The 124,863-nt window shown below is 44.2% G+C and overlaps 1 protein-coding gene and 1 long non-coding RNA gene across 4 annotated transcripts; both read right to left on the bottom strand.

The window, feature by feature from the left end:
• Nucleotides 1–8,388: 8,388 nt before the first annotated feature.
• Nucleotides 8,389–105,298, bottom strand: ENPP6 (ectonucleotide pyrophosphatase/phosphodiesterase 6). Of its 3 annotated transcripts, XR_014828685.1 has the most exons (11): nt 104,954–105,248; nt 66,676–66,855; nt 43,963–44,074; nt 39,444–39,585; nt 37,271–37,450; nt 34,210–34,347; nt 25,050–25,173; nt 21,426–21,922; nt 19,218–19,284; nt 18,835–19,032; nt 8,389–11,243 (listed from the first exon to the last, which is right to left on the bottom strand). XR_014828685.1 is itself a non-coding variant. In NM_001444828.1 (8 exon segments), coding segments are annotated over 8 exon segments (1,341 nt in total). In that variant the 5' UTR covers nt 105,213–105,298; the 3' UTR covers nt 21,575–21,716.
• LOC146395866 (uncharacterized) lies at nt 75,299–83,689 on the bottom strand. Its single transcript, XR_014830450.1, has 2 exons — nt 81,690–83,689; nt 75,299–81,074 (listed from the first exon to the last, which is right to left on the bottom strand). It is a non-coding gene; the product is annotated as an uncharacterized LOC146395866 (long non-coding RNA).
• Nucleotides 105,299–124,863: the final 19,565 nt, after the last annotated feature.

Here is a 124,863-nt window from a genome sequence, read left to right on the forward strand (position 1 = left end):
TTAACAGTACCACTGGTGTAGTGGTATCATGCAAGATGCCCATATGTCACGGGTACTGCCATTAAAAAAAAAAAAGAAAACAAACAAACAAAAAACCAAAAAGATCTTAAACTTCAGCTTCTTTTTTTAAAAAAAAAAAAAAAAAAAAAAAAAAAAAAACAGCTGTACCTGAAGCATATAGAATTTCCCAGGCTAGGGGCTGAATCAGAACCACAGCTGCCAGACACGCAACTTGGGATCTGGGCAGCATCTGCACCCTACACCACAGCTGATGGCAACACTGAATCCTTAACCCACTGAGCAAGGCCAGGGATAGAACCTGAATCCTCACAGAGAGAATTCAGTTCATTAACCTGCTGAGCCACAATGAAAACTCCCTACTCTTCAGTTTCTTGATCCGAACCTGAAAACTATGGCTTCGCCTTCCAATTCCAGTTCTGGCACTTAGACAGAGTGGCAGAAGAGGGAGCTCTGAGTTAGGTAATAGTGGCTGGTCAGTGGGGAAGCTTCCCCTTGCTTCGGCCGGCATGACTGCTTAGAAACTCAACGATGGAGATGAATGCAGGAGGGAGCACCTAACCAAAGATAGTCCTGTGGGTGGAGGAGGCGACCACCGACATGGGAAAGAGACCTGCAAGCGCCCTCTGCCCACGTTCCGGGCACCAGGCCTCCCTGAGCAGGTCACCCTGCCAGTCGTGGTGAATCCCCATCACGCGGCATCGCGCATCCAGGAAAGGGCGTTTTGGGCTGAGGGAGGGGAAAGAGTCTCTCCGGCACCCTCACCCCGCCCCACACCTCCTCGGCAGGGTTTCCTGGGTTGTGCCCTACATGGGGGAGATGGGGGCGGGTGTCCTTGCTCGGCCCCAGCAGCAGGGCACAGGCCCTGATCTGCCAGCTGCTGGAGATGCTGCTGGAAAAGGAACAGGAGTCCCCAACCCGGGCACAAGATTCAACCTGCTCCCTGCTCGCCCTTCTGAAAACTGCGTATCCCAGGGCCCTGATGCACTGCCCAAGGGCATCAGGAAACCCGTGAGTCAGAAGCCCAGGTGAAACCTCCCATATCGCAGGGCCTGGCTCCCCTACTTGGTTTGCAGGAGGCCAGGAAAACCGGTCAGTTTAGAGAAGGCCCCCCTCCCCTCCCCCACCCCTACTGACACCCACACGCCAATTGTTTAACACTTTGCTTGAGACCCCTTGGATTTTTCTTCCTGGGAGGGTCTTCTAGCGCCCACCCTGGCTCTCTCCCCTCAATTTACAAACAGAGGTGGTGAGACCCACATTAGTCTCCAGACCACAGAGCTGGGATGGGAACTCCAGCCCCACCCCCTGGCCTCCACCTCCAAAGACCACACACCAGCAAGAATGTAGCCCCGAGGCCACATCCCCTTTTCCAAAGTGTACCTTCCCGATTGTCTTTTTCCAAATGAAAAGGACTTTTATCATTTACCTTTTTTTTTTTTTTTTTCTGTCTTTTTGCCTTTTCTAGGGCCGCTCCCGTGGCATATGGAGGTTCCCAGGCTAGGGGTGGAATCAGAGCTGCAGCCGCTGGCCTTCGCCTCAGCCACAGCAACCTGGGACCCACGTGTGCAACCTACACCACAGCTGACGACAACGCCAGATCCTCAACCCACTGAGCAAGGCCAGGGATCAAACCTGAAACCTCATTGTGACTAGTCGGATTCCTTAACCACTGAGCCAGGACGGGAACTCCTATAATTAATTATTTTTGATGGGTGTAAAATTTGCTTAACATGAAATTCACTGTTTTCAAGAGAGCAAGTCCATAGAGTTTGGTACATTCACAATATTGTGTAACCATCACTATGATCAAATTCGAAATCGTTTTCATCAGCCCCAAAGGAGCTGACAGTCATTCCCATTGCTTCTTCGCCTCCGCCCCTGGCAACCACTCATCTGCTTTCTCTCTCTCTCTACGCCTATTTTGGATGTTTCATACGAACAGAATTATACAGTATGTGACCTTTGTGTCTGACTTTTTCATTAACTCTTTTAAAGAAGTAGATAAAATGGAAGACCCCCAGACGTAGTAGGATTATTGTCTCCACTCCTTAGTAGACGTTCATGTTCAAGGCTGTGGTGGCATTTTTATTTCTTCTATTTTTTTGAACGTGCTACCCTTCACAGTCCCGGGACTGTAAGTGTGTACTTTTTGACCACTTTTGCCCATCCCCCACTCCCCGCCTCAAGCAACCACCAATCTTTTCTCTGAATCTACAAGTTTGTTTTTTTTAAGACTTCCCATATAAGTGAGATTGTCCAGTATTCGTCTTTGTCCAACTTATTTCCCTTAACATAATGGCCCATTGAGGTGCAATAAATATTTCACTTATTCTTGGTATATCCCCCTGCCCTGGCAAACTGCCTTGCATGTGCTTTCTTGCTATTATTGTTACACTTTATTTTTAGGACAGTTTTTGCTTTGTTTTGTTTTACTTTTTTTTTTCTTTTTTCTTTTTATGGCCGCACCTGTGGCATATTGGAAGCTCCCAGACTAGGGGTTGAATCAGACCTGCAGCTGCTGGCCTATACCACAGCATGGCAGTGCCAGATCCTTAACCCACCAAGCGAGGCCAGGGATCGAATCTGCATCCTCACAGAGACTATGTTGGAGAACAGTTTTATAGTCACAGGAAAATGAAGCAGATAGTAAATAGAGTATATAGGAATATGCTACCCCCTTCATGGGATTTCCTCTGTTAGTAACATCTCACTCACATCAGTATGGTACCGTTGTCACAATGAATGAACCCCAGTATCAATACATCGTTCTTAAAGTCCATGGTTTATTCAGAGTTCCTCACCTTTAACCTAATGTCCTTCTTCTGTTCTAGGACCCAATCCAAGATTCCGACTCACATAGAGATGTCATGTCTCCTTAGACTCCTCTGGGCTGGGACAGTCTCTCTGACTCTCCTTGTTTTTGTTAATTAATTAATTTGCTTTTTAGGGCTGCACCTGAAGCATAGGGAGGTTTCCAGGCTAGGGGTCAAATCAGAGCTGGAGCTGCCAGCCTATACCACGGCCATAGCAATGTGGCATCTGAGCTGTGTCTGCGAACTACACTGCAGCTCAAGGCAACGCCAGATCCCTGACCCACTGAGCAAGGCTAGGGATTGAACCCTCATCCTCATGGATATTAATCGGATTTGTTTCTGCTGCGCCACAAAGGAAACTCCTGACTCTCCTTGTTTTTGAAATCAGTTTTGAGAGCTACTGGTTGGGTAGATTATAGGACACCCCGTTAGTGGGATTTGCTTGATGTTTCTCTTATGATTAGACTGCTGCTATGAGTTTTTGAAAGGAAGGTCACGAATGTAAAGGACCAGTGTCATCACCTCATGTTAAGGGTACATATCAATGTAGTTATGACTGTTGATCTTGACCTTGGCCACCTCGCTAAAACTAAAGAAGTGTTTGTCAGCTTTCTCCACTGAAAAGTTCCTCTCTTTGTCCACCCCTTCCTGACTTTTAAATTTCAAAAAGTCTTATTCCCTTGACTAGATTGCACCGCTTATATAACCAAGTGGATGCTTTGTGTAGACACAGCCGGCCTTGAAAGTCTGAGTGGCCTTGCTGTCTGTTCAGCAGTGCCTCGATCCAAATGGAGGCAAACACATAGAGAGTCCGTGTGTGCCCCCAAATCACAGTTTGGTGATGCACACCACTCACAGTAATGGCAGTATCAAAGTGTCTGCTGGAACACCAGATGCTTCCCGTGAATAGCCAGCAGTTCTTCTCAGCTTGAATTCATATTTAAAACTCTTCCCACCTTTATCAGTCATGAAATCACAGCCCATAAGAGCAAGAGCATGAAAACAGGAGCAGATAGCAGAATCAAACTTCATGTAGTTATTCAACAAACACTCCTATAATAGGCCCAACATTCAACTAGGGCACTTTATCTGGATAATTAAACTCCCCTTGACAAACAGGGATTGTCCCTCTGCAGGGTCACACAACCCTTCACAAAACAAGGGACTCTGTTTAATACATGGCATAAAATGGAACCCCTGAAGGTATAGCTGCAAAACCTATGGAAATCATCATGCTGTTCCTTCCAAGAAAATTCAGATAAATGAATGACTAATTCTAGGCTCTTGACACTGAGATTTAAGAAGCTTTTGCCTGGATGTTTTCAATTAGAGAAAAAGGGTAACAAGCTAGATTACCCTAGCTTGGATGGTGGAGAGAGAATGACTAAGGCTCCCTTCACTCTACTTGGTGATACTTTTAGAGTGTTCAGTGAAGAACTCCTTGCATGTAGTTCTTGCCATTAATTAAAAAAACTTCTGGGGGATTCCCATCGTGGCGCAGTGGAAACAAATCTGAATAGGTACCATGAGGTTGCGGGTTTGATCCCTGGCCTCACTCAGTGGGTTAAGGATCCAGCATTGCTGTGAGCTGTGGTATAGGTCACAGGCATGGCTTGGATCTGGCGTTGCTATGGCTGTGGTGGAGACCAGCAGCTGTAGCTCCAATTAGACCCCTAGCCTGGGAACCTCCTATGCCACAGGTGTGGCCCTAAAAAGACAAAAGATAAAAAAAAATTCTGGGACTTCCTGTGTGGTTCAGCAGATTAATGATTTGGCACTGTCACTGTATTTCACTGCTGTGTGGGTTCAATCCCTAGTCTGGGAACTTCTGTATGCTGTGGGTGAGGCCAAAAAAAAAAAAAAAAAATTTAAAAGAACCCCCAAACTTCTGAAAAGACAGGACAATAGGCACCCTTCCTTATCAAGTAAGACAGATCGAATTGAATAAAGTTACCTGGGTAAATGGAGACTTTACACAATTATGTGGAAAATGCCTTTCTGGGACGGGAGCTTCCAATGCAAGACACATCATGGCTCCGTTGACCACCACACCCCCCACTTTGGCTGGGGTACCAGAGCAGGGGAGGAGAGGGAGGGGCTGGGAGACACAGCGTGTAGCGGAGAGGAGGACTGGCAGCTGGGCTAGGGGATTTGGGTCTTGGGGGAGGCCATTCAGGGCTCATTTGAAGGCACAGGTGACAGGTGACAAGCAGCAGACAAAAACCACTGGGTAGAAAATGCACTTAGAAAGGTGGGTATGAGGAAAACAAACAAACAAAAAATCATCTGATGGTCCATCATCACCCTGCTCGTCAGAGTATGACCAACCTGTACAGGTCTCCCAGGGCTGTCATATCTATTTTCTCAGCAGATCTTTAAGAAAGGAGATTTTAAAATGGTCAGTTCCTTCGACAGAGTGACATAACCGTTTTGCACTGAATCTCTGTGTCTCTCCTGAATTCGTACATTGAAGCCCTAACCCCCCAGTGTGGCTGGATTGGAGATGGAGCCTCTGAAGAAGGAATTAAGGTCACATGAGATCATAAGGGTAAGGCTCTGATCCAATAGGATTTGTGTCCTTGTAACCAGAGCCATCAGAGAGCTTGCTTTCCTCGCTCTCTTCTGGTACAGACACGCTGAGGAAAGTTCCAGAGGAGGACAGAATAAGAAGGTAGCCACCTGCAAGCCAGAAAGAGAGACCTCCTCAGGAACCAAACTGGCTAGAACCTTGGTCTTGGACTTCTGGGTTCTAGAACTGTGAGAACATAAATGTCTGTTGTTTAAGCCCCGGAGCCTGGTATTTGGTTATGGCAGCTCGGAGACTAAAGCATTTGGAGGCAGATGGAGCCCTTTGTCTGGAGCTTCATGACCATGTGCACTTGCCCCTGAAGGAGAGCAGATGGGCTCAGAGACTTAAATCCAAACCCTCTTAAATTTGAGGACTTCCTTGGGATGGAACACGATGGGGGATGATATGAAAAAAAGGATGTATGTATACATATGACTGGGTCACTTTGCTGTACAGCAGAAATTGGCACAACATTGTAAATCAACTATACTTTAATTTTTTTTTAAAAAAAGAAAAAGTTAAAAAAAAGTTCAAGTACCTTGCAGCCTCTGCCTAAGACATGTTCCAGTCTCGTAGGAAAGGGGGAAATGAACACTGGACTGGGTCCCGGTGAATGCCTCTGGTCCACCCAACAGAGAGACAGGCCTGCTTGGATTTGCAGGTTTCACCTCAGCAAGTCCATCTCAGTCACCCTGCCACCGAGTAATCTTGTCTGGATAGTTTCATTTAATAACCTGGTTTATGAATGATCTGGATTATTTTTAGTCTGAAATTACTGACTTTAGAGTGGGTCTCCCCTTGCTCTCATAGAGCCTTTTAGTGATGGAGGGGGCTGCAGGCACAGCTTCCCTGGGAACAATCTTTTTTTTAAAATATATTTTTTGGACTTGTCTGCAGCATGTGGAAGTTCCAGGGCCAGGGATTGAACCTGAGTCACAGCAATGACAATGCTGGATCCTTAGCCCACTGCACCACAGGGGAACTCCCCTTGGAAGCGATCTGAACATACCAAGGTCAGGTATTTGTCAGGACACCTGGAAGGTCACTGCTAACATCTAGGGATCCAGTTTCACCATTGCTTCGATCAGCAGGACGCATTAAACTCTGGAGAAGACAAAATGTCCCCAAAGCTGGGACCTGGGACCAGAGAAAAGATGGTAGAAAACTTGGAAAGCCCTTGGGATTGTGGCTGAGTTGGGAAATTCCTGAAGACACATTCCTGGGAGAAGCTGAAAGGCATCAGGGTCCTGAAGGCCTGGCTTTGATGCTCAGACACAAAAACACCTCTGGAGGTGGAAGGACGAAAGGGCAGGCTGATCCCATTTCTACTGGAGTCACCTTTGGGACTGTCAGCTGCTCCTGTGACCCCACCAGCTTTGATCTCCAGGACAGGCCAAATGGACCCCTTTGATTGCCTTGAAAATGAACTATTTATTTATGTCTATATCATATCTGCAGACGTGTATTATGTGGGTTTCCTCCACTGTGTTTCTTCAGCTGCACTTTCATAATTTATTCTGCCAGGCTCAGCCTGTCCTTGACATACCAAGCCATTAACTTGAAATCAGAAAAGGACCGTGAGGCCTCTACATTCTTTCTTCTGATTGTCAGGCCCTATGCTGGCTGGAAATAGAGTCGCTGGGCGGGAAGAGGAAAAAGAATTGGCCTAAGTGGTCATGGAAAAGTCTAAACACAAGATTTTCTTTCTCTCTCCACTTCCAGTGATTTATTTTCATGGTTTTATGAGACTTTAATGAGGAAACCTTATCTGTACGCCTGGTAATTATCAGCCAAATTCCCATTTCCTGTCGGAAAATCCACCAAAAGTAAAACAAAAATGGTGGAATTGGAAGACTCTTTGGCCCCCGTGACCTGTACGGCTGAGGAATAGCTCATGGCCAGATGGAGGATGTGACAACAAAGTATGTCTGTGACTCCCCTTCCACGCTGCTGCTTCGCCTGGATTTATAACTTCTTTTTTTTTTTTTTTTTTTTTTTAGGGCTGTACCCTCAGCATATAGAGGTTCCCAGGCTAGAGGTCCAATCGGAGATACAGCTGCCAGTCTACACCAGAGCGACAGCAACACAGGCTCCGAGCCGTGTTTGCGACCTACACCACAGCTCACAGCAACACCGGATCCTTAACCCACTGAGTGAGGCCAGGGATCGAACCCATGTCCTCATGGATGCTAGTCAGCTTCACTAACCACTGAGCCACAGTGGGAACTCCTGGATTTCTAACTCAATCAATTTAGTATAACTCAGTGCTGGTGACTGAGATGTCTTGGGTTCTCATGAATGCTGTCCTGCCAGGTAGCTGATTTGAGAGAAGGGAAGGACAATTTCCCTCTTTCTGACTTAATGTAGTTTCCAGTCTGGTCTAGTTCTTTCTGCTTGGGGAAAGAGGTCACACCTGAAGCTAAAGATGCTATGAATTTTGCAGTCTGAAAAGTTGGGTGTTGTGGACACAAATTGCAGCTCTTTCTTGTACATCAAGAAGCTACAATTGGGGGAGTTCCTGTGGTAGCTCAGCAGTAACAAACTCAACAAGTATCCATGAGGTTGCAAGTTCAATCCCTGGCCTCGCTCAGTGGGTTAAGGATCCAGCATTGCTGTGAGCTGTGGTGTAGGTCACAGATGCAGCTCAGATCCCGTGTTGCTGTGGCTGTGGCATACACCGGTGGCTGCAGCTCCAATTTCAACCCTCCAGCCTTAGGAACTTCCATATGCCACGGGTGTGGCCCTTAAAAGTCCCCCTCCTCCAAAAGTTACAATTGGGGTCACTCAGTGAAATCACCATAATTCAAGCCAGGATGGATGGCTCCCAGCATCTTGAGACTCAAGCAGAGATCTTGTCAAACTTCCCAAACCCCTAGGATGGAAGGCACACATCAGAGATGCCCCAAGTTGCTCGCCAGGAAAGATGGAGGCTCGTGAGAGTGTTAGAATCTTGTTAGAATTTTAGGACACCATCACACCCGGGGCTGCCAAGAAGTCAGAACACATCTGAATCTTTATTTTCAGTTCCAGTTTAGTTAACAAGGTGAGAATCTCTTTTTCTTACACTTTTCTCTAGGTGTAAAATCTGTCGTGCTCCCAAATAACCTACAAATTTCTCTCTGCTTGTTCTGTCATTGGAAAGAATTATGCTCGTGCTCTCATCTGATCTTTCTCAGCATCTGGGCCAGGGATAAAAGAACCTGAGTAAGAATGTAATGACTGACTTTAAAGAAACATTCTTCAAAGAGGTACTTTCAAGCCACTGCAGACAGGACTGGACAGGCGTGTCTCGGGTACAGCAAGGGGTACTCCAGGAGAAAGTGAGTGGGCCCACACTGACCCCTGTCCCCGCTCGCGCTGGGTACCAGTTCCTTCCTCCTATCTCTGCATCCCTCTCAGTCTTCCCTTCCCCAGAGGTGTAGCTGGGAGCAGGGCACCAGGAGTCAGAGCTACTTTATAGCGCACAGGTGGTCATGCGCTTTGGACACTGCTGCAAATTTTAACATCTTCTAAGTGATTCATTGATTTATTCATTTATACCCAGCCCCCCTCCCTTTTTTTGGCCACCCTGAGGCACATTGAGTTCCCAGGCCAAGGATCAGATCCAAGCTGCAGCTGTGACCTATGCTGCAGCTGTGGCAATACCTTAACCCACTGTGCTGGACCTGGGATTGAACCTGCGTCTCAGCACTCCAGTGATGCCACCATCCCATTGAACCACAGTGGAAACTCCTCATTTATACCCTTTGACTGCCTATATTGCAGGGGTATTTGTGTCTGGCAGGCTTCGAAACTAATGAATGAGCTGGGTCAGGCCTGTTTTCCTCCTCCTTTTTCTTTGAGGAGCTGTTACCTACTCCCTGCTAAGATAGCAATGAAAAACAGGTTCTTGACATATCAGTAATATCCGGAAGGAGCACATGCCAAGATGAGGACTTCTATAAATTAAGACCCAGGGAGGCAGTACACTGATCTAGAACAATACTATCCAGTAGAAATATAATGTGAGTCACATAAGAAATTAAAAATTTTCTAGTAACCTCATTTACAAAAGAAAACAAGTGAAACTAATTCTGGTCTATTTTAGTTCACACAGAATTTCCAAAGTAGTACTAGTTCAACATGTATGCATGTAAAGATGTTTATAAAATCATCTCTCTTTTTTGCATTAAATCTTTGAAACCTGATGTGTATTTTATACTTACGCCACATCTCAGTTTGGACTAGCCCCATTTTAAGTTCTCAGTAGTCACAGGTGGCTAGTGGCCACCCTATTAAACAGCATGAAGATGCAGTATTTATCCTCTCCAACTCACGACACAACCTCAGTCAGTCACCACTTGCTGCTCCAGGTGCAAAAATGACTCTACTTAGTAATGGTGTGGAGTTTGTCCCAGAAGATTCTGCCTGCCCGTCCCCATCACTATCCATTCTGAAGCAGAATTTAGAATGAGGGTTAGAATTCAGATAAGCCCTGCCCACCTCTATCTTCAGAAAAGGATGTGTTAGTTCAATTTCAGACTGTAAAATTTAGACCACTAATTCTCAAATTTTGGGGTGCGGAAGAATAGGCTAATTTAAATACAGATTCTGGAGTTCCCATTGTGGCTCAGCGGGTTAAGAACCTGACATAGTATCCATAAGGATGAAAGTTCTATCCCTGGCCTCGCTCAGTGGGTTAAGGATCTGGCTTTGCTGCAAGCTGAGGCATAGGTTGCAGATGCAGCTTGGATCCCACACTGCTGCGAAGCTATAGCTCTGATTCAACCCCTAGGCTGGGAACTTCCATATGCCACAGGTATGGCCATAAAAAGGGGAAAAAATACAGATTCCTGGGTAGAACTCCAAATGAACCAATGATGGTTTCTGGAGGTAAGGCCCAGAAATACATCTCTTATCAAAATCACAGGTGATTTGAATCCTCCCTTAAGTCTGAGAACCACAGACCCTCAAAATCCTACTACAGGGTTTCTCTGGGAACTGCTGGTTGTTATTCAGGCCTTGTTGGGCTTCACATTCGCACATATCCACAGACCACAGAGCCTTCTGGAAAGGCCGCTTGATCAATTTGTGCCCTGTATTTTATCATCGCCTTGCTCTCAGCAGTTGCACCCAGAGACCTACATAACACCCACAGCAACCAAACAAAGGCTCCAGAGGTTATTTTTAAGACTCCACTTCTCCTTTGGGATTTGTCCCCTCTATTTCTGTGTGTGCCAACCTAGTGCAGCACGTGCAGCACCTTATGCTTATCCACCAGCGTCCCCGGGGCCTTCAGGGTATTTATAAACATCTTCTCACTCATCGTCACTGCACCCCTGCCAAGTAAATAACACATGAGATGGTCTTGGTCTGGCAGGAGGGAAATCGAGGCATCCGGGAGTTGACATATGAAGAAAATTGGGGTCTAGGTAAACGGGTCCATCATTTCTCTTTCGGTGGCCACCATGCACCTTCCCTGCACTGACCGCTGGGCTCTGCTGTCCTCATGGAAACCCATGGGGAGACGCTTCCCATAGAAACACTTTACCGAAGATGCTGCATGTGCCAGCTTCCTGGCTTGGCTGGAGAGATAGGATCCTTCATGTCTGGGTTGGGGGACTTCAGGTGGGAGGTGTGTCCATCTGTTTGAATTTCTTTGGAAAGATAGACTCTGGATCCCAGCTCCCAGCAACCAAGGTGTAAACGTGTGAAATGGAAGATGACGTCCTGAACTGCTTACATTCCCTTTGCTCCTTGGGATAATTTCAGGGCAGGCCAGGCTTCCGGGGAGCCCCGAGTCCTCCACAGTCACCTCTGGGAGCACATTTCCCAACGTGGTCCCAAGGCCATTTCTCTTTCTGTCAAGACAGATGTGTGTGTATAACTACCTTTAAAAAAGATTTAAGGGAGTTCCCGTCGTGGCGCAGTGGTTAACGAATCTGACTAGGAACCATGAGGTTTCGGGTTCAATCCCTGGCCTTGCTCAGTGGGTTAAGGATCTGGTGTTGCCGTGAGCTGTGGTGTAGGTTGCAGACGCGGCTCGGATCTGGCGTTGCAGTGGCCCTGGTGTAGGCCGGTGGCTGCAGCTCCAATTGGACCCCTAGCCTGGGAACCTCCATATGCCACGGGAGTGGCCCAAGAAATGGCAAAAAGACAAAAAAAAAAAAAAAGAAAAAGAAAAAGATTTAAATTTTCCTCTTAGCTGTCTGATGATCCTCTTTGAAGGCATATACCTTAATACATTTATTTTTATACATGTATTTTCAGAACATAATTTTGTTCTCTGTCTTTTTGCTTTAAAACTCTATTTCTTTCAATTGCAAACTCATTATAGAAAATTTGCAATATGCAGAAAATATAAAGAAGAATATTAAAATCACTTACAATCTTGCCATTCCCAGACCTAAGAAATAACTGTTACTGTTTTGGTGTATATCTTTAGGTTTTTCATTGCATTTTTTTGCATACATATTTGAGAGGATATGAGATCAACTTCTTTTTCAAGAAGACTTGGTTTTATGTAGTGGAGGTGGTATTTTAAAAACCACAACAAGGATACTAGCAATGCTATTGGATATGTTTCTAAGTCTTTTTAGTGGATAAAGCTAGAAAAAATATATTTAAAGATAAAATCTCTAGGGTTTTTTTTTGGTATTTCTTTTTTTACTTTCCACTTAGCTTTTAAAAATTATTATTTTTATTAAAATATAATTGAGTACATAATTTATATGTTACAGGTGTACAATATAGTGAGTCAATTTTTAAAGATTATACTCCATTTATAGCTAAATAAAATATGGGCTATATTCCCTGTATTGTTCAATGATATTTCTAATTCAAACTCAGGACATAGGAGTTTTATTTACTCCTCTTCTAGTTTCTATCTGCATCTCCTTTCTTCCACCCTGAAATCCTGGTTCCTAATGACACAGGGATAATATAATCAGAATAGTCCAGGCTAAGATTCATGCTTTATTCTACGTAAGTATACTTGATGGCCTCAGAACAACAGCACAAATATTCCCGCCACGAGCAAGACTACTGAAAGCATTTCCTTTTTTTTTTTTCTCAAATTCTCTGCCCATTTACTCTCCCTCCAATTAAAAATTATACCTGGAGTTCCCATCATGGCTCAGTGGTTAATGAACCTGACTAGTATCCACGAGGACGCAGGTTCAATCCCTGGCCTCGCTCAGTAGGTTAAGGATCTAGTATTTCTGTGAGCTGTGGTGTAGGTCACAGACTCAGCTCGGATCCTGAGTTGTTGTGTCTGTGGTGTAGGCTGGTGGCTACATCTCCTGTTCAATCCCTAGCCCGGGAACCTCCATATGCCATGAGTGCAGCCTTCAAGAGACAAAAAAATAATAATAATAAAAAATTTTAAAATAATAAAAAGTTGCAACACATCTACAGCATCAAATCACATAGACACTGCCCCCTCTCCCTTGTTCTATAGTAACTATTTATTTCATGTTCATCACTAGACCTTATGTCCACGTGTTCCTGGTCAGTTTGTTGTCTGAAGCTTGCTCTCTAATAGATTGATTAGGAATATATCCTAAATTCTTTCCTATTGATAACAGCTTGAACCTTTCATACTTGAAAGTCAGTTTTGCAGAATATAAAAATCTTTGTCTCGCACTTTCTTTTAATTAGTATCTCAAATATGTTAGTCTGTTTTCTTCTGCCATAAAGTTTTGTGTTGGAAAAAGCATTTTCATTATAAATCACTTTTTTTTTATGGCCACGCCTGTAGAGTATGGAAATTTCCTGGGCCAGGGATCGAATCTGAGCCACAGCTGCATCACTACACCACAGCTGGGGCAACACCAGGTCACCAGATCCTTTAAGCCACTGCACTGGAATGGGGATCAAGTCCACACCTCCACAGTGACATAAGCCACTACAGTCAGATTCTTAACCCACTGCATCATGGTGGGAACTCCAAAGTCATTTTCCCTTTTTGCTTCGATGCCCAAAGGACTTTTTTCTTGGTCTTAAAATCCAGTAATTTGGGGGTTTGATATTAATGGTTCTAGTGATAGCCTCAGATATGTGAAGTATTCTTTCAGTATATTGAGTTAGATTTTCTTCTTTTTAATTTCATAAAAGTTTCCTTGCATTACAATTTCAATATTTGTTCTATTCCTTTGCTTTGATTTTTTTCTTCCTGGATTCCTGTCACTGCATGTTCAGTGTTCTTTGCCTGTCTGCATATTTGTCACTTTCTCTTGAATATTTTTTTTTATTTCTTAATTTGATTTAGATTTTTAACCCTCCCTTTTACTTTCTATTTCTCCTAAGGCATTATCTGTTGTGATTGTTAACTCTTTGTTCCATCTAGTTTAGATTTTATTTCTGAAATTCTTTGTATCTCTTTTTCTTCTTGAGTTTAACCATTTCCTGCTTTTTATAGTTGGATTTATATTGTTCTTTCATATTGTCTTCTTAATGTATTTGGCTCACCTTGTAATAGTAAGTTATGGTTTTGACCTGTTTTGTGATCAGGTCTTTCTGGCATGATTTCACTGATTGTTGGACAATTATTCTCTTTATTATCATTTAAAGATAGTATCTTAATATGGGACTTGACTTCAATCCTTTTTTACATTTTAATTTGAAATTAGTTTTTCTAAACTTTGGAAGGAGATATGGTTCAAGCTAGCGTTTCTGGTTTTAAACATTATCTTGTGTTGTATTCAAAAATATGCCATTCCTGGCTAGAAATTCCTGCCTCTCTCTCTTTTTTTTTTTTTTTTTTTTTTTTGCCATGTTTATCTGGACTGGCTCTTTCTTTTATCTCTGTGGTCCCCATCTTGCTTAACTTTTGGCCAGGTCTCCTCGGTTTGGGGCCCTGCCCCAGAGTTGAGCTGAGGCTGGTCAGTTTCAAGGGCTCCTAGTGGACAGACTGCCCCAGCCCCTCCAGACACCACTGCTGGAGTGGCAGGGTCCTTCTGAGCACACCTTGCTCTGGGATATGGCAGAAGCTCTCCTCCTGCTTGTTCTGCTGACACCACCTTGAGGCCAGACTTTCCTAAGCAGCAGAAGGGCAGGGGCAAGGGGCAAGGTGAGAACTTGACTATTCCAGGAAGGGCCTTGCCTCAATAACCCTCTCCTCCCTCTGAAAGTGCATCCCACTTCTTCCTACCATCCACTCCCCACTTTTCAGTAGCAAAGTCAAATCAGACTCAGAAAGCATGAGGAGGAGGGGGCTGGTGATCTGGGCTCTTCCTTTTCCTCCACAGGCCTAAGCATCCAAGCCTCTGAAGCCCTGTCTCTTCCACACCATAGGGAAATGACAGTACACACTTGTTGAAAAGTCGAATTAAGCATGGTGAAGACAGGGCTCATTTATCTTCTCTTCCTCTCTTCCCATCTGCTACACATCCTCGTGTTCATGCCTAAAGAGGGACCTGCTGAAATGTTGAAAAAGAAACCCCTGCCCCCTGAATTCCATGCCATGCATTAGTCATTTGTCAAATCCTGCTACTTGCTGCAAAGTGTTTCGTCTCTGGTTTTTCCAACCTGTAGCTACTAGGAGAAGGTGATCTTCTGACCAAAGAATCCTAAGCTTCCCACTTCATTCATTCATTCATTCATTCATTCAATAATTCATTCAGTTCACCAGGCAATTTATCAATACTTTGTGGCAGATTTTGTTGGTGTTGCAGACTTGGTTTGGAGACTCCAAAAATTTAAAGAATCTACAATCTCAGAATTCTGCTTAGCCTACAGCCTAGTTGGAGAACCCTTGGCAATAAATTATTCCAATGCAGTGTGACTTGTTTTGTAATCACTGAGAAAATAAAAGAAAGTGAAAGCACAAGGGCCTTACAGAGAATCGAGGCTATGAAGGACAAATGCAAGTTCACTAGACAGAGAGTGGGGAGGGACACCCTGGACGTGGGGCCAACGTAGGAGAGTTGACACATGGCACATTGAGGGGACTCAGCTGAGAAACTTGAAATGAAGCACTGAGAGATATAGGGGGCCGTCAAACCGTAGAAAAGGATTAGGGGCAGAGTTAGGAATTTAATTCCATAAGAATGAGAGACAAGGGTAGTTTTCTTTCTTTCTTTCTTTTTGTCTTTGTCTTTTCGGGGCCACACCCTCGGCATATGGAGGTTCCCAGGCTAGGGGTCTAATTGGAGCCACAGCTGCCATCCTACACCACAGCCACAGCAAGGCCAGATCCGAGCTGCGTCTGTGACCTACACCCAAGCTCACTGCAACGCTGGCTCCTTAACCCACTGAGTGAGGCCAGGGATCGAACTCGCAACCTCTTGGTTCCTAGTCGGATTCGTTTCTGCTGCACCATGACAGGAACTCCAGGGTAGTTTTTTTTAAATCAGGTGAGTAATGTGATCGTCGTTGCATTTCCTGAGAGAGAAGGAAACAGATGAGGCAAAGAGCAGACAGTAGTGGGGACAGCAAAAGGCCAAGAGTGAGATCCCAAAGGAGGCAGCGAATGGGCTCCCTGCCTCCAGCTCCTCTGCTCTAGAGCTGATGCCTTCTTTCACTGTTACTCTTGTTTTCTCCGAAATTCTCTTCAAGCATTGTCCATAGCAACCAGATCATTTTGTTCTACAGAAATGAGACTTCAACTCTGCTCAAAAATGGAAGAAATGGCACAGGGAACTATATTCAATATCTTGTCTTGTAATGAACCATAATGGAAAAGGATGTAAAAAGTGAATATACTGGATATAAATACTGAATCTATATATTCATTTATATATATAAATGAATCGATTGCTGTATACCAGAAACTAACACAATATTATAAATCAACTATACCTCAATAAAAATTTTTAATTTTTAAATGGAAGAAATGAAATGACTACATTGTAAGTTCTGTGAGGACAGTAATGGTAGTTTATCCTCTATGCCTCCCCAAAACATGGCCCAGTACCTGGTGTGAAGGAGGAGCTCAAGAAATCTCTGATGAGCTAGACTGACTAGCTAGCAATATGGAGAGTATCTTCATTTCTGTGGTTGCTGTAACAAATTATCAGAAACTGAGTGGCTTAAAACAACAGCAATGATCCTGTCATGGAGTGGCGGAAACGAATCTGACTAGGAACGATGAGGTTGTGGGTTCGATCCCTGACCTTGCTCAGTGGGTTAAGGAAAGGCATTGCCATGAGCTGTGGTGTAGGTTGCAGAGGCGGCTGGAATCTGGCGTTGCTGTGCTGTGGTTGTAGCTCCAATTAGACCCCTAACCTCGGAACTTCCATATGCCATGGGTGGAGCCCTTAAAAACAAAGAAACAAAAACAGCAATGTATTCTCTCAAGGTTTCTGGAAGCTGAAAGTCTGAAATCAAGGTATAATCAGAGCCACACTCCCTCTAAAGGCTCTGGGTGGGTGGGGGGATCCTTACCCACCTCTTCTAGCTACTAGTATTTTGACAGTTGAACTTGCATGCAGCTGGTATAGAGGTAGACTGTACAGCCTGGTCAAGAGGGGTAAGGAGGAATTGCCACTGTGACACAGTGGGTTAAGGATCTGGTGTTGCCGCAGTGTGGTGTAGGTCAAAGCTGCGGCTTGGATTCGATCCCTGGCCTGGGAAATTCCATATGCTTCAGGTGCGGCAAGAAAAAAAAAAAAAAAAAAAAAAAAAAAAAAAAAAAAAAAAAAAGAGGAGGGTGAGGAAACATTTAGCTTGAGTTCTAAGAGAAGGGGACACCAACTAGCTGAGGACGGGGCTACTGATCAAGGAGGAAGTGATGTGGTGGAAGTGGCCTTCGGCAGTAAGAGTTCACAGAGTAAGAGGGAGAATGACAGGAGATCAAGTAGAGAGAAGGGCAGACGTTGCACCAGCCCTGCTAAAGCATAGGCTACAGGTGGAGATTAAGACAGGGGACACCCATGACAGGGTCAGGGCAGGAGAGCGGCCTGGTCTGACTTGCATTTGAGAAAGTCTCTCAAATGGAAGAGGGGAGCTGGGGCCACCTTTAGGATCACAAGGAAACATGTCCGGAAGCTGATACACAAGATACGGTAGCGCTTCTGGCTGGGGTGCTGGTGAGAAGGGACATAGGACGGTTACTGGTTTCTGGGGTGAAGCATAAGGATGCTCTGGGAGAGACTGAGAGCACTGAGTGTACCCGTTGGCTAGAGGCTGGATTCAGGCCCTGACTCGGGGTCAGGGATCGTGGTTATTCCGTTTTCATGAAATATCCCAAATAGGCAAATCTGTACAGACAGAGTGTAGTTTAGGTGGTTGCCTGGGGTAGTGGGGGTGGGGGCGCAGTGGAAGGGAAGGTGACAGCTAATGTGCTCATGAATATGGAGTTTCTTTCTGGAGTGATAAAAATGTTCTAAAATTGACTGTGATAATGGTTGCCCAACTCCGTGACCACACTAATGTCATTAAACTGACACTTTTCTTCTTCTTCTTTTGCTTTTTTAGGGCCACACTTGCGGCACGTTGAAGTTCCCAGGCTAGGGGTCCAATCAGAGTTACAGCTGCCAGCCTACACCACAGCCACAGCAACACAGGATCCGAGTCACGTCTGCGACCTACACCACAGTTCACGGCAATGCCGGATCCTTAATCCACTGAGTGGGCCAGAGATTGAACCTGCATCCTCATGGATCCTAGTCGGGTTCGTTAACTGCTGAGCCACTAAGGGAACTCCTAAATTGACACTTTAAAAGGAAGAATTATGTCGGCTATGAATTGAATCTCAATAAAACTGCTATATTTTTAAAAAGTAAATATGTTAGTATATTTAAAATCTAATCTCCTTCCTTCCTTCCTTCCATCCACCCATCTGTCAAGTTTATAAGCTGGGGATGGAATATGCTTAGTCCATGAAATGAAGTATAATTATATTGTCAGTTGGATGACAAGAAAAGATAACAACCCCAGAAGGGAAAGTTTGTTTAATTTGAGGAACTACAGACAAAGAGAATGTCTGCTGGGTAAAAGCAAGTCTCCTCAATGACAGCTATTCTTTTATTCATTCAACACACATGTATGGGACACTGACGAAGCATTTGAGACTCTGCTGAAGATGTTATTTTATGATTTCAAAGCAACACAGATGTTTGTATCTTCCATAGCACAGACCTGAGACTAAGTTTTCCATGTTTTACAACCAGGCTGTTGAGGCTACCATTTCTCTTCCTTCCTGCACATAGTTTGCAAGAGCTGACTTTGGTCTCACACAAACAGCTTACAAAGATTAATCTTGGAGTTCCCGTCGTGGCGCAGCAGAAATGAATCTGACTGGTGCCCATGAGGACATGGGTTCGATCCCTGGCCTCACTCAGTGGGTTAAGGATCCGGTGTTGCTGTAGCTGTGGCTGTGGCCGGCAGCTGCAGCTCTGATTCAACCCCTAGCCTGGGAACTTCCATATGCCCTGGGCGCAGCTCTAAAAAAAAAAAATTACACTCACTTTCCGAAATCTATTGATATTTACAGAAACGTAAAACACTCACCAGAAAATACATGAAAGAGCTGTGGGTCTTGAATAATGAGTCTGTCTGATGGCATTGCTGAGAACCTTAGACTCACAGACTGGGGTGTGGAGATGACACTCTAGCCTCTCTCCATCACTGGAGCTTTCAGACCGGCTTTGGTTTCAGGGTGGGAAGCTTGACTCAGCTGGATGGGGGCTGATGCCCGTCTGATGGTCCCTGAAGAAACCAGCAGATTATGAATTTGCTCTTAGGAGACGTGGGTCTACCAAAGTCAAATCAAAACCCATCTCTCTTTAAAGAAAACCCACACCTTAGAGTGAGGTGACTTAAAAGTGGTGTCTGAGGCCCCACACCAGATACTCTGAACCCCCACCTCTGGAAGTGAGACAGATGATGCTTACAATCCCAGAAAGTTTGCAAACTATTGTCCACGTCCACATTCAGGTCTGCTGTGGATTTCCAATAGTCCTTTAAAAGTGAAGAGAGTTAGGACTTTATAATTCAGGGATCTCAGAGGCTAGAAAGAATCCCCTGGGCCTGCTCTAGCTTAAGCTTAAGTCTTCAGAACTTAATTGAATTGGGTTCTGGCGATTAGGCGTATAGGCAGGGAAGCTAGCCATTCATCTGGTCTTTACTTTAAGGATCATTCCTTTCATCTATCTTTGGTATTTGCTGGTCAGTTCAATTACCTTCCTCCCAGAATTATTGATAAAATAGTAAAATAATCAGGGAGAAAAGGTGTGTATACAGAATCCTAGCAGATTTTACCCAGATGGAACAAAACGCATTTAGAGAAAGTAGAATTTTCTTTGGAAAAATAATATGACTTTAAAATGAAAATCAGAAGAAAAAATTTCTAACCAAATAATTAAGCCACTAAGATATATGCATTGTTTTAGGCGAAAAGGTTTTTCTTCTCCATTCAGTGTTTGAATTTTCTTTATTCTGTACCAACACTCAACAATTCCAAAAGTATCTTATTCTCATTTATCTATTCAAACCTACTTATGGAGTAACTACACTTTGTCAGATAAATATCTGACATTTTATTATGTAACTTGAAGACTTTAAGGATGAGTGCAGGAAAAAACTGGTAGAGCAGAACGGGAAAGACAAATCAGGACTGTATGTATGTCTGAACCCTCATGACTTTGACTTTGAGGATCCACTTTTAATTGAATCACTTGGGTATCTTCTAGGTATCCTCCCTTCGCAAGGGAGGAAAATGGGCTCCACTGGATTTGTTAGAACAAAGTCCTTTAAGAAGAAAGGAAACTTTGAACAATAGATGCCTATTCCAACAACCGCTGCCAGTGTTCTGAAAGCACTAATTTGCTTTCAGCCAGATAACAAAGGCTGATTTGCCTTTCCAGTTGATTCGATGGTTTGCCGGTGCTTTAAAAATGTATTACATAAATCCTTAGGAATCTTTTGTGAAGATAAATTTGATATTTTTAAGCAGTGATCCTTTGCTCTCATGATTCAAGGCCCAGAGACAGCTCCCAGGCTTCTTGAATTGGGGGGAGCATAGATTTTCATTTTTCAAGGTAAACAACACATAAGGGCTTCATTGTCCTGATGAGACCTGATGTGTTGTCTTTTCCAGACAAAAAGGCTCCTCATTTGCAGATGTGCCTCATTTAGTGCAAACTCAGGTCTGATGTAATAATACATGTATATGACTCTGATCACTGCAACAGGATCTCCTATAGCAAACTCACAAGACGAAACTGAAAACATTTCAACTCAGGCTCAGCACCTCTTCTTCAATTTCCTTAAGACCCCGGGCCTCTGAGGTGGCACCCTGACCAAACTGTTTCCCAATTGAACGGCTGAGGGGTTAGTGCCTGGGATTTGGCGCCATCACATTGCCTCCATCCCCTGAGCCCCATTTTCCTGGGAACCCTGGGTCCCTCAAGGGTCCCCTTTGCGGTGGTTATTGAATAAGCATTGCTCTGGGGCATGAAAGCTGCAGCAGAGGAACACTTAGTGCATTACCATTTCAAGCAACGAACTGAGATTTCTGCAAGGATGTCAGACTCTCGTCAGCAAGACCTCCTTCTCCCCGCCTATGATGACGAGCCAGGCATTGCTACAGTCTACCCTTTGCATGGGGAGGGATCCAAAGAGTGGCAGTCCCTGATTAAGCCCTCTCACAGGTGCTGGGCAGGCAGGCAATCCACAGCACACAGGGCCTGCCATGTGTGTGTTCAGACCGTCATACACTGTGATAAGGCTCACAGAAGCGGTATGTTGTAAGCTTTTCTGCTCCTACAGCAGGAAGGCCATTTTGCGCACTCAGACTTTGGGAAAGAACCTATCTCTCTCACTTTGTTTATGAATTCTGCAACTCCTAGTGATTTTGATTGATGGGTGAGCCAAACTATGATGTACCCTTTCTGGGACTTTGTATAAGGTGAAAACTCGACCAACTGGAAATAGCAGCTACTGCTTCCAGATGGCCCTCCATTTCCCCAGATAGAAGGAGCAGCACCGGATGGTGGCCGTAGAGCCTGAGGATGGCCCCCAGGTGTAGACAGAGGGCAGAGAAGGGCCTACTTTGTGCAAAACAAGACAGAGATCGGCCAGACCTTAGGTGCAACACCCACCCGAGGTCTGGTTGCTACAGGGGCACACCCTGCTCAGCCAGTTCATCTGAGTACATGCAAAAAAGGAGAAAGTGACCTGTAGTTGAAAAAATGAAAAGCTAGGGCTTTCCTTACCTCCAGAAAAGAAAAAAGAAAAAAAAAACAATATATTTTTTTTAAGAAATAGGGACTTTTATGTATAGAGTCATCCAAGAATAATATATTTACAATTTTATGGCTTTGATTGAATTAATGAAGCTATTATTCAATAGAAACCCCAAACCCTCCCACCATGGGGGCACCCGTGAGCAGCTAGGCCAACAGCCAGAGCAGAATCAAGGCCAATACACAGGCGCTGGGCAGGGCGGCGGGGGCTGAGCTGACTGGGTCCTTCAGCATGCACACCACCCGGGACCAGGACCCGTTGTTGGGCAGGGGGGTGATGCCTGCCACACTGCACATGACGTTGTAGACATCCACGGATCTGATGGGAGCGGCTCTGAAGTTGGATTTGAAATCTGAAAGGGAAAGGCAAGCAGACAAGTTGTCACGGTCCCCACCCAGGGCAGAGAGGGGTAGAGTCACAGTGTGGAGGAATCACACCCCAGATCCAGGCGGCTTTGGGGCTGAAAAATCTGCTAGGTCTGGGGGTGTGGACAAGAGATTGTGAACCTGGAAGGAGATCTGGAAGGTTCCAGGTTAGAAAAGGAAGTTGCTTTCTGTGGCTCACGGGGATGAGTTTCTTTGAAAGACAAATCAGCCAACAACAGGGCTTGTTGTTGCTCCCCTTGTGATGACAGATCTTGAGGACGTAGAGGCTGCCCCAGAACGTCAACCCTTCTAATATCAAGGAAAACACAACAATTAGATGAGGGCGGTGGTTACACATCCCCGGAGAAGAATCAGCTGCTGAGAAATCAGTGGCAAGGCTGTCCCAATGCCACAGAAGCAGCTCCTCTCCCTTCTGACATGCTGTGGTCTTGGATGTGACGATCTTTCTGCATCCTCACCTAGTGGCCATGTCCTTGTCACATGAGGGGGTGGGAGGGTATGAGGGGTGGCAGACAATAGTAAATCCAAGAAATCCATCCCCACCCTTTCAAACATCTCCTTCTGCAACACTTGGCAAGAGAAATTGAGATCAAGCTCTAGTGATAAAAATGTTAGAAAAGATTATCGTTTTATGTTGAAAGTCCAAAATCAAATCCTGTACATGTAAGCAGTAAGAATTGGGGTTTCTGTCCCATTCCATCTGGATCATGGCCTCCAGGTCTGGAGCGCTGGGACTTTGGGCCCAAGGCAGAGATGATCCGGGCTGGGATGAGAGCATCTAGAAAATTCCTGAATAGCCGAGCTCTGCTGGCTCAAGATGATGTTTGAACCTGGAATGGGAATCCAAGTTATTCCCATGGGTTTACATTTTGTTGGATATTAAACCCATTTCTCCTAAAGAGAGAAGGTTCTGGAGGCTCACACTGAGCAGCCTGGGCTGCTTTCCAGGTGAGGCTAGCCAATTCGCAGGCACTCACTGAATCATGCTCCTGCCGTCTTATCTTGGACGTGGAGCTCTCCGGGGCAGGATTAAGACATTCAAATTAGAAACTAGGATTAACCAGAGAGAGGCCATCTTCCAGAATTATTTCCCCTTCTCTTAGCTGGACCAGACTTACTGACTTCCAAAGCTGTGTCTGGGCAGCTGCAACGGTGCTCAGCTTCCTCCCTGAGCGAGGAGTACCTACAATTAATCAAGAGGGATGGACCTTTATCTTAAAGAGCAGCTAGACAGCTATTAAGGGCCTCACGCTTAAATTTTCTTCTGAGTAAACAGTCAGTGTATAAAGCTGTTCAATCTTTCATGGAAATTGGGGCCAGAAACATGATGGTGTGCGGGAGGCTCTCAGGCTCTATCTGCCTGGAAACATTTTTGCAATTAGCCCAGTCCATTTTCATCAGGGGTCGTCTTTCTGTCTATAAAAGACTTGGGCTTTTAGTTTTAAAGGAGTGTGTGATGAAGGCCTTTGTTAATGGACAAACTCTCCGCACTGAATTTAAGCTATCATTGCTTTGGGGACTTTGTTTAAAATTTTTGGTTGGAGGCTAGATTTGCTTCTGCTTTAAAATAAGCCTGAGACTCTTATTCATAAACACTCCAACTGCAACTGTTTTGTGTTCATCATCTGATTCTTCTCTAGTGGGCCAAGGAGGAGGCCATGCCTTTGAATGAGAGCCCTGCTGTCTAATGTTCCCCTGTGTAAAGCCCATGGCCCTGGCATGTCTCCAACCTCATCTAGCACTGGACCTTGACAAGGTCCTCAAGGCTCCGTCCTGAACTCCCTCATTGTTTGAGCTCCACAGACACCCCGGGGCCTGGCTCTTGGGGGGCACCTGATAACTATTAGTGGCTGCTGGCATCATGCTGGAATCCCCTGAACTCTCTCGTAAGCTGATGTTGTGAACCCAGTTGGTGCTCTGTAAATGTCTGCTGCTACTGGTTCTGACTTTGACTTGATGACATGGAAATGTGGATGACACATGGCTATGATTTGGACCCATGTGTTCCCTAAGCTCAGACTCCCAGAGGTGCCCATGGAGGGTGCAGAAACGGATACCCCATAGTTTCCAGCAGCTGCGATGTGGCAGGTAGAATGACCCAAGGCAGAGGGAATGAAGGGGACAACGCCTACCTCTGCTCTGTCACATGGCCGAGCAGCGCGGGCTTGCAGGTGTGATCCCTACCCTATGATTTGAAAGGAAAGCATGGACTTTCATGGTTCGAGACATTCTGATCAACATCCAGGAGAAGGAATTTGGGAAAAGGATATGGGGGTAAGCTTATTGTATTTAATAAGGAGTGTGGACTGTGGAAAGAAAAAAGTGGTTCATGAGCCAGTGAACTGACAGTTGATGGCTGCTGACTGCTTGTTACTCTATTTTTTTTTTTTTTTTTAAAGAGGGTGTTCAGGTCATACTATGATTTCTAGAGTGTTTGATACACTTTTCCAAACTGTGAATTTACAGCGCTGTATTAATTAAACCAAATTACCAAATAGGCCCTCTCCCTCTCCCTCTCTCTTGCAGCCCTAGGAAAATTATCAGGTCAAGGAAAGCACCATAAATTTGCTTTCATCCAAGATACCCCGCGTCGTTCTGGCTCATTCTCCAAGTCAGTCTCAGAATCATCTCCGAGCCTGCCCTTGAGCACATCCTAGCTTCTGGTTGGGCCCTAAACTGAATGACCCCACAGGGAGGAACTGCGCCCAAGTCAGATCCTGTGAAGTGGTCATGTCAACCTCAAGACTCATGGCTGTCAGCAACCTGGTGCCTGACGAGCTTCCCTGGACATCAGAGAGCTGTGAAAGAACATTCTGATGAATTAAGGAAAAGAGGAATCGTAAACATGTGGAATGCATTTTCTTCACTGCGCTCGAGATTTAAAACTTACAAGGAGAAGTATGTGGCCACGCTTGCCAAACCCAAGAAGCATTTGAAAGCCAGCCAGCCAAAGACCTTTCATGGAGGCTGGCTGGGTTTGCTCAGCTTTGCTCATAAAGCAATCACTCCAGCCTTTACTAGCACCGTCAGCCCCTCCTGGCGGACACTTCCTTGGGAGTAGATGACTAAGGGAATTTGGTCTTTCTCGCCTACCAGGTCCGAAGGCCAGGAAGATGCCCCTCATGTCCCGGAGCTCGTTGTCATAGCCATGCCATCCACGCTGCCAGCCTTCCCTCTTGCCAGTGCTGTTCATCCAGAATGGAAGCAGCTCTCGATTCTGAAATCAAGCAACGCAGACATTGTGTTGAGTGAGCAGCCAGTCCAAACCACCACCCAGTGTGGGGATTTTCTGCTCAGCATCCTCGCCTGGGGTCATCCAACCTCAGCTGGATGGTTCCTCCTCCAGGTAGCGCAGACCTCTGGAGGCGGCCCATTAACTTGCCAAAGAGCCCTCCTTCTGTAGGTATCTTCTTACACTGGGCTGGACTGTACCTTGTAATCAGTTTTAGGGCCACTCCATACAGCATGTCAGAGACAGAAGGGATGTTAAAACCTACCCATGGTATAACAAAAAATAGAGCTGGCCTTTGTCCCAGGTTCCTGGCCCAGAGCGCCTAAATCCTTGGAATTTCCTGAGTGATAGGCATAATGAGCCTCTTTCTCCATAGCTGAGTTTAGGCTCCTGAGATGACTCATGGGGGTGGAGGTGAGGTGATGGATAGCTTCAGGATGGGGGCTGGTCACCAGAGGAACCAACCACATGATGAGAGGCTTAGAACCTTCAGCCCCATCCTCTGTCCTCTAAGACTGAGTTCAATTATATGGGCAAGGATTGAGTTACCCAGGCTGACACAGTGACACCCCATATAAAACCCCGGGAACAACATGGTCCAGGGAGCTTCTGGATTCATGTGCACAAGGTGGTGGGAGGGTGGTGCACCCAAAGAGAGCATGGGTTCTCCGCACCCCTCACCTCCATACTTTGTCCTACACATCTCTGCCACTTGGCTGCCCCTGAAAAGAATGCTTTATAATAAGATTGTAACTGTAAGTACAGCATCTTTCTGAGTTCACTAAATTCTGTGAAAATGAATTCACTCCAGTGAATTAGGGCACCTGAAATGGGGTCGCGAGAACCCTCCAATTTGTAGCCACGTCAGCCACAAGTGTGGGGAGTCTGGGAACCCAGGACTTGCGGCCAACATCAGGATGGGTGGGCAGTCTTGTGGGCTGGAGCCCCTTATAGCATGGCTCTGCTCTAACTCGGGGTGATGTCAGAAATGGAGTGGCAGGACACCCAACTGCTGCCAGAGACTTGTTGCTGGAAAACAGCGTTTAATCGAATCACATTGCTTTTCTAGAAAGGCTGTGGGAGCCCAGAGGCAGCCAACTCACCAGCATCCCAGTGCCTCTCCACCATACAAACCTCTCCATTCTCCTTTCTTCTAGCTCCACCCCAGGAAAAATTCAGAACACATCAGTCCCTCCCCATCACTCAGTCAACATTTGAAGCTGCTGCTCACATGCCTCTTCTCTAGGCCTGTGTACCTTCACTTCCTTTGACCATTCGTCATTTGGGATGGGTTCCAAAACCATTACTTCCCTGTCACCCTCCTTTCTTTCAGAACTAAATTTTCTTAGGTTGCAGCTTCTTACTTGTGAGACAAAAAGCTTAAACAATGTTTTATGGGAGTCCCTGGTGGCTCAGCAGGTTAAGGATCGGGCATTGTTACTGCTGTGACATGGGTTCAATCCCTGGCCCAGGAATTTCCACATGCCACAGGCACAGCCAAAAAAAAAGGAAGATTTTTCAAATCCTAAGGAGGCTACAGCCAGCTGGATACAACCCCAGCCCTTCGAGGCAGACTAAGCATTCATTCCTGATATTCCATCATCTTCTTGCTAAGCAGGATTAATATTACAAGTATTCCAAATGCAGAGGGTAGAACTGACTGGTCGTGATGAATGACTGGAAGCAGAACAGCTAAAGTACCAGGGATTGATGGGTTGGCTCACAAGACTCATAACAGTACATGTATTTTGTGCCCAGTACAGTTCACAAAGAGCCACCTCTGAATGCACTTAATTGTCACCACCTCCCAGTGTGGATGGTATTATGTTTCCCACTTTGGCACAGAGAGGTTAAGTGAGACTCTTAAAACCACACAGCTGTTGAGAGGCAGAGCTGGGATTGGAACCCAGCCTGGTCTTTCGCACCTTCCAGAACCCCACAGCCTGAGGTTGCTGCAGGGCTCCTGCTGGCACTGAACAGCAAAGTGTCCTTGTCCCTCGCTTCTTCACTGACTGACTGGTGACCAGCCACAGAATATGAAGACAATTTTTGGAAGAGAATTGGCCTGGGGGTTAGGTTTGCCACTTTCCAGCTCTGAGGTCCTGGGCAAGCTGCTTAACTTGGAGCTTCGGCTTCCCTGCTGGATGTAAAAACACCTGCCTCTCAGACTCTGCAGGATAACCTGATCGGGGGCTAAGCTGTACACACAATAGGTGCTCAATAAATGGTCCCCAGGTGCCACCGGCTGCGGGGTGAGGTGCTCGGGTCCTGTGCAGTGGGGCCCAGGCGGCTGCGAGGGTCAAGCCCTTCTTTGCTTATTTAGCTGTCATATCTCGTTGCACACCCATCCACTCTCACCCTATAAATCGCTCCCTGGCATGACTGCTCTCCAAATCTCACTGTTTCATTGACTCTCCATTTCCTCAATTTCCGTCATCCCTTTTCTCTCCTTTTCCAGCTGGAGTTTGCATTGTTCCATGGGAACGTTTTTATTAACTTACTGCACTTCTGACTTGCACTGGGTTTTGTTCTTTGTGGAGATGATCACAACACATCCCAACTTAGCTTCATTTGCTAATTGCACTCACTGCTCCCCACCCCCTACAGTCTGAACAGTAGGCAGGACAGGTTGTCACTAGTGACTTCACCACGAATGAACCCCATGGGACATGTGTCCCATGACAAAGGGACAGGTGGAAGGCAGGCAAAGACTGATGGCCTGATTTTAAAATTTCAGCCTAAATTCTACCAACACAAACACAGAGCAGTTAAAAATCTCAGCATAAATTTAACTGGGGATCTGTGGGGCCATAGGTCAATCCACTAGTTTTTATTAACATGACAAGTTGCTCCAATGAAACAACTATTCTTACTAATTTTAAAAAGTAATAAAGTGACTGGTTCTGAGAGAAGCTAAGTGATTAAATCGATTACATGATGTAATCTAATTACATTACATAATTAACCTCAAGAAGGTGCATTGGGAGTTCCTGCGGTGGCAAAGTGGAAACGAATCCGACTCGTATCCATGAAGATTCGAGTTTGATCCATGGCCTTGTTCAGGGGGTTGGTGATCCAGCATTGCTGTGAGCTGTGGTGTAGGTCGCAGATGTGGCTCGGATCTGGTGTTGCTGTGGGTATGGTGTAGGCCTGTAGCTTTAGCTCCAATTTAACCCTTAGCCTGGGAACTTCCATATGCAAGGATGCAGCCCTAAAAAGCAAAAAAAAAAAAAAAAAAAAAAAAAAAGAAGAAGAAGAAGGTGCGTTGATGATTTCCTTTTCCTCCCTGGTGGCTTCTTTTACTTTACTTGGTTCTGTGCTACTACATTATCACACCCGTGTAGGCCTGTACAGCTGTGTGATGCATACCAGACACATGTAGCCCTGATGGTGAAGCTTCCAGACCTCGCTGGAGCTGAGGGCAGGAGCCCCAGGCTGGAGATCCTCAAGCTCCAGGCGGAGGAGCCCGGGTACTGCCACAGAGCGCCACCTAGTGACATCCTGGGGAGGAGTCACTGAAGGGACTAGAGGGGTGTGTGTGTTGGAGAGAGATGCGGTGGGGAGCCACTATGAGGGAGCCTAACCAAGAGGACAGATGGCCGGGGTGGGGGGTGACTGTGAGTGGGGAAGGGCTGACACAGAGGACACCCTTTGAGGCCAGGGGACCTCTGCTGGGAAGAGTGAGAGAAAAAAGCAGAGGGAGACTGTCGGAAGGAGGGAGGGGGTGAGAGGAACCGGGAGCTTTCCGCTCTCAGTTCTTAACCCAAGGTTGTGCCAATCAGGGCGAATGACTGTCCTGGTTTACCTTGACTGAGGGGCATCTGGAGATGCAAAGCTTTCATTTTTAAAACCTGGATAGGCCTAGGCAAACCAGAACAAGTTGGTCACTCTATAATGAGCACTTTCTTGGGAATTCAACTAAAATCCTCATGGAGTGTCATCCATTCAGCACGTTCCAGTAGCTCTGGGACCGCTCCTCTGTACTTGGATGGACTGCAGTGCCGGGACTCCCCTTGATGTGCCCCTAAATTAGTTTATCATTTCTAGCAGGAAGGACCCAGAAATAGCTCCACACAGGAACTCTGTGAGAACTGGTTATTTTATGTTGACAGACTGTGCTCTTTTATTTGGTGCCTAGTTACATGTAATGCCTCACACCATTACCAGCTCACCATGAAAACATCTACCATGAGCTTGCTTTAACTGGGGAAGCCAGAGGGATATTTATGAGCTAAAAGCTGAATTTCTAGACTGGATCTTTGTCTCATTCCTCCCTGGCATTAAAAAAATTAGCATTCACTGTTCAGTAGCATTCACTGTTACCCCCAAATCAGCAAACCAGTTAATGGAGTTTGTTCAACACTTGCCTGGACCCATCTCTTTGACTCACCATTTTTGGATTCCATTCTGGTCCTGGGCTGGGATGTCTGGGCAGCGCTGGGAAGGAGGGTCAGGGAGCAATGAGGGAGGGGGAGGTGGGGAAGAAGCCGAGAGCAGCCTGAACAGTCTGCCGTCATCACTGCCTGAGCACACATGGCTGAGGCACTGCCCTTGGTAAGCTCTCGGGCATTTACTCGGTTTGTATTGTTGCATTTGGGGAATATATTAGCACGTGTATTTCTCACCAGCTCCTTCCTATTTCCCTTCGATAGAGATCAGAAAATGGTTGCTAAACCACAGAGAGAAATACTCCTGAAGAGGCAGGAGGGCCCCTGGCTCTGGGAAAACATCCGGGGAGATGGGATTCTATTCTCTTGGCCCCAGCCAGCATCAATTTGTCTTGACTCAGCTGTTTTCCTAATTGTGTCTAAGCCAGAAAAAAAGACTCCTCTGTTATCCAAGGCTGGACCCAGGGAAACTGCTTTCAGGGCTGAGAATTTCATTCTGCTGCAGAGGCAAAGTGCAATCCTGATCGGGAACATCATCACCCACGCCGGGCACTGGTATGCAGGTTACAAAGCAAACACAGCGTTCTCTTACCATGTGGGGAGAGATCGTGCCAATAAGAAGGTGGGAGATTAACAGCCCTGGCACAGAGCAGGAAGCGCAACAGAGAACGGCGTTTTCAATTCTCTGCAGTCAAATAAGTGTAATAAACAACAGAGAGATGTAAAGGCAGAAGGGAAAGAATGGGGGCTCGCCTTTAGGAGTTTTCAGAAGATAAAGAGAGAAAACCCACATTAAATCTAAGTAGGGTCAGAAATTATAATTTTTATCTATGAATCTTAAAAGTTAGACTCCATAATTTCAAAGATAGGAGTAAAAGGCTGAGGAGGTGCCATCGAATTGGTCACTGGGCTTTCTAAGTGGCCATCACCAGTCAGAAGGCTGGAGATGCTGCCGTTGGTCCTCTCTCTCATTTCCCCTCCTTTTCTCTGCTGATGCAAGTTCCAGGCACCTGTCTGCCTGATCCCCAGCCACTGTATCACTTTTGTCTTATCACTTTTTGTGCTGAACTGTGGGTCCCATGGCCCACAGTTCAGCACAGCACCCTATCTTAGGACCAAAGCAGAGTCAAGGCAGGGGTGTCCTACCACACTGGTAAGCTGAGTGATGAGACCTAAAGGCAACTTTGCTGGTAGGTTCTGGGCTGGGGTGGATTTCCAGTGCAGTTAGAGAAGTTTAAGCATCAGTTCATCTCATTCACATGGGTTTCTTCCAAGTCCTTGTATCTAATCTTATATTCATAATTTAGTATTCTTTTTTTAAAGAGAGACCTCCTTCCCCCCAATTTTATAATCATCAGTGTCCCAAAAAACCCATATCTGCCACTGATTCTGGGATATATATTTTGCTCTCTAATAAAAGTGTGAGGGGAATTCCCGTCGTGGCGCAGTGGTTAACGAATCCGACTAGGAACCATGAGGTTGCGGGTTCGGTCCCTGCCCTTGCTCAGTGGGTTAATGATCCGGCGTTGCCGTGAGCTGTGGTGTAGGTTGCAGACGCGGCTCGGATCCCGCGTTGCTGTGGCTCTGGTGTAGGCCGGTGGCTACTGCTCTGATTCAACCCCTAGCCTGGGAACCTCCATATGCCGTGGGAGCGGCCCAAGAAATAGCAACAACAACAACAACAAAAAAAAAAAGACAAAAAAAAGACACACACACAAAAAAAAGTGTGAGATACACAAGGACAAGCTATGTCCCTGCTTTCCTGCTTTGAGATGACCTGGAGGATGTGATACTTGGAGCTACAGCAGCAATCTTGTGCTCTGAAGGGGAAGTCAAAAGAATTGCGAAAGAACTGACTCAGGGCTTAATATCACTGAAATGCTGGATGAACCACCCTGGAACTGCTTACCTCTAGGCTTCTAGTTAAGTGAGATAATGAATCTTTATTTATTTATTTATTGTCTTTTTGCTATTTCTTGGGCCGCTCCCACGGCATATGGAGGTTCCCAGGCTAAGGGTCTAATCAGAGCTGTAGTCCCGGCCTATGCCAGAGCTACAGCAACGTGGGATCCGAGCCGCGTCTGCAACCTACACCACAGCTCACGGCAACGCCGGATCATTAACCCACTGAGCAAGGGCAGGGACCGAACCCGCAACCTCATGGTTCCTAGTCGGATTCGTTAACCACTGCACCACGACAGGAACTCCCTGAATCTTTATTATTGAAGGCATTTATTCAAGTGCTCTGTGACTTATAACCAAGAGCATCTTGACTGATACCCCAAGGTTCCCCATCACTGTGGGGTTTTTTTATTCATTTTTTTTTCTTTTTATGGCCACACTTGTGGCATATGGAAGTTCCCAGGGTAGAGGCTAAACCAGAGCTGCAGCTGCAGACTACACCACAGCCCCAGCAATGTCAGATCCAAGCTGCATCTTTGGCCTATGCTGCAGCTTGAGGCAAATGCTGGATCCTTAACCCACTGAGCAAGGCCAGGGATCCAACCTGCATCCTCACAGTGACAACATCATGTTCTTAACCTGCTGAGCCACAACAGGAACTCCCTATCACTGTGTTTTAGTCACTCTTTGGGAAAAACATGCATCTTCTCACGGGAGGTGCTACTTACCAGGTGGAGCCTCCTCTGACAGCACTTATGGCTGAAGCAGCTTCACCCATGCCTGTCCCACCCTCCTGGAAGAACTGAGATGGTTCCTAATAAGCTGTTCCCAATCTTCATGACACACTCTGGCTTTGCCACTCTCCCTATGTAAGCCAGTTTTTCCATAAGTTACCTCAAATTACCTCTGCATTCTTACAATTTCCCTCCCTGCCATGCCTCTCAGAGTGGTTGATTTCAGCTAAGTATAAGAAAGTAAAACAACAGAGACACAGAGTCCTACTGAGAAATGAGTGACAGCTAACGGTGGATTAACCCTCAGCATCTATTTGGTTTTGAAAACTTAAAGCAATTTCACCACAGTGTTCTAAATTGAAAATTTTGCAAAATCTAAGCCTTTTTGTATGGCTTGGGAAGTTGGCTTTATGGCATAAAGTTAGATAGGCACCCAGCCAGGTGACCTACTCGACTATATGTGCAATCGGTGGAAGGTCCTGAGAAAGCCACCATAGATGAAAATGCGGTGAGCCTAGAATAATCTCACTGCAGGTGACCTTCACTGTGAGAAAGTGACCAGAAGCACGTGTGCACTCAGAGGAGAGCGTTTATGGGCAGAGGGACCCTCTTGGAAACTTCCAAAATCACACAGCATAGGAAGCCGAAGTCTGCTACTTAGAAGGGCCCAGCTTGGCCTCAGGACCATGTAGGGGGCATGTCTGACCAGGTCTGCTTTGTTTCCTCAGCAACCAGGTACTTCCCTTGTCCACAAGACCAGAGGAAGGACTCAGTCCTCCTGAAGGACCCATGGTCACATCAAGGAATCCCTGTTTTCCACACCAGGGTCCCTAGATGTCCATTCATTTGCCTGATCAATATTTCTGCTGATCACACCTGCCCTCACTCTGGCAGATTAAACACCAGCCTAGGCCTCCCTTGGTATCCACAGGGGATTGCTTCCAGGACCCCCTTGGATACCAAACTCCATGGATGCTCAGGTCCCTCAGAAAAAAAAAGTGTAGTATTTGCATTAACACCACACATCCTCCTGTATATTTTAAATCATCTCTAGATTACTTACAATACCTAAAACAATGTAATGCTATGGAAATAGCTGTAAATGCAATGTAAATGTGATGTAAATTGTTGCTGACATCTAGCAAATTCAAGTTTTGCTTTTTGGAACTTTCTGGAATGTTTCTCCCTCAAATATTTCTGACCCTCGGTTGGAAGAATCTACAGATGTGCAACCTCGAATTTGACTGTACTTTGCTGGCCTTGACCAACGCCTCTCATGTGCCACTGTCTGCCACTCCTTTCTACCCCGTCGTCTGATCAGTTTGCAACCCCGTTCAAATTCATTCCTACAGTAACCCAGGCCCTGTCCAGGAACTGATTCTAAGCAGGATGCGACCACTGACTCCCCTGTGGAGAGGACCTGCCCACGTTGCCCCGGTATCAGAAGCTGATGCAAGAGCCTGGTGAGCCTGGGGTCCAGGCGGGCAAGGAGGAGACTGCTGATGTCATTCGCGCACGAGGCAATTAGGATTTGGGCCCAGAATGCAAGATAGGCTCTGCGAAATCAAGTTGGCAACCCAGGGACTTGGATCCACGGAGTTTTGTTTGCCAATCACTTCTCTTTAAGGTAAAAGCAAAGCTGAGTCTCTCCTGGCTTTTCGGTGCCCTAAAGCAATTGCTTTGGTTCATAGCAATTGTTCCACTTTAAACTGAATAGGTTACATTGTAAGCCTGGGTAATTGAGTTAAGGGCCATTTGTTAAAATACAGCGAGTCTGGAGCCATGAAGTCTAAACCGTGACTCGGGGTCGGAATCTCCAGTTGTGTCTCCAGAGTCACCTGACCAAGTCTTTTGGTTCTCCAAAGAAGGAAATAATGTAATGGATGACTCTTAAGTGAAAACAAAATCTTTCAAGTGGAAAAGGTGAATAATTATTTACCTTCGGCTGTTCGATAGAATCTGTATAATGAATATCTTGTCATATGTTTTATATTCACCTCAGTTATGAACCATCCTTCGTCAGCCACTAAGGTCAAAGGAGAGACAAATTTTCCTTTCTTGTAATAGAACCTGCTCGGTATGGCTTCTTTCTCATAGACAGTCATGTGTTCAACTCTTCTCAATTTGTTATATATCTGCAAAGATAACCAAGAATGACCAGTTTTATATTCTCTCTTAAATATCTACGAACATTTATTGGACCTGGAGGAGAGAGAGGGCTTTATAAAACCAAAGAGAAAAATTACCCAAATACCTGATAGATCTGACTACATAAGACAGAGAAACTTTCACATGTCTCAGAAAAGAGGGTGGCCTCATCTAGTAGGGCTGAAGACCCACATACCCTATGACCTAATCAGTTAGCCCCCAAGGATAGTGAGAATCCCTCATACATGTGCACCCGGAGATACACAGAAGGAGATAGACCACAAACTGGAATAGCCCAAATACCCAACAGAAGGGATAAATGAAGCATGAGTGTTTCTGCAGGGCAATACTATACAGCAATGAAGATGGAAGAATTGCAGCCTCACAGAACACCTGGAAGAATCAGGGGGATCTCAGTTTCAGGGGAAAAAAGCACATTTCAGAAGAATATAGACAAGAGTATTCCTACTACATGATGTTCAAATAACTATAAACTAACAAATGTAAATGGTAAAACTATAAAGAGAATTATGGGAATAACTCATAACTTAGGACAGTGGTTTCCTCCCAGGGGCCAGGTGATGGGGTCTGGGAAGGGCACCTAGGAGAAACCATTATCAATGGTAATGTTGTATTCCTTAAATGACTGTAAGGTGCCTATTGTAACATTATCCTTTATACCTTACACATATTTTACAATATTTTTCAGTATCTACTCGGTAATTAAAGAACAAGTTACAAAAACTTATTTATGTCAAAAATACTACAGTAAAATTAAAAGGTGAATGAGAAATTGGTCTGCCTGGTGTTAAATACCAAGATCAAAGAATAGAATTTATTCTTTGACTTGATCTAGATAGAGCATGTCCCACCTACATCTGATTTGAAAAGTACTAGTAAATTGTTTGCCATTAATTACACTGCTAATTTTATGATGAAGATGTAAATTCTGTACATAGTTCTAATATTTAGCAACAGCTTACATCTTTATGGCTAAAATTAAAATCAACTGGATGATGTTGATTTGTGGGCCCTCAGCCAAATTAGGCATATACTGGGTAGACCTGAATATAAAATTGAATTTGTCAACTCTGGAAAATAATTGGTCTTGAGGTTATTTAGTAGAGAGTCTCTAATGGCCCCCGGAGTGATGATTTCCTACTTAAGAAAACGCCTAGTTCTTAAGGAAAGTGGGATGCCTTTCCAGAAAGATTTTTGAATAAGTGAAAAGTCTGATGGCACATAACAGGTCTCACAAACTGTTGTGTCCATCACATGACAAACTGTCACCCAAACACAGCCCCCACTTCCGAATAATCTACCAACTGCTTTAGGCAGCTTGCAACTGCCTGACATACACTGCACATTGGGAGAAAGCAGCTCTTCCCAGCTCATAAGCTGTTGATGCTCCAGCATTCCGGAGACAGCTAGTCCCTAGGTGCCAAACTGGAGATGCAGACCATGTTTCTTGCCAGGAAAACGGAACTTCTTTGTGAGATGTCGTTTACTGTGAGACTTGCCAATGGTGTAAAAGATCCTTCCCAGTTTCACATTTGAGCTCATGGGAACGTTGTGCAAAGTAATTCAGCACCTCCACTTCCTGACCATGGAGCCTGAGATAAAAAGGGGCATTGCCTGGGGATGGGACGAGGCTGGGGAGGGGTGGCAGGTTGGGCACCTGGCTTCCTCAGTCACAAACAGACAGATCATAGATTCTTACAAGGTGGTGGGCAGGACAGGGAGGAGATTCTCTCTCTGAGCTACAACAGGAGGACCCCAGCCTACCCCAGTGCTCCATTAACACCAACAACGGTCCATTGCCAACCGCATCTCTGCCATGAGGTTGGATGGAAGCCCCATGCCCAGCCAAGGCCCAGTCCCGTCTCCCTGAAGGTGGCACCTCCATTGGCAGTAGCGTGGGCCTCCCCAGAGGAAGAGAGCAGTTTTCTCTGGGAGTGGACAGAAGTCCCAGAGCCTGTCCTGGGAGGTGACCTGGCCCTTTGCTCCTTCATCATCTCAGTGTGGCTTGACCGCCACTGCCAGATAGAATGACTATTTGCAGAGAAGGGTAGGAGAGGCCTGGTCATCTCATGGTGTCAGGTTCCCAGTGGCAGGGGCTGGGGGGAGGGGAGCTGTGGAGAGGGGAGTTTTGTCCTATGTCACCTGCACTTTGTGGGCACTCAGCCACACCCTCTAAAGGACGTCCCCCTCCAATGGTGATAAACATCATCAGTGACAAATACATCATCCTTGCAGTGGTCCAGCATTCTTCCATGTGATTCAGAGCTGCCCAGGAGGGCAGCCACAATGGCACCGGCACCCGTGGACAGGGAAGCAGCAGGAGGCTGCGTCAGGGATGCTGGTCAGGGAGTTGATGAGAGCTGGGATCTGAACCCAAGCCCTGTAGCCCCTGAGATATGCCGCCGGCCCTTGCATATGGCCTCAGCCCTGGTCCTTTTGGCACCTTTTTATCTCCAATTCCCTAGAGACAGATCAGCCCAATGGCTGACTTCCAGAAAAGAGCCTTCTATACTTGCATCTGACATTCCCCAGCCAGGTCTGAGATGCACTGCACTTTGGCCAAGAACAAAACAGCCCTACTAAGGGCTAAGCCCTTAATGCGCTGAGCACTGCACACCCTTTGTCTCATTTAATGACCACGAACATCCAGTACCCATCTCAGAGGAAAGAAGACAGAGACATGGGAGGGTGAACAAGTCGACAGAGGTCACTTAGCGAGGGAAGGACAAGGTGGTCACCTGCTTCCAGAGTCCCAGCTCCCCCTGGAGGCTACACTGTTTCCTCATTAAAGCTACAGGACAAAGACCCAGTGCGGTGATGGCCAGTGAAGGTGTGTCTTGCCCGTATCCCCTACCCAGCCCACTGCCCACCCTGCTTCCCGCATCTTGCCTCGGAATGCTTCCCGGGGGCTGGCCACAAGCTGACAACAGGCCCTCGGTCCTTCACCTGCTGCAGGTCATTCAGGCTGATGTACTTATTCAGCTCAATCACTTTGTCCATCCAGAAGATGTCTGTCATGCCGTGGTCGGAGAAGATGATGACATTGAGGTCGTCCTGCAGCTCTCGCTCCTGAGGGAGGGCGGGGCGGGGGTGGTCAGCACAGTGCAGCGAGGTGCTCCGACCCGGGCAGTCTGGCAAACGGGTGCTTCAAGCTACAAGTTATAGGAGAAGGGATTCCTCCTCGGCTGTGAATTTAATTGTCTACTGTTACCCTGATGAGACCCGGTTCAAAATCGCAGCAGATGTACCATGGGGAGTGGAGCGCAAAAACCCAATCCCCACTCGATTACAGCTGGACATTATATTCAGCCTTTTAAGGTAGCCTTTCTGTTTCCATCCTCTTTGGATCTTTCAACAAACTTGGGTGGGAATATAATAACTATTGCCACCCATTTCACATGTGTGAAAATGAAGCCCAGGTAAGTTTTAAAACATAATACTTTAAGGAGTTTCCTGGTGGCCTAGTGGTTAAGAGTTTGGTGTTGTCACTGATGTGGCTTCAGTTTGATCCCTGGCCCAGGAAATTCTGTATGCTGTGGGCATGGCCAAAAACAAAACAAAAAAATACTTTAAGTCAGACAAAAAAGACAAATATCACATGATATCACTTATATGTGGAATCGAATAGTGATACAAATGAACTTATTTACAAAACAGAAATAGACTCACAGACATAGAAAACAAACATGATTACCAAAGGGGAAAAGAGGTGGGGGAGGGATAAATTAGGAATTTGGGATTAACAGATACTCTATAAACAGATATAGATACACACTACACTATATATATAGATAGATAGATAGATAGATAGATAGATAGATAGATAGATAGATAACCAACAAGGATGTACTATATAACACAGGGATCTATATTCAATACTTTGTAATAGCATACATATATATGAATCACTTTGTTAAAGACCTGAAACTAACACAACATTGTAAATCAACATTTTGATTAAAAAAATTTAATTTTTAAAAATTTTTTCTATTTATTTAATTTATTTATTTATGTCTTTTAGGGCTACACCCGTGGCATACGGAGGTTCTCAGGCTAGGGGTCTAATCAGAGTTATAGCTGCTGGCCTACACCACAGCTCATGGCAACAGCGGATCCTTAACCCACTGAACGAGGCCAGGGACTGAACCTTCAACCTCATGGTTCCCAGTCAGATTCATTTCCACTGAGCCAGGACAGGAACTCCAAATTTTTCTTTTTAATGTATTGTAGTATACTTGACTTACAGTATTGGGTTAGTTTCAGGTATACATCAAAGTGATTCAGTTATACATATATACACATCCATTCTTTTTCCAATTCTTTTCCCATATTGGTTATTACAGAATATTGAGTAGAACTCCCTGAGCTATATAGTAGGTCTTTTTTAGTTATCTATTATATATGTAGTAGTGTATATATGTTAATCCCAACTTCCTAATTTATCCCTCCCGACAACAATTTTTTTTTTTTTTTTTTTGCTTTTCAGGGCCACACCCGTGGTATATGGAAGTTTCCAGGCTAGGGGTCCAATTGGAGCTACAGCTGCCGGCCTACACCACAGCCACAGCAACGCCAGATCCTTAACCCACTGATCGAGGCCAGGGATCAAACCAGCAGCCTCATGGTTCCTATTCAGATTCATTTCTGCTGTGCCATGATGGGAACCCCAAATAAAAGTTTTTTAAAAATAAAAAATAATACTTTGCTTAAAGTCCTTCAGTAAGGGTGTGGCAGGATTAGGGAGAGAATTAAGGCCTGGTTTCCATGTCCACACCAACCTGGTTACCAGACTTAACAGGTTTGGTAAACAATGGGGCCATCTCGCCAGCTACACCAGGCAGTGACACAACCCTTGGTCATTTCGGTGCCACTGGCCTGGCTGTAAGACAAGGGTCTCTTAGTTCCTGGGGAGGCATATGAGGAAAAGAGACCCCACAAACCCTTGTGCTGGCCCAGTCAGCTCTTGGCAGTAAGAAGGGAGATGTTGATGGTGGGACAGTCAAGGAGACGGAAGAAGGGTGACAGAGGGAAGGTCGGCCTCATGGTCCCCGTTCTTGGTCACCTGGATCCACTCGGTCATGTACTTCAAGACAGTGTCCACAGCCTTCAGGGCGTCTCTCCTCTGTGGTGACGAGGGCCCAAAGTGGTGGCCTTCCACATCAATGCGCTCGTGGTATATGGCTGCCAGGTCGGCCTGGCCGCTCCTAGAGGGTAGGGTGAGAGGTGCCGTTGTGTGAGGCTCCGCCAGCTTCCTCCCTCTCACCCCACCATCCCAGTGAAGAAAAGGGCACCCCAAAACCCTGCCCTGAGAGCCCAGTGCAGTTGACACCTGAAAGCCAGTAAGGGTGCTCCCCAGGGGAGAGACGTGAATCCAGCAAAGATGTGGTGCCAGCCCTTCCCACATTGGTGACAAAAGTCAGACAGCATGTTCATGGGTCATCTCCCCTCTTTGCTCATCATGTCCCAAGATCACCATGTGGCAACAGGCAGGGACAGTTCTGATAGCTCCCCCCACCATCTGGTTTCATCTGAAGATCAGAGAAAATAGAAGCAACCATTCAAATAATGGTTATTTCATTATTGTTGGACTTCAAGAAAGCTTCTAAATAAAATAATAGACTGGAGTTTAACCAACTGACAGGAATAGGAACAAGCTTTACTGGGCAAACAGGTTTGTGTTCATGATTGGCCATCAGCAGGCACCCCAGGATGCTTGCTCTCTGGGGACCCAGAAAAGGTCAGCTCCAGTGTGGACTCGGAGTGAATTCTAGCACCAACCACACTTCATGTGTCCCAGAAAGACCTGGTTCTGGCAAAACGTCCCCTCTGGGCCAGAGTATTGGGGGTAAAAAAATCAAGCTATTTTACCCTCCATGTGGGGCTAAGACATAAACGAGTGGGAGGCTTATGGGGTGAGGAAGGGGAGGGGCCATGCAACGTGCCCTCCCACCTCCACACAAGGCAGGGCTTTCCCATGACTGCCTGCCGGCTCTGGCTTTGTCCACAGCCTTTCCCAAAGCACCTGAACAGAACAATGATGGTGATGTGGTGAAGATGGTTGTGGTGATGATGGCAGCGGTGACAGTAACTGACAAAAGATGAAGCGATGGAAAAGAAATGGAAGTAGTTCCTTTGTGTAGACTTTACAAGGGTTAATAATGAATATTCTTGGCAGATTCCCTTATTTCTCTTGAAAACCTTTATTTTAACAAACACACACACACAAATGAGGTGGCACAGTCTCTCCCCGACACTTGGAACGTGAGGAATGAAAGAAGGTGTATCCTTAGCCTGCGGTGCCTCTCAATCCACAGAAGAGGAAAAACAGCTTGCAGTAAGTAGTTCAAGATCCTGCCTTGCACGACTGGAGTTAAACAGCCTCGTTCACCCTTCAGGTCTCAGGGAGAGGTTGCCTCTTTCAGGAAGCATCCCCTGATGTCTGGGCGCAGCTGGGCGGCCCTCCTGGGGGCTCCCATCGCATTCCGGGTTCATCTCTTGCTTGGGATTTTTCATACTGTGCCGTAACTGCCCACTTATGCGTCCTTCGCCCCCTCTAAACTGCGGGGTTCTTTCACCCCAAGGTGGAGACTCATTCTCCTTGGTGTCTCAGCTCAGCCCAGGACCTGGCACTCAGTAGGAGCTCTGTAACTGTCAGCTGGATGTCTAACAATAGTAAGTGCTGCAGACATGGAGAGTAGACCTGTGGATGCCAAGGGGGAGGGGAAGAGAGTGGGATGGACTGGGAGTCTGGGTTGGTAGATGCAAACTATGACATCTAGAATGGATAAGCAATGAGGTCCTACTGTACAGCACAGGGAACTATATCCAATCTCTTGGGATAGACCACGATGGAAAATAATATAAGGGTGTGTGTGTGTGTGTGTGTGTGTGTGTATACGTGACTGGGTCACTTTGCTGTCCAGAGAATTGGCATAACCTTGTAAATCAACTATATTTTAATTTAAAAATAAATCACTAAAAGTAATAGTAAGTGCTCAATAAATGATTATTCTGCATCAGGCACTACGTTGAGGGTTCTTCATACATTATCACATTTCATCCTCACAGCAACCCTATCGGGGAGGAATACAATAAACAGAGAGTTCAGTACAGTTGCTCACACAACTTGCAAGACACGAGCGGGGACTGAGACAGGGTGGGGCTGCCTCCACCACCCTGAGCACAACCCCTGAAAACGCTGAAAGAGCTCCACAGCCCACACCAACATGGAAACGTTCCACCTAACCCAACCAGCAGTCTGGAAACGGTTCTTATTCTGCTCTAAGACTCCCACCCACCCCAAGAAAGCTGGACGTGAGACATGGCAAAAGTGGCCGTGAGACTGAGTCACTCGCATTTTCAGACATGCACTCTGTGTCCGCAAGGGCCTCCACATTCTGGAACTGTGGGGAAAGCGCCCCTCTAGAAAAACAGTTACAGATTTTGCAGATGAGGCAATGGGCAAAAAAGGACTCTAGGAGTTACTCCAAGGCCTCCAGACCTCTGAGACACAGCTATGACTGGAAACGTGAACCTTCCACCTCCAGGGTCAGAGCACTGTACTTCACCAGCCCGGGCTTCTGAAGGACCACATGGACTCCATTCACCACACTGGGGATCGACTCCAGAGGAGCTCAGCGGGCATCTTCCTGCACTGTGGTCAGACTCGCCAAGAGGGCGCACGTCTTAACCACCCTCTGATGTTCCGTGCATCACCGTTTGGAGGGTACGTTGGTTTCAAGTTAAGGGACATTGCTAGTCAAGTGTTCTTCTCTCCTTTTAGAACAAAAGGTACTTGCCCTTCTTCACCAAATACCATTCCCTCCTCCACCATGGGGACTGGAGTAAGTTATTATTTAGCTGCTTCTTGCAAATGATACTCCCATCATTCATACGCGCTCATGTGCGAATGACTAATCCCAACGCCCCCTGCCTCAACAGCAGTGGAGAATGAAAAGTCACTTAAGGAATCCCACGTGTGTGGGTGGTGGGGAAAAGTCCTTACTTGGGAGTGGCATTTTCATACTAAGGTTTTTTGAGGCCCGTGGGCAATATAGTGATGGGCTGATGGCACTTCCTCCATCATGTTTGAACATAATGGAACTGTCCATACAATCAAGCCCTCAGCTATGCCTCTGCATCTTGCTGCCTCTAGTACTTGCACCTGTAGCACCCTAGATGCTGGTTCACACAGTATAGCCTATGTTTAGGTGTGCACACTGCCGGCGGGGTGGGGGGTGGGTGGGGGCTTGAATGTGGGCAACATTTTCCAGGGTTTACTGGTGCACTCAAGTTCATTGAAATGTTTTCTGGTCACATTTCAGCCACTTCACCTTAATACAGCAGCCACTGGGTTGGTTTCTTTAAGGCTATTTGCCGTAGTCATAAATCTCCATGTGATCAGAGAGCTAATAAATCTCGCAGATTTACCTAATGGCTTTGTGTCAGGAAGCTGTCGACCCCAGATGCCAGCAACACTGGAATCAGGGTGCTGGCTATTTGGGGACTGATACACATGCCTTTTGTGAAAGGCCTCTATGTTGGAGTTCGCTGATTCATGAGGGACCTGAGTCTTCAAGGGCTGAGAATGCTGGCCTGTTTGGCGTTTAGCTGACAAATTCTTGGTGGCCAGCTGTTTTCCACATGGATCTGGTCTCCATCACAGGTCAGCTCATTTGTAACGGAGTGGTCGGGTGAGGAGCGATGGGTGGAAATGCCTGTTGTTGGCCATTTATAGCTTTAAGCCCAGGAACCATGCCAGAAGGACATGTGGCCATCAGCCCAGTTCCCTGAGAGCTGCAAAGAGCCCTCAACCCTGGGGTGACGGGAACCCCCAGATCTCCCATCACCTTAGGATTCTGTCCAGATTTCTTTCCAATGTACAAAGTTCAGAATGTCACATCCATTTTCCTTACTGAAGTGGGTTGGAAAGAGAGAAGGATTCGGGAGGGAGAAATGAAAGCCGTTTAAAGGAATGGTTCGCGGTAATGACTGTTAAAAAAAATTCAACACTTAGAAGTAAGACCATTTCCCTGACACACTCTTGCATGCTGTTCAGCAGAGCACTACTGGTTTCTGCATTTTTCAAACTGGCTGTGATAACTCCACAAGGAAGGAATAAAAATAAAAATGTCCTATGTTCTAAAACACTAATATGCTTTGTATGCTTTCAAGAAGATGACAGTGTAAGGCAATTTTTCCAAACTTATTCCACCACAGATCTTCCATTTTTTTGCCAGACACATTAACATCTTCCAAGAGCCAGAGATTCACGACATCATGATTACAGCAATGCTGACATTCACATTGCTTCTCTATTGCCCATCAACATCAAGAAGAAAGTCTGAACCCCTGGGGACTTTCTTGCTCTCAATTCAACACTTCCAAAAAAATGCCCCACCTAGAATTACTCACCCACAATTATTCTCTTCTAGCAGGTAGAAATCACTGTGTGAAAGGCTCACCACCTCTCTGAGACATTATTTCACCTACACTAAAGCTTCTTAATTCACTTTAGCATCCATTATTGGTCCTGGAAACAAGGAAGAACAATGGTATGGCTAAGAATTTGGGACACTTACTTGAAGAAGTCAAGAGCATCGCTGACAGCATTGGCAAAATTGATATCCGTTGGGACATTTTTATATTCTAGGCAGTAAGTGGGTCTGACACCAAGAATCTCAACCTCACAGCCTAAGAAGGAAAAAAGATGGTATGTGGTTACTTTCCTCAATAATCGAGGTAGGGTTATGAGCCTATTTTGGGAAGTACCATTACTCAAATTTTTTATTCCTTTTCATGAATTAAAAGAACATATTGTTGATAGGCAGGGTATTTAATTTTGTTTAACTGGAGCAGAGGTTCTTAAATGTCATTCCTACACAACACTGGTGTCTCATGACAGGGACCAGTGAAAATTGGTTAATGGCTGTCTTTCCCAATTTGAAACAACAGCAACAAAAATTATTTAGTACACAGAATGCCTCAATTAAAACTTTGTTTTATAACTACCTCGTCTTCTAGCATGTCTTTGCCTACTGCAGAATCAAGTCTTAGGCAGTATCTGCTTAGGCTGGGAAAAGCAGAAAAGACTTCACTTGTCTAACTGAACTCAGAAGTATTGCACTAATTGGCAAGCTTAAAAATCACCGAGTTCAACCAAGGATTCTGAGCCAGGCCCTTGCCTTTCCCAAAATGAAGTAAAAGAATGAAAGGCATTCGGATGGGAGGAGCTGCTGTGGCCTCAGTTTTTCTGCTCCAGATCCCTGAACAAGTTGAAATAGTTGCCCTGAAGAAGACACACTGAACCTTATGATCAGGAAATAGGGCAGGAGAGGACTGAGCCAGTCTTAATTTTAAGTGAGTTGAGTATATTTATTGGGCACCTACTATGAACTAGTCACTATGCTCAGACGTAATGGAAAGAAAAAGGTATCAGTCAGGGTCTCCATCCTGTCATATCCCAGGGTCCAGCCTAGTGGGAGGAGACTTAACATGGAAACAGTGTAATAGTTGATGTTTAAAGTGGGCGGTGAGGGGACTCAGATGAGAGACATTCAGTTCAGATACTGTTTGCTCCAGGAAGCCCCAAGTTGGGCTCATTCTTACAGACTGTGTCTGGCCAAAGTGCTGGGGGGTGGGGTGGGGGGTGGGCAGAGGTGGGAAGAAAGGGATGTCCCAGGCAAAGAAAGCAGCAGAAGCAAAAGTCCAAAGTGAGAAACAACAGGGTATGCAGGCACAACAAAGCTCCCAGGTAAGGGGTGTCTGGAGACCAGATGGTGAGCTATCTCATAGCCCAGAAGCAATGATTCCCACTTATATCTGGTATAATCCTTATGAAGCCTAGAAAATGGCTGGCAGTGCCTCCATTTCATACAGAAGGTACCGAGTCAGAAAGGTGCGGAGTTTTCCCTGTTGTCATCGGGCAAGTGCAAGAAAGAGCTCACATTTGAATCTAGTTTTATCTGACTCCCAAACTTCAGGTCTTCTTTTAAAATAGTACCTGATAAGTTCGGACATGTGAGGACAGAAACTATGGAACTTAAAATATTTTGGAGTTCCTGTCACGGCGTAGCAGAAACGAATCCGACTGGCATCCATGAGGACGTGGGTTCAATCCCTGGCCTCGCTCAGTGGGTTAAGGATCCAGTGTTACCATGAGCTGTGATGTGGGTCGCAGACGCAGCTCAGATCTGATGTTGCTGTGGCTGTGGCGTAGGCTGAAGGCTACAGCTCCAATTAGACCCCTAGCCTGCAAACCTCCACATGCCGCTGCGAGTACAGCCCTAAAAAGAGAAAAGACAAAAAAACCCCCAAAAAACAGAAATATTTCCACACTATTAAGATTTACTCAAGCTTATTGAGAAATAAGTCAAAATGAAAGAACCTAAGAATGAACAAGATAGATTTTTAAAATAAACAGCAGTAAACATTGAAATCATTAAGTAAGTATTAGTAATAAATATTAATGTAGTTACGTGAAAATTAGGTGAATTTTTTAAATGTTTAATGTAATAACCTGGATTACCTCCAAATTACATCAACAAAAATGAAAGGAGGAGTTCTCTTGTGGAGCATCAGGTTAAGCTGGCATTGTCACGGTAGCGGCTTAGGCCACTGCTGTTAGACACATTCAATCCCTGGCCCAGGAACTTCCACATGCTGTGGGCACGGCCAAAAAAAAAAAAAAAAAGAAGGAAAAGAAAAAGTATTTTCATTGTTGTTGGAGCAAAGCAATAGGCAATATACAGTATTCATTCTAGACATTGATTTAAAAAACTGGAATATACAGAAGAAAGTAGGATACATAACTTTCAAATCACTAAAGGGGAAAAAAAAGGCGTAAAAATTAACCAAATATCAAAGTACATGAAAGTAAAAAAGAAAAAAAAAAAAAAAAAGAGGAAATATCCAGGAAGCACTAATACTAAAAGCATAATAAAAGAGAAAATCAAATATATTAGTTTCAAAATAAATGAATGGGATTATACTTCACTCTTAAAGAATGTCAACATGAAGTAATTATAGACTATCTTTAAAACTTACAGTTGAAATAAAACTGTATAGAAAGGTTATATATAAAAGAATAGACAAAATAACCCCCTCACCACAAAGTAAAATCAGGTCTATCAATAGTATTAGAGTTGATTATAGTCTCAAAGCCTGAAACAGCTACAAATCCACATTAATAGTTTGGAATGAGAATGAGTGTTTAGATAGCATAAATGTACATAAAACACATACAAAGAAGACTTGGAAATATAAAGTGTGAAACTGCAATCTTGGTGGAAGATTTTAATGACAGCTCAAGATATAAAGAATAAGAAATACCTATATAAAGATACAGAGGCTTTGAATGTTCACGTCAATAAGCTGCATTCAATATACACTACAATTTTAATCTTATTATTATAGAATGTTACTATGGAATCTTATTATTATAGAATTCTTATAAGAATGGAATTGTTATAAAAACACAGCTGTTGGAAAACTGATCATATTCTTATCCACAAAGAAAATCTCAATAACTTTTAATAACGTAAAAAGTGGATATTTTATAGGCCACAATGCCTATTATCTGACCACAGGTAGTAAAATTAGGAATTAATCATAACAGTTAACTAAAAATAAATCTAACTCCTTATAAATAAAAAAGAAAACCTTTATGAAACTTGATGTAAAGAGGAAATGAAAACTTCACTGACAGGCCAGTAATTAACAACAGTGAAAATTCTACATTTCAAAACTTTACTGCACACATTTTCATTTAGGTCAGAAGCAAATCAGGAGTGTTGCCATCATCACTGTAACTTGTTACTGTTATAGAACTTCCTATCGAGGCAATTAACAAGAACTAGGAATAAAACATGAGTGCTGGAAATCAGGAGGCATGCAGGAGTGTTCGTCTACGGAACATTTTAAAAAACTTGTCTGTAACCCGTGGCAAAATACTCATTTTCTTCATGACATGGTACAGAACACACCCACTCACAGAAGAAACAGCGGTTTCACCCAGCTATGAGCAATACATGCCAGTACATTCTTGTTCTATGCTATTCTGTTTCCATGGGTTTTTAAAAAGTTCTGATTAGCAAGCCATAAATTGATGTCTCTGTGCATTATGAATCAAGTCCAGTGTTTAAAAAACACCATTATGAGCTACACACCTAGGAGTGGATTTTTCCGTTACTTGCTTCCATTGTGACAACATTAGGCAATACTTATATAATTTTTTTGTATACCTGCTTTGCCTCGCAAACCACTTCAGAGGACATGTTCTAAGAAAATATCGATGTACATATAAGTATCTTTATTATATTATTTAGAAAATAAAACTAAGAAGCTATTCAAGCATTTGGTAATAGAGGTATGGTTAAAATATTACGTCATTTCTATTTACGGGCATACTATTTTAAGGGAAAAAGGCTAGTGAATAGTTTGTAAAGGATGATCTTATTTCTGTAAGTATTTCTAGCATATTTATGTCTAAGGAAGACTGGAAGTGAATATAACAAAATATAAAAAAGGGTAAAATTGGAGTGGATGGTTTGGCAGACTTTTTTTGGGCTTAAGTGAAGCCATTCTGAACTTCCTTCTCCCTTCCCATTCCTTACTATAGAAAGAGGAAGGATTTCTCACCTGCCTAGAGTCCCTTGTGACTAGGAATGGTCATGTGACCTACCACTGGCATTGAGATCTGCTGAGAAGCTTAGAGTGGGAAGTTTTGCTTCATATGAAAAATATACATAGGTTGCTGACATGCCTCTTTTTTTCTTTTGCACTTTGGAACTCAGGTTGTGAGGATATGATCCCTGGACTGGCAGCAGCCATTTTGAAACCATGAGTCAACAAGCATGAAGATAAAAAGTTAATAGGCTATTACAGAGCAGAAGGATAGAAAGGGTTTAGGGTTTTTTTAATGGCATTGTTAAGCAGCTGAACCACACAAAAAACATACTCCTTACGTGATACAAACAAATTCCTCTGTGTTTAGCCACTGTATGCTATTGGTTCGGTTTTCTAAAACTTGCAGCAAACAGTTACCAACTGTTGCAAAGGGGTTATAGTTTACTTTCACATTCTTATTGTTGCTTATTGAATTGAACTAATTTTCCTAAAATAAATACCTGTTATTTTTATAATAACAAACCAAAACCACATTTTTTAGAGTTAACTTCCAACTTCCTTCTAATATACACATTAGGACACAAAAGTTCTATTGTATGAATATCTAGTTTTTAAATTTTTAAATGAATAATGCTGGCATAAACATTCTTGTACATGTTCTTTGATGCACTTTGGTATGCATTTCTGTTGTAACATACGTAAGAGTAGCATTGGTAGATTTGAAGTATACATAAGTTCAACTTTATCAGATGATGCCAAAGAGTTTTTCAAAACTATGATGTTAATTTGCCCCTCCCAGAACAATATGAGACTTCCAGTTACTCCACCCTTGTCACCCCTTGGACGTATAACTATTAATTTCCATTTAAGAATGAATCTAGTTGCATCCCAGTATCCTACTGCATTATATGTAGTATTTTCACTATCCATCAGTTCAAGATATTTTCTAAATTTCCTTAGTTACTTCTTCTTTGAACCATGAGTTATTTAGAAGTCTCTGGTTATTTTGTAAACATTCAGGATAGAAAAAAAAAATTCTTTCTTTTTGTTATGGATTATACCTTAAATACAGAGAACACATTCTGTATGATGTCATAGTTCTAATTTTGTTAAGAAATGCTAACTTGTTAAGAAATAACATACAGTCATTTTTGACAAATGTTCCATGTGCACTTGAGAATAATGTGTATTTAGCAGTAGTTGGGTACAGTGTTCTAGTGATATCAATTAGGTAAATATGTGAACTATATCACATACATACATTTTCTGTATCATTTTAACGTTTACTTTCTTATCTTACCAGTCACTAAGAAAGATGTTTTAAAACCTATTACCATTTTCCTTTTAGTTTTATCAATATTTGCTTTATTTATGTTGAGATTGTGTAATGAGGAACATTAAAATTTAGAATTATTACAACTTCTTGATAGATTGAACTTCATATCACTGGTAAACTGTCCTTTATTTTAAAAACAATCTAATCTTAGAGTCTGCACCAACTGATATTACAGCTGCAACAATTCTCTTTGATGAGTGTTTGTGTGCTGTCTCTTAAAAATGCTGTTACTTTCAGAGTTCCCTGGTGGCTCTGGGGGTTAAGAATTATCACTGCTGTGGCTCAGGTTCAGTCCCTGGCTTACAAACTTCCACATGCTGTGGGCGCAGCCAAAAAAATAATTTAAAAAAATGCTATTACCTTCAACTTTCCTGCATAGTTAACATTTAATGTATGTCTTTTATAAGCAGCATACACTAGTTTTTGTTTTTATCCACTCTGGTTTTTGTTTGTTTGTTTGTTTGTTTTGTCTTTGTTTTGCTATTTCTTGGACCGCTCCCGCGGCATATGGAGGTTCCCAGGCTAGGGGTTGAATCGGAGCTGCAGCCACCGGCCTACGCCAGAGCCACAGCAACACTGGATCCGAGCCTCGTCTGTGACCTATGCCACAGCTCACGGCAACGCCAGATCGTTAACCCACTGAGCAAGGGCAGGGACTGAACCGGCAACCTCATGGTTCCTAGTCGGATTCGTTAACCACTGCGCCACGATGGGAACTTCTCCACTCTGTTTTTAATGTAAATTTCTATTAAAGTTTAACATAGACAAAAACAAAGTGAATAAATGGTAAGTGAACTGTTCCAACAAATTCTGACAAAGTAAATGCAGCTGTGTAGCCAGCACCCAGAACGTGACCTTCTCCCACAGGCACCTTCTCATGCCCCCTTTTAGTCACTGTTCTCCCAAGTGGAAACACTATTCTAACACTGTAGATTAGTTTCACTTGCTTTTGAACTTTATATGACTAGAATCATTCAGATTAATTGGAGTATTAAATGAAATATTAGAAAAAAACTTTTACATGCAATGCATTTAAGAAAATTTTTAGATTTAAATCAGCCACCTATATGTATGTCTTATGGTCATCATACATTTGATAGTTTTTCTCTCCTTTCTTAATTTCTTTTGGATTATGTTCATATGATTGTTATTGTTCCATTTCCTCTACTCCATTACCCTGCTATTTGGGTGTTTTTTTTTTTTTTTTTTTTTTTTTGGCCACCCCAAGGCATATGTTGTTTCTGGGCCAGGGATCAGATCCAAGCGATAGCTGCAACCTAAGCCACAACTGCAACAACACCAGATCCTTAACCCGCTATGCCGGGCTGGAGATCAAACCCGCATCCCAGCACTCCCAAAATGCCGCTGATCCCATTATGCCACAGCAGGAACTCCACTATTTGTATATTTTAATTAATCTCTTTCTGGTATAGTACCCTAGAGATGATTTCTAAAAATTAAAATATTTGTCTACTGAAATATAAATTTGTACTCCTACCCCTTCCCAGAGAATGCAGAGACATTTGAACACTTTAATCTGATTTTTTTTTTTCTTTTTAGGGCTGCACCCACGGCATATGGAAGTGCCCAGGCTAAAGGTACAATTGGAACTGCAGCTGCTGGCCTATACCACAGCCACAACAATGCCAGATCCAAGTCATGTCAGTGACCTACACCACAGTTCATAGCAACACTAGATCCTTAATCCACTGAGCAAGGCCGGGGATCAAATCCACATCCTCATGGAAACTAGTTGGGTTCACTACTACAATGAGAACTCCTTTAACTCTGAGTTTTGCATTTCTCCCACCTTTTGTGCTTTTGCTGTCATGTATTTTAATGCTTTATGGATTTTTAATCTAAAATTATTATTACTATTACTATTGTTATTAATTTAGTTTTCCCTATATATTCACCATTTCTGTAGTTCTTCATTCTTTCCAGCATCTCTATACTTCCATTTCTGATCATTTTCCTTCTGCCTTAAAATATTTAGCATTTTCTCTACTCTAACCTACTGGCAATAAACTCTCTCAGTTTTCTGTCTCTGGAAAAAGTTAAGGGTTTTTTTGTTTGTTTGTTTTTGCCTTGTTGCCTTTTCTAGGGCCGATCCTGCGGCATATGGAGGTTCCCAGGCTAGGGGTCCAATCGGAGCTGTTGCCACTGGCCTACACCACAGCCACAGCAACACCAGATCTGAGCCTTGTCTGCAACCTACACCACAGCTCATAGCAATGCCAGATCTTTAATCTATTGAGCAAGGCCAGGGATCAAACCCACAACCTCATGTTTCCTAGTCAGATTCGTTAACCACTGAGCCATGATGGGAACTCCTGTCTCTGGAAAAAGTTATTATTTTACCTCATTTTTGATGACTACTCTCACTGATATAGAATTGATCATTATTTTTCTTTTGTCACTTTGGGGATACCACTCAATTGTCCTGGATTCCAAAATTTCTATTGAAAAGTCAGCTGTCAGTCTTAACACTACCCCTTTGAATAAATTTCTGTTGCTGCTTTTAAGATTTTCTCATTGTAACATCAGAAGTTCTGAAATTCATGATGTTCTGGGTTTATAGTAGTTCTTGAGTCTACAATGATATCTCTCGTCTGTTTTGGAAAGTTCTCAAGTACTGTCTCTCAAATATTAGTTGTGTCTCATTCTCTCTCACCAGTCATCCTGCTGCCTTTTCACTATGTCCCATTTCAAACATCCTTTTCTGCTTTTTCATCTTTTTGCCTTTTTAAGTCACAGAGCTTCAGTTCTACAATTCACTTTTTAAAAAAGATTCTAATTTGCTAGTATAATCTCCATTTTGTCATTTAGTTCTTTTATCATAGCTCTCTTTAAGTCATGTCTGGGATCTGGATCAGTAGGGTTGAGTCTATTGTCTACTGTTTTTCTCTTGTTTTTCAGTGAAGACTCATGAGTTTATTTCTCCTGAGTTTCTAGTCGGGCCTTGTTTTCCCATATTCTGGTTATTTTTTAAAACCAAATGCCACATGTAGTGTATGGGGAAAAATGCAGATATCATTTGACATCCCATATGTTGGTATTTTCTCCTAGAGAGCACATGCTTTTGCCTTAGATGGTCACCAAGGTTATAGGCAGACCATCCTTAACCTAGAGTGAATTTAGTCAGAGATTAAGATGATTCGAAGCTCATCTTGAGCTTTACGATGCCTTCAGTCCTCTAGGGGGCTTCATCTCTTCTCTATTTCTAGCTCATTCTTACTCCAAGGATGCCATCCTTTATTGTCCCAACTGAAAGTCTGGGATGTTTATTAGATCTCTTCTCCTTAGTGCCCCATGAATTCCAATTTTTGTCATTTCCCCCATCCTGGGATTCTGTCAGAACCTCAGTTCAGTTTCTTAGTCTCTCAGCTGCTGCTTTCAAGATCAGTGTTTGCACGGACAGAAGACATGGTACCAATTGCCAGATATACCTTGTTCTCTAGGACTTGGTCTGTCTCCGATCCATCACACACACGCACACATACACAAAGCCTAGCAGCATTTTCAGTTGTTGCTGGAGAGAAGAATTGTTTCAAAACAGCTTAGCTTGTCATTATACCAAGTGGAATTCCAAATTTCAATAAATGATTTTCTTTTTTTTTTTTTTTTTGGCTGCACCCAAGGCATGCAGAAGTTCCTGGGCCAGGGATCAAACCTGCACCATAGCAGCAACCTGAGCCACAGCAGTGACATTACTAGATCCTTAATCCACTGAGCCATAAGAGAACTCCAATTATTTTTTAAAATAAAAAGCTACATTCTATTGGAATGGCATCTCATAATGAAAGGAATAGGATGCTTTTAAAAATAAATTTGTATATCCATGGATGCATATGATTGATCTCTAGAATGAAACAAGTTCTATTCTATTCTAATCTAAGTGCTAAGGAAAGTTGTTTACATAAATTAGTAGATGGAAATAGAAATAGTTTGTCATTTAATTCTTTGAACTGCTTCTTTGAATGCCAACATTCACATAGTGACCTATCATCATAAATTTTTAAATGTTTCAGCTGACAACTCAAATTTTTCTTAAGTAATATAAAAGAGAGCATTGGAAACAACTTGATTTTTTTTGTTATTTTGTCACTAGATGCATGTTTAAAATATACACCTACACCAATATCTTGAACTGTCCCTTTGTTTGGTGCTGGAGGCTTTTATATACTGGGCCAATGCACTTTAATAAGGTTCTTGATCACTGAGGGGTACTCCTTTCTTATGTAAAGTAAGAAAAGGACATGTTTTTAGAGCAATTTTTGCAATATATATGAAAGTTGATGATCTTAAAATAGATTTCCTTAAAATTAATCTTGCTCTAGGAAATCCTTACAGTTTGATGAGCCCTGGACCAGGAAATCAGGCAGCAGTTCTGCTACTCTAAGGGAACTTTATGTAAAGTTCAGAAAGCAGTGGGGCATAGAGGGATATGGGGAGTTGGGGGTAAGATATGACTGAAAAAAAAATCATTGAAATTTGGAATTCCACTTGGTACAATGACAAGCTATTTTGAAACAATTCTTCTCTCCAGCAACAACTGAAAAATGCTGCTGGGCTTCGTGTATATGTGCATGCGTGTGATGGAGCAGAGACAGACTAAGACCTAGAGAACGAGGTATATCTGGCAGTTGACACCATGTCTTCTGTCCATTCAAACACTGATCTCGAAAGCAGCAGCTGTGAGACAACCCTTATTCTCAGGATTGTCTCACAGCTGAAGCTCTATAAGCTGAGCAGAGACAGGGCAAACTTCACTGCCGAGCCAATGGGACATTATCCCTTAACTCTCCTTCCAGATAAGCAAAGAACCGGACAATGGAATGAGAGAACTGTGTCTCAATCCAGCAGAGATGCCCTGAATGCAAGTCGTGCAGACACAGTTATTTTGCACAGAAGCTATTATCTCCATGTGCCCTAAGAAGGGAGAAACAGGTACCCAAATGCACAGAAACTGGGCAGGCAATCCTTCTGCACTCTCTGTCCTGAAAGGTCCTCCTGGTGAAATCTCAAAAGGCAAAAGCAGTCACCTGACCTCGAATCTTAAAACCCAGGAGGAATAAATGACTGGCGGAAGAAACAGCCAGAAAGCAATGACAGCTGCGATGCAGTGGAATGTGGAATTAGTGGAAGCGGTAGCTTTAGAGAGAGCAGGGCTCATTATTCCTGGGAGACTTCATGTGGGAGCTTCATTTTGCTTTCTGCAGTCTGTATCGGATAGAAATCAGCACACTGGAAAGGCTGTGGGGTGTGGGTCCCACGAGACAGTTCTCTAATCAGGAGTCTGTGGGCCCCTTCTGGATCCACCACGGACTCCCTCTGTGAACCTGGATGCACTGCTCACCCTCTTGGGCTGCTGATCCCAGGCCATTTTCATGGCTTCCCAGGGAGCGTGGATCTGGTCAGCTGAGGGCTTCAGGTCACCCCAACGTGCTTGAGGAAAGCAGGGATTCCTGAATCTCTCCACAGGGATCTGTGGGGAAACAAAGGCAGGCGCCTGGCTCTCATGGTTTCAAAGATCAGCCAGAAACTTTGCAGTAAGATTTTGGTTTCACAAGTGATTCAAGCACATGGCTTTACTCCATCTTGTTTCCTCATTGTTCTCAGGGAATGTAGAAGGAGTTGCCCTTAACTAGGGCTCATTTTTAAGCCCTCATCTCATCTCTGTCTAGATGCCACTTTCTGCTTGGATATTCCTGCCTCAGGCTAGGCGAGCATCTTCTGCAACCTAATAAATATATCCCGAGTGGAAAAGACAGAGCTAGAGGGAACTTATCGGACAACCAACGAGGACCATCACTAAGCCCAGACGCCTCTGTGCAAAAAAGAAAAAAAAATTCAAGGCATCTCTTCTTCAAAACACTTAACTTCCACCCACTAGAAAATTATTTTAATATACCTAAGTGTTGCTTTTGTCATAGCAACACTTGACTGCCAGAGGCCAAAATACTGTCAAAATAAGTGTGCAAATCTATGACGACTACAGCTGCGACATCCAGGCCCAGCTAACAGCTTTCACGGTCCTTCGAGGCAGCCTTACATCAACCCCTTTTATTTTACAGCTGAGAAAACAAAAGCCTTGGACGGGAGAGGTGACTGTCCCCAAGTCTCCCTGCTGGCTGGTAATCAGCTTCCTGGCTCTGGTACTTTTCCATCACTTTCCTGAGTGGCCTTTGCTCCCTGGCAACCCTGTCCAAGGACCCCCCGGTAGAGCCCATGAAAGTCACATTTCTCCAAACTACCTAGAGCACAGGTCTCACCCTCTATTGCCAACTTTGACACATTTTGTAACAGTAACCATTGTGAGCTGCAATTTATGCGACTGAGGCAGGTGGGTACGGCTGTTGACTACACACGTCTCATGAGAGCTTATTAAAACAGCTAAGCCAATTAACTCTTTTAGAAACATGCAACCTTTTCCAGGAGGATACATCAGAGGCACAGGAGCCTGTGGGAACAAGTCCTTGGGGAAAGCGTGGCCTTTGATCTTGGAGTCCCTTTCCGGGGTCAGCCTGGGCCCCAGGCCTGGGCAGTCTCTGAGGGCAGCTCTCTCCTGATCTGGAGAGAGGGAGGTGGGCTGGCCAAGCACAGAATGCCACAAGGGCTGGCCTTGTGCACAGGCAACAGTGAGCAAGCCCTGAGACAGACGAGACAAGAAATATTCACCTATAGAGCAGTTTCTGAAAACAACTGAAAATGACTCACTGGGAGTTTCCATCATGGCTCAGTGGAAACACATCTGACTAGCATCCATGAGGACTCAGATTTGATCCCTGGTCTCATTCAGTGAGTTAAAGATCCAGCGTTGCTCTGAGCTATGGCATAGGTCACAGACAGCTCAGATCTGGTGTTGCTGTGGCTGTGGTGTAGGCCAGCTGCTACAGCTCTGATAAGAGCCCTGGCCTGGTAACTTCATATGCTCAGGTGCAGCCCTAAAAAGACCAAAAAAAAAAAAAAAAAAAAAAAGACTCACTGGGCATAACAGTGACTGAGAGGAACCCAAGGGGAGAGGAGCATGGGCTTACTCCAGGCTGGGCGTCCACTTTAGAACCGCATCATGAGGCCAGAGGTGGGCTGTGATCTCTGCCTCTGCTGCTCCACTTTAGATGGAGAAACCTCATCCAGGGCAGGGACTGGACCCCTCCCCAGGGGTCCACATGAGGAGTGAGTGCCTGCCCTCAGAATTCCGGCCTGGGTGTCCCTCCTATCAGCCATGGGCAGCTTCACTGGGGCTGAGGCACATGCTTCAAGGCCATCTCAATCTTGCAAATGGTTACATGGCTCTGGTGCCATCATGCTCGCTGGAGGAAGGCATCTTGACTCCTGCATATGAGGCGCTCCCCACTAGAGCCTCCTCTCGGAGCATGTGAGTCCCTGGTATTTGGACCCTAGAAGACTGGGCCCACTTAGGACGTAGGGTGCCGGCAAGCCCTTGACCACGGGGCTCAGCCTCACTAGCTAGTCTGCCAGAACTCCAGTGCCGACCGAGGACATCTTCACTCCCGAGCCCTCAAATTGAAGCCTATGATCTCCAAGTCTAACAAACTGCCCTCTTCCTCCTGCCATGTATCTGGGGAACCTTGGTCTCCCTGACCTCTGAGGTAGTTCTGAGCCACTTTCAGGAATGGCTGGGACCAGGAGTGAGTGCTATGTGTGGCCCTGCCAAGGCAATTCTCTGCACCCCTTGGGCAAATAGCCTGGAGGCCCGTCCAGTAACTGCACAACCCTGTGCTGAGTGCCACTTCTGCACACAGTCATGTATGCAGTTCCCCCTGTCCGTGGTTTCTGCCCCCCAGCCCTGAGACATCAAAAAGCCAGGCTCTGTCCTCCTTCCCTTCTCTGACGACCCAGTGGCCAGATCCCTCTGCCCACCCCTTTCCTGGGAAATTCCCTTCCTGACCCTGACTGGCTCTGATGGCCAGCTTCAGAATTCTCTTGGAGATTTAAAGGAGCACTTGTGTTTCACTCTGGTCTTTGCTGCAAATGTATGTTTGAATTTTTTTTTTTTTTTTTTTTTGGTTGCACCCAAAAGTTCCTGGGCCAGGGATCAAATCTGAGCCACAGCTGCGACCTACACCACAGCTTCAGCTATGCTGGATCCTTAACCTGTTGCACCATAGCAAGAACTCCTATTTTTGAATTCTTGATGTGACCTTGCAGCATTATTTTGGGCCGGGAGTAACCTGGCCACAGCCCTTCCCTGTGTGCCTCATTATAAGGGACACAGGCTAAAGCTCCCTTTTAAAATCTGGGGGCAGGGGTGGTGTTACATCTTATCTCATTTCATGTGCCCAACAAGCCTGAGAGGTACATGTGTCATTCTGATTGGACAGATAAGGAAACTGCAGCACAGAGAGATTGACTGTCCCAGGTCCCACAGCAAGGAAGCGGCTGAAGTGGTCTCAGCTCTTTTCTTTATGGTCATGTTCTGGCTCTTTTCTTTAAAGCTCCCTGAGGTCCCCACGTGCTCCAGAACAGCAGGGAGGACAGGCCAGGAGAGGCCAGAGGTGACAGAGCTCTCTGCACCCCAAGGGCTCAGGTGGAGTGAAAGTGCCACCTCTCTGTCCCACTGTAACGAATCCCCCGATGGATGCTACATCCAATAACCAGAGGCCCACTGACCCAGGTGGGAAAAGCACAGCAGAGACAGCTGAACCCACCTGCCCACTGACAACAAGGAGGTCTTTGGTACCCCAGAAGGCTGTGGAGCAGACCAGTCTGCAGGCCTGCCTCAGCCGCCAGGAGCCAAGCCTCCAGCATTCTCTACCAGGGACTGACTGACTACAGGAAGGGTTTTTTCCTTCACTTTGTCAGGATCCCTCCCTCAGAATCCCCCATCCACATCCTAGGCAGTCCTGGGGAAGCTGAACTGGCAGACCTGGGATGGCCAGTGGGAGGGTCCCTTGAGCCAAGACCCTCTGTCGAAGCTCAGGTCTCTTGGCCAAGCTCAGGGGACCTCACACAGGGCTTGGGGTCAGACAGCTGGCCTGCTTCCTGGCTGTGCATTCTCTGAACTCCCACGGCCTCGTTTGTAAAGTGGGGATAAGAGCCTCATTTCTTAGAACTCTTGAGGATTAAGCAAGGTTGTGTAAGCGAAGTGACGGGTTCACTTTAGAGGCTCAAACTACTCATCTCTTCCTCTCCCTATGGATGTCAGGTTTCAAATACACCAGTGCCAACAACGCAGAACAACCCCGGGGGAATTTTCCAGCCGTGATGGGGTGAGGGAAGAAAATGAAGGAAGAGGATTCCCGGGACAGTGTGACTGGCAGGGAAAGGAATGAGGGGCTGGAGGCCTTGAGGCTTAGGGGGAGCCAGGGTCGGCTGCCTAAGTCTGTGTACCAGGCTGGCTGCTGCTGCAAAGGGTCTTGAGCTGTATAGTTCTCAGCCCCTGACCCCACAATCAAAGATGTCGGGATCTCTGAGGGTGCAGCCTGGGCTCTGATATTCTGATATTTTGTAATGGCCTCAGGTGATTCTTGCTGGTATCCTGGGTAAAGAATCACTCCAAGAGGGAGAAACAAGGACAGAGATTTCAAAAGTAAAGTTGTCTCTTAAAAGGCAAGAAATAGGACCCAGCAAGGAGTAAAGAGGATCATGACTTCATTGGAACCTCAATACTTCCCAAAGGCCCCGCCCCCAAACACCACTGCGTGGTGGGGAGGGGAGGGGGTTGGGGGGGTGGTTAAGGCTCCAAAATATAAATGTAGGGGGACACCTTTCAGGCCCCAGCATTGTTGGTATCATTATTGAGAGAGTCAACTGCTGATCGAAATTACCCATTTCAGACTTTCTGTGGGCAAAAAATAATCTTCCACTTGGTTAAGCCACTGAGACTTTAGGACTTATCCGTTCCTGCAACTGATACGACCTTATCAATATACCTTGTTCCTTGAACCCAAGCCCCTTTACACAGCATATACAGTACTTAAGATCTGGCTGTTTCCAGTGTCCTATCTCTTTGCTCCTGCCTTAGTCACTCAGCTGCAAGCCTGCCTTACTCTTTGTCAGCTCCACAAAACTTAGCACGTGCTCCTTCCCTTTGCCTCAAATGCTCCTGAAATCTGTCCCACATTCACATTATAACCACAGCATCAGCCGCAGTGGATGGTGCTGCCGTCTTCTCATCTGCCTCCCGACCCGAGGAAATGTGCTTGTTCCTTATAGAACATATGACCACCTAGCAGGAGTCAGAAGATGCACTAACCAGAACAAAAAAATAAAAAAATGTGTTGGGGTTCTTTTTTGCTCATATTTTTTTCCCATTTAATTGAAAATTGTCTTTGTGGAAAAAATCATGGAAAATTTTATTCTTTGTCCATTTTCCTTCAAAATCAGTATTAGATGAGGTACAATGATCATTGTCACTATTCAAGCCCAGACTCTCCTACAATCGTTAGAAATTAAATACCCTGGGATTATTTTATGGCCCTTTCTTAATACTAAGTTGGAAAATGTTAAAGAAATTAAACCAGCTACAAATTTCAGAGCTTTCCAGCCATGCCCCTGATAATAAATCCAGACACTGTCTTTGGCCGTCCCCACAATGTCCCTCAGCAGTGAGCACTGGGGATGGTCACTCGCCTCCTGAAACCACTTTCTTCCTTTGGTCCCTGTAACAAGTGTGATTGCAGCTGGTGTCATCCTGGCAGTGGAACCTTCCCCTGCCCTCTCAGATGACATGGGTCCCTCATCAGATGCCTTGAAAGGTGCTGTCACTCTCCTCGATTATACTTTTCACAGCTCTTCTGGGTTATTTCCTGCTGCCCCAGCAACTCCTGTCTCCTCTGCAGGGTCAATCATCCTCCTGATGGTTAAACATTACCTTGCCCAAAGCTGTGTCTGGGACCTTCTCTCTCTTCGAGCTGGCTCTTCCCTGGCTGACCTTCCTGCCCACAGCTCACAGACCAAGGACCCTCCCAAGAACCACATATGTGTATCCCCGGGCCTCTTCTCTGAGCTCCAGGTGCCACTCTATATGTCTCAGAGTCAACTCAAACATTCTTCCTCCTCCTTCAATTTCCCAGGTTAGAAGACTCGCCCCCCATCCATACAGTTCTGGGAGCCAGAAACCAAGTGTCATGCATGTCACTGTTCGATCCATCAACCCCAAAACCAATCCATCACCAGGTCCTGACAACTTTAGCTCCTAAATAGATCCCCAAACCCACCTATTTCTCCCTACTTCTGCTACTCTGGTCCACACTATCCTCACCTCTTTCCCAGGTCTTAACGGTAACTTCCTGATGGGTTGGTGGCTCCCCATCCACCCCCTAGATGCCTATGTTCCATTCTTCATGTTGCAGCAAGTGATCTTGTCAAACCAAATATGGTACCATCACCCTCTTCCTTAAAACCTTTGAGTGACTTCTTGTTCCTCATAGGATAAGAACACATTCTTCAGTGATGCCCGTGGAGGCCTGCCTGGCCTCAGCTTCTTTCCACCCCATCCACACCACATCCCCTGTTTCTTGAAACTTCCATGCTTCTCCCATCCCTTAACACATGTCCTTCACTCAGCCTGGATGCTCCTTTGGGCCAGCACCCCCAGTCCCACTCCTCACCCTCACCCCCCTCTCAGCTGTTAACCTGTGTATCCTCTGGGGGGAAGCCAGATCCCCTATTAGATGAGGTCATAATGCAATATTCTTTCCATGATTATGCTTCAAACAAGGGTACTTTTCATTTCTATGGGCAAGTATTAGATTATCATCTGTCTCCTTGACTGGATGGTAAGCCCTCTGGGGGAGGGGAGTGGGGGTGGAGCAAGCCTGTATCTGGTTTTGCTCACAGTTGTCTCCTGAGAGCTTATTACAGGGCCTTGAGTCACACCCTTTTAAGATGTTTTATGGAGAAACAGATTTGCCATGAATTGTGAAGAATGGAAGTCAGTCCCTGGATTTCTCTTTAAGGCTTTCTAATTACCATAACGGATGCTGCCGAGAAACTCTGGGCTCTTTTGGCCAAGATACCATCCTGCGAGAGGAGCCTGGATGTGGCTGGAGAGCCCTGGAAACTTTCAAATGCTGGGGGATTGCTGCTGCCAGCAGTGGTCCAGAGGGAACACTTCCTTGATTTCTCCGCAGCAGAAATGGTTGCCTGCAGAATGCTTTTTTCTTTTCTTTTCTTTTTTTCTTTTTTCTTTTTTTGGGCTGTACCATGGCATATAGAGGCTCCCAGGCCAGGGGTCAAATCAGAGCTGTTGCTGTCAGCCTACACCACAGCTTCAGCAATGAGGGATTGCAGCCCATCTGAGACCTACAGCACAACTCTACATGGTGCCAGATCCTGAACCCACTGAGCAAGGCCAGGGATGGAACCAGCATCCTCACTCTGTCAGGTTCTTAACCCGCTGAACCACAAGGGGAACTCCTTGCAGAATGTTTTTGAAGAGAGAGATCGCTTCTCTGAGACAAACTCTGACTTGAAAGGTGAATTTGTATCTTTTTCTTGCTGATGCAGGCAGACAAACAGCAGTGGTGCAGACCTTACCAAAGTTACCAACAAACAAAGGAAATGACTCCAGGTGAATTCGACCCAGAGAGACTTGGAGAATTCTGACCCAAGCTTACTCTTGGCAGACAACATGAACTAGAGAAGCTTGGGCTTCATTTGATACTTCAGTGAGTTTTTAACAAGTGTTTCCCTTACACTGGAAAAAGTCAAATCAACAAGATATTCTAGACATGTATGTGTTGCCATGTCAAAGATCATTTGGCATTTCTCCTCATGGTCATCTCTTGCATTACATGACCACATGATTGTCAGTAGAGTATGTATGTGTTTGTTTTTCTGGAAGAAAAATCCATAATTTTTTTGGATCCATAATCAGTTTCCTAAAGAGGTCTGGATTTACAAGTGTAGGAACCAGCAAGCTATATACTAAGGCCTCTTCTTGGCCTAAAATTATATATATCTTAAAGATTAATGCCAAACCAGTGATGTTATTTGAAAATTTAGTTAAAATCTGGATCCCCTGTATTTGAATGTTAAATATTTGTCTGAAAAAAAAAATTCCAGTTTTTATCCAGATGTTTGGAGTCATATACATTGGGTCCAAGAACTTGACAGTAATGGTAACTCACACATCTGCATGCTTGATGCTGGGCTCTGAATTTTTCCAGAGCCTAAGTGCATTCACCTATGTTCAGCCCCATGGAAGCCCACATCAGGGACTTGTCACAGCAGGAAAGGGGAAGATGCTGTGAACAATCCGAAACACCAGGTCCATGGATAGTACGTGCCTCCTCACTTACCCAGGGGAAATCACCTTGATTTTAACAATGAAAACTTGACTGGAGCTGAGGCAGGTAGCCAGCTGTTAACTCGCCACCCACCCACCTCTGGGAAGTGGAGGAGAAGAAGCCAGGTGGAAACACGTCTTTCCCTCCATTAAATGTGTCTTCTTTGTCTCAGTACCTGCACAGAACAGGAAGAGACCAGCATCCAACCTCATCCCAGGGCTGCAAGAATGGCTGCCCCCAGTTCCTCCAGGCTGCCTGGCCATATGGAGTTAAAACTGCAAAATCACGATTGAAGATGTAGAACTTCGGACACTTGCGCCACAGAGTTTGAACCATAGGCTTGGAAAAGGCTGCTGATTTTGTCCTTTCTTGTATTTCATAAGAGCCATAAGAATAAACTTAAAAACTGCTGCCGTTGCGAACAGGAGCACCAATTGCCTAAGGAGTTCAAACACCACGTCCCTGCAACGTCTCACTCATCCTCCTGTATCCCCACTTTCCACCTCCTCCCTCAAGGCATCCTTCTTCTTGGGCTGCTCTCAATATGAAGTGAATATTGGAGACTCTTCTTCCCCACCCCCCTCGATAAAACTCCTTTGACCTGGCAGTTCCCACTGTGGCACAGTTAAGGTTTAAGGATTGCTGTTGTCTCTGCATCAGCTCAAGCTGATGCTGAATCTCAGGTTTGGTCCCTGACCCAGCACAGTGGGTTAAGGGATCTAGAGTTGCCGCAGCTGCAGCATGAGTTGCAGCTGTTGCTTAGATTCAGTCCCTGGTCTGGGAACTTCCATATGCTGTATACGGGCTAACACACACACACACACAAATGCACGCATGCACGCACGCACGCATGCACACACACACACTCCTTTGACCTCAAGCCAGGGGCATGAGATAGGGAAGTAAAATTAGTGAACAACACACACTTAGCTCTTATCCTTTGCACAACACACCAAGGTCCTGGTGATGCTAGTCCTGGCTGATTTCGGAGGGCCTTCCTCCCAAATATTTGATTTAGGGCCTGGGATAATTTCCTGAGGCACATTCCCCCCCCCCAACCCCCGCACAGCTCCATGGCACTATTGGGTGGGGTAATAAAGGGTCTGTTTACAATATTACATTTCTCAAGACTTGAGGTGGGGTATTTTGGACTCTTCACCAGTGATCAATTTTTCAGTCTGCTGCTTTATCTACCTGACAGGAAGACTTGAACTACTGCCATTTCTAAATTGCACTTCTAAATATTGACTTAATGGCGAGACTCAAAGTGTCATAACACAGCTCACTGGAGCAATGAAGATTTTCCAGGCCTCATCAGGAGGTCTGTACAATGTCCTGTAGGGAGTGGAGAAGGAAGAGGAGGATTTAAGAAGAAAAAGAGAATCAGGTCGTGTTTAGAAGAAACACCACTGCACTTCACTTCATTCTGCAGAGACATATGAACACTCACTGGGCTATGAGCTGTGGCTGAAGGGGGCTGGGGGCGGTGAGAAAGGACAGCAGTGACCATTAACCCCTCAGCTGTCCTCCAGTAAGAATGGACGGCCTCAGGGGCAGCTGGTTCCCAGAGAGCCTTTACTTGTGGATCCAGTTTAGAAGGGCTGGACAGTGTCTAAGAAACAAGACAATTTTTACCCAATTTCTATCGAGACTTGAACACAACTGAGTTGTTAGTTAGTCTTCATTTAGGTCCCTGAGGAAATCCTAGAAGGCTCTAGTTTCAGATTCTACCCTCCTGACAGGTAACACCGGAAACCAACCTTCAGGCGTATTTGTCACATCACCTTAGCTGTTGAACCATGAATCAAAGAAAGCGATTGTCCCTTTTTTACCCTTCAGGAACTGTTTTGGGGGAAGCAACGAGATATTTTACAAGCAAATTGGCTTTGAGTGTTTCTTTTAGATACTCAGCGATATATAAATTCAAGTTGTTTATTATGATTAAGGAGCTGGATTCTCCAATATGAGATAAAGAATAGTGCTCTGTAATACTGCACAGAGAAGTCTAGAAGATGGCAATTGTCTCCCTTCAGGATCTTCCCACACCTTTCCAGGAGCACTGGTATCCTCAGCTATGCCAAAGGCCGTTGGCAGGAGACCATATGTGGAGGGGGCACTCGGGTAGCAGGGAAGAGATTCTGGGGCAGGGGAGGGTGCTCTTCAGAACAGGAAGAGCTCAAGTTCCAAGATATAGAAAGTTAAATTAACCAGATACCATGGAGGTGGCCCTTATGGCATGGGGGAAATATCCTCTTGATAGTACTTATATTTGTTTAAGGTGGTCCCTAAGCCATTGTGCTCAATCCAGACCTCCCTACGCCTATGCAAGTGGGCCATTGTATTTGTTGATGATGAGATGATTTCTGAGGATGACCTCCAAGTGCAGCAACATCTGCTCTGGATCTCATCACACTGGGCTGAACCCGAGCTTGGCTCCTCCAGAAAGTCTGGTTAGCCTAGCTGATGCGCCAACTTGTTTTCTTACTCTGACATCCAACTCCATGAAAAGCAGAGCCTCCATTTAAGATAACAGAGGCCTCTTAAACTCTTCCTATGCTTGGAAGCTTCTTCTAATGTCAGCCGAGGTAGCTGCTATGGACAGAGTCCCAACTGTCTTCTGAAGAAACTCCAGCACTCCCCTGAAACTCTGTCAGCTGGTCCAGCTTACATCAGAGTGTTCTGCCCAGACCTGAGGCAGTGCACCCTGCCCTGGCCTTCACTGGCTCACCTATGGATACCAGTCTCTGCTCTGGGGCAGCTTTCAGGGCCCTAACCACAGTCAGCTGCGGGTCTGCTCTCCCCAGCCTTCATCTGCGCTCAGTGCTCCTCCTCCTGGAGCTGGCACAGCCTCGAGTGCCCTGAGCAGCTCTCCATGTGACCACCTCCAACCAGCATCCTCCAAACTCCTGCTCAAGGCCCACGTCCTCAGTGTGGGCCATCTGTGACTCAGCCTGTGACTTACTCATCCTCCTCTCCCTCATCCCCGCCCGCCACTGTTCCCCAGAACTCGCCCTGCTCCCACAGTCCCACCAGGCTGCTGCTGCCTCCAGCCCAGGCCAGTGACATCTCTCCCACTGTTTCTCCCCATTTATCCCTTCGCTTCTTCTAGGCCTCCCCCGATGACTTCTTCTACAGTGACAATCATCAATATTACACCTTTAAGAATTAGGAAGAAAATGTCTACGGCCATGTGCACGGAGAAGTCAAATCACCAACTTACCTAGGAACGAATCCCACCAACGGGAAGACAATGATGAATTGACGAATTTTTTGTCACTGATTCCTCTCATCCTTAAGGAAAGAGTTTTGTCAAACAAGATGAGAGTGTCCTGGAGTTCCAGATATGGTGCAGTGGGTTAAGAATACAACTGCAGAAGCTCGGGTTGATGCAGAGGTGAGGGTGTTCACTCCCCAGCCTGGCACAGTGGGTTAAAAGATCCAGTGTTGCCAGAGCTGTGGCTCAGAATCAGTCCCTCATCTGTAACTTCCATATGCCATTGGTGTGCGTAAAAAAAAAAAAAAGAGAGAGAGAATATCTGGAAGAATTTGTTTCACAGCAGTCAGGTTAGTTTGCACAAGTCCTTACTTTCCTCGCTGAAGTAAGTTAAGTACTTTAGTATTGATCATTGATCTCGGATGTACAGGAGAAATAGTAATAGAAAGGGACTGCATTTAACGCACAACCAAAAAGTTGTAAGAGCTTTGAATCCTTTTTTCAAAATTGCAGGGGCGCTCAAAATCTACAAAAACGGTACTCCAAATTCTTCTATAAAGCAAATAAGCATCTGATAATTTATCTCTCCAGTGTATCCAAAATGCTGCACAGGAAAATGCATGATATACTGCAAAAATATTGCTGAACCAAGGGAATTAGGAAATGGTTTGTGTCTGGTCTGATGTTAAAGAGTCCAAACTAAAACTTAAAGACACATGTCCATGAGACAGGTCTTGAACAAAGACCCTCATTTTCCAAACCCTGGTTTGGTCTTCAAACACGTCTACATGCTGTGTCCTCAGAGACTTCGTGGCGTTCTGAGGGAAGGTGGGAGGGGCCTGGATTTCAACACACTCACCTGGCCAGTAGTACATGTAAACCTTCCTCTTGGCCTTGGTCAGAGTGATCCACAGAGGTTCTGATCCATTCCACCAGAGAGGCATCAGGCTGTCTCTGTTGACACCTATGTCAAATGACTTGTTGGTGGCCGGGTCCCACATGTAGTTCCCGATCATCTGATGGACCTCACAATGGCGGCCTATATTAACAAAAACACAAGGCTGAGGGTTTATTGTTCTGGTATTTTTACCTTTCATCCTTATATTCTGGATTTAAAAGCCATTCAGGCTCATTTAGGAAGCATAGAATAGCATAAAGACTTACTTTGGGTTTGTTTTGTTTTTTTAAATCATAGGTGTTTCTTCTCTCTTAGATTAGCCTCTAAAAACAATCAATTCAGTAAGAAGTTCAATATTGATTGAGGATGGAGACATCCTGAGCCAAGTTAATTTGCCAAGTCTGAAGCTCTTTTAAGTTAAACTGAGGACACTGTGTGTAAAATTGGACCCATTCTTCTTGGCTTGAGGTCTAAAGATGAATCAGTATGGATGTTGTGGATCCCATAGGCCTTGCTTAGGTTCTCAATCCAGAGGTCTCTCTGCACACTTTCCAAACCCTCCTCCCATCAGACCATGAATCTAGAAGCTATGGAGTTTATTCCCTTTTTTCCTGCATAAGAGGAGTTATTGCTTCAGTGCTGAATGATGACAGAACCTATGACGTTTGGAACAGAAGGGTGAAAAATAGATTCTACTTTGAAAAACAAAGCAAGAAAACAACCCTCCAAATGGAGTGCTATATAGATGAGGGTTGCTTCTGTTGGGTACAGCTTAGTCCCAGAAGAGAAGCCAGAAGTGAAAGACGCAGTGCTTGGACTCTTTTGAAACGTTGGGCTTAAATTATTTATTTTGGAGCAATCTGTTACATCTTTAAAGTAAAAATAACACAAACATTGGCAAGTGCATCAAAAATTGCTGCAATTTTAGTGAGCGTCATTTGGCACCAGGATAAAACATGCTTCACTGAACTCACTGACTATGCTTAATCAAAGTGGCTTTTTTTGTTGTCTGCTTGTTTATTTGCTGTTGTTCTTTCTACTTGCCAAGCCCCCCACCAACACACACATTTTACTTTTAAATCAAAAAGGATAAACCATAAAATGTAATTTTGAAAATCTGTAGACCCAAAATATCCTAAAGGAAAAACATTTTATTTCATCACAGAATCCCAGGTTTTTCACAAATGATGCTTTGAATTTAAATCCCAGAGATCCAAAAAAAAGTCTTTAACCAAAGCTGTAGGTTAGTTTTTTAACCCTGACCAAAGCTTTCACATATGGCCTGATAAAACTACCAAACAAAATAAAATAATAAAAACTTTGTGCAAATTCTCCAATGGTTAAGGAACTTAGTCTTTATTTATTCCTTCTACTAACATTTATTAAGTGCCCTACAATATCATTCGATAAAATTTCCCTCTTCTTTTCAACACTCTAAAACCAAAGGGTTCAGGCTCTCCCCCCTTCCTTTAACTTTTTTCTTTATGGGTAAGAAATTATGGCCTCCTCTGGATTGTAGAGCTATTGTATGATCAGTTGTGGGGCGGGGGGGTGTAAGAGAGAGAAAGAGAGACAGAGACAGAGAGATGGAGAGACAAAGAGACAGGACAGAGAGAGAATATTATTCTCCCAGAGAATTTTGCTACACTAAATTCTCTACCTCTTACACACACATACTTGTTTGAAACACCCATAAGACCGCACTGAGGAGAGATAGGATCTATGTGTGCAATTAACTCACAGTCCTACCTATTTCTGAATCTCAGATAATGAAGCCTTGTTTCCCACGGCTATCTGGGTCCCTCAGCGTTTTTTCAGCTTCTCTGTTCACCATTATGTAGGACATGGCATTAGCTTTATTACTTTCCTTTCATACCAATTGGTTGTAGTGCCCAAAGACTCAGGTTGAGCCTCAAAGACTAATTACAGCATCTTTCAGGGAAGCTTCTTAGACAAGGCTCCAGAGGCAGCTCTGGTTCCTGATCCCTCCCAGCACCCCGGTTGGTCTAGGCTGGCCCACAGCAGCTCATCAGTCCAAGGGGAACTCAGAACTATGGAGTTAAGCGACCCATTCATTCCATTCCCCTGAGACCCAACTCTCCTCCAAAGGCTGGATGTGATGCATCAGCATGGATGGTCCTGCCCACTTCCTGTGAGTGAAGGGTGCCTAAGAAGATCCTGGAACCAGTGGTTTTCCTTATACGATTAAAGGGTTTCTGAGGGTAGAGTGGAGCTCTTTCCACAAGAAGGTCATCTCAGACCCCTATTTAGAAAGTGGGCTTTATTTTTTTAGTGGATTGGGCCTTGAGTCGAAGTGGGAGGGTAAATCCTTCAAAGGCTTAATCACAGATGCCATTACTAGTCCCCAGGGGCATCCCTTTGTTCTGGGAAGAACTGCCTTTTATGGAAGCCAGCAGGGGATGTACACTCTCCATCTCCTCTTCTCGGATCTTATCTCCCAGCTGAGCTGATTTTCCTTCCCATGCATATATTAAAGCTAGCAGTCTGTGTTTGTAATAGTCTGAGTCTGCTCTGAGTCTGGTTTCCTTACCTACCTTGGCCCTCTCTTGCTTTTTCATTTTTATTGCTTGGGTAAAAGTGGTGGCTGAAAGAACAGAACAGAACACAATGTACCAGCTTCTGCAGCCCACAAGCTCTCATCTCCATATTTCTGCCTGACCTATATCTATTTTTATACATCTGCAACTCTTCTTGATTTTTCTCTGCTTTGGGCTTTCCAAACAGAGCTTTTCTGTAGTTTTATTATTCGGATCCTTTGCTCAAGGCGTCAATAGAAACCTTCTTGACACCATCACAGACCACAGATCTCAGGTGGTTTTCAGGTAGGGTGTAAAGGTCTACTTCTGCTTCTCCTCCTCGAAATGCAACTTGGTGGGGCTTTAAAAATGTGCCAGCAGGCTCGGTGCTCACCGTAAAAATGAGAACAGCTCCTAGTAAAAAAAATTTCCAAGCATAGCTTAACATTTTCTTCCATTTTCCCTTCTTATCCCTAAGACCCAAGAGTTTACAAACTTATTAATATGGGAGTTTCTGCTGTGGAACAGTGGGTTAAGAAGCCAATTGCAGTGGCTTGGGTCTCTACAGAGGCAAGGGTTCGATCCCCAGCCCAGCACATTGGGTTAAAGGATGGCATTGCCACAGCTGCAGTGTAGGTTGCAGCTGTAGCTTGGATTCAGTCCCTGGCCTGGGAACTCCCACATGCTGGGTACAGCCATTTAAAAAACAAAACAAAACAAAACTGGAGTTCCCATTGTGGCACAGTGGTAACCTGCCTAGTATCCATGAGGATGTGGGTTTGATCCCTGGCCTGGGTCAGTGGTTAAGGAGCCGGCGCTGCCATGAGGTGCGGTGTAGGTCGCAGACTCAATTCAGATCCCATGTTGCTTTGGCCATGGCTGTGGCCGTGGCTGTGGTGTAGGCTGTCGGCTGCAGTTCCCATTCGACCTCCAGCCTGGGAGCTTCCACATGTCAGAGGTGCAGCCCCAAAAAGCAAAAGAAAAGAAAAGACAAGAAAGCTCATTAATACAAAACCATTACCTGATTAATGGCAATCATTATCTGATCAATTGATAATTGAATAAGCTGTGGACACTTGAAGTCCATCTACAGACCCATCTCAGTTCAGGAGCTGCTGTATTTGACTGGAAGTTGCCAGGGGCTCTCAGACAAGCGGCCAGGGCAGGGCTACTGCTTGTCTTCTTCAGAGGGAGCTCTAGGGAGTGGCCATATCTAGAACTGCCCTGTGAATGGAAGAGGATCTGACACCTTCACTTTTCATTCCTCAAAGTCTTAGTCAAGGGTGTTCTGCTGTAAGGACCATCACCGAAGTTTCTTAGCAATACCCATAATCCTCTGCACTATGTTACGTATTTCCAAACATCTCAAAAAAGGCTGGTGTTCCCATCAAATGAGATGACTGTCCATTTTCTCTGTAACTGAGCACCTGTAAGGTGGCTGCAACTTAGTCTTCAATCAGTTGTAGTCTTTTCTCACTATTTTCAAACATTAAATATGAATTTCATTTATGGTTTCTTACTTTGTATATTCTTTTTTTTATTCACTCAACCTGTATTTATCCAATAATGTTTACATGCCAGATATATAAAGATCAAAAGATGTGGTCCCAGTCTTTGAAGGGCTCATAGGCTGGTAGGAGCAACTGTGTGGCATAGTGGTTAAGGTGACAGGTCATGGAGTCAGAGTGTATGGTTTCAAATCCAAGTTCTGCTATTTACTTGGACAGGTAGCTTAGACTCCCTGGATATAATAGTAGTTATGATGAGATAGATAGACATGCAGTGCAGTGTATGGCCATAGAAATGACCATGCTAGCTGAAACCATGCCAAGCTACCTTAATAATCAGTGGGAAAAATTATGACTGTTCCATAACCTTAAAAATATGTGCCAAAGGAGTTCCCGTCGTGGCGCAGTGGTTAACGAATCTGACTAGGAACCATGAGGTTGCGGGTTCGGTCCCTGTCCTTGCTCAGTGGGTTAACGATCCGGCGTTGCCGTGAGCTGTAGTGTAGGTTGCAGACGTGGCTCGGATCCCGCGTTGCTGTGGCTCTGGCGTAGGCCGGTGGATACGGCTCCGATTAGACCCCTAGCCTGGGAATCTCCATATGCCGCGGGAGCGGCTTAAGAAATAGCAAAAAGACAAAAAATAAATAAATAAATAAATAAATAAATAAATAAATAAAGTGCCAAAATATTTTAAAACTCTCTTACTGTGAGTTATAACTACATGGAGAAATGAAAAGAGTAAAATTAATATTAGTACCTTATAATTTAAAACATTAGAAATATTGAAAGTTAAAGAGGTTTATTTATTTAAAAAAAAAAACCTTATCAAGAATGGTTTGAACAGTGATTGCCTTCTGCCTGAGATAAAATGTTATAAAGGAGCATCTTTTCTAACTGAGGCAAACTGTTAGACCCTTTCTAAGTGGAGCATCCTCAAATACTTTATCCTTTGCATTTTCAGTGTTGTGAAATATGTCTGAGCCATGTTTTAATGTGAAACATTTTTTTGGTAATGTCACTTCCTCTAGGACATCCTCATCCTTTTCATCACAACCATGTTCCTCATTTAGGTCAATTAAGTTTAAGTTCTCTTTCACTAAGTTCCTCTGGTTGCATAGTCTCCAATAGTGCCAGGGTCAACATTCCCATGGTCAGTCACTTGCTCTATGATTCCAATTCCTTTTAATTCAAATATTGAAAAGTTATTTTCACAGTACAGTAAAACATTTCTGTCACACTGCACACATATTACTTGCTGGTACTTTCTACCATGATGCTTGAATGTTTTCAGTTGCATGTTCTATGATATATTATTTCCAAAACTCAACTAAATAAGTTGCATGATCTCCCACTGTAGCCTCAATAGTCTGTCCAAAAGTCCATCTAAGTTAATAGGATTTAAAAAAACTGAAATAACTTCTTGGTTTATTTACTGGATCATTGAAATTGGTTTTGTCATAAAAAGAAAAATTCAAATCGTCATTCAAGTGTCCAAGAGAATCAGGATAACCTGGAGTGTTATCCAGCATTAGCAGATCACTAAAAATTAAATTAAATGTGTTTAACATTGGAAGACAAAGAGGCAACACAATTATGTGCTTTGCTGTCTGTGCATGAACTAAATAACAGATGGGCAGCAACCAATCACCAAGAGACCTTGAAAGAGGTGATGTGATTGGCCACTGATTATGAGGCACATTTGTTATTTACACAGTGATTTGTGGACTGAAGCTGGGAGTGAAGTTTCAATTTTTTGCTGCAATAGTTACAATTAAGGTTGCCAAATTTATTTTAGCTAATATGCTGTGGTAACCAAAATGTGAATTGTGTTGTTGGGGCACTGGTATTATTTAATGAAACTTCAATCACTCGATTTTGTGCTCATTCAAACAGTGCAAAGGGAGAAGTGTCTCTGTGTACACACTTACATATATGAATACACAGTACCTAGTAAGCACTGTTAACATTAACTTATGTTATGAGAGTAGAGGGTCACACAAACAAATACAATCTCAAGATCAGCTGTAGCCCCCTTTCTTTTGAGCTCTCCACATGACTTGTCCCAACCTATTTCCACCAAGCTTCTTGCAAAGCCCTGTGACACTCATATAATTGCCAGCATCTCTACTTCTAGATTCCTGCTTCCATAACAGATGGCACCTAGAAATGAAGCTCAGCGCCTTACTGCATTGCACAGAAAAAAAAAACCCTCATATGAAATACTCATGAGTGGGGTGAACTTTACCAGGGATTCAGTGGGGTACAAAGGGAGAGAGAAATGAAAGCGGTGCAAAGAACTCCTGATTGAGTATCGCACATCCAAGTTCTTAAAAGTCCTCCCAGCTCCCCCCAACCAGGGCTTCCTCCTTGGCCCCTTACTTGAAAGGTCCTGGCCTTGAACCACTTACTGATTCATCTCTGCTCCACAGACAACACCTACCTACAAAATATCTCTCCAGGAGTTCCTGTTGCGGTGCAGTGGAAACAAAACCAACTATTATTCATGAGGATGCAGGTTTTGATCCCTGGCCTTGCTTAGTGGGTTAAGGACCTGGTGTTGCCATGAGCTGTGGTGTAGTTCACAGATGCGGCTTGGATCCCGCATTGCTGTGGCTGCGGTATAGACCACCAGCTGTAGCTCCAATTCCACCCCTAGCCTGGGAACTTCCACATGCTGCAGGTGCAGCCCTAAAAAGACCAAAAAAAAAAAAAAATTTCCCTCCAAACTTCAAAGTTTTCTGAAAAGCAATTCAGCCTTCCAGGGCTCTTGCTCAACTCCTAAAATCACATAGCTCATGAGCTTATAGAATGCAAAAAAAAAAAAAAAAAAAATGGGGGGAGGAAGAAAAAAGGAAGGAAAAAACAAAAAGAAAGTGTTTCTTTGCATAGGAATCACCCACTTTAGAGTCCATTCTAGTTTGAGTTGCCAGGTTTATTTTAGCAAAAAAAAAAAAGGTTGTAAGATTCCCAGTTAAATTTGAGTTTCAGATAAACAATGCTATGAGCATGCTTACTTTGCTATAAATATGTGCAAAATAGTCCATGGAATATATTTTTGCTAAAAAAATATTTGCTTTCTTACTTAAAATTCTAATTTAACTGGGTATCCTGTATTTTACTGGGCAACTCTATAGAAAATATCCTTTATTTGTTCCTTTCACCATCACAGTGAAGGATAAGAAGTGGAATCAGGAGGTATGGGCAGAACCCAATAGGAATGCAGAAGGAGGAGGTGACAAGACTGCCTGGAGTCAGGGACAAGCTTCTAGAGGAGCTGGGAGTTGAAAGCTAAGTAGGACTTCTCCAGACACAAAAAGTACTACAGACAGAGGTGATGGCATGTGCAAAATAATGATGGGATGAGGGGTTGGATATTTCTTACTCAGGTAAAATGCAGACTCTTGCTTTCTACCACATCCAATCATATGTTAGGCTAGTACAACTCAAGACAGTCATAGATTCACCCAGTCAAGGTTCTGGCACAATACACAGATGGTCATTAACAGGGTTACTTGCAAAGGGTTGGCTGGAGTCCTGGGGATTCAATAAGAGATGGTGAAGCAACCCAGGCTTAGTGGCCTCAGGGAGACATTTCCACCCACCCTGCACCTGCCCCCCAGGCTGGAAGAGCAAGGGGGCCAGATGTGGCCAGCAGGGAGCCTGGGGGAAATCAATACCTCAACTCCACTGTCCCCCACCATCCAGCTGAGGCACTCCACGAGATCAGCCTCCTGGGGTTCCTAACAGGCTAGCGCATGGGGAGTCGGACAAAGAGACAAATTGAGAACAGCCAGCACAACTGCCAGAGAAAATCATAAGCCATGGACTTCTCAAGAAAATCATGGTGACCTCTCGAGTAGGAATTCTTTAATTATGGGAGACCACCTGAGCTTGAGGTTATCAACACATGGCCTTGTGAGTGTGTATGGTCCCACACACATCTCAGAAACAGAAGGACCCTCAGCTGGCCTCCAGGTCTAAGCCTCCACCTGCAAATTCAGAAGCAAGGAATGACTCTCTGCATTTTATACATAAATTAGCTGCAAAAGGGATGATTATTTTGCTCCCCGTCCCAGTGCTAGTAAGTGGCGTGTGGGTGGAGGGGCAAAGAGAACACAAGCAACTTAAACCTGGATCACCTCCCTTTTTTGTTCCCATGATACTCTCTTTAAAAAAACTGTATTGGAGTATGGTTGACTTACAAAGTTGTGTTAGATTCAGGTGTACAGCAAAGTGAATCAGTTATACATGTACATATATCCAATCTTTTTCTGATTCTTTACTCATATAGGTTACTACAGAGTACTGAATAGATTTCCCTGTGCTATATGGTAGGTTCTCCTTACCTATCTACTTTATATATAGTAGTGTGTATATGTTAATTCCAGCCTCCTAATTTATCACCCCCGTCCCAAGTTTCCCCTTTGGTAACCATAAGTTTTGTGTCGAAACTTCGAGTCTGTTTCTGTTTTGTGAATAAGTTCTTTTGTTTCATTTGTATTAGATTCCACATATAAGTGATCTTATATGGTATTTGTCTTTCTCTGTCTGACTGACTTAGTATGATAATTTCTAGGTCCATTCATGTTGCTGCAAGTGGCATTATTTCATTCTTTTTTATGGCTAATATTCCACTGTATATATGTACCACATCTTCTATATCTGTTCCTTTGTTGATGGACATTTAGGTTGTTTCCATGTTTTGACTATTGTGAACAGTGCTGCAATGAACATTAGGGTGCATATATCTTTCTGAATTATGGTTTTCTCCAGATATATGCCCAGAGTGAGATTGCTGGATCTTACAGTAGTTCTATCTTGGCATTTCACTTTCCTTGGATGCAACAGATTTAGTGGTTACATTTGTATTCTGGAACACAGAACTATACTGATTTCAAGATGAGACCTCTTGGCTTTTTTAAACCATGTATTTGTGTCTCTGAACACACATGCAGAAAAACAACTACATAGCAAATTATATCACTAAACACTCAGGTCTCACAGCCAGTGAGGAATTTCTCTATTATACAAAAGCTTTCTTCATTCTTGGCATATGATCACCTTTACAAAGTAATATTAATCTTTAATTTCCAAAGCTGCTTCATTGTGTTTTTCTGACGTCTATGTGTTTCCATTAGATGAATATGGCTGTGTCTACTAGATATCAAAACAGCCCATTGAAAAGTGAGAAATGAAGTCATATTTTAGGCACATCAATTTAGCCAAAACATGGAGACATAAACACAGATTACAAAATATTAGTAAGAATCTTGGATATGATTCTTTTAGAACATACATATTTTCTGCAAACTGTTACATTCAGAATGGCTAAGCAATGAGGTCCTGCTGTATAGCACAGGGAACTATATCCAGTCTCTTGGGATAGACCATGATGGAAGACAGTATGAGAAAAAGAATGTATATGTATGTACGACTGGGTCACTTTGCTGTACAGCAGAAATTGACACAATACTGTAAATCAACTATACTCTAATAGAAATAAAAAATGTTTAAAAATACACATTTTCACCCAGAGGCAGCACTTGGATGAGTTCTGAGTCCAGAGCTGCAGGCAGGCCTCTAGGGCCACCCGCTGGAAGTTGCAGTTACAACCATGTGTGACAGGTACACGGAACCAGACTGTGGGCAACCTGTCCATCACTGGAAGGTGAAGGGTACAGTGGAGAGGCGATGGGCATGTGGTCTAGAAGGGGTCTTCCCCTTTCTAGCTGTGGGAATTGAGGCTAATCTTTAACTTCTCAGAGCCTATTTCTTCCCATCTCTAGAATGGGATTCCTAATAGTTGCCTGGCTGGATTGTGGTGGGTATTAAGGACTAAAAACAGCTAACATACATGTAATTCCTACTACGTTCCAAAGATTGCTCTAAGTTCATCCATTATGGGTTGAATTGTGTCCTTCCAAAAAAGACATGTTGAAATCCTTAGCCCCTAGTACCTCAGAATGTGACTTTATTTGGAAATTGGGTCTTTACAGAGACATGCTAAAATGAGGTCACAGGAGGGACCCTCACCCGATATAACTGATGTTCTTATAAAAGGGGAAATCTGGGGGTTTGGGATCAGCATATGCACACTGAGGTATATGGAATGATTGGCCAGTGGGGACCTGCTGTACAGCACAGAGAACTCTACCCAGTATTCCGTGATAACCTATATGGGGAAAGGATCTGAAAAAGAATGGATGTGTGTACATGTATAACTGAATCACTTTATTATACAGCAGAAACTATCACAACATTGTAAATCAACTATACCTCAATAAAATTTTAAAATATTAAAAAAGGGGGGGATTTGGATACAGAGACAGACATGCACAGAGGGAAGACGATGTGAAGACATAGGGAGATGATGGCCATCTACAAGCCAAGGAAGGCCGGGGGCCCCAGAAGCTGGAGGAGGCAAGGAAGGGCCCTCCCCTGGAGTCCTCAGAGGGAGCATGATGATCCTGCCAACACGTGGATTCCTGTCCTCTGGCCTCCAGAACTGACAGTAAATTTGTGTTGTTCTAAGGCATCCAATTTGTGGTACTTAAAGTAGTCTTAGGAAACCAACACATTGAATTTTCACAAATACCCTAAGGGGTAAACGCTATTGGTAGCCCCACTTTATAGGTAAAATAACTGAGGCCCAAGTAGCTAGCCTAACTCTCACACTGGTAGGTAGAGTGGAGCCAGGATTCAGCAGAAGGAGCCTGGACCCAGAGTCCTTGCTCTGAGCCACTGTGATCCACTAACCCCAGTCTCGCAGTGTATGACCTGGTACTAACACAGCTGCAGTCTTACTAAGCCCATAGGGAGGGAACCACTGCTGTGGCGATGCTTGCCTTCTGTACAGCCCTCTCTTGAGGACAGGATGACTGCAGGGGACCAGTCAGTCCAGTTATAAGGTTCCAGGGATCGGCTCACTCAGGAAGCACTTTACCTGGGGTGACGTGTGGACTGGCCAGAGGCTGAGTGAGCCTCAGGACTGGTCGTAACCTGAAGGCCAAAGGCTTGAGCCACCTTAACAGGTGTCTGCTGATCAGCTTAGTAATAGGACTAGTTACCAGCTCTTGGCCACATTCCATGTGTCTGTAGCTAAGTTCTTTGCACTTCCATCTCATTTAGTCTTCAGAGATAGATAACACCATCCTCATGTTGCAGGTGGAGAATTAAGGCTTGAAGTGGCCAAGTGACAAGGCGAGCATCAGGTAGTTGGCAAGAGGACAGAGCCCCAGTTTGGAGCCAGGTCTCATGACTCAGCATCTGCACCTTTCTCAGCAGCTGCTCCCCTCCCACCACCAGGTTGCTCGTCAGCCACCAGGGCTTGGTCATTTTAATAGAAATCACCCCACAACCCAGGATGGCTTCTTGGGGGCTCCCACAGGGTGACAATGCAGAGGTGCTCCGATCTCCAGAAAGCCAGATGCTCCTGCCTCGTGCAGTTATCATGCACAAACTTTCCCCCTAGAGGAGGGAAGGCTGCCAGGCAAGGGAAACTAACAAAGTGGGCTGCAATCTCTGCTCCTGCTCCCTCTGGAAAGGCTCCAGCTTCGGAACTAGAGGCTCCCAAAGGTCTAAAATCTGGACTCTCAAGTGAATGCATGCATCTTAGAGGCTGAATGTGTGCAAATACACCACCTCAAACTGACACGGCTCTGGGAAGCAACTATAGACCTGACTATAGAGCCAGGCAGCCAAGGAGGTTACATGAGTTAGACTTCCTCACCACTCCTCTTCCTACTTTTCCGTGAGCATTTGGAGGCTCTAAAGATGAGTTTAGACCCTGTATAGACTAGTGAATTTTCAAATAACCAATTGATACCCAAGAGACTTGAAAGCATTAGCAGTGCATTGTTCAAAACACCTACCTAACTTAGAAATCGAGATTTGCTTTATGGATCACCTCTGCTGTATGAATACACCTTATTTTCTTAACTTGTCCAAAGATGGAATTTGGTACCTTAAAGAAGTGGTTTCAAATGAACTATGCAGATCAAGTCGAAAGAAGAGTTCACAATTTGCACATCTTTAAACGCAGCTACTGATGTATGTGCCAGACGCAGTCCTGATTAAGTCTGAGTCACAAATATGGCAAGATGGAGATAACAGGCTTTGATTACAGTGTGAAGTGTAGGGACTGCAACAAAAATAGCCCCAAAATGTTAAAAGGGGAGATATTTTTGATTAGAGACACATTCATGCTCCTGGTTTTCAGGTCACTGGACTCAAAAGAATGCACTATTTAATTTTTCTGGAGTGTGCTAGCTTGGTGCAATTATTTAACAATGAGAATAAAGGGACAGAAACAAAAGTCATTTTCCTTCATAAGCACAAAAATGTAAGTTTGGGATTTTTTGTTTTAGACACTCTTTGTTTTAGGAAAGCTAATCTTTATCAAAGCTCAAAGAAATTTCCAGACAATTTAATCTAGCCTCACTTCTGTGCAAAGCTGGAAAAGAGCCTGAATTAAGTACTGCCTTTAAAACAGAATCCCTTTTGAAACACACTTCCATTTTACTGAGTATTTCTAGGGACTTCTAAAAGATGGTAGGTGTTTGGAGAGGGAACATTTTTATTCCTGGTCCTTATTCTTCCAAACATGAGACAAATCTGGCCAATCCTGAAACTTCTCCACCTTCTCCCTGGTAATGCATTGTCCATCTTCTCTCCCGCCCCCCAACACCCCCAGGCACCCACCTCTCTCCCTGTGACATCAGATGGACCACACTCCTCATGCTACTGGGAGTGGTTACTTTGGCCTAAAACAAGCTTTGGCCTCTCCCATCCTGTCTGCTTGCAGGTGGTTGGAGGCCCCTTCTGCGTTCCCTCCCCACAAATTCACCCAGGATGGAGTCCCCCTCCATCCCCTGCTAGGACAGGGGTTGCTCTAGTTCTCCAGCTGCCCCACCTATGACTAGGGCAGGGGTAGGGTGTAAGGATGGGGAGTTCAGTTCTGTTTTTTTAAAGGGGCACATTTAGGTCTTGGATCTGAGCCACATTCTCCAATCCATCTTTCCAGTTGGTGGAGAACCTGGAATGGCTGCAGGATGATCTCCAGCAACAGGCACCAAAATGTCATGGGATCAACCATCAGTGCTAGAAATTGATTAAGAATGAGCAAATGCAGCTATTCAGGAGGGATCCACAATCTGAATGGCTCAATCTAGTGTGAAGGAACCAATCCACAGTAAAAAAAAAAAAAACAAAAAAACAAAAACCAAGTGTGAGGTATGACGCTGACACATCCAAGTTCACTGCCTTGGGTCAGACATGGCCATAGAGTAAGGAGACCAGTCTCCCAAATCATGAGAGGACCAAACCGTCTAGGTCATGACTGTAGCCACAGCTTATCTGCCCTGATCCAGGAGCACCAGCAACCAGCATATAAATAGATGGTGTCTGGAGCTGACACTGCACCTCGCCTAATGACCTATGTATATAAATCTCCTTGAGTGCTTTTAGCATATATAAAACATGATGAAAGATAATTTGCCTTAGGGATGAAAGAGGAACTCAAAGAAGTAATCCATCAGTTGGCTAGGTGTGAGGAGTATCTTTTCGATGTATTGATAGTTTCCCACTCCTAACACTGGACACCATTGGGATAGAGGAGCTTTTTGAGTTAAAAATAGCAGTGTCAGGAAGGCTGAAAACTGGCAGGAACTGAGGACCGCTGAGAGGCATGCGGCCTAGCAGAAAGCATTCTGGAGCCCAACAGACCAGAGTCTATCCCTGCCCTGGGATCTCACACAAGTCACTTAATGCTAGTGAGCCTCCTTTGTCCAGAGTTAAATAATTTGGAGTAGGCAAAACTTCAGCACAGTGTCTGTGGACATTAAATCCCCCTTTAAAGTCCTCCTATTAAACAGCATGCCCTGGTCAAGGGCTTCTAGAAGGGAGGAGGCTGGGCAGCCTGTTTATTGCCTCATATTTACACACCATCTCCTGAAGCAGACTCTCAAATCCCCTTGAAGGAAAAAAACACACACAGAAGCATTTGCACCCATTACCGTTGCTCAGGACGGTTTGCAGAGCCTCCCCTGGGCCTCCCCTGCACCTGGGAAATGCCTGGCCCGACACTGCCCTCTACTGGTGATCACAATAATCTCCACCACTCACAGCCTCGTCCAGGGTGGTGCTGGGAGCCTCGCCCCTGTGCCAGCCTTGTATTTTTTCCTCACATCTCATGATGTAAAGGCACCCCCAGATGTCCAGATCTGCTTGTGAAGATACTGTTTAATATCTTCTTTATGCCAAGAATTCAGGCCAAGGCCAGACAGAGGTTCGCTGCAGCAAACATGAATCCTGCAACCTGCAGAGGTTTGGACTTGGTTAGTGTTAAGTCTCTCTTCCCACATCCTCATCCGCATCCTTCACCCCCATCCTAACAGTATCTTTAAAAAGTATTTTTAAATGAGGTACATACTCATTTGCTCCTGTTGTAAGACGCAATGGGAATGTCCCAGGGGATGTGGAAGGGGATGGTGGTGACTTTGGACACTCAGCATAGTGCACAAGGCACAGGCACCAGAGTCCACAGAAGTTCACACTGAATCCCCCTTCCAGTCATTACACAGCTGGTCACTGTGGGGGCCTCCCAATTTCCTCCTCTTTAAAATGAAGGAAATGGGATTTTCCATTGTGGCTCAACAAATCTATCTACTAGGCAGAGACTGAGTGTGAGAAATAAGTGAGTAGCTTTTAATTTTAGATCACCAGCTGTTGCACAGCTAATGAAATAGATTAAACCTGGATATTATGAGTGTAGATATTTTCCATCATTAATAGGCAAGTGAGAAACACTGGCGTGAATTTGTGTCTAGAAGACTCTCCCCCCTATAATATAACTACAGTACACAATACAACTAGATCCTGGATAAAATACACATACACACACACACACCCATGAGTTTAAAATATTGCTCACCTCACAAGTCATCCTGCGTCGGAAGTGCCCCTTCTTTTCTAGAAAAGCAAACCAATATCTTCTCTCAAGGAAAGTTTCCATTTAAGTCCTCAGATTTCTCACAGACTAAGCTCAATCAAATATGAGCTTAAAAAAAAACAAAAGACCCAAATACGCAGAGGAGTAAATCTCGTGGCTCAGGCAGGAGGTTCTCAGCCAATGCCCCTTGCCTTACTTCCATAGTGAATAATTGCTGCTGGGAAGCAACAGCTTGCCCAGAGATGCCAGCTTGCAGCCACCTTTGCATTTGAGTAGAGCCATAATGGGTGCTTTGGCCAATGGAGAGAAGGCAGAAGTGGAGATTCCATTTCTAGGCCTGGTCCCCAAAGACCATCCCTGTGATCCTCTGTGTGTTCTTCCTGTCCACTAGCAGGAGGCTGGTGCTCAGGAAGATCTGGGAAGTCACACATGGAACATGGCAGAGCCCTCCTCAGTCAGACTGCCTGAATGACTGCATGGAGCAGAGTCCCACCTCAATCCACCAACTTCACCTTATAGAAGAAAAGATCCAAAGTGTTAAGCCATTGAGATTTTGGAGTTTTAAGTGTGCAGCAGTTGGTTTTACCTTAATTAATCCATCATTGTGAGAGTCAGCAGACACAATAAACAACAAATTTAGCACCAAATGCTTTAGGGTTTGAAAATATCATTTTTAAATATGACATAAGCTTTATGACATGTTTAAAGAAATAAAAGAGAATAAAAATTATCAAGGAACAAAAGACCATCAAAAATAACCAGGCAGGATTAAGAAAGAATCAAATAGAACTTCGGACATTAAAAATATAATCATTTGATTTAAAATTTGGTGGTAAGCTAAATAGCAGAATAAATGCAGCTGAAAAGATAGTGAAATGGAAGATATAATTGAATGACCTGGAGGAAAGAGATGAAAGAGGTTAAAATATGAAAGAAAGACTGTGGTGGGTTGAATGGCGGTTCTACTCAGAGCCTATGAATGTGATGGTGTTTGGAAAAAAAGATTCTTCACAGGTGAAATGAAGGACCTTGAGATGAGATCACCCTAAATTATCGAAATGTCCTTATAAGAAGAGGAGAAGACCTAGACACAAAAAAGAGAGGCCCTGTGAGGAAGGAGGCAGACATCAGAGTGAGGGATCTACAAGCCAAAGGACACCGAGGAACTGTAGCAGCACCAGAATGGGAGAGAGGCACAGAACATTCTCCCTCAGAGCCTCCAGGAGGAACCAGCCCTGCCAACATCTTGGGTTCAGACTTAGGGCCTATAGTTTTTTTCTAGAGAAAAAACTTCTGTTGTTTTAAACCACCCAGTTGGTGATGATTAGTTATGGCAACTCTAGGAAGCTAGGACAATGGCTAAGAGATAAGGATAGAATAAGAGGTTCTGAGCTACATCTAGAGCTGGAGGAAGGGCAAGTGTTCAAGAGATAATGGCTGACACTTTTCCAAACTGATGGAATACATGAATCCTTAGATAAGTAATCACAACATATCAAAAAACAGGTTAAACTGTAATACCAAAATTCATACCCAAACAAACTATAGTGAGAAGGCAACACATCTTCCATTTCTTCAGTGTCCATACCTGAGAGTAGAATTACTGGGTTGTGGGTAGAATTTTCCCAGGACAGTTCTGGTTCACATCTGTTTGTTCCAAAGTAGGAATGATTCTTAGCTTCTTTTTCATTTTCAAAAGAGTCCTGATTGGCACTGACTTTGAATGTCACCAAATCCTCCCATAAAGACAAACACAGCAACAGCAATATCCCATGGACAATATATACAACAAACTAAGTGGGAAATTCTCCCTGTGAGCCTCCAGGTAAAAGCCTGTGGGAACAACCCAACCAATACTACAAAGAAGAACACAGACTCAGCATCCATGTGGGAACAGTAGAGGGAGGGCTGCTGTGAACCTCTTCTAGATAGTGCCAATACCTTAGTCCTTTTTACATTCATCATCCTCTCCTAACTCACATGACCTCTTGTCCTAATCTGGATTTTTTAAAATGTAGTATTCTTGCCAAAGAAAGTTTAATGAATCCAACCGTGAAGAAAAGTCAGACAAATCTAAAATGCAGCCAGTTTACTAGATAACTATCTGGGCTTTTCAAGAATGTCAACATCGTGGACATCCAAAGGAAACAAAAAGGCAAAGACATCACCCTTAACAGAGAGCAAAGAAACATGGCAAGCAAATGGACTGCTTGAAACCTGATTAGATATTTTATTTCAGAAAAGATTATAAAGGATTTTTTTTTGTCTTTTCGCCTTTTATAGGGGCCGCACCCGCAGTATATGGAGGTTCCCAGGCTAGGGCTCTAATCAGAGCTGTAGTCCCTGGCCTACACCAGAGCCACAGCAATGCAGGATCCGACCTGTGTCTGCAACCTACATCACAGCTCACGGCAACACTGGATCCTTAACCCACTGAGCAAGGCCAGAGATCGAACCCGCAACCTCATGGTTCCTAGTCGGATTCGTTAACCACTGAGCCACGATGGGGACTCCAGGATTTTTTTTGACAATTAGAAAAGTTGGAAAATAATTGTGGTCATATAGAATAGTCTATACATGCTGTATTATTTGGAAGGGGTGACGTGTCATGATGTTAGCAATGACTTTCAACTGGCTCTGCAAAACCAAAAACCAAAATAAAACAGAAACCTCTATTTATCCAGCAGGAATAAAGCAAATATGCTAAATGTTATGAATTAGGGAATCACAGCACATAGATATGTATAATACTATTTCAATGTTTCTGTAGCTTTGAGGTTTTTTTAATTATAAAAACTTGGTGGATTTCCATATGATAGAATAATACTCAGCCGTAAAAAGGAAAAAACTATGGGCACATACCACCAGGTAACTGAACCTCAAAAATACTATGCTCAGCAAAAGAAGCAAGACCCAAGGGGCACATGTTGAATGGCTCCATTTACGTGAAATATCCATGAAAGGCACAGCTAAAAGGATATAGGGTGGATGAGTGGTTGTCTGGAGCAGAGGTGGTGACAAATGGAATTAACAATCAACGTGCCTAAGAGACAAGACCTCTTGAGGAATGAGACCACCAAGAGGAGAAGAGAGAACAAGCAAAGACCAGAGACCAAGACCAAACTCTTCTTGGAGCCCCAATGTGAAGGAGTGGCAAAAGAGAAGTCAATGGAAGTTACTAGAAGGTGAGATGGACAGGAGAGAGGAAACTCAAAAGCAAATAAAGAGACAGTCTTTAGAAGGCAGGAATGGTCAAAAGATGAAATTCCACAGAGTGAGGTTGAGAGATATCATTGTCTTGCTATGAGAAGGTCTTGGGTGACTTAGGAAGTGCAGTTATAGTAGAAAAATGACATCCAAAGTCAAACTGCAACTTCATACATTTGCCCAACTCTTGTTGGCCTCCCTGCTTCCATACTCACTCCCATTGGTACCTAGGCTCTGCTCCAGGAGATAGAGTGATTTTCTAAGATGAAAGTTATATCACACCACTCCTCTACCCAGAACCCTCCAAAGGCATTCATTCCCTGTGCTCAGAGTAAGGTCCAGAGTCTGTAGGACGTCCACTGATGTCGACTTGTCTTAGCTCAGGTCTGCCGGGAAGGAGACACTGAGAGATTACACATGCATGAAATTTACTGGGGGAAGCACTTATTACAGGTGGAGGGAAGAAGCAGGAGTAGGTAGGAAAATCCCCCATTGGTGAAGGTCTGACATTTCTCAGTGGAGACTGAAAAGGAAGGGGTTGGGAAGAAAGGGACTCTGCAATTATAAGAACGTTTGGCCAGATTGATGGGGGTCTTTCCACCAAAATTGCCTGTTAGAGGAATGGGCCTGTGCTAGGACCCCCACTCTGCTTGGTCATTGGTCAGGCTCAGCCTGAGAGAAGTGGGGCTTTGGCACCAGTAAGGCGGTGGGCCAAGGGGGCAGCAGGGGAGCCGCAGGTAATGAAGCAGCCACAGCACTCACCAGCTCTCAGACCTCGTCTGCCCCTGTCCCCATCACTCATTTCTGCTGTGGCTGGGCTGGCTCTTTGCTGTTCCTCTATGATCCCAAGGAGTATGTCCTGCCTCAGAACTTTTATCCTCACTGGCCCCTTGTCCGGAACACTTTGCTCTCAAGTATCAAAGTGGCCAGCTCTCTAGCTCTGTTTAGGTCTCTGCTCAAATTCCATCTTCTCTGACAGTTCCGAACCACTCTGTAAAAGCGTGTTTTCATAATTCTCGGTTCCTGGAATCTTCTTTAACCTTTTCTGCAGAATTTTTTACTGTTTGACATTATTTATATATCTATTTGTCTATTTGTCTGTGGCACTTCACAGGAATATAAGTTCCATGAGGGTAGAAACTTTGCCCTGTTTTGTTCATGTGTATCTATCTCCCAGTACCTAGAAGAGTGTATCACGGGGCTCCTGGAAAATACTGGATACTTTTTGGGTAAAAGCTAAGTGAAAAGGTAACACCTCTTATGTCCACACAGCAAGTGCTCTGAGAATATTTATTTAAAGAATGAAGGACTCAGGCACTGTTCATGAAGGACACATTCCTTAATAAATGTAAAAGGTTTGATTACTGGATGCTAGAGTCTAGTAGATCATTTATGGAAGCAGCAGTATCTTGCCAAAGTCTCTCTGAGCTAACTTCAAAGGCGCATGCTCTCCTGGAAGACTAGCCCAGGAAAGAATGTAACGTGGCCCATGGCCCACAGGTTGAACAAGCCCAGTGGCCCTTGCTTTCATTCTTGTGGTTACATTCCAATTCCAGAAGTCAAGCATAGGTTTACATTGTGCCTGAAGCCTTTGCCAGTGTTGCCTCCCTATGAAAGAAAACATTAACTGAGCTCAGCTTTGGTGGGGTAAATTCAGAGACCGACAAAGCCAATGCTTTCTTAAAATACCTACCCCTGAAGTTCCCATTGTGGCTCAGTGGGTTAAGAACCTGACTAATAGCCATAAGGACACAGATCTGATCCCTGGCCTTGCTTAGTGGATTCAGGACCCGGCATTGCCGCGAGCTGTGGTGTAGGTCACAGCCTTGGCTCAGACCTAGTGTTGCTGTGGCTGTGGTGTAGGCTGGCAGCTACAGCTCTGATTCAACCCCTAGCCTGGGTACTTCCATATGCCGCAGGTGCAGCGCTAAAAAAAAAAAATCAACCCCATTCTATTTAACCAAATCAAACATTATTCAAGACTTGCTCCAAGTAAAGAAGGTCGTTTCTCTACCATCCTCCATTTTGACTCCTCCCAATATTATCTGAAGATCTGGAAACTCATGTGCTATTTGTGTCACTGAGGTCACATGACAAGAAGCTTCTGGCCTGAAGCTGCATCTTTGCCTGGCCTTTCCATGTCTGCCGGTGGTCACAGGAATCCCATCCATGGGACCACAGACGAGCAAACATCTGTTGTAAGACATAAAGAAAATACAAAGGAAGCCACATGTGAAAACTGAGGCCAAGCAGCTCCAGAGGTTGGAATATTTAGGAACAGGTTAGATTCAAGGAGAAGCAAATTTTTTTTTTTTTTTTTTTTTTTTTTTTGCTTTTTAGTGCTGCACCCAAGGCATAAGGAAATTCCCAGCCTAGGGGTCAAATGTCGAATTGGAGCTACAGCTGCTGGACTACACCATAGCTCACAGCAATGCTGGATCCCTTACCCACTGAATGAGGCCAGGGATGGAACCCGAATCCTCATGGATATTAGTTGTATTTGTTTCCTCTGCTCCACAGTGGGAACTACAAGGAGAAGCAATTCTTTTTTTTTTTTTTTAATTTTTTGTCTTTTGTCTTTTGTTGTTGTTTTTGTTGCTATTTCTTGGACCGCTCCCGCAGCATATGGAGGTTCCCAGGCTAGGGGTCGAATCGGAGCTGTAGCCACCAGCCTACGCCAGAGCCACAGCAACACAGGATCCGAGCCGCGTCTGCAACCTACATCACAGCTCACAGCAGCGCCAGATCCTTAACCCACTGAGCAAGGGCAGGGACCGAACCCACAACCTCATGGTTCCTAGTCAGATTCGTTAACCACTGCGCCACGATGGGAACTCCCAGGTGAAGCAATTCTGATGAGAAAAGATTCAGGAGAATCTTTTGCCAATTAAATGGTGGAGATATTTCAAAATAAACACATCGAACCCCAACTGTGAGATTCATTGACTGGGCCATTTTTGCATTTTCTGTTTTCTTATGTGATTGAAGAGGTACTGATTGCCACACAGAAGTCAACCTCTGGCTTTATTAACACTTGGACTTGAAACTGAACCAAACTAGAAAGACTGATAGGAATCAAAATGACAGGTAAGCACATGCATTTGCCATTCTTTTAAAAAGCTTCATTTCCTGGACTTTGCCATTTGTGACCCACCGGGGTGGCCACTCGGCCTGTCAGGCAGTTCCAGAGGCCGGAACCCAGCAGCGCTGCGTGCCCAGCAGGCCTGCAAGCCCTGAGCTGGGGAAGTGGATTGGAGTTGATGTAATAAATAGTTCCTCATGGCTACACTGGGGAATTCTGCCCTCGCCACCCGCCTTTCGCTGTCACGGCTCAGAATGGGGGTTACCTCAGTGATGCAGGGGGATGGATTCCATTAGGTATTTCCCACCAAAGAATGAAACTTTGTTCCTTAGGGAAATTGATAGTGAAGGATATGATTTTAAGTAGGAATTTCTGGCCTAGGTTTCTAATCCCCCAAATCCTACCTCAAGCCAGGCCATTTTCCCTCTTTTTTAAAATCACAACTCTGAATCTTACCAGGGCAAGGGATGTGGGTAAAAACCACATTTGTGCTTTGAAAAATAGACAAATGGACTATGGCTTCAAATGCTACCAAAGCTGTGGTGACTGTTCAGGGGCCACGGCTCAAATAACAACACCGCCTTTCCTGTGATGTGAGCCAAGGTCAGACAGTTTGGTGGGGGGGGAGCAGACCAGAAGTGGTCACACAGTAGCTAAGAAAGAGGACCTCGTCACAGCATTTCAACTCACTCCTAGGGACCCTCAACTCCCTCATTTTTTTCAGAGAAGAAACTTGAACCCAGAAAGAATGTGAGGCCACAGCACCAGAGCCAGCCTTGAACCAATGACTCTCACTTCAAATCCATCACTCTTCTCACGCAGACGTCTTCAAGAGACAGAGAGGAAGTAACCGGGCCGGAGCCCAGGATCGGCACACAAACGTGGAGGGGAAGGGGCATCGTGTGAGGGGAGAAGTGGGCGCATCTGGCCATGACCTTGGAAACTATAAAATACAGCTAAGGAAAATACGGGTAATCTTGTTCTGGCAGAAGCATTGCCTTTTTATTTCACATTATTAAGAAATTCATATTCTCCCGCTGACCACAAAAGCACCTGGAGGTGGAAGCCGAGGAGAATAGGATAGCTTCTACCTCACACCGTGTCGCCTGAGGGAACGGCTGTTTCTGAGAACTTTTCCAGACTCTCAGCTATAAATGACTTAAAACTCCCAAACATAAAATCTCTTGGGAGTAAGACTGGAGTTGTTTTAAACCACCAGAGCATGGGCTTACTCACCAACTTGGAATTTAGTGACAAGGTAAACCATAAGAGTTTTACACTGAGGGTCTATTTGCCTCTTCAAATATTTGATGGAGATTGCAAAATACTTAATTATACCCATTTCCCGCTCTGCATTCCTAAAACCTCTCCTGGGTTGGGTGTGGCCTGGCGCTGGGGAGAAGAGAGTCTAGGGCTGTGTCTGAGGCAGTCTTTGCCACGTCCATTTGGAGTTCTCATCTGCTCTGAAACTGGAGATGTTCCTCTTGATGGGCAGGCAGGTGGAACTGCCTTTCTCAAGGAGCAGGGGGAGTGGGATGCGGCAGAGAATAACTTAACAGGAAACTGGCTGGGTATTTAGGATAAAGCAATTGCCAAGTAATTTGAAAACAAATACAAAGGGGGTACTTACTGACTTCCTACTAAGTGTCAGGGAGCACCAGACACTTGGGAGGGATGTTGGGCTGCTGGGACCTTGCCCTCAGGGGACCACCAAGCCCTCCCAGGCCCCCAGAACCAAGTGTACTTCGAAGCAAGTAGTCTGGGGCAGTGCCTCGGTGGTCTGGGTCAGGGTCCCAGATGTGGGCTTATCAAAAAGAGGCCTGTTTAAACCATTCATCAGGACCGCTCAGCAAGGCCCATTTGAGATAAGCAGCTAAGTGTCTGAGGTTGAATCCTCTTTTATATTCAATCCCAGAAGCGCTTATTGTTCGCTTTGTCCATTGAGACACACAAAGGAGGGTTTAAAAACATAGCTGCCCGTGAGGTGACTTAGTCTGTTAGGAGCCTGGAAAGGCGGTGACACACGCACTGTGGGGTCTGTGTGTGCAGGCATGTCACGTGCACAGGCAACCATGGGGTCCCTGAGGGACAGACACTGAGACGGCTGCATGGGCCAGCGCTGCTCTGACAGAGCCCAGGACTGTGGCCTCCCAGCTCGGCCGACATGGGGCTCTGGCACAAGTAATTTAATGTCTTACAGCCTCGGTCTCCTGGTCTGTAAAACCAGGCTAAGTGTGCCTACCTACAGGGTTTTCTGAGCACTGACTGAAATAGCATCTGAAAGCATCCAGCTGTAGACGCACAGACTAGATAGAAACACAGCAGACGTTTGGGAAATGTACATTCTGTTCCCTCTTGAATAAATCTGGCTGCTTATAACAAAGGAGGACAATAGGGCCAATGCAAAGATAGAAGGCCCCATTGTCCTCACAGCCACTGACTCCACAGACCAGAGGCAGCGTGGTGGAAACTCAGAGTGATGGCTTCAGGGCAGAAGTCCTCTGGCCTGGTCCTGACTTATGTCCTAGCTAGGTGACCTCAGGCAAACTAGTTACCCTCCCTAGACTTGAGTTCTCTCCTCTACAAAATTTCCCTTCCCTAACTCCCAAGGTGATTATAAAGAACTATTGAGATATCAAGATTAGAGGCGTTCCCATTATGGCTCAGTGGTATCCAACCCGACTAGTATTCATGAGGACGTGGGTTCAATCCCAGGCCTCGCTCAGTGGGTTAAGGATCCGGCGTTGCTGTGAGCTGAGGTGTAGGTCTCAGATGCAGCTTGGATTCGTGATGCTATGGCAGTGGTGTAAGCCAATGGCTGCAGCTTCGATTTGACCCCTAGCCTGGAAATTTCCATATGCTGCAGGTGCAGTCCTAAAAAGCAAAAAAAAAAAAAAAAAAAAAAAAAAAAAAAATTTTTAGAAAGGAAGAAGCTCATCCAAGACAGAGGCCATGGCCCAGCCACCTTCAGAATAGTAAGACCTAGAGTAAAGTTCGTATCTCCCTGACTAGGGAACATCCTGTATGAATGTACTTCATGAATATATGCCAACATTATAAGTTGTAGTAATGACCAAATTCTGTGGTTCAGACAGTAAGTGGTAAAAGAGCCAGCAAATGGATGAAAATGAGATCTCAAAAGCACCACTCAGCCCTGAAACGTTACTCTCTGTGGGTCAAAGCCCTATGGAGCAGAGGCAGCTTATTTTGGCCTGAAAGAGAAAGATGGGTGGAGAGAAGCTGGGGCCGGGGCTCAGGCGGAGGTTCAAGGGTTCCAAGAAGGATGGGAGGCGAGCCTTTATGGAATCAAGAAATAGTATAAGCAAAGGGAAGGACCGGGCGTTTTCAGAGAGGCCGCCAATAAAACCAGGGCCATATAGAGGTCATTCCCCTAAATTCCACTGCAACAGGGGTTTCACAACTGGCCCACAGAACCCTGATGATCCCATGTTTGACGGGCAGGAATTAGTCTGCTGTCCAGTGAGGCAATCACCTGAGGTGGATTTTCAAGACACCCATAGAGCTGGCTGTTCAAAAGACTAGTCAGATCAGTGGTTGAGAATTGGATAAATAAAGTCATCTTTGTTTCCTTTGATTGTTTTAGCTTTTAGCAGATGTTGACACAGTCTGAGAATGAATTCTCTGGAACCGGCTCTTATCTGTTGCATCAGAACTTGGTGAGGTTACTTAAGGTTTTCAAAGGCCAGCAGCCAGACCTCGATGATCATCCAAGGCACTAGGAAGTAAGGGGGACAGCTTGGCTGAGTCCAAACACACCCCACCCTCAACACATAGTCTTCTAGATGATTCTGCCGCCTCCCTGACGAGATATTTGTTGAAATCTACACAGAAAGCTTCTTCGAATCGATCTCCACTGCGGCTTACACATCCTGGGAGATGTTAATGAGAATAGAAGTAAAATCAACCCAGGCAAGTAAGCGCGGCCACAGAAGAGTGGGTGCTCAGCGGAAGCAGGCAAAGTGGCTGGTGGTGCTCAGAAGGAGCAGGCAAAGTGGCCAGTGTGGATAAACAGGGCAGGAGGCCTGGCAAGGATGCCTCAGCTTCCATCCCTGTACACCTGATGGAGGTCAGACCTTGGTCTGGACTCAGCAGCCTGCACTTGGTAAGGCTCTGCCCTCGTCTAGATGCCGGAGCTGAATCTTACACCTCAGTCCCTGTTCTGCACAGCATGACAAATAAATGCACTGGTGTCTCTAAGGCACCTTCTGAAAGCCATTGGGAGAAATTCTGCATTGGGATAGAGTGGATTTTGTTAAATATTCTGAAGCTCATTCATATAGTTTCAGCGTTCTATTTTACATGGACAGATGCATACTAAAATGGGCTCTGAAAGTCACACACAGAAACGTACCAGAAGGGGTGTCATGGTTTGGGATGAGGCCAGCTGTCCAAAGCTGCAGGGGAATAGGCCAGGCTAGGAGTAACCAGAACCTGGAATTGGATCCACCCACAGAGCCCAGCAAAACTGGCATAGCCCTGGTGCTAAGAAGTCCAGAACCACAGGCTGGATGTGGCAGTGGAGCTCCTCTGGACCCTGGGGAGAAGAAGCACAGCCCATGCGAGGATGAAGGAGGTATCTTAGAAGCCTACAGAGTACAGCCAGAAAAATCCAGAATCCAGTGAGATAGACAATGGTTTGTTAGAAAATAGTGGAACCTCAGCAGATGAGTTTCAGCAACAAAACTCCAGGGACTAGAAGAAAGATTTAAAAAAAAAACAAAAACAGAAGGCTTTCACCATGGGGTCAAACACAAGTCCAGTGACCAGCACCGAACCGGAGAAGTCCAACAAACCTGGACCAACCATCTCTTCTGAGCAAGCTCTGGGTCTAGATGCAGTGACTGCCCTCATACATCCCACTGCCCTTGCATGAGTGTAGACCAACAGCAGGGCAGGCTGCTGTGTAGACTGGCCTGTGTGGAAGCCCTTTGCAGGCTGGACCCAAGGTGGCGCCTGGTAGTCTGTCTTTAGTCCTGCTCCTCCAAGGGCAGTGGCAGCACCCATGAAGTGATAGTGTTCAGGGAAGGATGGTGATTGATCCTTAACCATGGGCCTCCTGGCCCTGGCCAACTGTTGTTTGCAAGTGTGCAATACAGATCAAGAGAGCCAAACCAAACCACAAAACACTGCTTTATACCCACTGGGCTGGGAAACAGCTTTTTTAAATGTATTTAAATGTGAATATATCTTCCCACATCACAAGAGGGAATGCAATGGACTGCATATTTGTATCCTCCCAAAACTCATATATTAACAATTAATCCACACTGTAATGGCATTAGGAGGTGGGGCCTTTGGGTGATGATTAGGTCATGAAGGTGGGACCCTCAGGAATGGGCTTAGCACCCTTGCATAACAAACCCCAGAGAGCTCTCGCACTCTCTTTCTGCCATACAATGAGAAGGCAACCTGGAAGAGGCCTCACCAGAACCTGACCACACCGGCACCCCGACTTTCAGCCTCCGGAACTGGGAGAAACATTTTTCTGTTGTTTATCAGCCACCCGGTCTACCATGCTTTGTTACAGCACCCTGAACTAAAATGGAGGGCTTAATCAACATTAAATTAAAATGTCTGTTTATTCAATTAGAGATGAGCAAGTTCCACCAGATATGGATACATCTTTCAATCGAATATTTTGAATAGATAAATCCTATTGTTACAAAGGATGGGCCACTCACACCTCTCTCTCTCCCCTGTCCAGGGTCCATGCCAATAGGTAACCATGGTTCCTAGTTTCTTATGGATCTTTAAAGATCTGTTTCCCCTCCAGTTGGCCCAAGGGCCCTGATATCCCCGAATGGCGGTGTTTCCCCGTGGAGTCCAGCTGGACAGAGGGAGGGAGAGAGGCTGTCTCTACAGCACAGAGCCTTTGTGACCAGAGACTTGGGGATGTATGTGAAAAGACTTTTCAAGAACTGATCACTTACACACAGGACATGGCCTGGCTTCTGGGAATGTCGCAGTCTGGGTGACAGGGTGGCATTTTCCAGAGGCTGCTGGAACCAGGGGTATAGGTTCTGGTGGCCTCTCTGAGGCGCCCTCATGCCCTGACGTGGCCCAGCCACACATCTTCCCCCTCTGGGGGGGCTCTTGGTGGGATGCGTCCAAGAGAGTGTCCACCTCCCTGACACATGAGGATTCTAAAGGCTAGAAAGGGCATTCCCATGGCCAGCGGGGTTGGGCCTGACACAACCCCCTTTCCAGGTTCTCATTTGTCTGGGTTGTAAGGGTGGGGTTCGGGGGAGCATGTTCCAGCCTGGGTCTGGTCTACGGGTGAGTGACCGAGAGGCCCCATACTTGAAGTTTTCTCCCTAACACTAACTTTGTGCAAGATTTTTACTCTCAACCATTAGAGCAACAGAATGTTTTTTCAAGTCCACCTGAGAACGCCAAATCCTTATACATATCAGATGATTTTCCAGGGCAAACTAGATGTGCCACAGAGCCGATGGGCTAATTTATTTGATTTGAGTGCAGGATGCGGAAGAGCCCAAGGCCCAGGGGCTCCTTAGGGAGAGTCTGTGGGTGTCTTGCCCACGACAGCTACAGACACAGGCACCCCCTTCTGCTGCCTCCTGCCCTCCCCTCAGGCCAGAGTCCTGGTCAAGGGCCAGCAGCAGCCAGTGGGATGAGCTTCAGCCCACATTCTTTGAATGTATAAAAATGGCAAAGTGAAGTTACTGTGACTATAGCAGGAGAAGGGTCACAGAGCCTCACTGAGAAGTGGATCCCTCTGCCTCACTGTGGACACCAAGGGCCAGGGTTCCTTGGAAACGCACCAGTGGATTGCCAGAACATTCCCAGAACATGTCTGGCACACACTAAGTGCACAGCTAACCCCAGAGTCCATCTCAACCAGTATCTCTTTAAAGCAGTGAGAACTGAGGACTGGGAAGCAGTGTCAATTATCCACAGTTTCAGCAGGTCATGACGGGGCCAGGAGAAGACATCTGGTCCCCGACTCCCTCCCTCTGGCCCTACAGGGCCTACAAACCCACTGCACGGCAGATACTTTGGTTGGGCAACCTGGGGTGAACAGACGGGGCTGCTTACACCCAAGGTGACTGGGCAGGGGCCTGGCCTCTGAGCTCACCTGCCACCCTTTCATGGCCCGCATTACACAGGTTGGGACACTCTGCTGCAGAAGTTTACGTGACTCACAGCGACCCCACCTGTCCTCCTGCCTCAGACCTGGCATCACAGGAGTACTCACTCTTGAAGGCAGGCACCCAGGGCAGGTTACTTCAATAGGGGGTAAAGTCTTGGCAGCATCCCTGACTAGAAGCCTGTCTGCAATCTCAGCCTGGGTGACTCTATGTCCAGGTGAGTCTGCCCTCACCCAGTTCCAGCCCATCTGTCAAGCCCTTTCTCCTTGCAACGGAAAGAGCTGCAGACAGAAGTCGATTATGATCAGGCACAAGCTCCAACAAGAGCCAAACACCACACACAGGACCCAGAGGGGCCGCAGACCTGCTCCAGGTCCTCGTCCGGGGGACCCTGGACACAATGGCCCTATTCACAGAAGGATGGGGACTCTGAAATGTGAGTAGGTGCTGTTCAAAATGTCTCTGAAATAAATGTTAACGTGCTGATTCAGGCTCCCTCCAATGCAATTTTCAATGTTCTTTAACCCTTTGGAGGGGGTGCATAGCATTCATGATGAAGCAGGTCCTGAGAGCAGCCTGTTTCATCAAACCCCAGAAGCCTTGGCAGGAGGTGCAGGGTCCTATCCGTCAGCAGTAGGGTGAAGGCGGGGAGAGATGGGGGAACCTTCTGAAAGAGGGTTTGCTGTCATTCTAATCAAAGCTTTCGCCAGATGTTTCAGCTCTGCCCACCACCCTCACCTTCCCTTCTTCAGGGAGCAGGTTTCCAGCAGCTGAACCCCACATAACAAGAATGCCCACTCATCGCCATGGAAGCCAAGAGAAACATGCTTTTTGAAAAGTGGCTCTTCAGTGTAGAGAGGTCTGTTGATGGGAGCTGAAATAATGATGTGCCAGGAGAGATGATTTTTGTAAATTCTTGGAACAGGCTTTTCCCTCTGGGCTCGAGCCAGTGAAGGTTCTTCACGGCTTCTGTCGCCCGACACCTCGCAGGTCCAGCGCTTCCGTAGGTGGCTTAATCAAGACCCATTACACACACCACGGTTTAACTGGGATCAGGAAAAGATGTTGTTAGGTGTCTCTGGGAAGTAAGTGACAAATTTAGGTAAAAGTTCACACAGATGAGAAGACGGATTTAGTTGTGTGTCAGAAATATCAAGCAGAGAGCTGAGAAGTCCATTTATTGGGGTCCACTAGGACTCACAAGAGCAGACTCTTTCCTTGACCCCCATGATTATCTACATGTTTCTGGAACTTTCTTTTAAGATACTGTGTCTGATCCCCTAAAGGGCCAACTCCAGGTGAATATACTACTCCAACTGGAAATCTACTCCGATGAAAATTTGCTTCGTCAAATAAACAGCCATCCGAACTGCCCCATCTTGGCTCAGAGGAGCCCCAGACTTCTGAATTTCTTGTGGGCTTGGAATGCATTCGGGCTCCCTTCTTTTAAGCTCCTCCATCTTAACTCCTTACCCAATTAGCAAGTTCTGCCTCAAAGATGCTGTCAAATGCAACTCTTCACTTACAGCCCATCATAAAGAATGGAGGCCCAAACATTTGAAGCAAGAAAAAAAGAAGAGGTGGAGCCTATTGGATTACCTTCAATTTAGCTTTTGAAGACTTCTATCAATTGCATGTCTTTAAAAAAACAAAACAAAACAAATCCATCTCTCCCTCTAACCTTCCCACGCACACCTGGATGGTGAGTGGCTTTAGCATCCTTTCTCCCTGTCTTGCTAATGCATCTCTGACTGTTTCTTTGACTTTACTTGTGTCATATCCCTCATGTCATCACAATCATACATATATATAAAGATCTGGTCCCAAATTCATCTCCACTAAAAAATCCTTCCACTCATCTTTCAATGTCTACTTTAGATCCACCTTCTGTATGGACATGTTCAAGACCATTATAATTCCCAATAAGACCTCCTTCCTTCCCTGACTTGCGGACATATCTCTAAGCCATTCATTTAAATTAAGATCTACAAGTTTCTTATAAAATGCAATTAATATCCATCCTAAGATCCACTGCATAAATGTTAAAGACAATTCCTGCCCCTTCTATGGAAGGAATATACATCTTCAACTACGGGCATCAAGCTAGGCAACATGATCTGCTTATGAAACAAATGAAACGGGAGTGGACGTGACTTGTGCCCCCTCTGAGCACAACTCATAAGCATCATTACATTGTTCTGCCATTTTCCCTTTTCTCTCTAATATTTGGAAGTTACTTTTTCAGCCTATGTCTCAAAATAAAGAGGAAATGGGGCAGTTAATCTTTAAAGTCCATGTACACGAGGGAAAAATAAACCTTAGCTATAGTAAGCCTCTGAGATGAACCTGTTACTGCAACACAATTTAGCCTCATGTTATTGATAAAGTGGGTAATAGGTGCAGTGTTCATAATGGTGGTTTTTATATGAAGTTTCTCATTCTGTCCTCACTACTGGGTAAGCTTTACTTTCTCCATTCTATTGATAAATAATATTACAATTCAAAAGAACTTGTTCAAATCCTGCAAGTCACAAAAAATGAGAGAATAGATGAAATTAGACCTTCTGCAGCAGATTCATAGCTCTTTTCCCCATGTGTTGTGGGTTGAACTGTGTTCCTGAAAAAGATAACGTTAAAGTTCTACCCCTTAGTACCTGTGAGACGTTATTGAAAAACAAGGACTTGGTAGGTGAAATCAAGTCAAGATGAGGTCACGAGGATGGGCCCTAATCCTATATTTCTGGTGTCTTATAAGAAGAGACATGCAGGGAGAATGTGATGCAACAATAGAGGCAGAGACTGGAGTGATGCATTGATGCATCTAAAAAGCCCAAACACCAAGGATCACTGGACACACAAGAAGCCAAGAGAATAGTACGGCCCATTTTCTCCCCTGGAGCCTTCAGAGAGCACACGGCACCTCGATTTCAGATTACCTGTCTCCAAAACTATGAAGGAATAATTTCTATTATTTTAGGCCACCGTGTGTGTGTGTGTGGTAATTTGTTACAGCAGCCCTAGGAAACCAAAGGCCAGGTGACCCCCCCCCCCCGCCAATTTCAGGGCACAAATCTTCAGAAGTTCTCAGTAAATAGGCTTGGGGGTGAAAGCAGTCTGTCTCAAAAAGCTTTCATTCTTCTACTGGCCACAAGTGTACTCATCCTGACCCATTCGTTTTCGAGAGCTGTATTAACAAACTACCACAAGCCAGGTGGCTGAAACAAGATAACTTTATTTTTTACAATTCTGGAGGCTAGAAGTCTAAAAGCAAGGTGTCATCAGGGTTGGTCTTTTCTAGAGCCATCTCTCCTGGGTTTGTTGACGGCCACCTTCTCTCTGTGTTCACATGGACTGCCTTCTGTGCCCAGCTGCATCCTGATCTCCTCCTCTTATAAGGACATCAGTTATGTTGGGTTAGAACCCACCCTCACGGCCCCTTAACTTTACCGTTTTAAAGACCTGATCTTGAAATAAGGTCATATTCTGAGGCACTGGAGGTTAGAGCTTCAACATATAAAATGCTGTCAAAATGTGTGTTTTGGACAAGGGGACACAATTCAGCCCCAAAACCATTTCACGTTTTCAAATATCCAAGGACCCTCTCTCAAGACTGGCCACTTCAGCAATCTGGAGCGGAGGCTCAAGGACAGTCTTGCCTGGAGTTCCCGTCGTGGCGCAGTGGTTAATGAATCCGACTAGGAACCATGAGGTTGCAGGTTCGACCCCTGCCCTTGCTCAGTTGGTTAAGGACCCGGCGTTGCCATAAGCTATGATGTAGGTTGCAGACGTGGCTCAGATCCCGTGTTGTTGTGGCTGTGGCGTAGGCTGGCAGCTACAGCTCTGATTAGACCCCTAGCCTGGGAACCTCCATATGCCACAGGAGAAGCCCAAGAAAATGGCAAAAAGACAAGAAAAAAAAAAAAAAACTAAAAAGGACAGTCTTGCCCTTTGAGTCTTCAGACCCATCTCTCAGTCCGACTGCCAGGACCACACTGAACTTGACCTTTGCTGTCTTCTCACAGTAGTTCACATTATTCTGAACCATTTGCCTTGTTCGTGCTTGACTGTTGCCTCTGCCTTCCTGACTTCAGCAATCTTAGCTAGATTAGGCTCTGTCTTGGGCCAAGCTGATGCCTAGTGTTCTGGTTAAACTTCTTCCCGGCACCCCAGGTCTCTGATGCCCTACTCCCTCCTCAAAGGTGACTCTCCTTTCCACCCTCTTGCTGCCTCCAACCTTACAGACAAAATGTAGAACAAACTGAGAGACATTTTTTGAGGTATATAAGATGCCTAGACATAAATGGTAATCAGTTCACCTATATCGCTGTTAACTGCTTTCATAAAGCAAAGCATAATTTCATTTTCCCCCCTTTGTTAATTTAGTAGTATCCAAAATCAAAATAACAATCAACAAGTTTCCTGAAACTCTGAGTGTTTTAATCATTATTATAATGCTTCTTTATTAGGACACATTTTATTCGAAGACGACAGAATATATAATCCAGTGGGCGCTTTGATAACAAATAAGGAGAGTGAGTGGTCAGAGGAAGCTGAGTGATGGTAGCATGTCCAGGGAAGATGTGTCCATGGCAGTGACCATGGAAAAGAGATTTGAAAAAATGACAGAGCAGACCTTGGGTCTTCCTGGGGAGAGTCATTCCAGCCAGGAGGAACAGCAAGTTCAAGTGTCCTGGGGTGGCCACCTGCCTGGAGCAGGCGAGGAAGCAAAGGGGGAAATGAGGGAAATGGTGGGGCACGAGCTTGGAAAGGAGCTCTGGGAGGCTCTATGATCCACCTGGAACGTACAGTCAGCTCAGCTGTGAAAGGAAGGGGGTGAGGAAGATGAGGAGCAACCACAGACGGGAAGTCGGTGAATAGGAGGAAACAGAGAGATGAAGTGACCTGACAGCCGAGGGAATGGTCAGGAAGGAGGACTGACCCTTGACCACCAGGAGGTCACTGCCAAAACAGAGGCATGGCTGGGTTCTGTTTTTCTTTTTTTTTTTTTTTTCAGGCCATACCCGCAGCATATGGAAGTTCCCAGGCAAGGGGGTGAACCAGAGCTGCAGCTGCCTGCCTACACCACAGCCTCAGCAATGCCAGATCTGAGCCACATCTGTGACTTACACCATAGCTCACAACACCGGATCCTTAACCCACTGAACGAGACCAGGGATCATACCCACATTCTCATGGATACTAGCTGGGTTCTTAACCCGCTGAGCCACAAGAGGAGCTCCCATGACTGGGTTTTGTATGAGAGAGAGTGAGAGGGAAGGAGAGGACATATGGAGAGAACCAGTTGGAGGAAGCTTCTGTATCCAGGGAGGCGAATTGTCCCCATGCAAAGGCTGATCATGGTGGTGGGGGGGAGGCTAGGGAGCCCTGGAGGCCACGTCCACACTGCTTGTGCTGTGGGCGGGCAGAGACCCCTCCAAGTGAAACCTGAATTCTCCAGAAGGCTGAGGATGTGGGCTTTTTCAAAACGTGATGTCTCATGGACTTTCGGGATTGATTTCCTTTAGTCCAAGTGACAGCCGGTTTTCCTTTAAATCAGCTCTTTTCTGAGAAGCGGGGGGGCGGGAGCAAACCTTACCGGGCAAGGGAAAAAAACAAACCTTTCCCGGCAATCCTTTGCTGGAGAAGTTGGGGCCCTGGTATGGGGGAAAACACGTGCCATTTGCAGGAGTGCAGTTGGAACTATGCTTCACAAACACTCATCCTCAGCTCTCTTTGCTTTGCTTGGAATCCATGAGAGGATTAATCAAGGACCTTTCTGCTTTCTGGACTGGTCTTAAGGAGACTCTGTCCCTAGGTCCCAGGTCACACACACAACCTTGTGGACATGCCAGGTCCCGAGTCAGGGCCCTGCTAATTGCTGTGTGAGGTCTGGGCCTCTGACGCCCACCCCTGACCTCAGCCCTGCTCAGATGTTCTTAGGTGTCTGGAAGGAAGCACCCAATCTCCCTGCACTTTATTTACCAGTTTCTAAATGTAGACATGACGATAACATACTCTACAGCAAACTTCTCGGCATATGTTCTTCTCTTGTAGATTATGTTCAGGAAGATTAAATTCTAGACCAGCTTCCCTTGCTACTCAGGACATTTCTGGGCCACCTTCCTCAAAGGCTTAATCAGAAGTGTTTAAGTTACAAACAAATGTTTGCCATTTGTCTTGGCAAAATGATGCTAAGTTGTGCCACCTCAAAACATACCAAATATTTTCTCTTATGCATGATCTGGATTGAACAAATCACTGCTTTTTGTCCATGGATTTTAGGTTAAACTTTACTTGAATCAAATGGAGATTTACCTCAAAAAGAGAAAAATTTTACCAAAGGATCCAGAGTAAGAGATTAAAACAGAAAGCTTCCCAATAGCAGTTATTCTGTGGTTATGTTTTCATTAAAATTAAGTTGATCTACAGACAGCTCTTTGGAAAAGGAGCTTATGCATAAAGTAAGATATTATGATAAATGCCGTGCTTGTGGCTATTTATTCCAGCTGAGAGCCCACCTCCTTCAAAATTCTTTCACACACTACTCCAACTAAAAGAAAATTTGCCTCCCTTCTGGTCTTTTAGAGCATGTTAGGAAACCACCCGCTGGTCCTGTGTGTCCTAGTCTGCCGGGCTGCCATAACAAAGCACCACTGACAGTGGCCACACAACAGAAATGATCTCTCAGTTCTGGAGGCTGGAAGCCCAAGATCAAGGAGTCATCAGGGCTGCCTTCTGGTGAGACCTCTCTCCTTGGCTTGCAGATGGCAGCCTTCTCACTGGCCTCATGTGGTCTCTTCTCTGTGAACACTTATCCCTGCTGTCTCTTCCTCTTCCTAAAAGAACACTGGATTAGGGCTCCCACTAACAGCATCATTTAACCTAATCACCTCTCTAAAGGCTATACCTTCAAGCATGGTTACACTCTGAAGTATGGAGGGTTGGGATTTCAACACATGAACTTTGGAGGGACACCACTTGGCCCCTGTCACTCATTTCAGATATTAGTAGATGCACGCTGCGTCTCTCCTCCTCAGCTTGAACGTTGGCTCCCTGGGCGAGTGGCCCTGTTTTAAGATTCTGTGTGTCTCCAAGAAATCAATTGCTTGATGCATTTTCTTGATCACTGTTGGAACTGTGTTCACATCTGTCCTGAAGCAAATACATTTCGTGGGAGAAAAAAAAAAATCAGCCAGAGTGGCTTCATAACGACGGGGTTGGATGGTTTCCAAGGTTCCTCACAAATCCTGTTATTGCTCACTTCCCATCATCATCCAATGGCTTCCCACAAAATTCTCCCCTTTAGAGATCAGTCTAATATGCAGGTCTCCCAAGAGGTGCCAGGCCTAACTTTGACTGATTTCATGCCTGCATCTGGCAGCACCTGAGACTCCTGACTGATTAGGACCCAGAAGCTGAGGTTCAGAGCAGTGCAACAGTTGCCCAAAGTCTCCCCAACCCTGCAAGGACTCCAACCAAAATCTCCACCTCCAAGGCCAAGTTCTTTCCAATAACCCATCATTCCTCATTACGCAAAGAGAAGAAAGAACACAGGGTCTTTATGTCTTATGGGCAGTAATTCACGTAAGGAAGTGAGATCGAATTCTGTGGAACACTAAAACAGCATAACTTTTAATACCAAAAGGATCTAGCATTATTTTGTTGGTTCATAAAATGCTCAAACCATATGTTTAAGTACAATTCTCAATGGACATATCCTTCCTTATATGAAAAGAGAAGTTTTTCAACATCAGGTGAAAAAATAAGCATGGCTATTGGGGGAAATATTTTAAGTTTAACCCTGAGTCAATTCCAGGGCAGAGGAGATGACAGCGACTTCAGAGCCAGGCATCTCCCAGCCCACAGTCCTGTTCCAAGCCTTCATGTCCATGCAGTCCGTACAAGACAGGTCATTCCCAAGGACGTGCACATGAGCGCGAGTCTTGCTGGACATGTCCTATATACAATGCTACTTCTATAGAAGTAAAACCAACTACGTATTGAGCAAAGTTTCCTATCAGATGATACACTTTGCCATCAAAAACTACACAGGGCGCACACGTACGCAGAGCTTGTGGTGTCCTCGGGCAAGACTCACTTTGAAGGCAGAGGTGAGAACTTTGTCAAACATTTGCGGTACCCGACTGTCCCACCATGAAAAGGGCCCTTCTGTCAGGACTTGACCAGGGAAAACACCCATAGCCTGAAAAGAAAATGTCTTTGCGTGACTAAGGCTTTGTGCAAATCAGGCCTTGTGCCACTATCAGGAATGTGCGTCTGACAGACAAAGGGCCATGTCACTGGTGTGGCTTCTCCATGGAGACTGTAATGGTCCCTTTTTGCTCTTTGGTGTCTGACTTGCTAAAATGGATTTTGTTCATCTTCCAGTGAGACTGAGTGCACGTGGCAGTGTGTGAATTGAGTCTCCCAGCAGAACTCTAAAAGGCTCTGGAGGGGCGCGCGCGGGGCGGGGGGTGGTCTGCGTGCCTGAAACCCTCTGGACAGGGCTGAAGCCGGCTGGAGACACAATAACATCTATGTGTGCCCAGCAGCCCACAGACTGCTTCCCTGCCAGGGGAGGACCAAGCCAAGGGAGGACGAGGGGACATGTGTTCATCCTCTTTATCTTAGAGATGCAAATTTCTGTCTGTTGGGGAGATTTTTCAAAAGGAACAAGTAAATTCCTTGCTTGTGTGCAGTCTGGATATTTTTTTTCTCTCCATGCCTTTATTTCTAATTCCCCAAAATGTCTTTCCCCATTAATTTTATGGCATTTTTTATGTACACGCACATGGAGTCAGAGACAGCAATTTGTCTTTCCAGAATCCTTGGGCTGCGCAGATCCATAAGGAGATATAGGAATTCTCATCCCCTCCTGTTAACATAATTCACAGAGTTCTCCCTGTGCTCAGAGCACTCGGCTAAGTCCTACATGAGCATCAATACCAGTGCATTCTTAACAGCCTCCCTGGACAGTTCACTGAATTCTTTCTGAGCGCCTCTTGCTGGCCCTCACAAATGTTAGCTGATAAACAAACTAGGAATCCCACTGTGTGAGCAGGAAGCACATTCTATTGCACAAAACGGAGGATTGAGTTCATGGAATCACATTTGGCGCACTGGCAATCCCAGATGAAGGTCATCTATAGGCAAAAATCAGCTTTCCCAAACCCGGGTATGGTCTGGGTTAGCAGGGGGTGGGAGGAGGTGGGGGCCGAGTTTTGTTTTGTTAACAGATACTAGAAGTTTAGAAGGGGAATCTGTGCTATACATCAATTTTTTCTTTTCCATGCCATTTTACCTGGCCCAGAAAGGCAAATGAAGGAGCAAATAGTATTGCTAAGGGCAACTTCAGGATATGACCTGAAAAGTCATCTAGGAATCCCACGTGTAACGTTCATAGTCTAGCATGTTCATAAACAAACCCAAACACCTCCAGGATGACAAATGACTGCAGAGCAAAGGGACAGAAGGGAATCTGATACAAATGAAGACCTGTTGACTTTTTAAACTTGAACTTAGAAAAAAACAGAGATGGCTAGAATTTTTTTAATTGTAAAACAAATGACTGTTTTAAAAATCACCCATTCATGTAGTTCTCTGAGAATTCACACTGAGAATCCCAAACAGGTCCGTGGGGTAACTTTTGGAAAACAGCACACCTGTGAGAAAAAAATCTCAGCCAAGAACACACACTCCTTGCCTATCTCTGGTGTCCCAAAGGATGAGGGGAAACTGAACACTTAAACAAGACTCTAATGCCAAGAGCAAACTGTTCCTGTTGGACTCCAGCCCGCCCCAGCCCCAAAATAGGACCCGATACTCACCGGTCATCAGGGTGTAGTAATTCGGATAAGAGAGACTAGGAAAGTCGGGGGTCAAGTAATCCACTTTTACTCCCCTGCTCACAATCTCTTTGAAGCCAGGCAAGGACTCCAGGGCCTCATCACTGATGTAGTCCGAGCGAAAACCATCCAGCAGAAACACCAGGAGCTTCCGGCGGCCCGAGGCTGGCTGTGCCAGGCTGAGCACAAGGACCAGCAGGAGGGCCCCGAACTTCATGGCCATGCTGCCAGGAGCCTGCATGAGCCTGGCTGGCACAGCCGTCCCTTTGCAAAGACTGAGGATGGAGAATCTGTAGCTAATCTCTCTTCTAGGGGCTGGACCTTGACTGCTGGCCTTCCTGAGCCAAGTTCACTTTCAGAATTTAAAGGTACAGCACCCCTTTTTAAAAACCGCTATGCTCACCCTTTACCAGAAAGTCCAGAGACCGACTCCTTCAGAGAAGCCAGGTTCCCAAACAACTCAGAATTAACACCAGGGGGTAGAGTGCAAACTTATTATTTGGGGCAAATGTTCCAGAAATACAAGCTCCCACAGAGAGGTGGAATTTTAGGAGATGACAGAGGTCAACACTAACTTTGCAGCTGGACTAACCAAAGGGAGGAGCCAAGGAAAAGGATAATCTTTTAATTTGCTGTTATCCCACGTCTCTGCCCAATTTAAACTCTCTCACCAACTTTTTCATTTACAATTTGGTAACACAAACCTCAGGATGTAAACAAGAGACAATAAAATCCGCTGAGCATACTGGTGGAGTTTTCAGCAGTGCCTCCAACTCCACAGCATTTAAAAAACTAGTTCTTCGTCTATGTCCCAGCCACTTATTTTTTTCATATACATCCATATACAGCGTTTATTGTTTTATTTTTCAAGTTGCCGGTGTCCAAACCCAGCTATAGGAGGAGATGCCTCTCAGCAGAGCCATAGGGACAGAAAGCTCCAGAGCTGAACAACTGAGTTGGGGGTCATCACTGGCAGATTGGTCTGAGGCAGCACTGCCTCAAGAGGGCAGCAATGAGGAAGACAGTTGGAGGGCAAGAGTTTGAGATGGACAAGCAGAGCTAGAGGTAATCATTCAGGCTTCTCGGCAGGAGGGGCCAGGCAGAGGCTGACCCACAGGTCGATGAAAGGCAGCAAGCACAGGTGGGCCAGGTGAAAAAGCATGGAGTCCAGATGCCCGAGGTTCCCTAGGGTGGGTCTTTCATTTGGCAGAAAATGTAGTCTAAAGGCTTTTAAAATGTGTGTGGCCCAGAGCAAGCGCTTAACAAATGCTAACTATTATTAGCATTAAACTGTTGCTTGGCTCCTGGTGAAACTTGCAAGGCTCAGGGCAAAGCTTTGCAGGGACTGAAGGCAGTTGGATACCAGCCACTCTGATCTTGATCAATTCCAGAACTGCTGTCATCCAACCTCCGTCCTCTGCCTATGCCTTCTCTTCTTCTCATTCTATTGCATTTAGAGTCAATCCCTTACCTGAGACCACTGGTCTCTTTCTACACTGTGCTGAAAAGAAAACCATCTTTGCCAAATTACCAGTCCCATCTCAGCTGGCTAAGACAAGGATCAGACTTCATTTTCCCAATCAAAGTAATGCTTTTTACAATTTAAAAATATATATAAGAGCAAGGGGAGAGTGTATTCTTTTGTTTTTTTTGTCTTTTTAGGGCCGCATCCACAGCATATGGAGGTTCCCAGGCTAGGGGTGGAATCAGAGCCATAGCCACTGGCCTACACCACAGCCACAGCAATGCCAGATTGGAGCCTCATCTGTCACCTACATCACAGCTCACAGCAATGCCAGATGCTTAATTCACTGAGTGAGGCCAGAGATTAAACCTGTACCCTTTTGGATGCTAGTCAGATTCCTTTCTACTGAGCCACGCCGGACAGGAACTCCACAAAGAGCATATTCTTAATTTTTGTTAGTTTGAAAACACAATGTTATTCTTATTTGAGTTGTGCTGTATTGTGCTGTATTGTTATTCTAAAAGGAAGGGAGGAGGAAGAAAGGAAGGAAGGAGGAAAAGGGAACGGTGCTGCCAACAGTGACCACCACACACAAACTGAAAGAGCCCAAGGAGGCAGCAGACAAAGCTAGACATGCTCTGGCAGCTCCTGAGCAGTTCCAAGTCAGGGAGCTAAGGAGATGACATAATAATGCAAACCCACATGAACTGTCTTGGTGGGGAGGGTGGGGGCCTGAGCTCCCTTGTGGACTCCAGGTTTTAAAGATGAATATAATAGGGACATCCACTTTTCCCTGTGCTCTCTGGGGGTCCCACCCAAATATGTTTCCTGAATGCCTCACCCAGCTGCTGAGGAGGTCAATCCTTAACTGATGGGCTCTAAGTTAGAGTGTTCACAGATTCCCAGAGGTTCCCAAGGCTCCAGACAGCACTGGGATGTGTCTGGGTGGGAGCACTGTTGATATGCACTATGTCATTTTATGATAATGTTTAGAGAGTTTCTCTAAAGCTTTGGGTCAATAAATTATTGTACATAAGCATCTTTAATACACATTCCAATATATGAAGAAAGAAAGAAAGACATGGGATGGATTTCAAACCAAGGAAATCCTATCACTGCCTACAGTTAGACTCCTGGTCTTATACCTTGTGGCCTAGAAAAGGCTGGAAATAAAGGCTAAAAGGCAATAAGGAAAGGCAACATATCAGAAAATGTGGTTAATATTAAGTGCCCAAGTCTTGTGATCCAAGACCTTGTAGGTCTGTTACCTGGATGCCCTCAGCTAGGGGTGGTTATCAGTGTCTAATACTTAAGAGTGTAACTTGTCATTTGTTTCTCAAGAATTGACAAGGCTATAACTCTTCCCCCAGACAATGCAGAAAAATGAAAAATTCCCTCCAGAACTTGGACCACCTTTGCCCTGAAAGCTGCTCCAGGTCTTGCCAGGGACATGCATGAGCTCTCAGGAATGTGCTGTTCAGCTCGGCCAGCACTCTGGTGCCTGGCCTCCATGGAACAGAAGGAAAGAGTCCTGGGCCTTGGAAAAAATATATATATGATTTTAGAGCCTGGGTTCTGGCATTATGCAACTGTGTGATTCTGAGAAAGTTCCTGCCTTTCCATGCTTTAATTTTCCCCTCTGAAAACTGACAGAGGCTTTAAGGTCCTTTCCAGCTATAGAGTCAATTAGGTTCAAAAGTTGTGATCCAACATCAGCTTTCACTGATCCTGTTAATCCATAACATTTTTGTCAGCCCATGTCAGCCCATATCAACACTTACCGTCCCTAGAAATTAGCAATTCTTAGATTCTCAAAGTTCTTGCCCCACACCCTGACCAGGGCAAGTATTCCATCTGCCCTCACTCTGGTCATGCCTTGGAATTAGAATCTCAGTACATTTTAAAGGACTGAAATCCTACAGAATATGATCCAGATCCAGGATAATATTTTTTTTTAATTAAGACATTTACAGATAAACGAAAGCTGAGAGAATTAGTTACCAACATATCTATACTACAAAAGATACTAAGGAATGTCTTTCAGAATGAAGAGAAATAATACAAGAGAAAAATTAAAATCTACAGGAAAGGAATAAAGAGAACTAGAATTGATAAATATATGGATAAATATAAAAGACTATTTATTTTTCTTTTCTTAATGTTCTTAAAAATTGTTAAAAGTAAAAAAACACTATGATGGGATATATAATTTATAACTTATAAAGAATTAAAAGATATAAAAAACAGTAGCTTAAAAGACAGGAGTAGGATGTTTAAATGGAATAAAGTTGTTCCAATTTTTTTCCATCTATTAAATAGGAAAAGTCAGATGTGAAGAATAAAATCTAAATTGTTACAATCTACTAAACTCTAAGCAGACTGTAACAAGGACACATATTGTAATGATAAGAGCAACTACTAAAAAATAATACAAAGAGGAACAGCTGAAAAGCCAATAGAGAAGTAAACTACCTCAAAATAATAAAGACCACATATGACAAACCCACCTTATACTAACATCACACTCAATAGTGAAATGGAAAAGCTTTTCCACTAAGATCAGGAACAAGTAAGGATGCTATTCTCACTATTCCTATTTAACATAATGCTGGAATCCCTAGCCAGAGCAATTAGGCAAGAAAAAGAAATAAAGGCCAAGTTGCAAAGGAAAAGTAAAATTGTCTGCATGCAAATGATATGATACTATATGTAGAAAATCCTAAACACTCAAAAAAAAGTTTAAAAAAACAGAATAAATGAATTCAGTAAAGTTGCAGATAAATGAGTTCAGTAAAGTTGTGATTTTATTCTTCACATCTGACTTTTCCATTTCTATACACTAGCAATGAGTTATCTGAAAAAAATATAAAGAAAACAATCCCACTTACTGTAACATCAAAAACAACAAAATTATTTAGGAATAAATTTAACTAAGGAGGTGAAAAATCCAGTCTATAACCCCAAAATCACAATGTATTGATGAAAAAAAAATGAAGAGGATACAAATAAATGGAATGATATACTATATTCATAGAACAGAATAATATTGCTAAAATGTCCACACTATCCAAGGCTATCTATAGATTCAATGGAATCCCTATCAAAAATTTAATGACAGTTTTCACAGAAATAGGAAAAATAATCCTGAAATTCATATGGACCCATAAGAGATCCTGAATAGCCAAAGCAATCCCAAGAAAGAAGAACAAAGCTGGAGGCATCACACGTCTGATTTCAAACCTTATTTGAAAGTTATATTAATCTAAATAGTATGGAACAGGCATAAAAATAGACACACAGACCAATGGAATAAAATCTAGAGCCCAGAAATTAACCCAAACATATACAATCAACTGATATTTGACAAGGGAGCCAAAATACTCAATGAAAAAAGGACAGTCTCCCCAGTTACTGTTAGGAAAACTGTATCTTCATACACAAAAGCACAGAACTGTCTTATACCACTCACAATAATCACTTGAAGTGGATTAAAGACTTAAACTTAAGACCCAAACCCATAAAACTCCTAGAACTATAGGACAAAAGCTCCTTGATATTGGCATTGATGATAATTTTTTGGATATGACATCAAAAGCACAAAAACACAAGCAAAAATTAACAAATGGACTATATCAGACTAAAAACCTTCTGCACAGCCAAAGAAACAGTCAGCAAAATGAAAAGGAACCTACAGAATGGGAGAAAATATTCACAAACCATCGATCTGATAATTTGTTAATAAACAAAATATATAAGGAACTCAACATCTCAACAGCAAAAAACCAAACAATCCATTTAAAAATGTGCAAAGAGCCTGAACAGACATTTTTCCAAAGATGACATACAAAAGGCCAACAGGTACATGAAAAGATGTTCAATGTCACTAATCATCAGGGAAATGCAAATTCAAAACCATGTGATAGCACCTCAAACCTCTTCAAATGGCTATTATCAAAAAGACAAGTGACAACAAGCATTGGAAAAGATGTGGAGAAAAGGGAACCATTGTGCACTGTTGGTGGAAATGTTAATGGATACAACTATTACGGAAAACAGTATGGCAGTTCCTCGAAAAATTAAAAAGAGAAGTAACATATGATCCAGCAATCCCATTCTGGGCAAATGGCTGAAAGGAATTAACTCTGTCTTGAAGAGATAACTGCACTCCCATGTTCATTGCGGCATTACTCACAATGGCCAAGACACAGAAACAATCTAAGTGTCCGTTAATGAGTGAAAGCATAAAGAAAATGTGATATGTATATAAAATAGATTATTATCCATAAAAAAGAAGGAAATCTTGCAATTTACAATAGCATGGAAGGACCCTGTGGGCATCATATTAAGTGAAATAAGTCAGAAAAAGACAAATACCATATGTTCTGACATACACATGGAATCTAAAAAACCAAAATCAGGGAGTTCCCGTTGTGGCTCAGCAGGTTACAAACCTGACTAGTATCCATGAGGATGTGTGTTCAATCCCTGGCCTCGCTCAGTGGGTGTTGGATCTGGCATTGCTGTGAGCTGTGGTGTAATGCAGACGTGGCTCAGACCCCATGTTGCTATGGCTGTGGTGTAGGCTGGCACTACAGCTCTGATTAGACCCCTAACCTGGGAATTTCCATATGCTGCATGTGCAGCCCTGAAAAGCAAAAAATTAAAAAAATAAAATGAAAAACCAGAATCACAGACACAGGGTCGCATGGTGGTTGCCAGGGGCTGGGAGTGGGGGAAATAGGGAAATGATGGTTAAAGGGTACGAACTTTCGTTATAAGATAAACAAGTTCTGGGGCTCTAATGTACAGTATGGTGACTGTAATTAACAATTCTCTATTACAGACTTGAAAGTTGTTAAGAGAGTAGATCTTAAATATTATCACCACAAAAAAAAAAGGTAATTATGTGAGGTGATGGAGGTGCTAACTAACCTTACTGTGATAATTGTTTTACAATATGTATCTGTACTGAATCAAAAGAGAGAGAGAACACTGCTAAGTATTAGAATGAAAGGTAACTAAGAGTAAAAGGCAGCATTAAAGAAAATTCAAACAACAATCATTCTATTTGTTTCTACTAGGAAAGAATGTTCATCTGTGCACATTTTAAAGGGTCTTCAAGAACATGCTCCATATACAAAAGGCAGCTAATGAAGCAGGATCACACAGATACTAAGTGGACATCTAAGAACTGTTAGCCTGACTCTCAATCTCAGGCTTTGGTCCTACTGGGCCATTTCATGGTAGGGAGCAGGGGTCCTCTCTTGATTACTGTCAGCCATCACTGAGGGAGGACCCATATCAGCCTTCAAAGGAAGCCTCAGACTCATGCCTACAAGCCTGGTCTTTCCTCTCTAGAGTACAGATAAGGGCTGCGCTCACCCCACCAAACTCCTAGTCAGTTAGACTGAGTTATTACATATCTTTTAAGGTTCCTCATACAATTTTGATCAACAGTCGGGTTTGGGAACCACAGCTGACAATGACGGGCAGCAATGGACAAGCCTGAACATGGTCATGCCATCATCAGATTTACATTTTGGAAAGCAGGAGGCTCTGAAAGGTGAGTGGAGGCAATATCCATGTGGTAGAAGCAAGAATAACAACCCCTTCCCTGACATTAAGAACTTTACATGCAATAATTCACTCAGATCTTCTGACATCTTCGTAAGGTAGGTGTTTAAACTCCTACTGTGCAGAGGAAATCAAGGTTCAGAGAAGTCTAACATCAAAGAGCCTGAAGTGTCAGAACTGAAACCCAAGTCCAAGTCTTCTCTATAGATTTATATTTTGGGGGTATACATTCAATTTGCAAAATTAGGAAGAAAAATCAAAGCCTCTATAAAAGATAAGATAATAAACCCAAAATAGATTTAGTTTATCTTGATTAAACTGAGAGGGGGAAATAGAAAATCACCATTAGAACACTGCAGAAATAACCATCACAGGCAACATTCACTGACGGATTCTAAAATTAGTGGGAGATCCAGAAAGGAAGGAAGTGTACAAAAAAAAACAAAAGGATGGGGACATATTAAAGGGACATAGGAGCTAACCTCGGGCCTCCAGTGGCCAAAACCATAACAATCTGAACCTTAAGATAAATAATGCAATACTGGAATATTAACCCAAAGAATAAAATAAATTTAAAAAACTGAATGAATAAATACATGGGGAGAAGTAACAAATCTTCCTTACAAAAGAATTCAAACAATGTATGTTGCTACCGTCACTCCAGGAGGTAGAACTTGATCCCACCTTCTCCTCATCAAGGGTAGGCTAGGCCTAGTAACTCACTTCTAAAGAAGAGAGTAGGGAAAAGGGAAAAACAGTAACTGTGCAGTGGACAAATCTGACAAACACAGCATCGCCCAAGTGACAGAGGTTAATATCACCAGTGATGTCAGGCAGACCCCATGTACCCCTCATCTCGCGATATGAGACCAGCACTTGTCTCTCTGGTGTTCTTTCTAAAACTCCACAGCCCCAGGCTAATCATGAGGAAAACACCAGACAGACATAGACTAAAGATATTCTATAGGATAACTGGCAAAAGCTCTTGAAGAATGTCAAGGTCGTGAAAAACACAAAGAAGACCAAGGAACTGTCACAAACCAGAGGCAGCTAAGGAGACATGACAACTATGTGCAAGGTGGCCTGGGATCCTGGAACTGAAAGGGACATTAAGGAAAAATTGGTTGATCTGAATAAAGTCGTTTTAGTTAATGGTATAGTACCAATGTTAATGACTTAGTTTTGATCATCATACACTGGTTATGAAAGATACTACCCTTAAAGGAAGTTGGATGAAGAGCTATGGGAACACTCTGCATTATTTCTGCAGTTTTTCAGTGAGTCTAAAATTTTTTTCAAAATAAAAAATTTAGGAGTTCCCATCGTGGCACAGTGGTTAACGAATCCGACTAAGAACCATGAGGTTGCGGGTTCGGTCCCTGCCCTTGCTCAGTGGGTTAACGATCCGGCGTTGCCGTGAGCTGTGCTGTAGGTTGCAGACGCGGCTCGGATCCCGCGTTGCTGTGGCTCTGGTGTAGGCCAGGGGCTACAGCTCTGATTCGACCCCTAGCCTGGGAACCTCCATATGCCGTGGGAGCGGCCCAAGAAATAGCAACAACAACAACAACAACAAAAGACAAAAGAAAAAAAAAGACAAAAAAATAAATAAATAAATAAATAAATAAATAAACAAAATAAAAAATTTAAAAATTCAAATTTAAACCAGAAGTCTGGTCATCAATAAGACAAAAGTGTTTTTGAGAATACAAAACATGGAGTAAAAACTGCCCTTTTTTAGAAGCAAGGAGGGAAAGGTATCTCGAATATATTGTCAGCCCTCCATATTTGTTGCTCTGCGGCCTCAGATTCAACCAAATGTGGATTGACAATACTTGGGGAAAAAATTCTAGAAAGTTCCAAGAAGCAAAATTTGACTTTGTGGAGTTCCTGTCATGGCTCAGTGGTTAACAAACCAGACTAGAATCCATGAGGACTCGGGTTCAATCCCTGGTCTTGCTCAGTGGGTTAAGGATCCCATGTTGCTGTGAGCTATGGTGTAGGTCATAGACATGGCTTGGATCCCGTGTTGCTGGGGCTGTGGTGTAGGCCTGCAGCTACAGCTCTGATTCAACCCCTAGCCTGGGAACCTCCATATGCTGAGGGTAAGGCCCTAAAAAGACAAAAAAAAATTTGACTTTGCCACTCACTGGCAACTACCCACATAACATTTACATGGTATTTACAACTTACATAACATTGACATTGTATTAGACATTATGAGTAACCTAAAGATGATTTAAAGTATACAGGAGGATGTGGGTAGGTTATATGCAAGTACTGTGCCGTTTTATAACAAGGACCTGAGCATCCATGGATTTTGGCACTAGGATTGGGGGAGGGCCACCATGGATACCAGGGGATGACTGTACATACTACCACCATAAGAATGAAGTCTGGAGTCATTCTGCAACTTGTCATGGTAAAGTTTCTAAGTCTTCTCACTGAAACAGGAAAAACATTTTCTGAATATTGAAATTTTTGTTGTAGTGGTTCCAACAACAGAAAGCTTATAACCCTGTGACCATTAAACAATGTTTGTTAGAGGAAACCATAGATGTGCTACCCTAATGCTACAACCACTGTGTCTCAGAGAAGTTGTCATATGTTTGTGTGTACAAGGAGACGGATACACAGACATTTATTGTTGCAGTGTCTGTAATGGCAAAAAAACTAGAAATAACCTCAAGGTCTGTTAACAAGGATATGAATAAGTGCTATCAATATTTACGTAACAGAACACTATATAGTCCAAAAGAAAGAACTGGATGTAAACATCTAGTCCTTGAAGATCTCAAGAATACTGCTGAGTGAAAAAAACAAGTTGAGGATGGATACACATAGCATAGAATATTAGCATAAAAACATGCAGCACAAGACTCTACATAGTAACAGCAGCAATACCACGGAAAAGATAAATACCAAAATCAGGATTGAGGTTTCCTCTGGAAAGGAGAGAGGAGAATGAAATCAGAAAGAGGTACACTGGGCAATTCAACTTTGTCTGCAATGTTCCAGTCATTTAAAAACAAAACAGGGAGTTCCTGTCATGGCTCAGTGGTAACAAACCCGACTAGTGTCCATGAGGATGCGGATTCGATCCCTGGCCTTGCTCAGTGGGTTAAGGATCCGGCATTGCCGTGAGCTGTGGTGTAGTTCATAGACACAGCTCGGATCCCACGTTGCTGTGGCTGTGGTGGAGGCCAGCAGCTGTAGCTCTGATTGGATCCCTAGCCTGGGAACTTCCATTCGCCATAGGTGCAGCCATAAACAAACAAACAAACAAAAACCTGAAGTATATGTGTATGACAAAATGTTACAATTTCACAAACGTGAGGGTTGGTAGGAGGGTGTTGTTTATATTATGCTCTTGGATTGTATGCAGGCCAGAAACATTATAACTTTTTTTTTTTTTTTTTAATAAGCAGGTCCTGTGATGAATTGAACATGTGGGTGGTGAGGGAACAAGAAGGGTCTTGGATGATTCCCAAGGTTCTGCCTTCGATGACGGAGTGGTACCATTTGTCAAGATCGGTGCTGTAGGAGAATTGCCATCTTTAAGCAATCACCTCATCATATAAATCAGAAAAAAGAGGGAAGTTAACCTAATTCAAACCATGATCCAAGGTAACAAAGGAACTTTATCTTCAAAATAGAACTAGGGAAGTGATCTCAGCACAGCCGTCAAGAGTGAGCAATTCTGAGCCCTGGCTCAAATACTCTCGTACAAATGACCTAATGTTCTCTCTTTATGTCTCTGCTGGATAAATAGAAATCATCATGTGTGCAGAGGGAATTAAAATGGATTATTTAATAATTACATAAAAGTTGAATGTAAAAACTCACGTAAAACCAACAGAAACTCCTCGAAGTTTTTCTTTTTAAGAGAACTGAAAACATGGCCAGTCAAAGGAACATGGCGAGTTTACGTTAAATACGTGAAATATGAAAGGAAAATGCAGTAGCGTGGAAACCTTGATGAAGAATTACCACATCTTGGCTGCTGCCAACTGGGGAGAGCTGCTTTGAAAAAAGTAACTAGAATCACAGGATTATAGTTGTGAATATGGAAGCGATTGTGGAAATAATCTAGTCGTAAACTGTTAATTTTGGAGATGAGAAATCCCCGTGTCAAACAGGTAGAAGAACTTGCCTGAGGGGTCGAAAAGGTAAATAACGGCAGAGTGTGGAGAAGGTTTTATCTCTCAGACTAATACCTTTTAAGATTTCAACTTTATTTATTCTGCCTCTCTTCCCACCCCACCTCCTGTCATCGTTTATTTGCCTCTGATATATTTATTACTTGCTTTTTGATGGTTCAGGTCCACAATCCTTTATTTGAAACCCCTGGAGCCAGGCACGTTTGGGAGTTGAGCTTTTTCTGATTTGAAGAGGTAACTTGGGAGTTCCCGTCATGGTGCAGTGGAAACGAATCTGACTAGGAACTATGAGGTTGAGGGTTCGATCCCTGGCCTCACTCAGTGGATTAAGGATCCGGCGTTGCCGTGAGCTGTGGTGTAAGTCGCGGATGCAGCTCGATCTGGTGTTGCTGTGACTCTGGCGTAGGCCGGCAGCTGTAGCTCTGATTCGACCCCTAGCCTGGGAACCTTCACATGCTGCAGGTGCGGCCCTAAAAAAAAAAAAAAAAAAAAAAAAACACCGGAGTTCCCATGGCAGTGCAATGGAAACGAATCCGACTGGGAACCACGGGTTTGATCCCTGGCCTTGCTCAGTGGTAAGGATCTGGCGTTACTGTGAGCTGTGGTGTAGGTCGCAGACACAGCTCAGATCTGGCGTTGCTGTGGCTCTGGTGTAGGCTGGCGGCTACAGCTCCGATTAGACTCCTAGCCTAGGAACCTCCACATGCCATGGGTGCAGCCCTAGAAAGACAAAAAGACAAAAAGAAAAGAAAAGGTAACTTGGTGCATGTAGAATATATCATATAAATACCTGCAGCATTTGAGGCATCACCTGATAATCAAATCTGTTCATATTTCCACAGAAAAAAATATATATATACATTCACACTAAGTGGGAGAAATAAAGACCATCAACAGCCTGACATTAGATCAAAGGGTGTGTATGCCACCCAGTGAGTTCAGGTAAGATAAGAATTTTCCTAAAGTACGTTATCAAAATCTTTACATTTTCAGAGATTTTTGAATTCCAGAATTGTGGATAATGGCATAAACTTTATATTTGGGAGAAAATTTTAAACACAATAGGTGAAAATATATACTTTGTTCTCACTCCACGGGGCATGGTGGAGCCGAACCTGTGTAGAGAGAGCATTGTGAGAAAGATAGAAGGGAAAGTAGAGCTGGTCCCACCTCTGCCTCGGGTCCTCGCCAGCTCCATTTCTAGCCCTTTCAATGAAACCCCTCTTCATGAGGGGATCTGAGTGAGACTGATGTTTTTACCAACAACCACCAGCAAGACTACTAGCTGCCAAGTCCCATAAAGTACCTCTTTCCTGTCCAAGGCTTCATGAGTGGGTTCCAGAAAGAAGCCTCCAGTTTCCCTCCTTGAGAAATTTTAACAAATGTTACTGATGCATCTGGCTCAGCTGGCCCCATAAATGGCCCAGGTCACCTAGGAATACACTTTCTAGACCTAGGTCTATCCAGGCAGAAGAGTTTTAACTTGGTGTGACCTAAGCTCTCCCCTGATTGCAAGGGGCTGACTCAAAATGTCCAGTTCTTGGAAGCCTATTTAATCAAGAGATCCATGGGTTGCAGAAATTTGCAAATATGAATTCATTAGAGAGACAGTTTATCTTATTGAAAACAGTGACTAATTTTGAACACCAGATGCTGTTATTATGCAAACTTGGGCAGCACTCGGACCTTATGTTATAAAAGAACTAAACATACATATCGCAAAGAATGTATATTTCAAGCCAATGTATGCTGCTTACAACCGAAGTTTAATTTTAAACTTAAGCATAGAAGTATAGTCAACAAAACCTTTAAGGAGCCTGATGTGGATTTCATTTCTAGGAATGTGATGAACTAAATATCAAGACTGACCTGCCTACTGAACACAACTAAAATGCCAAGTGATTTAAAATAGCTGTAAAATGCATTCACAGTCTCACAAGAAAGAAAAGAATTCATCGGAGCCCCAAACCAAGAAAACATAAGAAGCCAGAGTGGTATGGGTGCTGAGGGCAGTTCTTACCCTGATCATGTCTGCCAAATTGTGATCATCTGGAGGCTGACTTAAAATTTTCATTCCAGGCAGGTAAGAAGAAACAAATCCTAGGCCAGATTAAGATGGAGAAATTACTGGAATAATAAAAGACCATCACTACCAAAAACCAGCAAAACACAAAGTAAAAAGCATTACCACCACCACTCTGAGAAAACAAGAAAGGAAAACTGCCTGTGTTGAAATAGGGTGCCTGGTGGGTGAAAAGTCCATGAGAATTCTTAACCACAATCTAGCCCTCAGGTAAATCTGAGCCCTAATTTACACTATTACACAGTCAAATAAACAGCAAGACAAGAATCTGGCTTTGAATGATCCCAGATTGATAGTGCCCACAGATACCTAGAGTTAGCAAATGCTAATCTTCTGAGGTAATTCACCTTGAACTTGAGACCCAAAGAATTCCCACACCTAAAATAAATACACACACACCAGCCAGCACCATCAGCAGCACCACCACCACCAAAAACAAGGCGTGCTGCTGGAAGGTAGCAGAAACAACAACAGAAGAATCAAATGTTGGTATTATCTGCTATATGACATAAAATAAATGTTTCACATGCTTAAGAAATAAAAGGGGGTAAAAATATCAGTAGGGGGTAAAATATTATTTTAAACAGAGGCAGATATAAAAGAAGAAATTCTAGAACTGAAGAGTTAAAATAAACATAATTTCAAATATAGAAGAAAAAATTGGGGGTGGAGAGCCTGCAGCAATGAAAGCAATGAGTCCTAACCACTAGACCACCAGGGAACTCCCAAAAAAGTTTTAAGATTAGACAAAGATGAATAAAGCACTAATGAGCTAGAAGGTAGAGCTGAAAAAAAAAAGATTTATACAAAATGTACAGAATGCAGTACAGAAGGACAAAAAGAAAGAAAATAAAATAGGCCTTCCATATCTGCGGGTTTTGCACTCATGAATTCAACCAACCGCAAATGGAAAATATTTGAAAAATATTCTGGAAAGTCCAAAAAGCAACATTTGAATTTGCTGGGCAACTATTCACATAGCATTTACTTTTTATTTACAGATATTAACATAGCATTTATATTGCATTAGGTATTAAAACAATTTAAAGATGCTTTAAAGTATATGGGAATAGGTGCATGGATTAAATGAAAATACTCCGCCATTTTATACAAGGAACTTGAGCATCCTTGGACTTGGTATCCATGAAGGCATCTTGAAACCAATCCTGGTAGATACTGAGGGGCAACTGAATGTGAGAATGGTTAGGAGTACTGGAGGACAGATTGATAACAAACATTTAAGCATAATTCCTAAAGTAGAGGGGAAAATGGGACAAAGTAATATTTGACGAGATAATAGCTGAGAATTTCCCCCACGGTGATGATGGTCAATAGCCCTCTGATTCAGGAGGCTCAGTAAATTCCAAATAGGATAAACAAAAAATAATATTCATGGATAAACCCAGGGGACATTATACTAAGTGAAATAATCCAGACACAGAAGGCCAAACAGTGCATGATCTCACTGATTTGTGGAATCTAAAAAAAAGTTGAACCAGAAAAGTGAAGAGTAGAAAGGTGGTTGCCAGAGCCTGGGGGTAGGGAAAATAAGGAGATGTTGGTCAAAGGGAACAAATTTTCAGCTACGCAGGATAAATAAGTTCTGGAGATCTAATGAACACTACAGCGACTATCGTTAATAATACTGTATTATAGGAGTTCCCATCATGGCTCAGCAGAAACAAATCTGACTAGTAACCATGAGGATGCAGGTTCAACCTCTGGCCTTGCTCAGTGGGTTAAGGATCCGGCCTTGCCATGAGCTGTAGTATAGGTCGCAGATGTAGCTCAGATCTGGCGTTGCTGTGGCTGTGGCAAAGGCCAGAGGCTACAGCTCCAATTTGACCCCTAGCCTGGGAACCTCCGTATGCTGCTGCTGCAGCCCTAAAATAGGCAAAATAAAAATAAAAATTAAAAAATTAATACTGTATTATAATCTTGAAATTTGCTGAGAGTATAGATCTTAAGTGCTCTCACCAAACATTCACACACACACACACACACACACACAGAGTAACCATGAGAGGTGATGGGAGTGTTAACCAGTTTGATTGTGATAATCATTTTACAATGTTTACATATATAAAAACAATACAATGCACCCCTTACATACATACAATTTTTATTTGTCAATTATACCTCAATAAACCTGAGAAGAACAAAAAAGAGTACAAAGGCAGAGCATAGTGAAACTTATGAAACACCAAAGACAAAAAGAAAAATCTTAAAAAGCAGACATGGTGAAAAGCAAGTTGACTCCACAGGAATAAAAATTAGAATAACAAATCACTTCTCAGCAGCAACAATGGAAGCCAGAAGACAATGAAGTAATATCCTCAAGGTGCTACATAAAAAGTAATAATCAGCCTGGAATTGGGCTAAATTAATTGGGGTAACTTTCCAGAATGAAAGCAAAATAAAAGTATTTTCAACAAAGATTGAGAGAGTTTGTTTCATAGATTCTCTTCAAAGGAAATTTTAAAGACAGGCTTCTGGCACAAAGCAGTTAACCCACTTAAAAAGTTTAAGTTGCAAGGAGGAGTGAGAAACAAAGAAAATGGTAAATATGTGGCTAAAAGAAAGATTGGCTAAAGAAAACAATATTAATAACAAGGTCTCAGGAGTCAAAAATAGAAATTAATTCACTAAAACAATTACCTATAAGTTGAAGAAGACCTAAGGCCATTGCTATTTTCTTTTCAACTGAATGCTTTATATTAAATTTTATAAATATGCATATTAAATGTATAACTTTAGTAAGAGAGAGGGAAAAGTGAGAAAAAATAATCAAAAAAGACAAGAGGAAAGAAAAAAACAGTAAGGGTTGAACAACAGGAAGGACAAAACATGAGGGGAAAAATAATACTTCCAGAAGTATTATTACTTACAACCAATGACAGGACTAAGTTCTCCCCTTTAAATATTGGATTTAGAGAGAAAGATCAAATTAGATTTTTAAGATACAGCCATATGCCAATTATATCACTATTACTTAAAATGTAAGGCTACAGTAATACCAAAATTTTTAGGTAACAGAAGTTATGGCATAGGAGTTCCTGCAATGGTGCAGTGAGTTAAGGATCAGACATTGCCACAGCTGTGGCATAGGTTGAAGCTGTGGCTTGGATTCAATCCCTGGCCCAGGAACTGCCATATGCTGTGAGTGTGGCCAAAAAAGAAAAAAAAAAGAGCCATAGTACACAGATTCTAAATAAAAATTGATATGTGTGGCTATATTAATATCAGACAAAATAGATTTTAAAGACACATCATAACTAGAAATAAAGAGAAGCTGTGTTTAAAAAAATTTTTTTTTGGAGTTCCTGTCGTGGCACAGCAGCAATGACTCCGACTAGGAACCATGAGATTGAGGGTTCAATCCCTGGCCTTGCTCAGTGGGTTAAGGATCTGGCGTTGCCGTGAGCTGTGGTGTAGGTCGCAGATGTGGCTTGGATCTGGCATTGCTGTGGCTCTGGCATAGGCCGGAGGCAACAGCTTCGATTGGACCCCTAGCCTGGGAACCTCCATATGCCGCAGATACAGCCCTAAAAAGACCAAAAAAAAAAAACGTTTTATTTCCAGTAACATGGATCAATTCTAATTTTTTTAATAACCTAGTAATATAGCTTCAACAGATATGAAGTGAGAAGAAATTGAAAAATTACCAAGACAGTGGGAGATTTCAAAACACCTCTTCAAGTAGTTGATAGTTGAAAATCATTAAAAAAGCAGCATAATCAACAGGCATGAGCTCATGGGCAAATACTGAACACTGAACCAAAGAAGCGGAGAATTCATATTCTAAGCACCATGGAACATCTATGCAAAATGGACTATAGAAGTCCTGAACAAACTTCAAAATTTGGTACCATACAGCACACATTCTCTAGACATAATCTAATTAAATCTTCAATCCAGAGTGAAAATATAATTTTCTAATTATGTTTATAATAAAACTTTCTGGATCACATATGTTTGGGAATTAAGAAAACAATGAATAATTCATGATGAAGAAAAATTAGAAAATATTTCCAGTTGAATGGTAATATTAGTACTACATGATAAAACCAATGGGGTGCAGCTAAAATTGTATTTAGAGGAAAATTTATAATGTTAAATATTTATATTATAAAATAAGAAAGCTGAAAATAAATGAGCTAAGTATCCAACATGAGAACTAAGAGCTAGAACAACAGAATAGACCCAACAAAAGTAAAATAAAAGTAATAAGTAAAAATAAAAGCCAAACTTAAATAATAGAAATAAACGTGATACAGAGAGTACAACAAAACCAACAATTGGCAAGTTCAATAAGAGAAAGAGAGCATGTAGGCAAATAAACAAGAGAAATGAAAAAAATACGTACTTACAGATCCTGCAGTGATCAAAAATTAAGACAAGCTGAATAACTGAAGGTCAATAAAGTGGAAAGCAGAGGAAATTACCAAATTTCTAGAAAAGCATAACCCACAAAATTAACTCAAGACTATCAGGTAGTACTAGAAATTAGCTAATAAAGGTCAGACAGAAAAGCTATAATAGAATCAAAGATGCTAAGTAAAAACCCATGCTATACAAAAATCGAGAAGAAAATACCAATAAAAATCCTTATATAGAATCAATTTTTTTAAATGATAGCTCTGTACACCAAAAAGGTTTAGAAGCAACATCACCTTAGTAGCTTCTAAGGGGACCTTGCCTGGGAGAGGCAGTTCAGGGGTTATCTCCCCACTCAAGCTCATTGTTTTTGGCCTCAAGCTAAGTGCCATCTGGTAGCAAGAAACATAAGTAAACTGAGCTCTGAGGACAATAATTAAAAGACCGGAATCTACAGATAAAATAATTACATGTTGGGAGTTCCCGTCGTGGCGCAGTGGTTAACGAATCCGACTAGGAACCATGAGGTTGCGGGTTCGGTCCCTGCCCTTGCTCAGTGGGTTAACGATCCGGCGTTGACGTGAGCTGTGGTGTAGGTTGCAGACGCGGCTCGGATCCCGCGTTGCTGTGACTCTGGCGTAGGCCGGTGGCTACAGCTCCGATTCGACCCCTAGCCTGGGAACCTCCATATGCCACCAGAGCGGCCCAAGAAATAGCAAAAATAATAATAATAATAATAATAATAATAATTACATGTTGATCAAGATCCCTGACTGTGGTTACTTGCTTGTGAAATTGACAAAAGAAAATAGATTGACTTTTTTTATATTTTAAGGGAGTTTATACTGCCGAAGAACCACAAGCCAGGCCTGCAAAAGCCTGTGACAATTATTTGAACCCATAAATCATTCCCCATGTCCTTGAAAGAGTCCAGCAAGGCAGTGGGCAGTGAGCGCTGTCCTGACAAAGGACAGACTTATCACACCTGCTTGGCCCAAGAGGAAACTGGACTAAAAGATGAAGAATAAAGAATCAGATGAAGGGAGTTCCCGTCGTGGCGCAGTGGTTAACGAATCCGACTAGGAACCATGAGGTTGCGGGTTCGGTCCCTGCCCTTGCTCAGTGGGTTAACGATCCGGCGTTGACGTGAGCTGTGGTGTAGGTTGCAGACGCGGCTCGGATCCCGCGTTGCTGTGGCTCTGGCGTAGGCCGGTGGCTATAGCTCTGATTCAACCCCTAGCCTGGGAACCTCCATATGCCGCGGGAGCGGCCCAAGAGATAGCAACAACAACAACAAAAGACAAAAAAAAAAAAAAAAAAAAGAATCAGATGAAGAACTGGGGGCCAGAGAAGACAATATAAAGGGAGTCACTGCTGGAGGGTAGCTGGAGAAGCTGGGTGAGCTGATGCTGGAGCTCGCCACCCACCACACCAGGAAGGTCACTGTTCGGGCCCATGGGAGCTCACAACTTGCTGCTCTTCTGCACTTCCCAAGTGGGATTTGGTGCTGTCGTGACCTTGTTCCTCCTCCTCCATGGTGTGGAATGGAAGGAGGTGGGAAGGGGGAACAATTCGTCTCCATGTAGAGCTTGCGGGACCTCAGGGAACCCCACCTGCATTCATTTAAAGGACTCTCCAGGGCCCAGAGTTTCTGGACTGTGAACCGGATGGGACTCCGGCTTGCTTCCCGTGGGGACAGGTGTGTTTACTCTCCTCGTAAAGAAGGTGTACAGAGTCCGTCTGTGGCCAGAAAGCCTGCCTGTGGCAGGAGCTGCTGAGCTGTCCCCTGGCACCCTGACTCCTCCTTTGCGTTTCAGCTGCGTACAGTACCCCCTCCCTAGAGACCCAGCTCCCATCTCCCTCGCAGGCAGAAGAGGCCATGAGACTAGAGTCAGGCTATGAGTAGAAGTTACATCTGCCCAAACCCTTTACTCCGAACATCCTCCTTCCCTCTTCCCTTGGGACTGGAAAGGGGGCCTCAGGAAAGGCCACAGTGGGTCCAGAGAGGGGAATTCCACAGCACAGCATCCTCCACCCCAACAGAATTTCCCAGTAAGCTTGTGGAGCAAGGCCAGCCTCCTTCTCAGGAAACACCCTTGACCTTTCAAAGTTTACATGAAGAAAAGAAAAATAAACTTCTATTTCCTTTAAGCCGTTCTATGTTGGCATCTCTTTGTTGTGGCAGATGTGCCTTGTACTCAGGTACTCCATCCACATATCCACCTATATTTTGAAA

This window comes from Sus scrofa, chromosome 15 (genome assembly GCF_054392235.1).
Source record: "Sus scrofa isolate SSC_HxYL_T2T_F1_AM1 chromosome 15, Sscrofa_HxYL_maternal_Yorkshire_Landrace_v2.0, whole genome shotgun sequence".
In the NCBI taxonomy this organism is placed as follows: Eukaryota; Metazoa; Chordata; class Mammalia; order Artiodactyla; family Suidae; genus Sus; species Sus scrofa.